Source organism: Rattus norvegicus, chromosome 11, assembly GCF_021556685.1.
Source record: "Rattus norvegicus strain SHRSP/BbbUtx chromosome 11, alternate assembly SHRSP_T2T, whole genome shotgun sequence".
Lineage (NCBI taxonomy): Eukaryota > Metazoa > Chordata > Mammalia > Rodentia > Muridae > Rattus > Rattus norvegicus.
Genome location: NC_141544.1, coordinates 50,534,414 through 50,672,396, shown reverse-complemented (window position 1 = coordinate 50,672,396; position 137,983 = coordinate 50,534,414). Strand labels below are relative to the sequence as shown.

At 45.9% G+C, this 137,983-nt stretch overlaps 2 protein-coding genes across 21 annotated transcripts; one reads left to right on the top strand and one right to left on the bottom strand.

The window, feature by feature from the left end:
* Positions 1–50,849: 50,849 nt before the first annotated feature.
* On the top strand, positions 50,850–95,419 carry Tmprss2 (transmembrane serine protease 2). 17 transcript variants are annotated; one of them, XR_015632568.1, is made up of 14 exons: positions 50,850–51,420; positions 63,581–63,648; positions 65,907–66,126; positions 71,277–71,363; positions 71,846–71,965; positions 77,225–77,351; positions 79,368–79,478; positions 83,490–83,533; positions 85,048–85,216; positions 85,933–86,108; positions 86,566–86,661; positions 87,237–87,479; positions 87,906–88,058; positions 89,200–90,718. XR_015632568.1 is itself a non-coding variant. In XM_087575288.1 (14 exons), exons 2-14 carry the CDS (start codon positions 63,634–63,636, stop codon positions 89,209–89,211), a joined length of 1,473 nt encoding a protein of 490 aa, XP_087431414.1. In that variant the 5' UTR covers positions 51,315–51,522; positions 63,581–63,633; the 3' UTR covers positions 89,212–90,718.
* Positions 95,061–120,676, bottom strand: Mx2 (MX dynamin like GTPase 2). 4 transcript variants are annotated; one of them, XM_087575628.1, is made up of 15 exons: positions 120,553–120,641; positions 120,363–120,445; positions 118,476–118,602; positions 111,049–111,241; positions 109,952–110,089; positions 109,237–109,391; positions 108,845–108,983; positions 108,169–108,367; positions 103,400–103,478; positions 102,846–102,968; positions 102,300–102,441; positions 99,304–99,462; positions 98,803–98,879; positions 96,721–96,966; positions 95,061–95,756 (listed from the first exon to the last, which is right to left on the bottom strand). In XM_087575628.1, the coding sequence occupies exons 3-15, from the start codon at positions 118,572–118,574 to the stop codon at positions 95,526–95,528; spliced, it is 1,980 nt and encodes a 659-aa protein (XP_087431754.1). In that variant the 5' UTR covers positions 118,575–118,602; positions 120,363–120,445; positions 120,553–120,641; the 3' UTR covers positions 95,061–95,525.
* Positions 120,677–137,983: the final 17,307 nt, after the last annotated feature.

Below are 137,983 nucleotides of genomic sequence, written 5' to 3'. Positions count from 1 at the left end.
GGCCTTGTTGGAGTAGGTGTGGCCTTTTTTGAAGTAGATATGTCACTGTGGGTGTGGGCTTTAAGACCCTCATCCTATCTGCCTGGAGACCAGTGTTCTGCTAGCAGCCTCCAGATGAAGCCTTAGAACTCTCAGCTCCTCCTGCACCAGGCCTGCCTACATTCTATCCTGTCTCCCACCTTGATGATACTGGACTGAACCTCTGAACCTATAAGCCAGACCCAATTAAATGTTGTCCTTATAAGCGTTGCCTTGGTCATGGTGTCTGTTCACAGCAGTAAAACCCTAACTAAGACATAAGCTGGTACTGGGAGTGGGGGAATTGCTGTGATAGGCCTGACTATGCTTTTGTTTGGAAGAAAGTGGATTTGGGGACTTTGGATTTGGAAAGCCATGGAATGTTTTAAGTGGGGCTTAACAAGCCATTCTATAGGACTATAGAAGACTTTGTTGCTGCGAGTGATTTGAACTGTGCAGACCTGGCCCAAGAGGTTTCAGAAGAGAAGAATTTCAGTATGTGGTGTAGAGATTGTTTTTGTTGTATTTTGGTGAAGAGTATGGCTGCTTTTGCCCTTGTCTGAAGGTCTACCCGAGGCTAGGGTAAAGAGATTTATACTAATTGGATTGACAAAGGAAGTCTCAAAAAAGCCCCGCAGAGACTTTGTTCTCTGGTTATGTCTCATGAAGAGCATTTTGATCGAGTGTAGCAAGCTTAGAAAGGAAAGATACAAAGGGGCACCAGGAAGTGAAATAGAGCTGAATCCTGTGTTCACGAATATTAAATTGAATTAACGGAATGGTGACCTTGGGGCAAGATCACACCTAGCTAAATTAGGTCCAGGCATAGTACAAGTCTTTAATCTCTGGAGGCAAAGGCAAACAAGCAGTTCTCTGAGTTCAAGGCCAGCCTCAGACAGAGCAGGTGAAGAAAAGCTTAAGTCCAGGCATGGTTGTACATACCTTTAGCCCCAGCATTCAAGAGACAGAGCCATGCAGAGTTCAAGGTCAATCTACAGAGCAAGATCCAGGACAGCCAAGCTTAGGCAGTGATGGGAGTTGGAAAACAGAAAGCTAGTTATAACGTAATAGAACAAGGGGGGGGGTATGTTTTACCTCCTGCAAACAGGAGAACTTGGCAACTTCAGCTTTGTGCCTCTAGCTTTAGAGTCAAAAGGAGAAGGGACGACTGGGACAATTGATGTTAGTTAGCTGGAGCTAAGAAATTAGCAGTGATTTAGAAGAGAGCAGTACCACTGAGGTGAAATCTCCTGGGAAGTGTTTTCTGAGAACACAGAGAAGCTGTATTCCGGAGATAGCCAAGGTTGGACCTCATGCTGCAGCTGAACTTGGTAATATGTAAGAGTCACCCAGGTGATACTGGTTTTGAAGCACGAAGAGGTCATGAAAAGCAGCTGAGACTGGACACTGTGGAAGTGCAAGCCTCAGTTGTAGCTGACAGCCCAGGACTGAAGGGGTCATCCAAAGGAGTTGAGGCTTGGCACCATGAAGAGAGCCTATGAGAGGCTATTGGTGAAGCCTACTTGCATCAGCAGACTCCAGTGTATTTTAGATGCCAATACCATAGGATGTTCACCAGAATAGCAGCAGCAGTGGAGTGGATCAACCTGAGCTTAGAGTGCTGCTACAGAGGGCAGAGCTGGAGAAGCAATGACAGTCCTTTGGAGAAGCCTAAAAGATCATGTGTGGACCCCAGGCATTGGAACAAGAAGATGTAACATTGAAGTTGCCTTGGGAAACCTCAAGATGTTTGAGATGCCAGAGCTGTGGACTATCTGCTGAGGAAAGCTGCTGACAGGAAGTGGAAGCAGTCCAGGAGAAAGAAGTTTGTTACAGTCAACAAAGATCGTAAAAGAGTTGGAGATCTGAAGTCTGCTTTGACATCAGACATGGAGATGCAGAGTTTGGAGTTTGTCCAGCTGGTTTTCTGCCTTGCTTTGGGGATTACAGTTAAGTGATTGGATGAATCTCAGAAGAGACTTTGAATTTTGGACTTTTAACATTGTTGAGACTGTTATAGATTATGGGGACTCTTGAAGTTGGACTAAATGTATCTTGCATTATGCTATGTTTAGGTATGGCCTCCATAGACACATATGTTTGAACAAGCCTATGGGGGGTGGGGGGGGAATGTGATGGTTTGGTATGCTCAGCCCAGAGAATGGCACTATTAGAAGGTGTGGCCCTGTTTGAGTAGGTATGGCTTTTTTGGAGTAGGTGTGTCACTGTGGGTGTGGACTTTAAGACCCTCATCCTATCTGCCTGGAGGCCAGTGTTCTGCTAGCAGCCTCCAGTTGAAGATGTAGAATTCTCAGCTCCTGCCTGGACACTGCCATGATCCCACCTTGATGATAAGGAACTGAACCTCTGAACCTGTAAGCCAGCTCCAATTAAATGTTGTCCTTATAAGAGTTGCCTTGGTCATGGGGTCTGTTCAAAGAAGACACTTGCATACTCCAACATCCTTTGAGTTCAAACATCTGTCATGGTCATCTACCTGAGACTTGGGCTATGCTGAGCCTCTCTCTGCGAATCTATGGTCCCTGGAACACAAGAATTCCCCAGGCCCCTGGTGTTCTTTTCTCTCTGATATGCTCTGAGGTTCTGCACAGGGCAGGCCAAGCCCTCCTGAGGATAGACACCCTAACGAATAATACGCTGTTTGCTCTCTCCCCAGGCTGACCCGGAAGAACCTCTAAGGGATTACTTTTCTACAGGACTCTGGGCCTAGTTGTTTGCAGAGTGCTGAGGAAGCTGTGTTCATTCCTCTCCCAGGACCCAGGTTACTGGATCACTAGCTCTTGTCAATCACTGTGACTCACTATGAAGTTCCTGGCATCTGCCTATCTTCCCTCACATTTCTAGCTTTTCCAGGGAACAGCAGAGTGTGGCATGGTTCCTCTGACCCTGGGCAGGTCATTTGGCAGAACTATCTAGACAGACTAAAGAACCAGGTCACTGTCAATGGTCACATGGGGTGAAGAGACCAGGAAGGTATGGAGGCTTTTGTGATATTGGAGTCCCTCTTCATGGATGGAGAAACAACCTACATAGCGGAGGCTAGTCTCAAACTCCTGATCTTCCTGCCCCTATCTCCCAGATGCTGGATTATGATTTGGGACACTATAGCCAGCTAAGGAGATCCATAGTTCTGGGCTTTGAACACCTTTAAAAAGGGTGCCCTGCACTCCCACACAGCCTGATTGGGAATTCAAGTACCCTAGCCCTGTTTCTGACTCCCTTCCTCACTTGCAGAGCCTACAACCTCCCTTAGGCACTGGGAAAGAAGCCAGCAGCCTCCCTCCATAGGAGGTTCTGGGTCCAAAACACCTCAGAAGGGTGTGTGTTTGACACCACGCTCCCTTTGTTCTGGTACAGAAGCTGCTGGGAGCACATTCAGACCTTGCTCCTCACGTGCCTCTTACCACAGGAGCCTACTGCACCCCTACTCTGTTCCTGGAGCAGCCAGGATGCACAAAGCCAGGGCATCCAGCCTCTGCCTCAGCAGTTTAAAAATTCTGTCTGAGACTACATGGCAGACCCATCAGAGGGGGTCAGAGGACCCGGTTATGCTCTGTGGGTCCTATTCTGCACATCCCAGTGCTATGTATTTATGTATACATGTATGTATATATTTAGAGTGGTGACTACAAAAGAATTGAGCTGACTCTGCAAGTTCTGAGCCTTCCAGAAAAGCATGAGCTGTTATGTTAGCACCTATGTGTGTGTCATAAACATTGTCCCCAGGGTAAGGCAATTGCCTGTAGCTCTCAGAACTGCATCACAAATAAATCTTGGGCATGGTGAGAAGCACTTAGTACAAGTGACCTGCCTGGCTCTGTGCTCTGGGAATGGGGGTGGCCTTTGCCTACTCTCTTGAGCCTGCTGGGTTCTCATTTCCTCTGTGTCTACAGGAAACATGGTTGTTCTGTGTATCTCACTGCCCGGAAGCTGGAACTCTGTACTAGTGGAGATGCCCAGCCTCACTTCTCACTCTCCTGGGCATTGCCACAGCAGACTCTGGGCTGCTCTGTGCATGCAGGAAGAAGTGCTGGGTATTCCCTTTCTCAAACAGAGAACCAGTGCTACTCTTCACTCCTTTCTGTCCCCAACTCCTGCTGACTCAGAAGCCCTACCTTTCCTCAAGCCTCTCCCCATACCCAGCTCAGACACCTTTTCCTGATAGTCACCAGGGCAGGATGTACCCACTGGGCAAGCATTCTGCACCCTGGGGGATATCCCCACATCCTAACCAGCCTTTCCTTCTTTCTTTTTCTATTTACTATCTGCCTGGTGATTTCTGAGTCAAGCCTGCTGTGAGACAAGGTTTATGTAAGGCTCCTGCAGGCCCCAGCTTGGAACTATGGTCTGGTCTAAGACCTGTCACCCAACAACTAGATCCAGTGGCTTTTGTGAGAGTCTCAGTGGGTGACTCCAGCAGAGAAGCTGGATGGGAAGGAACTGCAGGAGCAGAGGGAGTTGCAACAAGGCCATAAACTGCTCAGAACCGAACAGGTTCTACTTTGCCACAGCTTTTGAATCTAGTCCGTCAAAGTCCCAGGTTTCCCGTTCTTTTCCCTTTTGCTACCCTGGTTTATGGACCCAGTCTATCTACCTGTGGCTACATGGATAGCTGATGTCATTATTCCATATCACAAAACTGCCCTCCCACTAAAGCAGCAGTTCTCACCTATGGGTTGTGACCCCTTTGGGGTTAAATGACTCTTTCACAGGGATCACTTAAGACTACTGGAAAACACTGATATTTACATTATGATTCGTAACAGTAGCAAAATTACAGTTATGAAGTAGCAGTGAAAATAATATTATGTTTGGGGCCACCACAACATGAGGAAACTGCATTACGACACTTGAGAACCACTGTCCTAAGTGTCAGCGCCCTGCATGGATGAATGCACTCTGACAGCACAGTTGGAAGTGCTCGCTCAGATCTCAGGACTTTGCACATTGGGACTTTAACTGTGCCTGAGGACATAGAGGAGGCATGAATGGAGCCAGTGTACATCTTTTTTTGTGTGGGTGGAGAGAAAGGAGATGGAGGTAGAGATTTGACTGGAGAGGCTTGGTATGGGTCTGCCTCTGGATTGAAGTTCACAGGAAAAAAAGCTTCACTGTGTGGGTGATTCTATAAGCCAGATGGACTGGTATTGCTTGTGGTTGTGGAGAGTTGCAATGTTGCTGAGCCAGAGAAAATTACCTTGGGCTATTTTTTAACTCCTTTAGTAGCCATTCCTAGCCCACTTATGTGCCTTATCTAACAGCCCTTTGAATGTACTAGCTTAGCAGGCCACTGGTTTTCACCAAAGCTCAGCATGTCCTCAGAGAGCATCTGAGGCCTACAGTTAATGTTCCCCTGGTCTGATCTAATCTGCCTGCCTGTGGTTCCCACCAGTGTGTTTGTAAAGTCTCTTGATTATGACTGTTTGTTCTGTAAATATGAGAAAGGTATGAAACCAATTCTTCATTGGACCATGGAATTTGGGGTAACCTTGAATCCCTACTCCCAGGCCATGACTGCTTAGGCCTAGAATAAACTACTTCTTGTCCCCTTTGAGGCAGGAGCTGTGTTTTGGATAGACATGTCTCATTCTTCTTCTCACAAATCACTCCCAGCCCTCTCTTTCCCCTCCCCTCAGCACTGGCAAACATCATCCACTCCACACTGAACAGGAAAGCCCCACAGGGCCCATATCAAAGTGGCAGTTTGGGCATGTGTTTACCTTCTGAACCCTGGCTTAGGCTCTGAGCTGAGTACCACCTGAGCAGACTCAGATGCAGATCTGGGTCCAGTACACCTGTCTTACCTCTTTATTGTCGGGACTGAATGGCCCCACTTCCTCTTATTTGGATACAGACCTGATATGGGCCATTGTCTAGAATGGCAGGTAAGTTATGCAAACAGAGGGCATAATGATCACTTTGGTCCTTGAGTTTATTAAAGCCAATGGTGATGGGTTGTAAACCGAGATAGAGATGTTTGAAGGAGGATTACTCTTTGGCAGAGACTTGGGGGATCATATTAATGAGAAAAGAGCACCTGAGAGTACCTCTTTATTCATCGAAGCTCTAAAGATTCTCACTTCTGGCTGTTTGGATCAACAGTCCCAATGAGAACAAACGTAAACCCAGATAAGATGTCTCTTAAGCCTGTGGAATGGAATTGGAGCCCTGACTAGGCGGTGAAATCACGTAGATCAAGAAGAAATCCAGACAAGCATGCCAACTGGGTTCTGTCTTCATCCCTGTGGGTCTGCCGATTTGGGGTAAGAAGCTGGGAATTACTTTGACCACACTGAGAGGCAGGAGGCTAAGGCAGGTTTCAAGGCTGTCAGATCCGTACCCTCATAACTTCCCAAAGTAAGTGGGAAGTCTAGTGGATCACATCCTACCAATAAAGAGGACCTTGAAACAGAGCAAACACCAGTAGAGCATAGCTCCAGTGTCCCTAAAAGTATCTACCAATGGTGTGGCATCAAAGTGACCTCAGATTAACCACACCTCCAGGGACATAGCTGAAACAGAGGGATCATCTCTGGATAAAGTTATCCTACTGGGCCTCAAAGTATTCACAAGTCCACGTCTTCAATGCAAGTGGTTTGCCTTTCATCAAAGATCATCAGAAATACAGGCAGACATGAGAATACAACTCAGAGGAAACAGAAAGAACAGATGATAGAGGCATATATGGCTTTAGAAAAGAATTATCAGGGCTGACAAGACGGTTCAGTGAGTAAGAGCACATACCCACCATGTCTAACAACTGAGTTCAGTCCCTGGGACCCACATAGTAGGAGAGGACAAGTTGTCTTCTGACTTCCACATGTGTGCGCCCTTCCTAGTACCTTGCAAATAAATAAAATGTAAAAAAAAGAGAAAAGATAGTGTTTAAAAGAATCAAACATATCCTATTCAAGAATGTAAAAGAAAAATTAAATTTTAATCGAAAACTGGAAATTTACAGAAATTGTAGTAGCTCTGAAAAAAAAATAGACATTGTAGAACTGAAAAAAATCTAATAGCAAATTAGCAACACCTCGAGTATTTTATGAGACATTAGAAATAGCTGAAGAGAGAATTAGTAAACAGGAAGACAGGTCAGAGGAAAATACACATTCTGAAGGGAATAGAGATAAAATCTAAGGAAGATGAGAATGGGCACTAGGCACAAAGAATGCAGTAGATGGACCAGAGTTTCAGATGACAAAAGAGACAGGCTTCCTGTCCAACGGAGAGCAACAGAAAAGTAAAGTGGGACAGAGTAGCCCATGTATCTCAAATTGAGCCTCCTGCCTCCAAATCAAGAGAGATGGAATTCAGGTGGCCGCCATGTTCCTGGACAGACACAGGTGAGGTTTTGCTTGTTTGTTTGTTTTAAGTTACATTTATTCATGTGTGTGTGTTTATGCGTGGGGATATGGATGCAAAGCTCGTATGTGGAGGTCAGAGGAAAATTTGCGGAGTCAGTTCTCCTCTTCACTGTGTGAGTGTGGAGGTGCCTGACGTCTGTTTGAACTTAGGTCCTTAGGTTAATGGTGAGATACTTCAAAGGAATGAGCTCTCTCCTACCGCCATACCGGTTTGAGCTCAGGTTGTTGGGCTTTGCATCTTCAACCTTTGAGACACTCAGGAGCCCTAGACATGGGTGTTTTAATGTGCTTTGTGCCAATTAGAAATCCTGTATCACACATCTCTCCATTCCTTGGGGGACAGGGGGATGGCACTCCAGCAATTGCTGTACACGCAGTTGAAGATTCTGGAGAACCAGTTTGGGCCAGGCTCTTCCCTGAAGTTCTTTGGCCCTGGGCTCTCTGGTGCATCTGTAAACCAGGCATGGTGTTACACACCTTTAGTCCTAGCAGTCAGAAGGCAGGGGCAGTCAGATCACTGGGAGTTTGAGGCCAGCTTGAAATCGTTTCAGGGCATCCAGGACTACACAGCGAGACTCTGGACCAGAGGAATGACTCAGTAGTGTGCTGTCTAGGTTTATGTCAGCTTGAACCTCAGTTGAGAAAATACCTCTGTAAGATCAGGCTCTGAGCAAACCTGTAGAGAATTTCATTAATTAATGATTGATGAGGGAGGGCCCATCCCATCCCATCCCAGGATGTTGGTCCTGGGTTCTACAAGAAAGCAGGCTAACCAAGCAATAAGAAGCAGGCTAGTAAGCAGCAGTCCTCGGTGGGCTCTGCATCAACTCGTTATTTCACCTGTTTGAGTTGCTGTCCTGATTTCCTTCAATGATGGAGGACAATGTGGAAGTGTGAGCCCAATGAACCCTTTACTCTCCATCTTGCTTCTGGTCATGGTGCTTCGTCCTAGCAATGGTAACCCCAACTAGGACCTTACGTAAAGTGCCAAACAAGCACAAAGACGCGAGTACAGATCCCAAGCACCCATGTAGAAACTGGCGCCTCAATAATAAGATGAAATCTACTTCATTGGGCCATTCGTCATTTTAGACTTTACAATATTCCCTCTAACTGTTGAGTTGTACCAAGGCTTTTCGTCATTGCATTTCTCGTTTCATTTTATTTTTATTCAAAAGTGTATTACAATGTGCATCAGCTCCAGGATGGCACTGTATTCTAGCTCTTAGAGGCAAGAGTGTTATGGGGGAACCCAGAAGTTTAAACAGGCATGGAAGAGGGTCACCATCACCTCAGATGTGAGAACAGCTCACTTGTGGGCCTCCGTGTCAGAGGTTTTCCACAGAGAACTCTGGTCCAGCTAGGTTGGCAGGTCCAGGAGAAAGGAAGAGAACTTGGGCAGGTGTTGTTCTGCCTCTATTTCTGGCCGGGCTTAGCCAGCAGGAGATGAACTAGCTGGTGAGAGGTGCAGGAGGGCTTCTGGCAGTGATTTTGGGAGAGCAGATCTCTTCCCTACAGCTGTTCTGACGGAAGCTTTCAGAGGATGGAGTGATTCGTGCACACCTTTATTCTGAACATGACCCTTAAGTACAGTTTTTTGGATGGGTCAGACCTCATCTACATATTCGGGGGTGTGTCTCTACAACTCATCTGTCTTGAGCCTACATGACCTGTAGTCATGTCCTCACCTGTGGAGGAGGGGCTTGGTGCGCTGTTCTATGTGACTTGGTCTGTCTCAAACCTGTCTACAGGGGTTTGTGTGGGGGTGGGGGACTGTGGCTAGTGACACCCTGATCTGGGAGGCTGGGAATGCACCTGCCATCCCTTTTAGGGTCTCCAGGGATTCGACCTGTCTGGACCAGGAATCAGGGTACCTTTCGCAACTTGTCACCCCACACCTTTTTGCTAGATTTCTTCATTCTACTTGTGGTCAGGGGGCCCTTCCCTGTGGCCTTGGCTTTCAGTTCCTCCAGTTTCTTCTGTTTCTTCTTTTGTTTCTGCCTGAAAACCTTATCTTCCTCATCCATCTCCTCGACCTGCTTCTTGGGCTGTTTTGGGGCCTCTTTTTTTTTGCCACCTTTGCAGATCAACATGGCATCTTTAGCCCCTTTGCTAAACCAAACCCTTGGGTTGTAGCAGGTTTTAATGTTTCTGAGCTATGAGGCGGGAGAGATGGCTCCGTGTTTAAGAGCACTGGCTGCTTCTGCAGAGGGCCCCAGATTGATTCCCAGCACCTACATGGCAACTCACTACCATCTGTAACTCTACCCCCAGGAGTCCTGACACTCTCTTCTGCTCTCCTCGGCACTGCTCTCAAGTGGTGAGCAGACATGCATCCAGGCAAAAGACTCACACGCATAAAAAGAAAAAAGAATATATATATACATATACATATATATGATTGAAGTCCTTATATATGTGTGTGTTTACATATGATATAAGTATATATATATATATAATGTTATACACTTTAAATTATGTTATATATAATATAACCATTTTCTCCTGGTTTGTGTTATTTTCTTGGTAAGTTTTAACTTCAGTAAAGTCTAGTGTTCTTTTAAAAAATTTTTTGTTTCCCTAATCAGAGGACTTTTGAACTTTAATTATTGGTTTCAATGCAGTCATCCATGGTTGCACCTGGGATGGGCAGAAGACTCTTTGTTACTCTTGATGTTCAAAGCGCTTTTTCTTTCTCCATTAAAGAGCTTGGCATCAGAGCTGAGCAGGTGAGTGAGGGACGTTTGTGGGGTCCTCTGTTGGGTCCCTTGGTCTATGTCATTGTTTCCCAAAAGGACCTCCTACAGCATTCCTATTCAGATGTCTTTTGTTTTTCTAAGACAAGGTATTCCTAAGTAGCCCATTCTGTGGCTTACAGCCCCAGGCCGGACTTTTCTCTTTAGGTTTTTAAACACTTTCCTCAATGTTGATAGGTAATTTTCAGTGTGGTGATTTTAGACATATTTGAACAAGTCTGTAACAGTAACTTTTCCCTTGATACTGCTTAGACAACAATTTAAAAGTTCTTTGCTCACATAAATCAAAGCTGACTCTCTGTAGTCTGCCTGGCTTCCTGCGGCCTCATATACTCACTCACATCTGGTTATCTGCTTGTCTTTGCAGGATTTCCCTACATGTGTGCACACAGACTCACACTGCCCGGGAGAGACATGTGACCTCACATCTTCCTTTCCTTGCCCAGCTCCCAACTGGTCATCAGGTTGTCCTTCATTTTTCTTTCTCTTCTGATGTTCTGCTGCCTTTGGATGTGATGTTTTCTTTCATCTACACCATACCATCCTCAGCTCCTGATCCATTTCCTGAGTCCAGGATTTGAGGTTTCTCAACATTCTGGAAAGTTCCCACTCATCAAATTTCCCCACAGCCGCTGGGATTCTGCCCCTGTGGTGATTATCAGATGTCCTCTCTCCGTATCACTCACTCTGTTTTCTTCCTGCTGTCTCTCTCGACTGCATTCTAGACAAGACTTGTCCTTAATTCCAGATTTACTATTCACTGTTTTTATCTTTTAAAGAAAGATGTGTTTTTATTTTATGTGCATCTGTGTTTGGGTTCGCCATGTGTACACACTGCCGGTGAAGGCCAGAGAGGGTTCAGGATCCTCTGCAACTGTGAGTTGTCATGTGGGTGCTGAGAACTGAACCCAGGCCCTCTGCAAGAGCAGCACCAACACGTCCTCTTAAGTAATCTGAGTAATCTCTCTAGGCCCTTCCAAGGCTCCTCTTTTCACTTTTAAATGCATCCCCACTAAGGGTTGTGGTAGCATTCTTAGCTTTGATTTCCTCAAGGTAGCATTTCCATGGCTCCTGCACACCATCAAAATCTAAAAATGAGCATAGTGGGTGATACCCCGGCACCTGCAGACTGTGTCCAAGGTTCATCCCGTTCCTTAGCATTCTACATTTGGTCCAGCTTGTAAGCCATGCTTGGTTGCAATGCTGTTCCACCCCCTTGAACATGGAACAATATCTGATTGAGCCTTTTCTGAGGGAAAACTGGGTTGTGAATGGTAAGATGCCCTTGGATTTGAGTCACCTGCTGTTTCCAGGTGACATGTATTTTGCAGAAGAGCTGTGTAAGCGGTGATGTCACTATCTGGCTCTGGCTTTCCCTCATGCTGGGCTTTTTAGCTGTCATGGGCTTCTAGCTGGCTTACAATCCCAGACTGTTTGGAACCAAATGTTTATATTTCAAATATGCTGTAAGACAGTGGGACAAAGGTCAGGCCACTGGCCTGAAGGAGTATCTGCTCCTCTGTTCCAGCATGTTTCCAGAATCGAGGGGACTTGGGGTGGCAGTGGCCTGAAGAGACTGTTCCTATGAGGAAACCTAACTAGGGCCATCAAGCATCCAGGGAATATGACACTGGAGGATGTCATACCTCTTGCCAACTCAGTTACATCCTGGTTCCCAGACAGTACCCACATTGTGGCAGCTGTGTGAGTGACTTATGACACTATCTAATAGTCTCTTAGCCTCCGTAATGAGGAAAGGAGTCTCAGCTATGGGGACTTCTCCAGCTACAGGGGTACTTTGGACTATTGGCATTTATGAAGTGTTTCAGGCCCCATTGACTCCTGGCTTGGAACCTGCCCATGCTGGGAGTTCTTCTCTTTATAGCCCTTTTGTACCAGCTTGCTTCTCTGTACTTATAACTCAGGAAGGGTGGATCCAGGGAGACTATAAATTAGACAAAGATTCTATTCAGAGGCCCTTTCTACCCTTCTGATACTTTAAACCCTTTCAGTCTTAGAAAGCCAATGGCTCCTCCCCTCTTCTCCTTTCTATATAACCAGAATTCAGGAGAACAGGCTCTGAGTTATATTAATTCTCACTCATGTAAGAGCCTGGCCAGGATCCTAGTATTTCATTATCTTATGAGAAAATTTCACTGAGCAAAGACACTAGAACCTGTAAGTGGAGCCAAACCATACCGGGCTGGATGAAGCTCTATTCTTCTGCCTTGGAACTGCAGATAGGGGCTGGAGGAGGCTAGCTGAAGGGCCACAGTTTAAAGGAAAGCCAAAGCTGCTATGGTTTAAAAACTAGAAAGCTTCCAGTTTCATGGTTAAGGCTCAGCTTGTATGAGTATTGGCCTTGGGACAATATTCAATCTCCTCAAGCTGCCATTTTTGTTTATGAAACAGGATCCAGGTAGGGTCTCCCAGGTTACAGGTGTAGACTCTTGCAGTAAACCTGCAGGCATTTAGGGTGCTCAGTAGCTCCTTTTGCATGCCCCATGCCTGACTCATCTGGGCAGAGGCAGGATGGCAGAGCAGACTCCAGGTAGATATGGCCTTAGAACAAAATGGCAGCTGAAAAAGTATGTTGCTGTATGCCATGGCCTGGGGGATCTTTACCTTTAGGAGGCTGGGAAAACAGTGGGTCTCCCAGAAGAGAGGCAAAGAAATTCAGAGCAATAATCAGGTAGAGAGGAATCAAGAGGGTTCAACAACAAGAGTGGTAGGCCAGTCTAGTCATGGAACCCAGCCAGTGGGAGGCTATCAAAGGTCAGGGAGAGGCAGAGCTCCCTGTTAGCCCCGTGCTTCATCATACTAAACCTGGAGGCTCTAACCCAGGACAGGCTCAGGCACTTGGATTTTTCCTCTCACCATGTCTGCATTTGTTAGATCAAAACTCCATTTAAAATGGATATTTCCGGCCTGGAGAGATGGCTCGGCGATTAAGAGCACCCGACTACTTTTCCAGAGGTCCTGAGTTCAATTCCCAGCAACTACATGGTGGCTCACAACCACCCATAATGAGATCTGATGTCCTCTTCTGGTGTGTCAGAAGACAGCTACAGTGTACTTATATATAATAAATGAATAAATTTAAAAAAAAGAAGAAAATAAAATGGATATTCCCTCCTTAGTCCTTCAGGGGATGGGCCAGCTCATTGTGCTGTGATGCCAATGACGTCTCTAAGGTCCAGGTCCAGTAAATGGCTCCCTTCCAGAAGCAATACTGTTTTCCATACGGTTCAAGGAGACGTAGAGAGCAAGCAGGGACCTTGAGCTGATTCTAAACACAACCTCGGGTGGGAACAGCTAAGGTGACAAGCTGGAGGGTAACAGAGAAGCCATGAAAGGCCACCTGTCTTTTTAGTTTAAGGACAGGGAAAGTCTTGTCTTAATACTGACATTTGAAAAATATTGTCAGAGATCCAGAACGACACTCCGGGAGAAGAGGACAAGAGGGCTACTGTGCAGCCCAAATGGAGAGCACTTGCCCAGCATGATCTAGGCCCTGTCCCCAGCACTTTCTGACAAAAGTAGGGAAGAAGGGCTGGAGAGATGGCTCAGTGGTTAACAGTATTATTGGCTGCTCTTCCAGAGGTCAAGCGTTCAATTCCCAGCAACCACATGGTGGTTCATAACCATCTATAATAAGATCTGATGCCCTCTTCTGCCATGCAGGTACACATGCAGATAGAGCACTCATATGTAAAATAAATCATTAAAATATTTTTTAAAAAGTAGGGAAGAGAAGCAATGGGAAGGGGAGGCAGTAGAGAGAGGGAGAAGACAGAGGTCAAATAGTTAAGGGTAGGTAGGTTAAAGTCCCTCATATGGAAAAAATGAACACTAGAAGAGGGTTCTGTACTTACTGGGAAATTTGGGGATGCCAGGAAATCCAGGTGGCTTATTTTCCAACTGCTGGAGATGAAAGAAGGTGGGATAACAGTGGAGGGACAAGTCAGGAAGTATGCCCTGCACTAAATAGCTTCCAGTGATTTGAAAAGAAAGCTGTAAAAAAAAAAAAATCAACAAAGATTTAGGAACAAGGAAACAGCCAGGCCCTTGGGAGGGTCCCTTTGTTCTATCTTCCAGGAACAAGTGGCTCACTGTTTGCCAGACACATGAAAAGCAAGGAGTTTGGTTAAACATGGTGGAACCCAGAAGGTGGAACCCAGAAGGTGTCTTGGAGAGGGCAGGAGTAATTGAAGTCTTTCTGCCATCTGGAAAGAATGGTCCTGAGGGAAGTCTGTCACTGGGGAAGTCAAGTGACAGGGCCACACTTTGGTGAAGGGCCAGCCTCATAGTTTCTCCCCACCCGGTAGGCTTAAGACTGTCCTAGCCACTAAGATGCAAATGTTTCAGATTTTACTGAAGGATACAGTCCCTAAGCTCAAAGTGCACATAAGGTAGGAAGTGAAAAGTCGTTTTTCGTTACTGTTATTTTTCGTTTGTTTAGTTGGTTTTTATTTTTTTATTTTTATTTTTGCTTTTATTTTTCCTGTTCCTGGAAACATAAGGCCAGAAGGTCATTCAAAGTGGAGGGACGGGAGACTTGACACTATCCCCACCCTCCCACCATTTCCTGACCTCGTGTCTGTGAGTATGGAGTGCATGAGCCTTCAATCAGTCTGTGAGGAATCCCCTCCAGACTCCACCCAGAGCTTGGGCTGTCCGGGGCGTCCCTGGAGAATCTCAGGCCCATTTCTTTCATTTCCCCACCTCGATGGAAATTACCAGTTACCTATGAGACCTGCCTCCCCAGCCCTTCTCTGCTGTGGCTCCTCTGTTTCCCCTGACCCCTTCACAAGTGTGTTCCTATCTCTAATTCCCAAAGGCTTTCTTTCCTACATTTCCTTCCAGACATTTCTTTATAGCATCTGGTACCTGCAGCTCTTCCATAACCATTCTCCTCCTCCTCTTCTCCCCACCTCCCATCCTCTTCCCCCTTCCCCTCCCCCTTCCCTTCCTTTTTTCCTCACCCTTGGGTCTTATTCTCTAGGACCCACTTGGGACTATGGAGATTTCTAGACAGAAAAAAATCAGGAAGTTTACCTTCCTTTAGAACCCACACCCTCTTCCACCAACTGCTGTCCCTGCTACCCATCAGGAGACTTGAAGCCTTGGGACTGAGGATTTACCAACCTCCTGCTTTAGAAAATAAAGGGCCAATGATCACTTCCCAAGTTCACCTTCAGGGTCCTGACATGAGGTTTAGGTGTAAGTAGAGGGCAAGAGTTATAAAGAGCTAGGTGGGCCTGGTCAAGGGGTAGTCCTGCCCTTCCCTGACCCATCATGGTCTCAAGTCTAGTCTCCAATCTCTTCTCCCCTGTAGCCATTGTGTCCATGGTCAGTAGTGGAGAAGAATTCTTCCTGGTAGGCGAGTTCTTCTCTTTTCCTTCCCCTAGCATGACACTGGGGAGATCTCAGTTCTTTGGGGTCCCATCCCAATAGTCTTATAATAGAAAGGAGGGGCACTAGGGTCTTTGTGTGACATGTCTTTACTGCTGCCAGGACAGTTACAGGATCAGCCTGGGTGATGGCAATGCTAGAGTGCTCTGGGCCACATGTGCAAAGCAGGGTGGGCTCCATCGCAAGGGCTATTGCTGCCACTCACCTACCTGCTGCTGGCCCAGATGGGACACTTCTTTAATTCTTTTGAGCAGCTGTTTGCTTCGTTATAATTTGTATTTTTTCTAATGTATTTATTCTTTTATGTTAGGAGTACACTGCTGCTGTCTTCAGACACACCAGAAGAGGGCGTCAGATCCCATTACAGATGGTTGTGAGCCACCATGTGGTTGCTGGGAATTGAACTCAGGACCTTTGGAAGAGCGGTCAGTGCTCTTAACCGCTGAGCCATTTCTCCAGCCCCCATAATTTGTAATTTTTTAAAGGTCTGTGTGTGTGTGTGTGTGTGTGTGTGTGTGTGTGTGTGTGTGTGTGTTAAGCAAACCCTAATGCTCTGTCAGCATTACATGTCAGAGAAAATGTAATGTACTTTGTCTATTCTGTTCTTGATGGCTCCAGCTATAACCCACAATGACTGTGAGTCCTACTGAGGTGATTGGCCTAACATAGCTCCCGGGCTGTGTGTTCTAGAGGATAAAGAATCTGACCAGACAAGGATAAAATGGCTGATGCAGGATACAGCGGAGTCCTGAGCAGGGCAGTCCACCCTAGCTCTGTCACAGTGCTGAGACTAGAGGGCAGCAAAGGTGATTTCTAAAGATTGCCCATCTGCCAATAGCCCAGCAGTCCCTGCCTCAGGATTGTGTGGCCTCTGTGGTGACAGGTGGCACCTGTTGCCACTGAGTCTCCAGTAATGCACAGTCCTTGCTTATAGAATGCCCTGGAAAAGAAAATTTAGACCTCTCTATTCTCACAGTTTCTCAGGGGAAGGGTGTAAAATGTCCCTAAAACTTAGAAGGGACAGAGATAGAGTCAACTCAGAGAGTAGGAAACCTGCAGGCAGAGGTTCACACTCGAAGGAAAGGAGCTCACACCTGTAGGTTCCTTCACAAAGTGATCCAATCACCTGAGATGGGCTTCAGTGTGTGTGTGTGTGTGTGTGTGTGTGTGTGTGTGTGTGTGTGTGTGTATGTGTTTGTAGGTGTTTGTATGTGTGCAGATGCACATGTGTGCGAGCATGTGTCATTCTTCAGGAACCGCCCACCTTGTATTGTTGGGATGAGGTCTCTAAGTCGCTTGCAGCTCACTAATTTGTCAGGATAGGCTGGCCAGTGAGCCCTAGGGATCCTTCTGTCTTCATCTCCCCAAAGCAGGGATTATATACTTCAATCACAATGCCCAGTTATTTTGTTTTTAAAGATACATTTATTATATATGAGTACACTGTAGCTGTCTTCAGACACACCAGAAGAGGGCATCGGATCTCATTACAGATGGTTGTGAGCCACCATGTGGTTGCTGGGAATTGAACTCAGGACCTCTGGAAGAGCAGTCCGTGCTCTTAACCGCTGAGCTATCTCTCCAGCCCCAGTTATTTTTTTTTAATGGGTTCTGGGATTAAAGTCAGATCTTCCTGTTGTAAGGACAAGCATTTTACTGATCAAGCTATTTCTCAAGTCCCATTTGCATTGGTTTTTAGATGCAGGTTCCTGGGCTTTGTCTCATACCCACTAACTCTGAGTCTTGTAGGCCAGGCCCAGGGACCCAGCATTAGTAGTGTCAGGGAGCACATGATGTCTTTGCCTTCAGCAACCCTCATTCTAAGAATGACTACTGATGTTAACTTAGAGCAAGCCTTGACTAGCTCATCGTGGGTTTGTCTCTGTTAGAGCACAGGGCCCTACCATGATTGTGTTCCTTGTAAATGCGTATGAAATGGTCTAAGGTCACTGTGCTCTCAAGGAAGTGTGGAAAAATCACCTTATCTCCAATAACCACCCAGCACAGGGCCCAGTGCTGACTATCAAACCATTTTATTACTGGCTCATATATGGGATGGGTTGGGTTTTCCCACTCTCCCTTCAAGGAAGTGACACCACAGCATCTTGGACTGATTTGTTCAAAGTCCCCCAAGTAAACACACCATGATAAGATCACTTAGCTATTGCCGTCCTCTGGTGAATGGTCAGATCTGGCCATGAACATTAGAAATACACTAAGAAGTACAAATGAGCACATCTTTTTGGAACCATCTTCTCTAGATGCTCCAGTCTGTCCAGAGGGTTTTAATTTGGTGAGAACATGAATCCCCTGTCTAATGGTGAAAATGAGCCATAATCACAACTTCAAAAGGACCCAGCAGCCTATAATTTCTAGAACTTCCACCAGGTTCCATCTCCCCCCCCCCCCTCTGTTTCCTTGGTTCTCTCACTCAGAGAAATCCACATTCAGTGGTTCTCAGACTTAGCTGCTGCTGAGGGAGTTTAGAAACTCCTATAAATAAATGGGGGTGTCTGCCTCTGGCCTCAGTGAGGAGCTTGAGGCATGAATCCCTACACAGCAATTCCTCTTCAGGGATTGGGGAAATGGCTCGGTAGGTAAAGCACTTGATGCATAGTATGAGGACTTGAGTTTGATCCCCAGCATCCACATAAAAGCTAGGTAGGCATGGCAGCCACTCGTAATCCTATGATTGGAAAGTTGGAGAATGAAACGAAATCTGGAAAGCCAAACTTTCTGAAATGTCAGGCAAGCACACGAGCTCCAGGCTTAGCCAGGTGCTCTGCTCCAACATATAAGGTGGAGAGCAGTGGGAAGACACCCCCCAGTCTCAACCACATAGGTGCCTGCTGTGTGTGTGTGTCCCTATCCCTAAGTGCGTTTACTTGTCCTCTGTGACTCTGTGGTACTATTTGCTGCATTTGACGTTTTCCCAGCTGCTACTAGTCCTGTCCCAGAGTTTGCTCACCTCTTAATACTTTAACTGGTAGAGAAAATGATCTATATCTCGAGCCCTAGATGGTGACAATCTCACAAACAGTAGGAGATGATGAAGTTTATTATGTGGTTGCTCTTAGTAACCACTCCTGGATCCAACTCTCTGCTGGGGTAATTAAGATTTCAGCCCCAGCTGAACACTGGAATTCCTGAGATAAAAAAAGAACAGGTGCCTGGTCTAGGTGAGGCCTAGGCTTTGGGAAGTTTTTCATGTTTTGTGGTAGATTTACTGGGTTCCCATTTGAGAACCACTGCTTTTGTAATTCTTCTGTCAAAGTTTGTCTGAGCTGGATGATTCTGATACTCAGGAGGCTGAGGCAGGAGGATCACAAGTTCCAACCTTTACATCTTTACTGGGCTACGAAGTGAACCTCTGTCTCTGTCTCTCTCACTGTGTGTGTATCTGTCTCTGTCTCTCTGTCTCTCTGTCTCTCTGTCTCTCTGTCTCTCTGTCTCTCTGTCTCTCTGTCTCTCTGTCTCTCTGTCTCTCTGTCTCTCTCTCTCTCTCTCTCTCTCTCTTTCTTCTTGGAGACAGGTTCTCATCGTGTAGCTCTGGCTGGCCTGAAACTTTTATACCAGGCTGATCTCAAAACTCAGAGCTCTCCCTCTGCTTCCTGAGTGCTGGGATTACAGGTGGTGCCACCTAACCTGTTGAAGTCTTTTTTGTTGTTTTGTTTTTTTATTCAGTGCTCATTTCACTGTTGGAAGTGTCTATAGTCAAAGCCCATTTCCTCTGCCTTGGAGAGGCTTTCTCTTTCTACCCCACACTCTTCCTGTTGAGATATCAGCCTCCCATTCATCTCGGCTGTGTGTCAGTGTCTGACTTTTTCTTACTGGGATCTTTAGATTTTCTCCTGGTCCCTGCTGTAAAGGATCTGTGCATTTATTTCTATTTACTTTTCAGTAAATAGAAAATTACTTTAGTGTTAGCTTTACCCTTGCAAAAGCACGTCCTTCATTTCTGGGATGCTGACAGACCTGATTTGGCCACTTCTGTGTTATTCCTGAGCTTCTCCAGTTCTACAATTCCTGTTAAGACTTTGTTGAGTGTCTTTATTCTATTCTCCATATTATTTAACTTTCTTACATATTTTCTACTTCTCTTACTGTTCTATTAGCATTACGTCCTTTCTAGAATTTTCTGTATCACTTCTCTCTTTGACTGTGTCCACTTTAAAGTTTATGGGATATATGCGGTTATCTTCATTCTTAGAGTTTTCGGATTTTTGTTCCCAGAATCTCCATCAGTCGTTCTTATGGAAATATTTCTTCTTATCTACCCGCGTTACTTCTGAGTATCCCATTCTCTTTTTCTTCTTATCATGATCCCCCACTCTGTGTCTTTCAAGACTACAGACAAGTCCTTGGCCACTTGCCATATAGATTGCCTCAGGAAAATTCCTCTATTTTTGCGCCTGTTTTTGTTATTGCATCTGTTATCTCTTCAAGGCATCACTTTTTTCTCCCAGCCTCTTAATGCCATTTTCCACACATGCCAAGCTTTCTTCCTCCTTCTCTTAACCCCCACAGTGGTAGGCAGGCTTGTGGTTAACTCCATTCTGAAGGCTCTTCTTCCACGGTTAAGCAAACGGTCCTTATTCAGATCAGTGCAGTCTGGCACACATACCCAGTTCATAGGAAGAATAGTCTCTGGGCTTTGGCACACGTGGGTGCTATACACCTACAACACAACTGTATTTGGCTGCTAGCTTGAGGATGTGCCACCTGCTTCTCTCTGTCTGTCTACACTGCTCCTAACCCTCTGTTCCCCAGAATGTAACCTTGTCTCCCATGAAGACAATCCTCAACAACTGGAGAGGAAGCTGGTTAGGTGAGCATGGCCTTGTGATCATCACTTTCCCCCCTGCCAGCTCATGATCCAGATGATAAAACTCTAAAGGACTATGGTGGCTTAGGGATGGCTCTTGAGGGACTATGTAGACTGTCAAGTGTCAAGTAACCCCTTCTTCTCTTCATATGTACCTGGGGTCAGAGGAAGATCCTATTCATGACTCATCATTTCAGTGATTTTCTTCATGAGAAGAGAAGTTATGAGTCATTTTCCAGATCATTCCGTACCGTCATAAAAGGATTTTATGCAATGAAGTTTATAGAATGTTTATGTAATGATTCATCACCTCTCTTCCTCTTTGCTTTCAGCCCTTCTGTCATCAGCATACTCAAGCTGCGTGGTCTCCCTGGGAGAAGCCTGGCTTAAAAGAATAGAATTGTTGGAAGTAAAACGCAAGCTGGCAGGTGTGACTGAGGACTGTGTGTGTGTGTGTGTGTGTGTGTGTACACTTATCTGCATTCATATATTCCTGTTTGACACAAATACTTGCGAGTGGAGCATGTACATGTGAAATCATGAGACTCTATATACATGTGTGTGCATGCAGGTGCATACTTGCATGCGCTTTAGGGTGCATTTATCTCCAAAGCCCGCTGAGCTGAAGGTAGGATGGCATTTGGAGATCACCTCAGTCATAACTGTTCTGATCACAATGAACTAAGAGCAACGAGACCCAGTCAGTGGTGATCTGTTCCATTCCGCAGCATAGAACAGAGTGAGAACAGCAGAAGTGTGAGAAGAATGAGGGCCCGCCAACCTGGGAGACAAGGCCCAGTTATTACTGGAAACAATACGCACTATACACAGCACAACTCACTCAGTAGTTCTTACTCAGAAGCATCCTGATCTTGGCAGAGGCATGCGGTGCCCACCAAACTCTGTGGCATGATAATGATGTTCTCACTGCTATAACCATATGACTGATAAGAACAAACTTCAGGAAGGAAGGGTTACCTTTGGGTTTATAGTCTGACAGGATCCAATCCATCATGGCAGGGCAGGCACAGCAGCAGGCAGCTTCATGGTGACAGAAGCATGCATCTGCATCTTCAGGAAGCAGAGATGAGATGGGAAGTGGGACTGCTACAAACCCTCAAGATCTGCCCCCCAGTGACCTACTCCCCAGGTGAAGCCGTACTTCCTAAGGGTTCCACGGCTTTCCAAACAGCATCACCAGCCGGAGATCAAGCATTCAAACACCTGAGCCTGTGGGTGACACTTCATATTCAAACTACAGCAGTGGGTTAGGCCTCATCCACACACATTTATCTGGAAGGACTTGGGGACACAAACTCTAAAGTTACGGGCTTCAGTTATTAGAAAGTTCTAGAGCAATGACTGAAGAAATGGCTCAGTGGTTGGTTAAGTGTGCTTGCTATCATTACAGAAGACACACACTCAAGTACCAGCTCCCATATTGGGAGGCTCATAACTGCCTGTTAGCCCCAGCTCTAAGGGAGCCAATGTTCTCTTCTGGACTTCGTAGGTACTGCATTCACACATATACATACACACTCACCCTTGGGGGTTTGAATATGCTTGGCCCAGGAACTGGCTCTATTAGGAGCTGTGGCCTTGTTTGAATAGGTATGGCCCTGTTAGAAGAAGTGTGTCACTCTTAGAGTGTCCTTTGAGACCCTCCTCCTAGCTGCCTGGAAGGTAGTCTTCTTCCAGTAGCCTTCAGATGAAGATGTAGAAGAACTCTCAGCTCCTCCAGTGCCTTCCCTTCGTGGACACTGCTATGTTCCTGTCTTGATGATAATAACTGAACCTCTGAACTTGGAAGCAAGCTCCAATTAAATGTTGTCTTTATAAGAGTTGCATTGGGGGGCCGGAGAGATGGCTAAGTGGTTAAGAGCACTGACTGCTCTTCCAGAAGTCCTGAGTTCAAATCCCAGCAACCACATGGTGGCTCACAACCATGTGTAATGAGATACGATGCCCTCTTCTGGTGTGTCTGAAGGCAACTACAGTGTACTTATATATAATAAACAAAAAAATCTTTAAAAAATAAAAAAGAGTTGCATTGGTCATGGTCTCTCTTCACAGCAATGGAAACCATACCTAAGGTGCACACATATAGGTGCTGCTTTCTTCTTCTTCTTCTTCTTCTTCTTCTTCTTCTTCTTCTTCTTCTTCTTCTTCTTCTTCTTCTTCTTCTTCTTCTTCTTCTCCTCCTCCTCCTCCTCCTCCTCCTCCTCCTCCTCCTTCTTCTTCTCCCCCCCTCCTCCTCCTCCTCCTCTTCCTCCTCCTCCTCCTCCTCCTCCTCCTTCTTCTTCTTCTTCTTCTTCTTCTTCTTCTTCTTCTTTCTTCTTTCTTCTTTCTTCTTTCTTCTTTCTTCTTCTTCTTGTAAAAGAGCTTCAAAGCAAGCAAGACCTTACTGTCTCAGAACAAACAAGCAAGCCAGAGAACAAAATCCAAACAGTTCTTGTTCTTTTTCCCTCTTCCTCCACCCCAAGTCTCTCGGGCCCTGTTTTAAGAGGGAATAAAAGCTAGAGTTAGATGTTCCCATTTCTGCAGAGTAAGTTCTGGGAGTGGATTGGATCATGAGAAAAACAGAAACACTCTGGGCTTCCAACATGGGACCATTTAGCAATAACAATAATATTTTCTTCTCATTAAAGTACATGTTGACAGAACCCAAGCCAAACTTGGTTCTGTAGTGGCTGCCTTCTTTTCAGAGGGAAGGAGGATATCCACCCGGAATCCCTCAGAAGTTTAGCATCTTCTTGAGGCTGTAATCCTTCCCCTAGGATTCAGACCTAAGTAGCCCAGAACATGGCTGAGGCATCTCTTGGGATGCAGAGGCCTCCCTCCAGGTGAGTAAGTTGGGAGTCCTGCTAGGACTGCACATTACAGCCAAGGGAAGCACTTGGTTTAGAGAGCAGAGAGGAAGAGTGGTGCTGAGCAAGGCAGTCCACAAGTCTCTATCAGCTGTCACTTGTTGGATGACCAGGACTAAAGTTGCCCTCCAGTCCTGCTGTAGTAGTGTCCTCATGCTCCTGATTCGAATCTGTCCATAAGCCCAACAGTCCTGGAGACTCACATATTTCAGCTTGGTTCCTAGCTGGTAGCACTATTGTGAGTTGAGAGGATAGGAATTTCAGGAGGAGGAATTTCAGGATGGCTGTGATTGTCAACTTATTTAGTGTAAGCCTTAATTGCTGTGCTATCTCTGCCTGCCACCTTCCACCCACAACAGATGTCAGCTTCTCTGGCTGTCCAACAGGGACTCTCCAGGTATCTTCCAGGCTTTCAGAGCTGGCTGGTTTTGTGTGTCAACCTGACAGAAGCTGGAGTTATCACGGAGAAAGGAGTCTCCCTTGAGGAAATGCCTTCATGAGATCCATCTGTAAGGCATTTTCTCAATTAGTGATGAATGAGGGAGGGCTCATTGTGAGTAGTGCAATCCCTGGGCTGGTAGTCTTGGATTCTATAAGAAAGCAAACTGAGCAAGCCAGCCAGGGGAAGCCAGCCAGGGGAAGCAAGCCAGTAAGCAGCATTCCTCCATGGCTTCTGCATCAGCTCCAGCCTCAATATTCCTGCCTTGTGTAAGTTCTTGTCCTGACTTCCTTTGGTGATGAACAGTGATGTGGAAGTGTAAGCTAAATAAACCCTTTCCTCCCCAACTTGCTTCTTGGTCATGATGTTTTGTGCAGAAATACAAACCTTGACTAAGACATGAGCCATCCAGAATTATGGACATCCTATGTGGGTAATTCCTAGTATGTAAAGCCAATCTAGTGAACCCCTTTTTTATAATATGATAGAGAGATGGCTCAGTGGCTAAGAGCTTACTCAACAATCATGAATATGACAGTCCAGATCCTAGAACCCAGATCTGTGGTGTGTAAATAACTGCTATTCCAGCGCCCAGCAATTCAGCACCTTCTGGCTTCTGCAAGTGTATAAGCATGCATACTCATTTATATGTGCATGCACATAAATAACAAAAATAAAGTTATCCAAGAAGAGGAACTTTAATTAAGATTGGACTGTAGGCAAGCCTGAAGGGCATTTTCTTAATCAGTAGTTGGTAGAGGAGTACCCAACCCCTTATAGGTGGTATCATCCTTGGACTGGTGGTATTGGGTTCTATAAGCAAACAGGCTGACACAAATAAAATATCTTGGTGTAACTCCAACAAAGCAAGTGAAAGACCTGTGTGGCAAGGATGTCAAGTCTTTGAAGAAATTGAAGAAGATATCAAAAGTATCTTCCATGCTCATGGATTGGTAAGATTAATATAAAAATGACCATCTTACCAAAAGCAATACAGATGCAATACAATCTTCATCAAAATTCTAACACAATTATTTACAGACCTTGAAAGAATAATACTCAAGTCCATGTGGGGAAAAAAACCCCCAGGACATCTAAAACCAATCCTGTATAATAAAAGAACTTCTGGAGATATCACCATCCCTGATATCAAGCTGTATTACAGAGCAATGATAATAAAAACTGCACGGCATCAGCATAAAAATAGGCAGGTTGATAAATGGAATCAAACCAAAGACCCAGAAGTAAGTCCATACACCTATAAATACTTAATATTTGACAACGAAGCAAAATTATACAGAGAAAAATGAAGGCTTCTTCAACAAATGGATATTAGTCTAACTGGATATCTGCATGTAGAAGAATGTAACTGGATCCATATCCATCACCCTACTCAAAACTCAAGTCCAAGTGGATCAAATACCTCAACATTAAAGCAGATACAATAAATCTGATAGAAGAAAACTTGGGGAATAACCTTCAATGGGTTGGCACAGGAGACAACTTCCTGAACAGAGCACCAACAATTCAGTCACTAAGATCAACAATTAATAAATGGTACCTCATGAAACTAAAACACTTTTGTAGAGCAAAGAACACCATCAAAAGGACAAAACAGCAGCCTATAGAATGGGAAAAGCTCTTCACCAACCTCACATCTGATAGAGAGCTGGTATCCAAAATATATAAAGAACTCAAGAAATTAGACATCAACAAATCAAATGACCCAATTTAAAAAAATGAGGTTCAGTTCTAAACAGAGAATTCTCTACAAAGAACTCTCTATTGACTAAGAAGGACATAAAGAAACATTCAACATCCTTAGCCATCAGGGAAATGCAAATCAAATGACTCTGAGATGGCAGTCTACCTTACACTGGTCAGAATGGCTAAGATCAAAAACTCAAGTGACAGCTCAGCCTGGAAAGGTTGTGGAGCAAGCAAAACACTCCTTCATTGATGGTGGGAGTGCTAACTTGTACAGCTACTTTGGAAATCAACTTGGCAGTTCTCAGAGAATTGGGAATAGTTACACCTCAAGACCCAGCTATACAACTCCTGGGCATATAACCAAAGGGCACTCCACCATACTCAAAGGACTCTTGTTCAACTATGTTCATAGAAGCTTTATTCATAATAGGCAGATACTGGAAACAACCTAGATGTCCCTCAACTGAAGAATGGATAAAGAAAATCTGGTACGTTTACACAATGGAGTATTACTCAGTTATTAAAAACCAAGACATCGTGAAATTTGCAGGCAAATGGATGGGACTAGAAAAGATCATCCTGAGTGAGGTAACCCAGACCCAGAGAAACGAACATGAAATATAGTCACTTATAGGTGGATAGCTGTAAAGAATAACCCAGACCCAAAGAGGCTAATTAACAAGGAGGGCTCAAGAGGGACTTGTAAATCTCACTGAGAAGGAGAAACAGAATAGATATCATGAGTGGAAAGAGGTTGAGGGGGAGAGCTGGATGAGGGTGGGGCAGGAGGGATCATGTTGGGGAGAGGAGAGAAACAAATGGAATGAGGGTGCATCTCTGGGATGAGTTAGAAACCTAGGGCAATGGAAACTCCCAGGAATCTATGAGGATGACCCTAGCTAAGACTCCTATCAAAGGGGGATATGGAGCTTGAACTGGCCATCTCCTGTAACCAGGCAGGACTTTCAATGGTAGAGCTGGGACACCAAACCAGCCACAAAACCTTCATCCTACAATTTGCCCTTCCTACGAGATGTGTTGTGGTACAGATGGAGCAGAAATTAAGGGAGTGGCCAACTAATGAGTGATCGAGCCTGACATCTATGCCATGAGAGAGAGCCCACACTGAGACTGCAAATGATATTCTGCTCTACTTACAGACAGGAGCCTAGCACAACTGTCTTCAGAGAGACTTCACCCAGCAACCGGTGAAAACAGATGCAGAGACCTCCACAGCCAAACATTAAGTGGAGCTTGGGGAATCCTGTGCAAGATGAGAAGGAAGGATTGTAGGAATCAGAAGGGTCAAGGACACCACAAAAATCCCTGCAAAATCAATTAACTTGGGCTCATAGGGGCTCATGAACTGAACTGTCCACCAGGGAGCCTGCATGGCCCTCTGCACGGGTTAAGGTTGTGTAGCTTGGTCTTCATGTGGGACTCCTAACAGTGGGAGCAGGAGCTGTCTCTGGCTCTGTTGCCTACCCTTAGGACCCTTTCCTCCTACTGGACTGCTTTGTCCAGCCTCAATAGGAGAGGATGTGCCTAGTCTTACTGCAACTTGTCATGGCTGGCTGATATCCATGGGAGGCCTCCACTTCTCTGAAAAGGAGTGAAGAAGGCAGGTAGGAGGAAGGGTGGTAGGAGAAGTGGGAGGGTAAACTGTGGTCAGGATGTAAATTCATTAATTAATAAAATGCAAGCAAGCAAGCAAGCAAGCAAGCAAGCAAGCAAGCAAGCAGGCTAACAAGCCGTGGAAAGCAAGCTTCTACATCAACTCCTGATGACAGGAGTTCCCGTCCTGGCTTCTTTTTGATGATGAACTGTGATGTGGAAGGCAAGTCCAATAAATCTTTTTTCTCCCCATGGTGTTTCATTGAAACAGTAGACATCCTAAGACAGTATGCATACCGTCTTTCTTGTGGTATATGTGGGGTTGGGAATGAGACAGAGAGAGACACACAGAGACAGAGACAGAGGAGGTGAGGGAGGGAGGGAAAGAGAGACAGAGAAACTGAGAGAGACAGAGAAACAGACAGAAAAAGGGAGACAGAGGGAGGAAAAGAAATATATAGAGAGAAACACAGAGAGACAGAGACACAGAGACAGAGAGAGATGGAGAGACAGAGAGAGGGATGGAGGAAAAGTGTGTGTGTGTGTGTGTGTGTGTGTGTGTGTGTGTGTGAGAGAGAGAGAGAGAGAGAGAGAGAGTGCGCGATTGCACATTCTAGGTAAGTACTCATTCTTGGAGCGACACCTTCATTCCTGACAGTTAAATACTCCCCTCATTCACTTTATTACTCACAGGAAGAATGCAGTGTCTTTTGAATACTGACATTGTAAGTAAAGTTTTCAGTACCTGCTAGAGCTCACGCCTCAGCTGTTCAGCATTTGCAGAGCACAGAAGCCAGGCCTCTGTGTGGAGTCCACATGGCTTCCCCTCCCTCTCAGCTTGCATGTTTATTTCATGGTGTGCACTAATTTTATCTGAATAAGTCCTTCTACCTCCAAATAAACAAACGCATCTGGTGAAAAACAGAAGGTAGGAAACTCACTGAGCTCCCTTGGCCAGCCATACCTCCTAGCCCAGGCACCTGAACTTCTGTTTCCTGACACCATCAGAGGTCCCTGGGGGCTGCAGCATGTGAAGATGTTAGGCAGCTTTGAAGGAGGGTCCTACTGGGCAGGAAAAGCCCCGAATTGGAAACTCCAAGAATGCTTTCTGCTGGAGGTGTGTCACTTCTGCACCACCACTATATTAGAAAGATGGAGTTCCAGCCAGGGCAGTCTTTACTCACGCTGAAAATGATTAACTTTACTTGAAGCTTGAGAAATCCTCTCACCGTTCTATGTTCTGTGTTCTTCTCAGGAAACACCGGCATTGGTGATTTCAACAAGACTGAGCAATGCCCCGTGGTTTTAAACAAGATGAGGCCAGGCCCAGTGTCCTTGTTTCTCAAAAATGATCAGCCATGATCCATGCCCCACTGCTGCAGCTAAGCCACGGCCCCAGAGCTGAGCTAGGGTGAAGCTCCTCCCTCTAGGGTGGGCCTTCCTATCCCCCTTGTTTAGCATCCTGTTTGCACCTGCCATTCCAGAGCAGAAATGACCTAAAGCTGGGCACAAGGCAATCTAGTTTACTTTATCACTGCTCAGCCTGGCCTCTCAAAGCCAGGGCCTCCCTTCCCAGCCTGCCTGTACTCTTGCAGCACAAATTGGCTTGGTCCCCCTGGCTCCCTGTTCTGTGAAAACAGCTCGGCACTGATGTCATTCTACTTATTTGCAAAACTTTTGGTGTCTCAGAAGCCAGTTCTCTTCCTTTGCTCTCCCTCATGAATGGCTCTGAGCTTCAGTTCTTTGTGTGGATTTTGGAATTAGTTTAGTGCAACGCTTAGAAAGCCCTCAGTGACAGTAGATGTGTTTGGGGAGAAGGGAATTGTCGTTATGGTATTCTCACCAGTCTTCTGGTTTTGGCATAGTGCGACTTTATTTGGCCAGTGAGAGATCTACATTTGACAGGTTACTTGCAGCTTTTTGTGAGATCTGGGGATCAAACCATGTTGCCCTTGCACAGGCTCTTTTTGGGGGTTAAGATGACTGATGTGTAGTCTGCTACTGACATATCTACAACACTGAACTCTATTGGTACAACTGGCAATTTTCACCTTTAAATGTTTTTTTTTTCTCCAAAGATATCAATTGTATGTAGAGACAGTTTCTAGAATATTGTACATTTTTCTTCCTCTCTCTTCAATCTCCCTTCCTACTTTCCTCCCCCTTCTACCTTCTTCCTTTCTTCTGTCCCTCCTCTCTCCCTCTCTTTTTTCTTCCCCATTCCCCATCTCTCTTTTTTTATTTTTCTTTATCCCATTGGCTAGAGTCACAGCACAGTATTTACTAGAAGCATTGATAGATGACACCTCTAAAGGTTGTTTACATTTTGGGGTAATTATTAAACTATAAATTAGACCTTTGCATGTCTGTGATAAATGCAATTTAACAGTGTATGGTGGCACTGGCCTGGAATGACACCCAGCCCTTGAGAGGCTTGGCTGGGCAGGGAGAATTGAGAGTTCAAGGCAAAGACACCTGTTATGTCCCCCTTCACCCCGCAAAGCAAACTAATTAACAAGCTACCAATATCCTAAGCTGAGAAAAATAATTTCAGTTGTTTTTGTTAATTTTGCAATATTTTGTAATGCTAACTGCCTAGCCAGATAGGGTAGATGGTCAGAGTGGACCTGGTTTCTGGTGACATAAGGAAAGAGTTTAAAGGGAACAATGCCTAAGAATCCAGTATTGCCCACCCCCACCCCCTTCCTGTCCTGTTGACTGTGGCCTTGTGCTTTGTTCTGTAGTCACTTTGGGCTTTCTTTCTTCTGCAAAGCACTGGCCTCATCACCTCCACAGTTCCCTCTGCTTTTTGAAACAGAGCCCTGAGGAGTTCAGGGAGCCACCAACCCCCTGCTCTGCCTGGCTAGGGCCATGGCCAAGGCTCGCTTGTTGGCAACAGCCACTTTGTTGGAAAGGAATCCCAGTATCCTAGGGTTCACACACATGGCCACTGAGGAATGCAACTTGACAGCCCAGAGACAGCCAGGATGTGTCTGGGGAACATTCTCTCTCCCCAGGCACAGGGTTTATTGGCTCTGCAGGTGTTCCCTGTCCAACTGGAAAAACCAGAGACGCTGCCAGGATCTGGGTAACCACTGGGCAAAAAGTGCCTCCAGGTGCAGGTAGTGAGCAGAGAGGCTGGATGGCTCAAAACACAGAGTGGACCCACTGCATTCCTGAGTGGGTGGAAGGACCACAAGTTCCCTGGGAAGGGGAGGGAGCTCAGACCTCACAGCACCCCCCCTCCATACTCTCCCAGATGCCTCTGGGCATAGAAGAAGTCAAGAATCACTGTCTCGTTCTCCACTGCCAATCCCCACCCAGCCTACCACCTTCTATTCATGCCAGCTGCTCTTCCCAGGTTCCAAGTAGAACAATCAGGTCATCTTCTTCTTGTAAACTTATCCATGGCCAGCACTTTCTCTGGAGCCTAGAACTAGTGTCAAAAGTGTGGAGCCCTAACAGCTCCCAACAGAGTTATCTGGAGACCTGGGGTCACCTTGAAGATCCCTGTCAGGCATCAGCTTCCTGGTCTATCTCCATGTATGAAGGGGCCATCCTGGCCTCTACATTCACACCTGGACAGCATGGTCCACTGTTCACCTGGTGCATAGTTTAACTACACTGAAGGGGATACAGTGGGCATGGGCTGACCAAGACCCTGGGCTAGCTACTCTGACACTACACTCAGCTCAAGTCTCCTCTGGGCCACAGTGACGTCAATATCTCCATCCACTGCTGTTTCAAGAATCTAAACTGGGGTAAAGGGCATGTGGGTAGACTGTCACCTAGAGTGCCTGAAGCCTTAGGTTTCATCCCCAGTATGACATAAGTCAAGTGCAGTGACACAGAGCTATAATCCCAGCAGGAGGAGTTCAAGGTTATTCCTGGCTAGATAGCAGTTAAAGTCATCTTGGGGTACATGAGAGAGAAGGTGGAGAACCGGCTCTATAGACTTGTCCTCTGACCTCAACACATGTACACACACCTTAAACACACTGGGAATAATACATTAAATACACATGCCCTCAACTCCCCCTTCTAATGTGCTTTTTTCCTATTGCTTTTGTTATCCTTTGTGTATGAAGCTGAAAGAGAGCCAGCATGGCCTGGTGACATTCATTAATCCTCTGAACTCCACCTTGGTAAAAGGGAGCTTACTTAACATCCTTGGGGGAAATTGCATTGGCCTGGTGTCTTTGTTACTGTTGCGTTGCTGTGACAAAACACCATGACCAAGGAAACCTATAAATGAGAGCATTTGGGGCTCAGGGTTCCAGAGGGATAAACAGTTCTACCCAATGGAGACTAAGTGTTCAGATATATGAGCCTATGGAGGCCCTTCTCATTCACAACACTGCAAATGATTAGTCAAGAAAATGCCCCACATACTTTCCCAAAGGCCAGTGTGACAGAAGAAGCTCCCAACTGAGGTTCGCTCCTCCCAGGTGATTCTAACTTTCGTCAAGTTGACAAAAACAAAAAAACAAAACAAAACAAAAAAACAAAACCAAAACGGGTTGGGGATTTAGCTCAGTGGTAGAGCGCTTGCCTAGCAAGCACACGGCCCTGGGTTCGGTCCCCAGCTCCGAAAAAAAGAAAAGAAAAAAACAAAACAAAACAAACAAACAAACAAAACCCCACAGACCCTGACAAAAGCAGCATAACAGGAAATGCTTGTCTCAGGATTCCAGATTACAGCTCATCGTGGTAGGGAAGCCAAAACATCAGGAACTTGAAACAGCTGGTCACATCCATGGTGGAGAGCAGAAAGAATGAATGCATACCTTCGCATATTCGGCTCGCTTTCCTCTTTTAGATTAACTCGTTTTCTTGAGACAGGGTCTCTCTATGTAGTTTTGGCAGGCTTCAAACTCACAGAGATCTATCTGCCTCTGCCTCCCAAATGCTAGTATTAAAGGCATGCACCACCACCACCACCGCCACATCTAGTCCTTTTTTAAAAACATGTCAGAGCATTTTGCGTGTGCACCACATGTAACCCTAGTGCCCACCGAGGTAAGAAGAGGGCATTGACTCTCTAGGAATTGGAGTTATGGCTGTTTGTAAACTACCATGTAGGTGCTGGGAATTGAACCCAAATCCTCTTCAAGAGCAACAACTTCTCTTAACTGCTGAGACAAGCCTCCATCCCAAATTTTCCCACTTGTGCACAGTTCTGGATTCCTTCCCTACAGAACGTTGCTACCCATAATGGGTTGGTCTTCCAACCTCAATTAACATTAATAAGATTATCCCCAAAGACAGGCCTACAGGTCAACCTGATCTAAGCAATCCCTCACTGAGACTCTCTTCTAGTGACTCCAGATTGTGACAAGTTAACAAACTAATCGTCACCCTCTCTGTGTGTGAGGTGGGTGCAAGTGTGTGCATGCCGTGTTTTAAAGTCGGCCAGACGATGGTCTACATGCTGGTCTTGCTTTCCACCTTATCTGAGACTGAGTCTCTTGTTACACTTTGAATACCATGCTGGTTGTCAGGGAGTTTACAGCGATTCCCTTGTCTTTACCTCCCGTCTCAGAACAGGAATGCTAGGACTAAAGATATGCGCTACCATGTTTGACTTTATATGGAGCTTGTGGGTCTAAACTTAGGTCGTCAATGCTTTAGTGAGTCACTTGCACAGCCCAGAGGTGACTTTTATGGTGGTTGAACTCAGGTGGCTCAAGAAGAAAAAATGGCATCACATGATCTCTTCTTCAGTCTCAGGCTTGTACCAGGCGCCCTGGCGTTCCCATGGAGGACAGGGGCTATCCTGAGGAAGTCACAAGGCTGAGTTGGCCCTTACTTTCCAAGCTGAGACCTGGCTTCTCATTCTGTATGGGGCCAGATGTGCCTTGGAAACTCCTCACACTCTCCAAGCCTGAACACTACTGAGAGGGTATGCAGGTAAACTCAGGGCACTAGCCTTAGTTCCTCCCAGGCCCAGAGCACCAGGGTATGCAGGTAAACTCAGGGCCACTAGCCTTAGTTCCGCCCAGGCCCAGAGCACCACAGACTCTGGAGGCAAAACCTAGAGACTTTCAAATTTCTAGTCTGGACTTCTAGGTGACCCCCAATATAGAGTGAAATGTGAGAATTACTGAACATATTACACATACCTCTTATGTGCATACTTACATACACAAATGCACAAACATAGTATACTTCCTACATACATGTACATACATACACAAATACGTATACACATATCCTCCCACATGCTTCTACATATATCCTTGCTTCTCCTACATACATATATGCATACACATACCTTTTCTATATGCATATATACACACATGTATATATATATTCATGCTCTCAACATTTCGACAAGCATGTATACAAATACATACATACACTTCTTTCACAAACATATATACATACATGCCCCTGCAAGACTGTCTCATTCAGCACTCCCAAGAGTCTTTACCGTTCTCTGTACAAAGGGCTACACAGAGAGGTTTCTCTCGGTATACTCTGAAGATGGCTTCGCATTCTTTTGAGAAGTATATGGGAGAAAATATGTCCCTGACTGCAGGCATTCTGGATCTAAAGCGAGGTTGGGAGGCCTGGATCTCCTGCATTGTACCTGAGCTCTAGTTCCTCTTTGTTTACATTGAAGTGATTGAGACTGACTGGAGGCATTTCACATACAAACCCATGAATATGCATGTGTACCTGTATATAGCACACCAACTACATACTACATACTTTCATACACATCTGAACCTGTATGCAACTTTGAGTAGAATAGTTTTGGGATGATGAGATAGATACCTCCCTCGGTTTCTTAGCCAGAGAGCTGGTCAGGATGGGCTTCAGTTTTTCTCCGCAAGCTAGTGTTTTTTTCATGTGTTAAGCCTGAGTTTCTGTCTTCATGCCCCCACTTGCAGCCACCTTAGCAAAGGCCCAAGTAGGCTAGTCCTCCTTTCATAGTTGAAACAGAAAACCCTCCGCCCTTAAGACAGCCTGAAGCCTGTTATCTCCAGAGGGGAGTCAAGCGTCACCTGTTTTTCCTCTTTGGACTCCCCAGCAGTCAAGCTTCTGTGCTCAGAATCATGAAGATGGCTGTCAGTGCTAGAATCATCATCTCTCCTTCATCCAAGGGATTCCAGGTCCTTATTGTTCCTTCTGGGTTCGTTGAGTGCCTTTAAATCTTCTCTTTTCTTTCCTCACCCACCTTTTCCAGAGTGCTGCTGTCCAGGGCCTCTCCTGCATCAATGAGACCTTTTTGTTAATCTCCTGTCCTGGAAATTCCTGCTAATCTCCACTCACAGGCATCCCTGAGCTCTGTCCATGGCTGCAGCCCTCCCTAGTGGCTCATTCACAGCCTGGCTTTTTTGTAACATGATTTGTATGACTTTTAGTCCCTTTCTCCATTCTTTAACTCCACACAAGCCTAGAAATCCCTATGGCGTGGTAAATTTAACATATCCAAGAAAAAGGCCTGATCTATTTCTTCATCTGTGTTCCCATTTGTCTCGTCAAAGTCAAACAAAGATGCAGAGACAAGATGGGTCTCTGTCTCAGTTAAATGTTTTTATTGCTGTAATGAAACATCATGACCAACAAGCAAGTTGGGGAGGAAAGGGTCTATTTGACTTTCACTTCTATATTATTGTTCATCATTGAAGGAAGTCAGGACAAACACTCAAACAGGTCAGGAACCTAGAGCCAGGAGCTGATGCTGAGACTATGAAAGAGTGTGACTTACTGGCTTACTCATCATGGTTTGTTCAGCCTGCTTTCTTATAGAACGCAAGACCACCTGCCCGGGGCGGGTCACACCCACAATGGGCTGGACCTTCCCCTGTCAATCACTAATTAAGAAAATGCCAACAGGTTTGCTTATAGTCTGATCTTATGAGGTATTATCATTTGAGGGTCCCTCCTCTCCAAAGCCTCTAGCTTGTGTCAAGTTGACATAAAACTAGCCAGCACAACGTCCAATAGAAAGGGCATTCATAGGAAATGAAGGACAGCATTGCAGGCCTCAACACTTATTTGCAGGTGGGCAGCTGTTCAAGTGTCCCCAAAACAAAGGGAAGATTGGGAGCTTTATTGGCATGTGTTTGAGGAGTTTGGGGGTTCTGATTGGTTAGCATAGATATATGTGCAGAGTGTACAGGGCACCCACAACTCTATGGAGTCAGACACGAGTGTAGTCCACAGGCCAGCTAACAGCTCCATGGACAAATGAGGGTAATACGTAAATGTTGATTCTTTTTATTCTTAATGGATTATTCATATTTTTATTTCACCTTTTGTTTTTCGTGGTTCTAGGGCTTAAACCTAGGGACTCATGCATTATGTGAAAGCATGGTGCCACTGAGTTATATCCCAGCCCTTGGTTCATTGGAGCAAGATCTTTGTATGTATCCCAGGCTGGCCTCTAACTCTCTAGTCTCCTACCTCAGCTTCCTGAGGGCTAGGATTATAGGCATGCACCACCATACCAAGCAACTACGGTGTGGTTTGCTTGCATTTTTGTTTGTTTGTGTTTGTTTGTTTGTTTCGAAAGCTGACCCTTTTATTTCTGCCCTTCAGTTATTTAATTAACCCAAAGAAAAATAAGGTAAATAAAAAATATCTTTAATTCTAGCAATCAGGATGTTGAGGCAGAAAGACTGTGTGTTCACAGACAGTCTGAGCTATACAGTGAGACTAGCAAACAAAAAAGCCGATCAACTATTACAACCCAGATTGAAAAGAGCACAGCCTTAAGGTTCAAGTTCTCCTGATTAGAGAGACCTACATGGACACAGAACCTCACCTATGTTTTTCTGAGACTTTTTGTGATCTAGAACAAATCACTAATTGCACAAGGCATCTTATGGCATCTACTGGGAACTGTCACATTGAATGCATACACCTCTCTTGACTACTAATTTGAGTGATGCTTCTTCTGGTTGTATAATACACAACCTATCCCACCCTGTTGTGTTTTATAAAAAAGAAAAAGAAGCTAGGGATAGGTGGAGGTACAGTATGGTGTGGGGGAAAGGGGTGGTGCCTCTGCATGCCCATGCTGAGGTATCCCTTCCCCCTGAGGTACCAGCTCCACATAGTATAGAATAGCGTTTATTACCCACATGGGGAGGGGAGTTGAGGGGGTAGTAGAAACAGAGAAAGGCAGAGAGAGAGAGAGAAAGAGAGAGAGAGAGAGAGAGAGAGAGAGAGAGAGAGAGAGAGAGAGAGGAAGAAGAAGGAGGAGGAGGAGGAGGAGGAGGAGGAGATGAGAGGAGAGGAGAGGAGATGAGTAGGGGGATAGAAGCTGGCCATGAACACATGGAGAGAGAGGGAGGAAAATGAGGAGAGAAGAGACAGAGAGGGAAGAGGATAAGAGAGGAAGAGAGTGAGAAGAGGGTAAGCAGCCCCTTTTTATAGTGAGTCATGCATACCTGGCTGTTGCCAGGTAACTGTGGGGCAGAGCCTAGGAGAAATGCTAACACACACCTACCTGTCAACCCCAGCCCTACGGCACTTAGCTGCTTGAATTCTCTGTTCTTTAGGAAATATGCTTTGAATGTGCTTAGCCCTGTGGTGTTTGCAAGTCTTTTCCTTATCGCAGGATCACTCCTTCCTTTGTCCAGACACACATTTTATTGTGCCTGTTTGGTGACTAGAGAAAGTCACCAACTTCCCTATACAGCAAGCACAAGGAGTAAATCTCAGTGGCCTGGAGCTCAGAGATGCACTGGTGATATGTCCCCAGCGCTCAGAGGCCCCAGGTCTTAGCTCTATTCCTTTCAAGACATTGTATCACTGGGATGCCCTGGAGGGAGTGCTCTTTCTTCAAGGTGCCCCCACCTCTACCCCAAGCTGCACACAGATAACTTCTGACATGTCCTCAGTGTGCTCAAGCCTTCATAGTGGCACCAGGGCTGCTCATTAGGTGCACTTGCTTTAGTGTAACACACTACTGTTGTGCATTAGAGTAATGCACACCGTGAAGCTGACTGGCTGTATTTTCTCAAGGATCCCAGATGTTCTAGCCCTGATTTCCACACAGCTGTTTTCCCCCAGGAGTCACAAGTGACCTCTGAAGGACATTTGGGCAAAGGAAGGGAGCAGCTTTTACTCCACCTCCCCCACAACCCTCTCCTTTAAAGCAGAACCACATTTTGTGTTTTAGAAGACAGTTTGCACCCAGGACCAAAGGTCTTCATGACTGAGAAGGAAAGCACTATTTTATTAGCTTTATTGAGCAATATATAACAGTGTGTAAATGCCATTGTCTATGTACAGTTATTCTGGTTCCAGCAGGATGTAACCTTACCACCATCTTTTCAATGCTATCCCAAGGAACATCCAGGTTTACTGGTTAAGAGGACTTGAGCGTAATGGAGAGTGGAAGGATGGGAGACTACTGAGCCTCAGGACACATATGGTAGAAAGAACCAGCTCTCATATGCTGACTTCTGACCGCCCGTGTCATGCTCACATCATGCATGAAAAACACACACACACACACACACACACACACACACACACACACACACACATTGACACAGGACTGTCAGGGCTATGACTGTGTGTTTTGAGCTATTCCAGTCCAGCTGGGGGACAGCAGGGTGAAGGGATCAAGAGTCTCAGGGAAGGACTGTTGTGTGGCCTTCCAACCACAAAGGGTGTGTTTCATATACTTTCTGATTCTGAAACACATTTCACTGTACTAACATATGGTGTTATACACATAGTAGATGTTGATGCCACCCCAGGTTGGGAAATGAGAAACATGGCACTTAGGGGCACCCCAAATTACATCAGAATATGGTAGAAAGGATGATGAGACAGAGCCCATTAGCCTGGGCCTCTCTGGTTCTTATTACCTGGGGTCCTACCTCATGACTGCATGAATTCTTAAGAGCCCCCAAAGACTCCTTCTCGAAGATCATTAACAAATGAATTGGAGGACTATGTTTTTCAATCCGTGAATTTGGAGAGATGCAGCCAAACCACAGCAGAGGATTGTTCTAGAGGTTTGTGTGAGAAATGTTCAAGTCAGTTGACTGGACTGAGATCTCCAACACAATCTTGCTAGGGGCTATAAAGTAGACAGCATTCCTAAGGTAGACAAGAAGCCTTTCAAGGTGTCAGACATAGCTGCTTTCTAGTCTCACTTAAAGTTATATTTTACATTTATTTATCTGTTATTTATTTATTTATTTATTTGTGTGTGTGTGTGTGTGTGTGTGTGTGTGTGTGTGTTTCATGCATAGTGTGGACATAGTATAGGTGGTCAGAAAACAGCATATGGGAGCTGGTTCTCTCTACCAAATGTGTTCCAAGGATTACACTCAGAACATCAGGCTTGGCAGCAAGCATCTTTCCCTGCTACTCACAAATCAGATTTGATGAGGAAGCTATGATTTCTAAAATCCAATGTGGAAAATAAGTGAGTTTGAATTCAGGTCTCTCCCCAATTCTGTGTGTGTGTTTATATGTGTGCGCGTTTGTGTATATGTGTGTGTGTATGTGTGTGTGCATGTGTGTGTGTATGTTTGTGTGTGTGTATGTGTGTGTATGTGTGTGTGTGCATGTGTATGTTTGTGTGTGTATGTGTGTGTGTACATGTGTGTGTGTGCATGTGTGTGTGTCTGTGTATTAGTGTTTATGTGTGTATATTCTGCTTAACAGTGATTTTTTTTCTGGTTAAAATACATATAATTTGTTTTGAATGAAAGCTCATATCCACATGTGCACATACATACATTTAAATTGTGCTCAACAGGATGCATGTCTAAAAATAAAACAAACCAGAGACATTCAGGTCTGTGAACTGTGTGGCTTATTGACTAATACATTCAGTGTCAGCCCAGAGATTAGCTCTAACAGTTTAATGCAGTGGAAGCACAAGGGCGGAATGCTCAAAGAAGTGGAGAACTTCTTGCCATAGCCAAGTATAGCCACTCCAGAGTCAGCTTGGCCTGAAGTAGAGCTTGCCATGCTCTTCCCTGTAATCCTGTCTGCAAAGGTTCACTCCGTAGCTCATGTGGGCAGGATTTATGGGAGAAATGAATTGGAAGGTTTACTAGGCCAGCCATAACCAGGAATAAGCCAGAAAACAGATACAGGCTCCACACTGGTTTCCTGACCAGGGCAGTGAGGTTTTAGGGAATAGGGGTGATGAAGTCACTTCAACCCTAGTGTCTAAAGTTGAGGGTTTGGAGACTAGAATGTCACTAAAAGTCTAAGTGGGTATGGGGCAGGTGCTACGCAGGATACCCTTAGCCTGGTTGGGCTTCTTAAATGCTCCCTCAAAGCAAGGTATTGTGTATATGTTCTAGTCAATTTGGAGTACATACAGAAAGTATGCTTTATTTTGAAAAATGCCTATGGAAAAAAAAACTTCAGACTTCAGATCTAAAATTTACCGTGAATGGACAAGTAGGACATAACTAAGAACTCTGGGGGTCCAACTTCTCAGAGAGAACTTTCTGGAATTAAGATCATACCTGGAAACAAATGAGTTTTGTTTTTTTTTAATACACTGAAGATATCAGCATCCGACAACAATCAAAACTATAGCACTTACCAAGGAACAAACCTTAATGAAATACAAAAAAACCTTAGAGAGTAGAAAATTATCTGCCGTGCAAGTGAGCATCTAAAGAAGTGACTACTCTGAATTCTGATCCACGAGGAATTCTCCATTTCCAAAGCACAGGTTCTTCCTGCCACCTGCTATGTGCTTGGCTCGGGCAGGGAAGCCACTTCACATACATGACAAAGGAAGACAGACCTTTCCAAGTCCTTCAAGGATGCCCTGAGAGGCTAAAGCAAGCTCCCAGGATGGGTTCACCATGCCTCCAAAGGACTGTCAAACGTGTGAGAATACCAGCAGGTATTCCCCTGGTGACATCCTCACCTTCTGCAGCATAGACGTTGGAGAAAGAGGACCTTGTGTGGATCTGCTAGAGCTTGCCCACTGAGATCCCAAGCCAAGTACCTCTTGTCTGCTGTCCTGTGGGGCCTCCTCTGCCCAGATGCTGCCTGTCCTAGGGAAGAAGCTTCACAGGCTCTCTTCTCCTCTATCTAGCACTGGGAACTCCTAGCCTATGGCAAGTCCTCAAGTAAAACTATGGTGAACACTTGGTATGTGACCAAACTTTACCATTCCCTGACTCTTCCTGACCACTATGTGCTGCTGTGAAACATTCAATTTCAGTAAGAATATCAGGAATTCCACTTTTGGTTCCAGGATTGTCTGGTCATCCTGCCCTGGGAGATGTCCCCAGTTGGAGGCTTGCCTCTGATAAACCAAACATTGGATATAATCCTCAGAAAGGGGTGGAGATCATGGGAGGGGTGCTGTTGGGTGGGTGGGCTTTTTCTGGGGCAATTGTGGTTTTGTAGGGAAGATGTAAAAGAAAGGAGAAAGGAGGGGTGTTGAGAACCTTTACGGTTACAGACAGAGAGGAGTATCTCTGTGCTGAGGGACTGGGGTGATTCATCACAGGATCCATTGCCCTGGATCTGGATTGTGACTAGAAACTGACCAGCACACAGAGAGACCGTGGGAACTAGAAGAAATGGGTTATTTCACTTCCCACTTCATGCCTGACACAGGGGACAGAAGGCCACACAGAGAGAAGCCTGCCAACTCAGGAACTCAACTGGACAGAAATAAAAACATCAAAAGAACCCATTAAAGTCAGGTGAAAATCTAAGGGTGGCCCATAGGTCTACCTTAACCTGGCTAGGTGGGAAGGTCTTAGAGGGAGGTCCTGCTCCTCTAAGAAGGTCTACAGTAGGTTCTTTTTTTTTTTTTAATTTATTTATTATATATGAGTACACTTTAGCTGTCTTCAGACACACCAGAAGAGGGCATCGAATCTCATTACAGATGGTTGTGAGCCACCATGTGGTTGCTGGGATTTGAACTCAGGACCTCCGGAAGGGCAGTCAGTGCTCTTAACCACTGAGCCATCTCTCCAGCCCTACAATAGGTTCTTATAGTCCTTGCCAGACAGCTGGAAGAAGACATCATGAAGGGAAGGAAGTATTGAAAGACAAAGGACATGGCTTGAGGGCAGAGTTGGGGGCAAGTGTTCAGTAGGACTACTCAGGACAGCATGATAGGGATAATGGCAAATGTTATATATTGTTTCCCCTTGCCCAGTGGATCTCCACTGCAGTGAATTCATCTCCCCTCCAACCTTGAATCTGTGTTGAGAAAACTTGTTCTAAGTCAAACCGACAGCCAGCCAGGAAAACCCTTCTCCCACAGTGAGAAGACTGCATCATGAGCAGCCAGGGACATGAGTGTGGCTTTCTCTTTCATTATCACTTTCTGTGCCCTCACAAGCGCCCTTTCCCCACACTTGTTTCCTGTTTGATTCTGGAGTAGAAGGGATCTGGATGACTTAGGGTCCCTGGGAACAGAGCAAACACATCACCAGGGGTCCCTTCTCAAGTCCTGGAGGCAGTCATCTCAGCCCCTGGCTCCTAGCTGGTAGCCTCAGCTGTGGTCTTGGCTACATCTAGTGCCTGCTGAGTGACACAACCAAGTTCTGTGCCTTCTTTGAAACCCAACTTTATTAACGGTCAACAGAGAAGTCAATACACCTATCTCACCCTGAAGTAATGTAAGCCTCAGTGTGCTAACTGGCACAGTGGATGTTCACTGAAAGGTGATTACTTTTACAGTGAACACGCTGAGCCTTGACAATTGACTTGTGTCTGGCTTTAATTGCAGAACAACAAATACTAATAGTAAAACTTCATTTCTCTTTTTGGAACTTCTGTATGAGTCTTCAATTTTTCTAAGCAATACTGTATATATTTAGGACCTCACCCATTTTGGGGGGGATGAAGGCCTCCAAACAGCAGAAGTTACCTCCATATTTCTTAGGACATGCAAATTGCTCTACTGGAACTATTATGTCTAGGAGTGACTTCAGTTATTTCCTGGACCTCAGTTCTCTCGCATGTTCCTAGACACCATGAGTACCTACCTGTGGGAACTCAGGAGCCCCTTAACATCAAATCCAAAGTGCAAGACTTTCCATCTTGGCAATGTTAGGCCAGATATACTTTTTTTGATTTGTATTTTTAATTATGCATGTCCATGTGTGCTGTGCATATGAGTGGAGTGTCTATTGTTAGGGTTTAAATCTCGGCCCGTGCCTGGACAGAACACACCAAGCCAACATGGTTCAACTTGGAGAGGTTTAATGAGAGAAGAGGAGAGGAGAGGAAAGGAGGTTGGCCATGGGCACGTGGAGGGAAGGGGGGAGAAGGGGAGAGAAAGGACAGGGAAGGAGGCAAGAGAAGCAAAGAGAGCAAGAGGGGGTAAGAGAGGAGGGGGGTTGGGGATTTAGCTCAGTGGTAGAGCGCTTGCCTAGCAAACACAAGGCCCTGGGTTTGGTCCCCAGCTCCGAAAAAAAGGAGAGAGAGAGAGAGAGAGAGAGAGAGAGAGAGAGAGAGAGAGAGAGAGAGAGAGAGAGGAGGGAGCCAAGCAACTTTGGGGCGGAGTATACCTGGCTGCTGTTCCCAGGTAGCTGTGGGGCTGGAGCTTAGACAGAATACCAACAACACCCACTGTATCAGAGTTCCTGGAACTGGAGTTACAGATGGTTGTGAGCCACCTGACATGGATGGATCCTCTGTAAGAGGAATACTCAGTGTTTTTGTCAACTGGACAGAAACAAGAGTTATCTGTGATGAGGGAATACAATTGAAAGACCGCCATAAGATTGGCCTGTAGGCAAGCCTGTGGGACATTTTCTTAACTAGTGATTGAGGTTGGAAGGCCCAGCCCATTGTGGGTATTTCCATCCCTGTGTGGGTGATACTGGGCGTAGACTGAGTTCCACGGACCAAGCCAATAGTATTCCTCCACAGCATTAGCTCCTGGCCCCAAGTTCATGCTTTGAGTTCCTGTCCTGATTCCTTGGATGATGGACTACAAACTGTTAACTGAAATAAACCCTTTCCTCCTTACTGTTGGTTATGGTGATTTATCTGAGCAACAGAGAACCTAACTGAGACACACTCTTAATCACTGAGCCATTCCTCCCAGCCCACTATTGACATACCATGAGGAGTGACATTATCCAGACCAAGAAACTTCTTTTGGGGTACACACGTTTTAAAGTAAGTTAACTAGCTAGAGATGATGGCATGCACCTTAATCCCAACACTTGGGAGGCAGAGGCCAGTGAATCTCTGAGTTTGAGGCCGCCCTGGACTACAAAGACTACAAAGCAAGTTCCAGGACAGCCAGGGCTACACAGAAAAAAACCCTGTCTTGATAAGACGAACAAAACAAACAAGTTATCTTCGATCAGGTATCCATCTAGCCTAAGAAACAGACTATCCCAACATCATCTTACCCCGTGCCCCCAACCTGTGGCTCCCACTCCTGTTGCTCCCCAACCAGCTTCCTCCAGGGAAAACCCTCTCTTTGCATGTGAAACCTTTTTATCAGAGAGTTTTATTTTAGGGATTTAGAATCTTTATTTTAGGGATCCTGGAATTTCCTCTAATCTCTGGTTCCTTCTTTTTTTCCCATTGGATTCTCCATGTTTCAATCATTGTAGCATTTGTAACTTTGATAGATTTTGGAAAAATCTCAACTCACTCTCTCTCTCTCTCTCTCTCTCTCTCTCTCTCTCTCTCTCTCTCTCTCTCTCTCTTTCTGGCAGGGTTTTACTAGGCAGCCCTGGCTGACCTGGAACTTCCTGTGCAGACTATCCTGGCCTAGAACTGATAGGCATCTACCTGCCTCTGTCTGCTCAGCCCTGGGCAAAATGATATTGGGAATTGTCTGTTTCTTAGCCTCTGTGGATACTTGATTTTTTTTCTCTATATCTCGTTCTGTGTTACATGCATTCTCTTGTACATATGGAATATTCTATAATCTGAGAAGTCACACATATAAAATCATCAAGCTTATACAAGGGTGTGTTTGCCATCTTAAATTCTCAGGGGAGGTTTCTGGCACCCCACTGAGAGCTGACTGAGGCAGGCAAGTGCAGATAATCACTCCTCCTAGGGCGCGATTGTTCATGCCCTGCCTTGGCACGTTAGGGTCTCAGCCAACTTCCTACTTTGCTGACTCTTGGACCCTGTCCGGCACCTCCTGAGGACAAACTCCACCCTACAGAGATGCTCTGTGACTTCCAGATGCCATCTCCATTCTTCCTTCCCCTCTCGGCTACGCTCACAAGTCACTTTCACAGGTGCAGTCTTCTTGCAAAGTCAGTTGTAATTTTAACCCCCAACCCTAGGGAAACCCATAATGCTCCTTGAGGTAACATCCTGTTTAGGAACTTCTGGGGACCTCTTTTTAGGGGGCACTGCAGTTTCAGATGTCCATGGTTTCTTCCTTTTGAGCCTGCTTGAGATTCCTTGTGGATCTGTAAATTCAGGACACCACCTTATGTACCTATTCATCCTGTCAGGCTAATTTTGTACTGTGATTATTACTTTGGGATGGTTAGTCTACCATATATTTAGGATCATGACTGTGACTTATTTTTTCTTATGCTGGAGATCAAACCCAAGGCTTTATGCATGCTCTACTGTGGCCAAACTACGTATGGTTTGCTTTCATTGCATCACAACTACTGACCTGGTACATACTTCTGACTTTCCACTTCTAACCGTGGAAATAAGCAGGAAGCCTGTTTAACACCAGGACTGATTTGACTTAGTGGCTCTGTGATTTCCTTAACAAATAAGGCCTGCCTAACTCTTGGTTCACTGTGGCAGTCCCATTTTGTGAAAAAGAAGTAACAACTATATTTGTTGATGTGTCAGAGCCTGGGAAACAACAACAAACACCCTTCAACACCCTAAAACCTCAGTGAAATGTTTAGAGGTTCAGTGGTATGGAGCATGTTGAGATACTCCTTAGAAGGAGAAGGACAGGTTTCAATGGCAGGTCCTCTCTGAAAGCAAAACAGAGGTTCAGTGCCTTAGTAGATGTATCTGGATTCTGGAGGTAATAAATTACTCATTTAGGTGTGTTACTCTGGCTGTCTTATTGAGTCTCCCACAAAGCTTTCAATTTTGAGTCAGGTTAAGCCAGGAGGGTCTGCAACAGGTCCAGGCTATTCTGTAGATAGCTCTCTCATCACATCCTTGGACTAGAGACAGCAGCAGGCAAAGTGCTGTCCCATAGACATATCCTTAGACTCTGAGGCAGATCCCAGGATAACTTGTCCTTTTGGAGCATAGCTCTTGACCTGCTGCTAGGCCTCAGTGGAACCTGAAAGGCCACCAGGTTTCCATCCTGTGACCGGCCCTGCCCTCCATGAACTGGGTCTTATCTGAGCTGTGAATCAAGAAAACATGACGCTCAGGAGTAATTCATCATTACATGAAGTAGGATAAGTACAGTCAAGGGAGAACAGGTCCTGTGGCACAAGTTACATAGGCTTGACCCTAATGCCCAGGCCTTTGGCCCTGCTATGCTGCCTGTTCTATCCCAGCATGCACCGTGATGCCATAAAAGATTTCTTACTAGTCACTGACAGAGAAAGACAGGATGAAGAGAAAGCTTCCACAGGGAACTCTGAGCTAAGTATCCTCCCTCTTCTTTTAGAAATGTCCAGATGGGGCAGGCCTTCAATGCCTAAGGGGTTAAACTGCTTGCATGCAAGCAAGAAGGCTGGAGTTTTATTCCTCACAATTCATGTAGATAACAGACAGGCATGGCAGCTCTACCTGTATTCCAGCCTTGGAAGGCAGAGACAGTGAATCTCCTATGCGAGCTTGTCACGTGAACGAGCTCTAAGTTTAACTGAGAGACCCTGGCTGGATGAATAAGGCGGAAGAGTATACACAAAGCGTGCTACCACACACGAGGAAGAGGAGGAGGATGAAGAAATGGCCAGATCTGATTGTAAACTAATTCATGGTCTGCAGCCAGCGATTTGGTCAATGGTAAGGCGCCTAGCTAAAAGATGATTGACATGAGAATTTGGGGAAGAGGTTTCTATCTAGAACTCTGTAAAGTGGCAAAAAAAAAAAAAAAAAAACACCAATCAACCAACCAAACCACCCCAAAACAACAATGCATTGTATGTTCACCAAAGGTGACTTCATCAGAGGAAGATTTTCATAACCAAAATTAGGAAAGTCTATTCTGTGGACACCAGCCTTCTCCTTCTCCCAATCGTTTGCTGGGTTTATGGACAACTGGGTCATGGTGGCAGGAACTAAGTTTATACCAGAGCTCAGTGACATAGGCTATCCTGGCTATAACTACCTCTGGATACCCAATTTGCCAGCAGTAGATTCACTGGTGTGACAATATTCCCCAGAGAGGCCAGCCTGCTGGCAATTTAATTATGTTGGACCAACATTTCTGCTAGAATCGATGACATCTTGGGAGTGTCTTGCCCACCATCACAGCATTCTACATATTCTATGTATAGTTCTGCTTCTGTAAGGAACGTACTAAGGAGCCAAAGGAATGAAGCACTGGGCCCAGGTTCATGAAATTCACTGGTTGTACCACATTCCTGCCATCCTCAGGCAGTTGGCAGGGCAGAGCAGTAGACTGACCTTTTGAAGATGCGGTTACAGGTCTAGCCAGGGGACAGTAATTTGTAAGGCTGGGGCAGGGCTCTCGAAGAGGTGATCTGGAGACCAGGGTGCAGTACACAGTGCTATTTCTCTCACAGTTAGGACTCACTGATTCAGGAATCAGGGGGTTGGAAACAGGTAACACCAGCCACTATTATATCCAACGATCCACTCAAAAAAATCTTTGCTTCCTGATTCTTCCGCTTTATGCTGTGCCAGACCGGAGAACTTCATTCTGAGGGCAGATGCTCCTGCTGGGAGACACAAAATTTCCATTCAGCAGTAAGTGAAAAGGATCACCTGACCACATTGGGTAGACAGGCTAAGAAGAGAGTTGCAGTCCTATTGGGGATGGGTGACCTGGGCCACTAAGAGCAAAGAATACTGCTACTTTACCATGCAGTATGCAGTGTGGCCCAGATCAGTTACACAGCTCCACTCCAGACTCTTGCCTGGAGTGCAGGCCAATCCTTAGGGCATCACTTCAATTTATCATGCATGTAATTAACTTTAACAACCCGATTCTGGAACACTGCTATCAGGCCAGACTCTTCTGGAATGAAGGCATGTGTCACACCACCAGCCAGCTCAGGTGCTTGGAGAAGGCATAGTGAGCACAGTGGGTAATGACAAAAGGTAGTTGTTAATGCCAGTTAGGTCCATTTAGCCTGTATAGAAAGTGACACTGTAGTTGTCATGAATATGCATTCCTTATTTTGTTTTGAATATTTCTTTTTGTGTAATGTGTGTTCCTTCCTTCCTTTCTTCCTTCCTTCCTTCCTTCCTTCCTTCCTTCCTTCCTTCCTTCCTTCTGCCTGCCTGCCTGCCTGCCTGCCTGCCTTCCTTCCTTCTCTTATCACATACGATGTAATGGCTTTAGGATTGGGGAGATGGCTCTTGTGGTTGAGAGCTTGCTTTAAGCATGAGGAACTAAGTTTAGTTCCCAGACTATATAGTAAAAGCCAGGCATGGTGGTGCATACTTGTAATCCCAGTCCTGGGGGAGAGACATGAATCTTTAGGGGTTGCTGGCCAGGCCCCCCTAAGACTACTTGATGAGTTTTAAGCCAGCAAGAGACCCTGTGTCAAAATAAAAAAATTAAGAAGGTGGATAGTACTTGAGAAAGAATACTTAAGGTTTTCCTCTGGCCTCTAAATGCATATACATCCATGTGGCATATACACAAAGATGAACTGACTTCCTATCATTGCATTCATAGGCACTGTCGTTTGACATCATGGTATGTAAGCTATAGGGAGAACCAGGGAGGAGCTGACACACCATGCAGGACTCTATGCTCTCTGGAAAGGGAATCAGCATCTTTCCAGTTGTGAGCAGGTTATTTTTGTTTATTTGTTTGCTCTGGAGAATTAGAAACTCACGTGGTCTTTATTCAGGGATTTGGTTTGGCTGAGAGAGACCAACTTGGGTGTGTTGTGGGTGTGTTGTTGGTGTGGGCAGACTTACGATGGCTAACTTCACACTATAAGTTGTCAGGGCTACAAGATGCCCAGGTCGGTGACTAGCACTCACTTCTGGACGAGGTTAGCACTGAGTGGAGGAGATCAGATTTGTCCTCATGGTTGTCTAGTTTGTCCACACTCTGGGTAGAAAAAACAAAGGTAGAGGAGGCGTGAGTTGGACATCATTATTCTCCATTCCTGAGTGTTCCTGGTTCTTTCTCCATCAGACGTGGACTGGTCTTTGGTCCCAGGTCTCTGAGCTATGATTCAAGTTTCTCCGAAGTCATGAGCCAATTCTTGATAATAAGCCTCTTAAATACTTCCTCCTAGTTCTGTTTCCCTGAAGAAGTGATATCCAAGGGGAAATGGATGTTGAATGAATGCCTTCCACAAGACAACTGAGTGCACATGCTAGCTGTGTGCAGGTGGGCATCAACACAGTATCAAAACACAAGTGAGTTGTCACCAAAGACCTGAGCTATGTGGGGTAGAATTGACCCACCGGAGCCCACTTAGACAACAGTGACACACCTGGGAAAGTCCCCTCTATACTTGATGGCACCGATGAGGGCCATCTGATTTACTCAGTCTGTCAGTGGCAGTGTGGCCTGGACCGGGTTACACATTTACACAGCCCCACGGTGTAGCCTACAGCAGCCTGATGTTGTTATCATTATTATTTGTTGTTGTTGTTGTTTGTGATTGTGTGTTGTAGTGTGCATGTGAAATTCAGAGGGCAACTTTCCGGAGTCAGGTCTCTCCTTCCACAATGTGGCTTCCAGGAATCAAGCCCCAGGGTCTCAGCCTTGGCAGCAAGTGCTTTCTCTGTCCCTGGGTTCTTTTCAGAGACTTCCACTCAGCTGAAACCAGGAGTCTTGACTCTGCCATTGGAAAGACTCCCAGGATGAGCCAATATGAGGTAAAGTTGGGAGATTTTATGAAGAGACGTTTTTAGGGCTGGGGAATGTAGAGCGGTGGTTAGGAAGGCTGCTTGCTTAGCGCGGATGAAAATGAAGCTCTGGAAGCCCCAGGAACAGATTTTGAAAAAGAGTAAGATGGGGGACCATGCCTAGAATGTCTGTACAGGTGGGAAGGGAAGAAGTTCAAGGTTACACCCAGGCACGGTAGTCTGTGCCTTTAATCCTAGCACTAGAGAGACAGAAATAGGTGGATCTCTGAGTTCAGGGCCAGCCTGGTCTACAGAGTAAGTTCCTCAGCTTTGTTTAGGTGAGACCCTGACTGTGTTACAGGGGCTAGGGGTGTAGTAAGAGAGCTCACTTAGAGGAAAGGACAATAAAGCACTCAAGAGTAGGCTTGGCTTCTCGGAGAGAGTCAAGCTTAAGAATTTTTACAACAGCCATAATAGACAATATTAGTAACTTCTGAGTTACACCTCAGGGTTGCCAAGGAAGTTAGGCGAGATATGTCAGCCTCTGCGGTGCCTATGGACCGCAACCCATATCGTAAAACTCTTGGTCACGAGGTTGAACAGAAGTCAAGATGTTTTAACAAGAAAACGAAAGTTAATAGCTTTGTTTGTGAGGCTTACATCTGGGAAAGAAGTAAGGCAGCCCCACACGTTCAGACCGTAAGCGTGGTCTGTTGCTTTTTTCACATTCTTATTTGAAACGCCTTCCTATAAAAGGACTGTCAACCTCACTGTTACATCTGCAGCTCTGTCAAGTGTGCCGAAGCTCTTGACTGGCTGGAGAGAGGTTTCAACCCACTGTACCCTGAAAGAAGGGGCTGCTTTACCTTTTATTTTCTCTTTATCCTGCTTCAAGTTCACCAAGTCTAGGGCTGATCTCTTCCATATGTAACCTTACAAATATGTGTGCTGAGCACCTTTCCAGAAAGGACCACGGAAGAGTGGGAGGGGGAAAGAATCTCAGGGAAGCCAGGAAAGGCTCCCAGGGCTGGCAGCCACAGTGCACTAGCATGTTCCTAATGTTCTTCTGCCATTATTTTCAGTTAAAACAACTTGTGTCGACTTTTGTGTAATGCAGATGGAACAAGGGTTTTAGGGTAATAATACTTCACGAGTGCCTGTTATTAAAGTGGGAAAACGCTCTTGAATCATTTTGGGTAATCTATTCTTTAAAATGACACAACAGATCACCGGAAGAAAAATCATTTTTGATTCATGTGGGCATGGAGGGAGCTCCTGCAAAACTCCATAAAATTCTCAGCCTCTGATGCCCTTCTTGCTCTGAACACTTTGATCTCAGTTCGTGAGATAGAGCACCAGGTCTATATGCAAGCTCCAGGGTGGCCGGGACTACACAGTAAGACCTTGTCTCAAAATATAAAAATCGATCTGAGACTGTGAGATTGTCTGAGGACCTAGGCTTATCCCTCTACCAGGTAATACAGAGAACAAGAGATTTGCTCCTGTGGTGGTTGTGAAGGCAAGCTACGGGGGGTCCATGGAAGCAAACTGGGAGGGCTAGAGGGAAAACCCTGGGGAGATAAAAGTTCCCATCAAGCAGCTCTCTCCCTGGTGCAGACACCTTTACAAAGAGGACGTTTTTCTTTTTCTTTTTTCCTTGTCATTTTGTTGTTTTATTTTTGTAGTTGCAGCTGCCCCATGCAAAAGGGGGCAGCTTTAGTCGAAAATCACCAGCTCGGTGCTCGCTAGAGCGAGCGCTGCTTCTGGTCTCTTAGAGCCTTATTTTGGCCGAGTGTCTCGGAGTCTGTCAAGTAGTAGAAGACCAGGTTGTAAAGACTGCAGAGAACTTCTCTGCCACCTCACCTCTGCCCCACCTTCGGTACAAGTAACAGTTTCTGGGAGCTGGGGGCTGAGGACTTCGGACCCAAGAGATTTTCCTCAGTAGGAAAGCCTGGCTTCACCGGAGAGTGTCCTTAAACCCGGAGCTGAAACACCTATGCTTAAGGGATGCACCCAACTGGGACCTTTTGGCGTCCCCAACCCAGAGCCTGTCGGGGCTGGGAATATAGCAGCTCCCAGACTTCCAAGGGACCGGATTAGAGTTCCCTTGGGGCTTCCGCGTGCAGTCCAGAGATCCGTCGCACCGGGACCCTGGCGTTCCCTTGGGTCTGAGCCTCAAGGGTCGGCTGCTCCAGAGGCGGGTCGCTGCCAGGGAAATGCCTCGAGTCCGGTCTGGTCTCTCCCTGCTAGGGGAGGAGCGCTCCCTGGGCTTCCCTCGGGGAAACTCCTCCTCTTTCCCCCGGACAGCCTTTCCTGGCTGTTCCCTCCTCTTGGCCGAGGTGACCGGGCACCTGCGTTTAGGGGTGTCACCCTGGCTCCTGGGACGCCGCCTCCGGAGATTTAAGCGAGAGCTGGAGTAGGTCGTGTACTTGGAGTGGACAAGGAAACCGAGAGCCCCGGCGGAGGCGGAGAGGGGCGGGGAGCACAGCAGGTGAGCAGCGCGCCGGACAAGGTCGGGGTCCCGGCACAGAAAAGGAAATGGGGTTGACCCGGGTCCGCCCCGCGGTGCCGGGGCTGGGAGTCTAAGGTACAGGTGAGTTAGGTGAGGCCAAGGTGCTACATGTGTGCGACCGTCTTGAGACTGAGCGGCCCGGGTGTACGTCCTGGGGACTGGGACCGGGCCCGGATAACCCCGATCCCTTGTCGCGCGGCAGAGATCCCAAGTCGACTCCGTAGATTCGCGGCTTGGCTTGTGGTCCTGCGGGTCCCTGACTAATGGCTTGGAGAAGAGAGTCCCTAGGAGCGGGGGTCCTTCGATGGAGCAAGCCCTTAGCTCGCGTCGCGTGCTGATATCCTTTCCTAGAGCGCAGAGGCACAGGTTCGTCTTCAATTCTCTTTGTTTCGGAAAAATCTCGGCAGTCAGGCTGGTTACCTGAACTCCTTCCGCTCCTTGGTCCCTACCGAGGTGGAGAGAAACTGGAAACTGGTTGAGATGCCAAGAACCGATACAGGCGGCGCTGCTGGGCCCTGGGGACCTTGGCAAGACGAGAATTGTCCGCCACCTGTGGGGAGGGAGTGCTCCAGCGGTCCCGTGCGGTGACCCGGGGCGACGATGCGGATCGACTGCCTTGGCTTTAGGCATTCACTGGAACCGACTTTGGAGGAGCTGGCCCTGGGACAGCAAGTCTGGCTGACAAGGGCGAGCTGTCTACTGGGGAAAAGGCTGACCACCTTTCCCCCAATATCTCACTGGGTGAGACTTGGGATGTGGCAGGGTACCCAAAGGTACAGTGGGCGCGGTGTGTGAGGACCTGCAAGCCCAGTTGAAGAAATTAACTGTCCCATGGCCTGCAAGTTTTGTGTGTCCAAGCCCTAGAGGGTGTTGGTGGCTTGTGGCTGGGCTTTTGCTCACTGGGAGCCCAGGCCCTTCACAATGGCCCCTAACTCAGTCCAGAGCGCGCAAAGGCCTCTGGTAGCTTGCTTAAGGGAGGGAAAAGCCCTGGATGTACCTAAAAAGCAGGAGTCCCCACAAGGGTCGGGTTTGGAGACCTTTCATGCAAATGCTTACCTTAGACCTGGGGCTAAGACAAGCCATCTAGTGCTGGCTCCTTCTAACTTCCAGCCAGCAAGAGCCAGACCTTATGGAAAGTTCCAAAGGGCAGGCCATTTACAAGGTGTAAAAATCCAAAGCAAGGTGGGGGTTGTTTACTTGGTTTGGGAGAAGGGGAGAGGTTCTTTTCCTGGTAGGAAGGCTGGGGGCTGGGCAGTTTCACCAGGAGACACAGGGACTGAAAGATCCCAGGCAACTGCTCTACTGCAGTGGTCTGTGGTGAAGGACCTCCAGGTAGGCAAGGTGGACCACTCCCCACCCTTAGCTGTCTCTACTGAAGAGGTACTTGGGGTCCCTCTCGCAGTGACCTGACTGGTCCTGTCATAAGATGTTTTAGAATGAAAACTCAAAAGCCAGGTGTGGCGAGATTTATTTTTAATTCCAGAACTTAGGAGGCAGAGGCAGACACATTTGGCACTCTGTGAGTTCAAGGTCATCAAGGCTCTCTAGTAAGACCCCGTATAAAGAGAGAAAGAAGAAAAAGGAAAGAATCTGAAGAATGTCACCAAAGCATGAGGCTAAGTGAAAGAATTGAGAGGCGCTCCTGTGGCTTGGACTCATATCTCAGTCTTTGGTCTTTTTAGGCATCTCTGGTCGATGTACTCAGCTCATTCCCAGGCTTGGTCTCTCTCTCTCTCTCTCTCTCTCTCTCTCTCTCTCTCTCTCTCTCTCTCTCATCACACCTTTAAGGCCAGCTTTTTAGCAACAAGATCTTGGAGTAAAGTGCAGAGAACCTTGCCTGTGGCACTGTAGTCATTGGAGGAGGAAGTCTGACCACACTGCAGAATAGCTACACACAATGATGTGACTCTTCGCTTCTTCTGGCTGGACAACATAGTGAGTTCTTTAAAACCTGTTTACCTCAGCTATAGGGAGGCTGATGCAAAGGTTAGATAGTGTTAGGGTCCAAGAATTGCTGAAGGAAGACCCCAGACTCAAATAGTAGGCAAAGGCACAGAATGTTTATTCTGCAGAAATTACCAGCATGCGTGTGTGTGTGTGTGTGTGTGTGTGTGTGTGTGTGTGTGTGTATACCATTCCCTTTTTGTGCAGGGCTAGGGGACTTTTCCAGAAGGGTTAGGTCACCTCTGATGATTGGTAGAGGCAGAGCAGTGGCGTTAGTAGAATTTCGAGTGATTGCTAAGTTTCTCTATATATGGTGAGTGCTTGATGAATTTTGGAAGCCAGCTCAGTTCTGGCCTTGTTATCTCCTCCAGTCAGGTGTCCCAGGGGCTGACTCAGCTCCAGACTTATTCTCCCTAAGTCAGAACTGCCGTTAACTAAAGGCCCTGTCAGTGACTCCTTCTGAGGAACCCAGTATGCTTCCCAGGGAATTAAAATTTTTATTTCCAAAGTTTTTGGACCTCTCAGTAGCTTGTCTGGTGCCTCTATGGGATGAAAAGGACAGAATCAGGACAGAATACAGGGCAGCTGCCTTAGTAGGTCAGTACTATAAGCACTGGGTTTTCAGGCAGAAATGTGCACAAGAGACCTTGTTGACCAGAACTGGACCTACGCCTGCACAGTCTCAATTCTTTTTCCTCCCCTTAGTCCCAAGGTCACAGTGTGGCAGCAAGTGGAAAAAAAAAAGAGGAGATAAAAACTGAGAGTGAAGTCTAGGGAATCTAGATACCTCAGGTGCTCTAGGGCCAGGCTGCCATGCTACCTAATCTCATAGACCTACCTCTGTCTGCAGCCCCACAGTGGCCAGGACCTGGGATTACTTAATGAGGCAGAAGGCTGCCTCTCTGGGTTACGGGGTCACTGAGTGAGAGACACTTGTGCAACTAACTATCTTGCCAGTGATGAAACATGAATATGTGAAGTATGGTGTTCCGGTATCATCTTCTTTATTGTCTAAGCAGCCTGCTCCCCGAGATGAGCGCAGCCTGGAACCAGGAGTTACCAAGAAATGGAAACCGAGAATCTAGTTGACTATATTACTCTTTGCATTTAAGTATTAAGGGAGCCTAGAAAGTCTTGGGAAAGGGGACCTTCCTTAATGTGAGGTCATTGTGCTGGTCCCGAGTATTCTTCAAACCCTGAAAGTGGGGACCAGGAGTTCTCGGAAGCTCTACAGTAAGTTTTGTGTCTGGGAACTCCTGGTCACCCCAAGCACGGGGCATAAAGGAAGAAAGGAAAGATGGCTGGTGAGTCTAGTGGCTGATCAGTTTCGGTTCCTGAAAGACAGGAGATTGGCCCTGTTGGTGGGAGCAGAGGCTTTTCCATCCACTATCCTCTCTGAATTGTTCCCCCAGCTGTCCTTAAAGTTGAAATTGCAGGAATTCAGGAGTATCATGATCCCAAGAGCTGAGACCTGCAAAGTTTGACTTGGGAAGCCTTTATGCGCAGTCTCCAGGTATAGTGGACCTGATAATGAAGGGGAGTGGTTCAACTGTATCTCATTCCAGGGGCTGCTGTGGTCTAAACCTGTTTGTGGGTTCTTGGGGAGGAACATGGTCATGTGTGGCTCATCTGATCACAGTGGGCATTCTAAAGGATGCTCCCTGGAGGAGACCTGGGATTCTGGAAGGGAGTAGATCTGGACCTAGGGCTGCTTCTCTCAGCAGGTGGTTGGAGAAAGAAAAGGAATGCATAGTGGCATCTTAGGCAATGGCTCTTGGAAGGAGAATCCATGCGGGATACTGGAGGGTATCAGTGACCTACACTAGGCACGGGGTGGACTTTGAAGAGGTCAGGTGGCCCAGAGAGTCTCTCTCTGTTCTCAGTGGAGGCAGTGGGGGAAGGGAGGAGATCTGCATGCCTTGCTTGTGTACACAGGTGAGCCATCAGGCATGGGGGCCTAGAGTCTGGGAGTGATAACAAAGCTCCTAGTGTGTGAAGCCACCAATAGCTTGTGGCTGTGGAAATTCACACAAGGACAATGGATAGGTAGAAGGCTTAACCTTAGCGCTGACTGAAGAGTGAGGCTGGCACCCTAGTATTCTCAAGTCGGTTGCAAAGGAAACAAGTCTGGCTTTGTTACTGTGTGTTTGACTAAGGAACAATACAAAGAGTCGATTTCCCTTTAGTTTATGGTCCTTGCTTTCCTCCAGGCATCCAGGCAGGTGGCTCTGAGCCCTTATCAGAGCATATACCGGATCAGAATGAGGATTTCTATAGACCACAAATTTATAGGCCATTCTACACAGAACTCTGAGAGTTGTTCAAGTTCACCACATCATAATGGGTGGCAGTGGCTTTTCACCACAACAGACCTTGTAACAACTGCTTAATCATTTATGCTCTAGAATGTGCTGGATCTTGTACTTCGAGGACTTTGCACTTTCCTAGTAGCTCACACACTCAGCTGAACTTTTGAATTGTGGGGAACTTGGTTTTCCTGTGCTCAGTCAAAGCCTGCCTTCTGACTGACTCTGATCTTAATCCTGAGGCTAGCCTCTGGGTTTATGTGGCCCGAATCAGGTCCCTTCTCCATATAGCAGTAGCACAAACACTGGGAGGCAAAGCCTGTTTTCTGTCACACTGAGGTCAGACCTAGAGAACATTCTTCTACTCTATCTTTATAACACCTCATTTATTACTCACTATCCTCATTAAACAGATTGGCTTGGGTAAGGGCTTTAACCAAGAACCAGGAGCATCATCATGTGCTGGAGTTTGCCCGCCATGACCCAGGGCCTTTCTGCCTGTATCAGTGTTAGCTCTAGGTACCTGAACTCTGTGATGACACCCGCTGTGCCTGCTGTGCCCGACCTGTGCCTGACCCGCTGTCCTGGTGTGGGCTTCCCATTCCTGGTTGTTCAATTTTATCTCATTCATGTAGCCTCTGGAACTAAAACCAAAGAAATGTATGTGCATGTATATGCACAGCTGTGTGTCTGTATGCATGTGTGTTTCTATGTGTCTATGTGCATGTGTGTGCGTGATTGTATGCAAGTCTCTGTGTGTATGTGTATATGTTTGTATATGTTTCTGTGATCTGTCTGTGTGAGTGTGTGTGTGTGTATACATGTCTCTGTGTGCAGGTGTATGTGTCTCTATATGCATGTTTCTGCACACATTTGTGTGTCTTAGTATTTGTCTCTGCATATGTGCATGAATGTCTGTGAGCATGTCTCCGTGTCTATATGTGCATTTGTGTATCTCTCTGTGTATATGTGCCTGTGTTTATGTGTGCATATGTATCCAGGTTTGTATATGTGTGTGTGCACACACACATGCGTGCACACATGTGCATCTCTATGTACATGTTTCTTCTTAGTTTGCTTCTCTATTGCTGTGATTAAACAAAAAATACCAGGACCAAAATGACTCCAAGATAAAAGTTTTTTTTTTTTTTAGCTTAGAGTTTACAGTCCCTGATCTGGGGAATTTAGGGCAGGAACACGGAGGCAGGAACTGAAGCAGAAACCATCAAGGAACTTTGTTTTGTGCCTTGTTCTACATGTCCTGCTCAACCTATTTTGACCAAGTTTCCAGGGTGACATTGCCCATGGTAGGCTGGGTCCTTCAATGGTCAGTCAGGAAAAGTGCCCCCATGGACTTGCCTACAGGACAGTCTGATGGAGGCATTTTCCCACCTGAGGTTCCCTCTTTCCAGATGCCCCTAGCTTGTATCAAGTACACACACACACACACACACACACACACACACACACACACACACACACACACAGAGAGAGAGAGAGAGAGAGAGAGAGAGAGAGAGAGAGAGAGATTTTGTTTTTGTTTTTGTTTTTGTTTTTGCTTTTTGCTACGGTACAAAGCTAGATTCAAACCAAAACAGACTTAATTTCCACCCTAAAAAAGCTTGTAATCTATTTGGGACAACAAGGCATTCACAGAAAAAGAAAAACAGATAATGTGGGCCTGCCTTTTCTGAGGTGTTTTGTTCCACTTTCTTTCTCTCCCCCTAGTTTTTGGGAGCTGGCACTACCAACAAGCCAGGCCCAGCCATCCATCCAAAAAGAACCCCAAGTCCTTTTGAGGGACCTCACATGAGATCCATGTTTAAATAGAGGGCAAGTAGTGTGTATATCTAAGCAGTCCTGTTCAAGGGCACATACTGGCCTATCATGGTCTCAGCTACAGTCTCTCCTACAATGACTGTATAAGCTGTCAGAACTGTGTGAAATCTTTTCCTGGGAAGCAAGTTCTTCTGGCTGGCACCAGCCTTCAACATGTTTCTACTCTACACTGGGATTTATGAGGCACTCTTTTTTATTTTATTGTTTTTGTTGTTTTGTTTTTTCCTTGCTGTTTGTTTTTGGGTTTTGGAGACAGGTTTTCTCCATGTAGCCCTGGCTGTCCTGGAACTCATTTTATAGACCAGGCTTGTCTTGAATTCTGCCTGCCTCTGCCTCCTGAGTACTGGGACTAAAGTCATTGGGATGGCTGTTCCTGGTTGTTAACTTGACTACATCTGGAATGAGCTATAATCCAGAAATGGAGGACACACCTGTGATCCTGATCCCGAACCTGGAAGACACAGGCTTCTGACCCGGATCTTGACATAGGATGACATATGCTTTTGATCCAGATCTTGAAGCATAGTGGCCATGAAAATCTTAGGCCTAGGCAAGGTAGCACATGCATTTAATCCCAGGAGACAGAAACAAGCAGATCTCTGACTTTGAGGCCAGCCTGGGACAGAGCAAGTTCCAAATCCAGGCATGGTGATACATGCCTTTAATCTGGGCCATACCTTCTGCTGGAGGCCAACATAAGGACAATGGCAAATGGAAGGGCTCATTATTCTTTTGCCTGCTTGCATTAACCTCGGGATTCCAGCTTATACAGAAGGCCAGCTGAAACACCCAGCCTTGTGAGACTGAGCAACGGCTAGACTCTTAGACTCCCCTTTCACAGCTCCCCACTGTTGGGTTAGTTGGACTGCAGACTGTAAGTCATTCCAATAATTTCCCTTAATATCTAGAGATATTCCATACATTCCGCGACTCTAGGGAGCCCTGACTAACACAGTCATGCACCACTATGCCTGCCCCCGAGGTACTCTTAATTCTTCCAGGTTCACTGTTTCGATAGTCTGATAGTACTGTTAATATCTTCTTGCTTGCCAGAGCAGTATCCCCATGTCCAGTACTTGGCTCTGCTGCATGTCTTGCGCCTCTATCCTATACTACTATTGGCCAGCGTTCTCCTAACAGTGCACTAAGAAGAGAGGGTATCTTGTAATGTGACTTGAGCCATGGTTCTGTGTGTTGATTGGCTGCACAGTGTCTGGCGGTGGCCGTGTGATGACAGAGGTGGGAAAGTGATTCTGGGGTCCCCTCCCACTTCTAGCATCTTGAACAGTACCTGGCACTCTAGGGGCCCTCATGAGGGAGGCAGCACCTGTGAGCTGGTGTGCTATGGCATCCGTGGACTTCAGTTATTTGGGCTATCCCACACTCTCCCATGAAGGCATCAATGAGCTTGTCATCATTTTCAGAGGAAAGGACCACAAGGCAGTTTTTGTTTGGGAAAGAGGTGGTTTTTGTTTTGTTTTGTTTTTGTTTTTTGTTTTTTGTTTTTGGTCATGGGATGGACGCCACAGTGTTGTCCATTGCGTGACAGCTGGACAGGTGATAGGTGAGCTCATAGTGGGCAGCACCAGGGTGCTGTGTTCTGTTGAGATGGAGTGGATGAGGTTGCCATGCCCTCAGGAAGTTTGTCCTCATTTGCTTTCTTGACCCTTAAAGGACAGTTATCCGAAGTCCCAAGAGCATTCTTATGTATGGCTTTCCAGGGTCAAAGGCAAGCATCAGGTTTCTTTATAAATGACAGGGTAGCTCTCTTGTCTGGTTATGTCTTGCTCCTTTCAGAAGTCAGCACATAGGAGTCAGAACCACCTGTGGCCATGGGGATTCCTGTTTAGAAGATGACCAGGATTGAATGTGACTCCTTGGCTCTTTTTGACCCTTTTCAGATCCTACCTAGCATGGGCATCTATCCTTTCATTCCGCCCCCCCCCACGTCCCCGCCTTCCCTCTCTTTCTCTTCCCAAGTTCATGTAGCTGAAGTGGGCTCTCCTTTTATTTCCATGTTTTGTGGGTCATGGGATCCCTGGATAAGATTAGGAGTCTCTGCTGCCTTCTGCTTCTGATGGCTTTCCCTTGACAATTCACAGCTAAGCTCTTGGCTTCCTCCTTGCATGAATTTCAAGTACCCAGTCATTGCTCTTTTTAGAGGGCTCCCAAACTGGGAAGGCTGCCAGTGGATCAGATTTTTATTTCCTGAAACGTCAACCAAGCCTGTTGAAACAAGCTAGAAAGAACTCAGAGGAGTAAAAGCCAGTGCAGCTGGGCTCTTCTGGAGGACACTGGACGGGGCCTGTCTGACCCTGCTTATGGGAGGAGGTCAGGATGCATGAGGTAGATGTCCAGGCTTAGCCTATTATTTGCAAGGTGGTCATAGTCATAGAGAAGACACACCAGTGGATGGCAATTGCATCCTTTTAACAGGTTTAGGTGTTTCTTATACATTTCAAATGGCCATTCCTCTCACTGTATGGTATTCAGTTTCATTCTCACACCCAGAAAGCAGTTGACTTTAATATTAGAAAAACCTAGAATCTCTCAGCATGATTTGGTTCTTCTGTTTGATCTGCAGCAGAAGAAACGAAAGACTTGGTGCATTTTTACTGTGACCTGTTCAACGTTCAAAGCTGTAATCATCTTTCTTCATTGAAGGTTGTTTTGGGGGGCTTCCTGTGTTTAGTGATCCAAGTACTAGCTTTGCTTAGGAGATGAGCAGGTGGCCTCTGCTGTTCCCTTCAGAGACATTGAGCTTTGAGAGCAGGTGAACTTCTCATTAGCTTGGAAGGATTTACCAGTACCAATCTGCAAGTGTTGAAGGAGACATCAGAAGCTTTTAGAATTGCTTCTTTGGTGGTGTTGGGGATCATACCCATAGTCCCCTGTGTGAATGGCAAGTACTCTGTCACCGAGATACGTCCCCAGGTAAAATTAGTTGTATCTAACTCTGACTAAGATAACACTATGCACCAACATCAATCATGTTATAGCTAACGTTACTCAGTGCTCCTGAAAGTAGTCTCTTTTCTGTCTTGGCAGAGAACGGAGGCATAGGACCTTTCCAGGTCACAGCTAGTTTGGGATGCAAGTCCCACCTAAAGCCGTGTCATAGCTTCTAGCTATGTAGTGCTGCCTGCCTACAGCTTTCTGTGTACCCAAGTGTCAGACTTGGGTGTGTGCGCGTGTGCGCGTGTGCGCGTGCTCACACGTGTGTATGGTGTAGTGTGTGCATTCATGTGTGTGTAGATGTTCATTCACATGTGTGTATGTATGGAGACCCAGAAGGGGATGCTAGGTGTCTTCCTTAGTCTCTTTCCACCCTAATTTTGAGATAGGGTATTTTACTGAGCCAGGAGTTTACTGAATGGGGAAGAGTATCCATTTGTGTGTTAGGGATTCTCCTGACTCTACCTCCCTAGCACCAGGATTTCAGGTGGACACTTCTGTTTCCAGACTTTTATGAGGATCTGGGATTCAAACTCAAGTCACCATGCTTGCTTAGCAAGCACTTTGCCCACTGATCATCTCTCCAGCGGTCGAGTATCTGGTTCTTACAGATGAAGGGCACTTATCATGGCTTCTGAACTCCTTCAAGCCCTCCTGGGCACCTCACCTGGTGAATGTGATGGTTTCTTAGAATAAGCTTGGATTGTGTCAAATCCATCATGGAGGCATGAAGCAAAGCTCTTATAGAGAGGATATTAATGAAAAAATAATGCAACACTCCCATTAAAGCAAGGTGAGGACTAATGGATTCAGGAGCATCTCAGCAGATGGATGGACCAGGAAAGGAGTCAATGGTGAAGAGACCGCTTTGATTCTCAATGCAGCAAGAATGGGAATCTACAGCCATGGAGCAAAATGTCTGTGAATAGAAAATCAGAAGGGCTCCTGTCTAAAGGAAATATGGGGACAATGTGTGGAGCAGAGACTGATGGAAAGGCCATCCAGAGACTGCCCCACCTGGGGATCCATATCATATAGAAACACCAAACCCAGTCACTATTGCGGATACCAAGAAGTGCTTGCTGACAGGAACCTGATATAGCTGTCTCCTGAGAGGCTCCACCAGAACCTGACAAATACAGATGTGGTTGCTCACAGCCAACCTTTGGACTGAACACTGGGACCCCAATGGAGGAGTTAGAGAAAGGACTGAAGGAACTGAAGGGGTTTGTAACCCCATAGGAAGAACAACAATATCAACCAACCAGACCCCTGCCCCAGAGCTCCTGGGGACTGAACCACCAACCAAATAATACACATGGAGGAACACTTGGCTTCAGCCACATATGTAGCAGAGGATGGCCTTGTCGGCATCAATAAGAGGAGAAGCCCTTGGTCCTGTGAAGGCTCAATTTCCCCAGTGTAGGAGAATGCCAGAGTGGTGAGGTGGGAGGGGGAGCACTCTCAAAGAAGCAGGGGAAGGGGGGATGGGAAAGAGAGATTCCGGAGGGGAAACTGGGAAAGGGGGTAACATTTGAAATGTAAATACACAAAATATCCAATAAAAAACCCAAACAAACAAACAAAAACAAACAACAAAACAAAACAAAAAAAACAAAATCAGTATGAGATACGGTGGGTGGGAAGGATCTGGCTAGCCTGACTTGACAGGGTTCCTCCTGAAGGCAGGCCAGGCTCACCAGGTATCCTTTGAGGATGGTAGAGGACTGAGAATCTGCTCAGGTATTGAAAGTCTTAGCAAGCTGATTTATCAAGGTTTCACGCGGCAGTGCACAGAGGTTCAGAAGCTTGATGAGGCTGTCGGTAGAGGACAATGCCGGGGAAGATGGCTCATGTAAGTAAGGGACTTTATACTGACAGCATCTCAAGTGGTTGCTGACATTTCACACATATGTAATGACCAGGGACTTCTCTTCATAACTACAAATCGTTGAGTTCACCTAAGTAGTTAGTTTGGCATCACTTTTGGTTAGGGTTTGGGATAGTGAACAGATTGTGGGTGGATGTGTATATCATGGACCCTTTTCTTCCTTGTGATGAAAAACTGACAGAACAGCCTGAGGGAGGATTACTATGGGTCATAGTTCATGGCCCAGAAGATGTGGCCCAGGACCAGCTCTTGTCTGCAGCGGTGGGAGCATGCAGTGGCTTGCTGACATCCTACTACATCAGAGAGTTATACCTCTATCCAGAAGCAGAGCCAGGGAATAAAGCTGGCCTGTAGATCTATGTCCAAAAGGCTCAATGCCCTTTCCGAGCACCCCAAACTAGCTGGGGTGTCCTTTCACATTCGAACCATAACTGTGTCGTAAGGACACATTATTTATTAAAGCTTGGGCAATCCTGTGAGGCTTAATGCAGCCTGTCTCTGGTGTTCAAATGTAGGCCAATAGTTCCATGCAGCTGTCTGCGTGGACACACCTGTAAGGAGGCGGGGCCTGACCCTATCAGCTGCTCCTCTGCTGTTCACTGTCACCCCCTCAGTGGACATTTGCAATGAACCTCATCTTCAATGTGCCAACCGTGGTATCTGCTTTGCAGAGACGGACGCTGAGATGTCAAGCTGGTTCAGTTGTTTGCCTAAGGATGCTTGGGAAATACCACAGGCAGAAGGTAGCCTGGTGTTTGCCTTCCAGGCTTGCTTCTGCCCTCTATGGAGGGAGATGGTGGGTCTTGTGTGGTTTTCTCCCATGAATCTTCCTTCTGGTGAATATACTGGGAGGAACATATAAGTGTGGAAGGGCTTGGAGTCCCAGGCTCAGCCCTGGGTGCTCCCCTGTAGGTGGGGTTCTCTGACTGTCCCCATTTCTTCAAGGTTAGGCAGGCTCTGGCCACAGTAGTTCAACTTACACCCTGGGCCCACTCATGGGTTTCTCTGTACCCTAGAGGAGGACATTGGGTTTCATGGCATAAAAAACACCAGGAACGAAGAGACCTGGGAAGATGTAGGTAAAGTGTAGACTGAAGGCCAGGGGTGGAGCTGCAGTTTGCTGTGGTATATAATGTGACTCTCACCCAGAGTCTTCTAAAGCTAAGCTGCACTAAATATTACTGTGTGTGCTTCTTTCCCTCAGGTCACCTGGAGGAAGCCACATACTGACCTCCTCATGCTGCTGACACAGGCAGGATGGCATTGAACTCAGTAAGTGGTTCATCTTACGTCTCTGGCCCTTTCCTTGTTCCTTCGCCCCTCTGGTATCTTCCACAGGTGTCCATCAGTAATTTTAGGAGCTGTGTGTAGGAGCAGGTGGCCCTTTGGGCATTGTTCAAGGTGTTTGTATTAGTCACTGTTCCATTGCTGTGAACAGGCACCGTGACTTATAAGTAAATGCATTTAATTGGGGGGTTGCTTCAGTTTCAGAGGTTTGGCCTACCATCTTGGCAGGGACTGTGGTAGCACATAGGCAGTTTCTGGAGCAGTAGCTGAAAGTCTTCTATCCTGACCTATAGGAAACACGGGATTTTTAAAGAGTTCCACTCACTAGTGACTAGGCATTTAAATATATGCGCCTATGGAGACATCTTTACTCAAACCGCCAGTTATGTTGGAAAGGGTGAGACAGGGAGGGAAGCTACCACTGCTGGGCAGAGGCTGGGATTGGTTGGTTTACTGTATGCACTTCCTTCCTCCTTTAAGGGCAGCAGATGTATATACAGGAGAAGCAGGATGGGGCAGAGTTTAGGAAAGAGAGTCTGTGGCAAAGCTGTCAGTGTCTGTCTATCAATAACTGGGGATCAGCCATATCTGGATGAGGCACTGGGTGGTCTATTCCTGCTGGGGTCCCACTTCCTAGGGCAATAGAAGCAGTTGTCTCTGTCATCTTCAAGCCTAGCCAGTTCACTGTACACCTTCCACATTGATAAATACTTATTGGCTAATAACAATATTTCTCTAGGTTCTTTAAAAAATGTGCTAGTGTCCCATTTTATGAGTCTCTGCATTTATTTTTTATTGGATCCCTTTATAATTTTAAGAGCTTCGTCCAGGACAAAGTGCTAGGTGTTCTTGGTCTTTCCTGCTAGAGAGAGGAACATGTTCTTCGATGGTGTGGTTCTGGGCCATACAGTCACCTGATTTCTGAATCTAGAGTGCTCTGATATGATGGGGATGGCTTTCACTGTCCCACCCCTCTGGTTTCAAGTCATAATCTTTGGACCTTTGAAGGAGAGTGCTAGTGAGTTATTAAACACGGATTATTAACCTTGGAGTGTTTCTATTGCCTTAAAATGCTTAAAATGGCTCTTTAGGCCAGCAAGATAGTTCTATGAGCTAAGAGATGACCTGCATTCAGTCTTTGTGGCCCACAGGGTGGAAAGAGACAACCGATTCTCACAGGTCGTCTCCTGATCCCTGTTTACACACCTGTGCAACATACACAATAAATAAATTCGTTTTGAAAATCTGAACATTTAGCGACCCCTATTGAGGATACCTGCTTCCAGAGGATTTCTCTGTCATCCCTGAGGCCCGGGAGGAGCCTGAGCATAAAGGGAGCTGGAGAGGTTTGGGGTTAAAAACCATTAGACATGGATGAGGGTAACTAGGGCCTTCGAGAAAGGTTCAGCCACTGAGAGAGTGGGGAGAGTGGAAATAAGAATGCCAAGCTGTGAAGTCCTGACGACTCCTAGGCTGTACTAGGAGTGCAGCCTGGGGAAGGTTGTATGATTGAACTGAGAGAACGATTGATGCTCTAGCAGAGGGTCCTGCCCTTTTCCATTTATACAGCACATTCCCCCAAATTCCCCTAAAAAAGCACCCATGCCCACACGGTGAAGGGACACTTACACTGAGCTCACACCACCCTCGGGGGAGCAGATGTGTAAATCACTGCCAACTGCAGCTGCATGAGAGAGAGTACCCTGGAGGAGAATGGCCACAGGAGCCTGCACCATGGGTGCCTTCTAGCAGCTTCTCAGATCAGTTGAAAAGTGTGTTTACTGCACCCAAGGTTGCACACAGGATCTGAACATGAGACCTCTTCAGCAGGTGAGTTCTCTCGGACGTGAGCCGTTCTGAACCTTGACATCAGCCTGGCTCATAATTTCTAGGCTCAGAGGGTGACCTAGAGGGGGAACCATAGAGCAGGACTCTAGCTGTGTGACTTTTGACTCCAAACTTGTATGTATTTTTCTTCTACGGAGTCTTAGTTATCAGTCACCTTTTCTTTATTTCAAAGAACAAATAATGGAAACAAATGGACCAGAAAACCAAACACAGATGGTTGAGCATTCTAGTTAATCCAGAAACAGAATCTAGTCATTCTAAGCAGGTTGCTGTGATGCCAGAGTGCTTGACGAGCCTGCTGCCTCTCTCCCTGTCTTCTGAGTATGACGATAACTTTCCAAACCTCTAGGGTGAGTGAGAGCTATGATTGATTTATCTCCTTTCCCATCATTTAGGGGTCACCTCCAGGAATTGGACCTTACTATGAGAACCACGGGTATCAGTCTGAGCACGTCTATTCCCCGAGGCCACCTGTGTCTCCCAGTGGCTACAACTTGTATCCAGCCCAGAGCTGCCCATCTCCAGTGCCCCAGTATGCTCCGAGAGTCACAACTCAAGCCTCAACACCTGCCATCCACATACAGCCCCGATCCTCAGGAACACTGTGCACCTCAAGTAAGGCTCTTTAGCATTGTACCACAAGGGGCCACAGTTTCTGGATCTGCCTTCTCTTGTGGTTTCTTAGTTCTACCTTGTCAGTAACACTGCACTGCCAACAGGGCCAATCTTTTTGGTTAGAGCCAGGGGCCCTGCCTCGTCTCTTTGGCAGGGAGAGATCTTCCTTTCCCCTTGGCCTTTGGTGTAGCACCACTGTGTGTTTGCCCAGCTCAGCTGGACTGTGAGGGCATGGCTTCTCAGTCCCTTCTCTTTTTTAGACATATTTATTATATATAAGTACGCTGTAGCTGTCTTCAGACACCAGAAGAGGGCATCAGATCTCATTACAGATGGTTGTGAGCCACCATGTGGTTGCTGGGATTTGAACTCAGGACCTCTGGAAGAGTTCTCTTAACCACTGAGCCATCTCTCCAGCCCCTCTCAGTCGCTTCTTGCCTCTGTACTTATGGATGTGTTGTCTTGAATCAACAGTAAGCACTCAAGGTTGGGAATGAACTGTCTTACATGTTATTGATGTGCTCAGAATACAGAGAGCTGAGGGTTAAGGTACCTCCTGTGATTAGCCAGAGACCTGTTGCCTCTCTCACCTCTGCCAGTACTTGCCCAGGCAGAAGGGTCTTCCCCACAAGGGGGGTTTCTCTCCTTCCAGGGCCTGCCCATATACTTTCTAGGGGAGCTGGATGCCCCTACCCTGACACAAATACTCTCCCACCCCTGGATATATCATGTCTTCCCCATAGTCCCTTAACCCCCCTGTAACTCCAGCGCAGTGCTGGAGGTTGAATATGAAAGTTGAATCTCTTTACCCTCTCCTTTGGCCCTTTTGCTCAATGGTCACTCTCACTATCCAAATTCCTTACCTCTGTGTCCCTCCACCATTTACCCAGTGTTTCCAGTGTTGTCTCTCTGGTGTAAAGGACACCAGTGAGTCTGTTGATAAGCTATTTTTTATATATTTAGTTCTTAAAATGTGCGTGAGAGCATGTGTGTGTTACATGTGTGCCTGAGTCTACGGAGGCCAGAAGAAAGTGTTGGATCCCCTGGAGCTGAAGTCCCAGGTACTGTCGGTGTTTGTAAATGCTCAACATGAATGCTGGGAACTGAATTCGGATCCTCTGGAAGAGCAGTAGATGTCCTTAACTGATGGATAGCTCCAGTTCCACACCAGCTTTTTACCGATGGTTTTTGCTTTATGAACTGAGCGCCTGTCTGTGTGTTTCGTGTATGGTTCAAGGTTGATTCTGTGGGCCACCCGTCACTTCATCAGCAACCGAGTAATAGGCCTTAGGCGTCAGGAGTCTGTCTGTCCTGCTTGGGCATTCCTGACTTTCCTGCTGTCCCTCTCTACTTCTGTCCCACCATTTGAGCCTCCGAGTGGCTCTTCTGTCCTTTGCTCTGCTCCATTCTCTCACTCTCTTCCTTGTCTGTATGAACCCCTTTCACCTTAGCCCAGCTGAGTTGCAGAAGACCTGGCCTTTACTCATTACGCTGGCTGGAAGAAAGCCAGGGCAAGGAACTGTTAGTTGTCAGAAGCCAAAGAACCCCATGTAAGTTTGCACCTCCAAAAAGACTGTCCTGCCATCAGTGCTCAGCATAGAATGTCCCAGTGTACCTTACAAAATACTTACATTCCCAGGGAGTAATCAGGACGTGACAGATAGGGGGCGGGACATGTTAGTTTTCTGCCAATTGCCTGTCAATAGGAAGGACACACACGGAGGTGTAATTTTATAAACCTGCATTGTGAAACGTCTGGCTGTGCTTTGATAAAATCACCATCTGGTGGTCGGCCTTTTAGACTAGAGTCTTGGGCTTCCTACCATTAGCCTGCCAGAAGTCCAAACTGATGCCCGTGTCCCATGAACCGGAACGTAATTTAGTCATTTCATTTTACTAATTTTTTTGCACTCACCTTGACAATGTTTTTAGAATCACGTTAGAGCAGTGAAGAACACTAACTGTTCTCACAGAGCACCAGAGTTCCTCTACAGCTCCAGCTGGAGGGAATCCAACCACACACACACTCCCAAAAGAAAACTGAAAAAGAAAGGACATGTTGTTGCTATTAAGACGTCAAAAAGTGTACATTTTTGCCAGAACGATATTAAGCTCTGAACCTGTGTCCTCTATTATGTTGGTAGGGCATTTTGCTTTGGGTTTATCTGTTTGCTTTAGCAACTGTCATGGAACTTACCCATTTGAGTGGCACCTACAAGAGCCTATGAAGATCAAAGTCAACAGCTCGGTGAGGTAGAGACGCCATTGGGCTGAGCCAACAGGCTGCTGGGAAGGATGGATATAAATGAGCAATGGCCCAAGGCTGAACCTTGCAAGTCTATGTTGTGCAGACCGTAGCTAGTGACAAACGCCTGTTCAGAGGTGAAATGGGGGTTTCTTGCTGCACGCATGGTCCTAAGCAAACCAGCCAGCTTGCGACTCTGCACACGCCCCAACCAGAGGTGAAGGACACCGGATTTAATCTCCCTGACTCACCAGCCAAGTTACTGAATTAGTGTTTGTTTTTTTTTTCCCTGCTGATCGAGGTTCCTGAACATGCTAGGCAAATGTTTACCCCTGAACCACAAGGGCAGCTTTAAGCAAGTTATTTTATCTCAGATATGATGGCATGCAGATAGGTAGCCCAAAGAGGAAAGTGTGCTTAGTTCATCAGGTGAGCCATAAGGAATTTCTCTTGTGGGTTTCTTGGTGGCTCCGCCCTGGTGCCTGAAGGCACGGTCACCCCTCACTGCCTTTTGATAAAATCACTGCCTTGTGAGGTTTTCAGACCCAGGCCTCCCCTGTGAGGCTGCCGAGAGTACAGGCTGCCCACATTACTATAGGGGCACAATCCTTGTTGATGGGCATGAGGACCAATTGCCAGGAATTCTCTGGAAACTTTTTATATCACTAACAGGATGTAGTAGCCAGGTGAAAGCAGTCCTAAGCAGGTCAGCTTGGGTCTTTTGGCTCCAGAGCCCAACCCAAGCCTGCCCTGCTGACTTCTGGAAGCTCAGTGGCATTGCAACTGGGGTCCCCAGGCCTGAAGGCACTTTCTAGTCTGGGAGTGTTGGTTTCAATGACATTTCCCCTGCCCTGTACTCTATCTCTTAGCCTTTCTTTCAAGGAAAGCTCCAAGGACCTTACCCCGTACCCCCTGCGAGGCTGGGACTTCACCTGGAGAGGGAGTTGCTGGAAGTGACCAGCCCCTCACTGTTAGAAGCCAAATTTCAGACTCCCCAGGGTCCCTTCTCTGACATCTGGCTCTTTCTTTAAACCTTGATGCTACTTTTGGTTTAAACCTCCGTTCAGCAGCGAAACCCCTGTTTGCTATGGCTGGAAGAAATCAGTGAGCAATTGAAAATAATTCTCTAAATTATTTTATTCTTAGATGAATTTTTATTCTTATTTTATGAGTGCCTGCGCATACGTATGTGCACCAAGTGCATGTAGTTCCCACAGAGGCCAGCAGAGGGCACTGGATCCCTTGAAACTGAAGCCAAGGTCAATCGTGAGTCACCAAGTATGTGACTTCTGGAAGAGCAACAAGTGCTCTTAACTACGGAGCCACATCTCCAAACAAAGAGTTTCTTCTTTGTTTTTTTGTTGTTTGCTCACTTTAAACATCTATTTATTTATTTGTGTACCACAGAGTGTTGCAGAGGTCAGAATAGCCTGTTGGATTTAGCCCTGTCCTATCATTCATGTAGGTTCTGGGGACCAAACTTAGGTCATCAGGATTGGCAGTAAGTGACTTTATAAAACCCCCCGTGGCAGCTGAGTGACTCAGTTTATACACTGTAGTTTAATTCCATTTAACTCTTAATTACTGAAAGTATCAATAGCAGTTTAGTGGCTAGTGGCTGTCAAATACCACAGGGTTCTTTCAGCAGCCATGGGATGCTGAGGTGACTCTCTCAAGCGTCACCTGTCAATTAAAAAAAAAAACAAAAAAACCCCCAAAACGATGGCCAATGAACTGCAGCAGGAATTAGAAGGTGGGACATCTGGCAGGGAGAGAGAGGAATTCTGGAAAGTAGTCAGATTCGCCTCTAACTGTGGAGAAGACAGTTGTATAAACCCGAGGAGAGGTAACTTACCATGTGGAAGACATAGAGTAGAATCATTAGGGTAATTGAGTTACAAACTAGTTGGGGAACAAGAAGAAGCTTATGGCCTATGCATTTATTCATAAATAATTTGTCTCAGAGTTGTTATTTCTGGAAACAAAGTGGCCAGGAGGAAAAGCCCAAAGTTACCATGGGAAGGATAAGTGCTCTACCTGGACCCCCCACTCTCCGGCAGCCCCATGATGTTTTGGGGGGACAGTATTATATGACTCATACTCGCAGTTGCTGTAATCCGGCAGCTCTCTCTTTAAGCTGTTTTTCATGTGGACATTGGCCCATTTTCAAGCCCTTCCTGAGGCGTCCTGATGTTTTAAGAGCTTAAGTTTTGCTGTATTTCATTTCAGATCCGGTTTCTATTTCCCCAAGCAGATGTTTTCATGCCACATTTCACCCCACGAAATGGTGCCCCTAACTAACATTTGTATGTGTGTGGCAACGCCGTTTCTTAGGGTGGCTGTGTAGCTCGGCAGTAGAACACTTGCCAAGCATGAGTGAGACATTGGGTTTAATCCTTGGCAACACAAAACCCAAATGAATGAATCGTTGCTTTTTCTCCCCTAATGTGGTATAAACGGACCCACGTACGGAAGCTGAACTAGGACTCTTGGCTGCATGGCAATGTGAAAGTGTGCCGTAAAATCATTGTGCTTCTCAGGCTCAGGGTGGTTTCAACGAGAAGCATGCAGAATTCACTACCTTATTACAAACAGGCTTAGAACCGGGCAGTTTCCCCAGCTTTAGGTAATGCAAGAGTTTTAAGCAAGTTTAAAGGTGCTCAGGTTAAGCTGGCCTGGTTGCTATGTGTAGCCAGTGTCCTTTGGGCTTGGACTCCTGAGATACTCCCCTTCCTGCTTCTCCTCCTCCTCTTTGTTGTTTCGAGGATGGCCTTAAACTCCTGCCCTGTCCTCACCTCCCGAGTACTAGGGTTATAGACAGGCATGTGCAAACGTGATATTTTCAAGTTGAATGACTCTAAGCGTCTCCTGACAGCACTGACCTGAGCATCCCTCTATTCCGCAGAATCTAAGAAATCCATGCTTGTCGCCCTGGCCCTGGGCACTGTCCTCGCCGGTGCTGCTGTGGCTGCTGGCTTGCTTTGGAAGTTCTGTAAGTTTTGGGCTGGATGCTGCCACTGTGTGCATGGCTGTGACTGTGACCCTTCTCGCAGGCTGGAGGAGCCACGTGATGCCTCCCAACATGGTTTCCCTTGAGGGCAAGACTGCCCTATCCTCCCTTTTCTCCATGTACCGTTTTGACAGTGAACTCTTGTTTTCCCTAATCTGTGGCTTGTGGGAAAACATTCTCTCATCCAAGTAGCAATCATTCTGTTCCCTGCTGAGTTTCTGTGTACTTCCTCCAACATGGCCACGCCTATCCCAACGAGGCCACACCTCCTAAAAGTGCCATTTCCCAAGAGCCAAGCTTATTCAAACCACTACAGGTGGCCATGGCATGTCCCTTTCTTAGGAGGAGGTGGTTTCTCCTGTTCACTGGACTGGAGGGTGAATGACAAGACTCCTAAGGGCTCTGCAGTGCCTTGGATGCTCAGCCTGATGGGTTTTCTTCCCTTTCTCCCGATCCAATGCCAGGGGACAGCAAGTGCTCTTCATCAGAGATGGAGTGTGGGTCTTCAGGGACATGTATCAGCTCCTCCCTCTGGTGTGACGGAGTGTCACAGTGTCCCAACGGGGAAGACGAGAACCGGTGTGGTGAGTTGGCTCTGGATCAGGAAGTGCTGGGCTCTGTATATCTGCTACAAAGTGGCAGCTGGGGACAGCCAGGCAGGGTGCTGAGCCCAGGCTGGGGATTGTGGTTTTGACCCTGCACCACACAGTGATGGAGAGGGAACAAAACCAGCAAGGACTCGGTAACTCAAAGCCACGTTTCCAACTGCTATTGGATGACAGTTAAAACAAGCAGGCTGTCGAAAATAAGTCAGGGTGCACTGTGCTGGTTTTAAAAATGAGTGCCCTCGTTTAAGGTGGTGTCCACGGTGACAGCAGTGAACAAGTCTATTCGCTTTTCCCTTTAAATTATTTACTTAATAGCTAACAAGCTAAGCTCATGTTATGTTTGTCCAGTATAGTGTGATGTCTCTATACATGTACTCCCATGGATGAGGCAGCCACACTGCTTAACATATATGCCCTGTGCTCTTATGTTTATAGTGGACTAATGTGGTCTGTCTTTGAATGGACAGTGTGCTGTTAACACCGTAGTGGACTATAGACCTCTTGAATTCATTCTTCCTGTGTAATTAATATTTTGTGTATTTTGACAAGCTAGCCCCAACCACTCCCTTACAGCTCCTAGTGAGCACTACCTCTGATCTCAGCTACAGTGAGTATGACTTCTGGATCCCATGTCTCCATGGTGCTTGCCTCTCTGAACTGACTTCCTTCCTTAGTGCAGAGTCCTGCAAGTTCATCTGTATTGTTACAAGTGGCAGGGCGCCATCCTTTTCTATAGCTGAATCCTGGTTCGTTGTGCACATGTACCACATTTCTTCACCCATGCACCAGCTGATGGATTCTTAGAAGTTGTATCATAATTCTGTTTTAGTGTTTTCTTTTTTTTATTGGATTTTTTAAAATTTACATTTCAAATATTATTCCCTTTCCTGGTTTCCCGGACATAAGTCCCCTATCCCATCCTCCTCCCCTTCTTCTATAAGGGTGTTCCCCTCCCTATTCACCCCCCTTCCCGTCCCCTCGACATTCCCCTATACTGGGTGTCGAGCCTTGGCAGGACCAAGGGCGGCTTCTTCCATGGGTGCTCAATAAGGCCATCCTCTGCTACATATGCAACTGGACCCATGGGTCTATCCATGTATAGTCTTTGGGTAGTGGTTTAGTCCCTGGGAGCTCTGGTTGGGTGGCATCATTGGTCTTATGGGGTTGCAAGCCCCTTTAGCTCTTTCAGTCCTTTCTCTAATTCCTCCAACGGGGATCCCATTCTCAGTTCAGTGGTTTGCTTCTAGCATTCGCCTCTGTATTTGACATGCTCTGGCTGTGTCTCTCAGGAAACATCTATATCTGGTTTCTGTCCGGATGTTTTAGTGTTTTCAAGGAACCTCCGTTATTATTTTTCACTAATGGCTCGATATATTACAATCCCATTGCCAATTTCAGAGGCTCCCTTCTCTCTTCACCCTCACCAGCACAAGTTATGTTCAAAATTTTACTGACAGTTGTTCCGTTAATAACAAGCACAGGGCAATATCCCCTTGAAGAAGTTTTAATTTTGCATTTTTAAAATTAAAAAATGTATATTTACTTACTATGTGTACGGCAGGGACGGTGATGGAGGACAGCTTGCAGGAACTGGGTCTCTCCTTTTACCATGAGGATTCTGGGAGATCAAATTCAACCTGATGACAAGCTTCTTAACCCACTGAGTAATCTTGGATGCATTTGTCTTTCTTGTGCTGTTAATTTTTGAAGCTGACTTCAAGGACAGTCAGGAGGCTGGGCAATAATGACACCTAGGGAGCAGAGTTGATTAGTTCCAGAGTCGAAGCTAGACCGTTTGACATCCTGGCACTGTGGGTCATGCCTGCTGTCTGCTTGCTCCATGTTGGAGGGGTGATGGGGTGACCTAGACCCTATGTTTTCCTGGCTCTGCAGTTGACAGTGAGCCACTGTCTTGCTGCCTGCAACAGCTGCCTTCTGCTTTTCTGCTTTTCTTGGACCTCATTTCCCAAGCATTGTCCGTGCCCAGGGGCTGAGGCCATGGCTCCTCTCTGACTTCCTGCTTAGTTCAGATGTGTCCCCACCGAGGATCCATTCTCCTAAATGGGACGTTCACATCGCTGTCCCGCTCTCTCCAGGAATCTCTCAAGCTTTGCTGTCTCCACCCAAGTAGTCTCCAGTCTTCTTGGAATTTGGGGTAAAAAGCTCACAGACCTAGTTGTCCAAGGTTGGTTTTGTTTAATCAGGGCTCCCTTTGGGTAGGGCAGCTTTCTGCTGCATCCTCACCTCTACGCCCTATGTGAATTAGATTCTATGGCATTGGTCTTGGCTCAAAGAAATTCCCAAGGAGGAGCATGGGGCCCGGCTGTTAGTTCACTTGAGTCGACTGATACCTGTTCTGTGCCCCACCCCCACCCCCGTTCCTCAGCAGATGGGTGCTTGGGAGGTACAGTGCTCACAGCCTACGATGGCTCTGGTGTCTGTGCTGAGAATGGCTAAGGTGTCATGTGGAGTAGATATCACTGCGTTTCTGCTCCTGTCTGTATATGAGCGATAAACTTTTATTTCATTTTATTTCAACACTAGGTGGCAGCCAGGACCACACACATGGAAGGCAGCCGTTCCACCACTACTCTGCATTCCTGTGCATATCCTACTTTTTTTGAGGCAGGGTCTCATTAAGTTACTCAGGCTGGCCTCAACTCATGTTTATCACAAAGGCTGGATTTCAGTGCCCAGGATGCAAAGCTTAGGTTGTGAGTGGACAGTAGGATGCCTTCTTAGGAGCTAAGCTGCTAGGAAGGCATTTCCATCCGAGGTTTGGGTTTATGTAGTTTTCATATAAAAGGGGCAGATGACCTGGCATGGCGTGTGTCCCCTATAGATGGGAACAGCATACTTTCACCCTCTCCTTCATGTCTGCTTTTAAATGTGAAATGTTTAAGAATGTGCATGGAAACTGGCATGGTTGTACATGCCTTTAGTCTCAGCATTCAGTAGGCAGAGGCGAGCAGATCTCTGTGAGTTCAAGGCTAGCCTGGTCTACAAAGCAAGTTCCAGCACAGCCGAGGCTGTTATACAGAGAAACCCAGTCTCAGAAAACCAAAGTGGGGGTGGGGTGGGGTGGGGGCTGGAGGGGAGGGAGTGCTGATGTGTATGGCACTTTCTTCCCAAGTGTGTGAACACCAGGACCCACCAGCTCCTTATTTGTTTTATCGAGCCAATCCTCAGTGTCCTCACTGTAGACAGGAGAAGGAACCCAGTGGGAGGGAGGGAGGCAAGCATGATCCGTTGGTAGAGGAGATGCGTCGTGATGGACACTCACCAAATCATTATCTTGGACCCCCAAACATGTACTTTGAGTTATCACTTATAGCTCTGTAAGATTTAGGGGAAAAAATCCTAACTCTTAAAAATATCTCCTTGGGAGCCTGTTGTCATCATGTTGCCTCATCAGTGTGGGAAGGCAGACAGGAGGGACAACAGCCACTCCTCATGCCACTGTCCCTACCCTACCATGCAGGAATCCCATCGCTGACTGTGGAAGCATACAGTCCCAGCCGCATTTAAGCACTTTAATTTTGAAAGCACTGTTAGGCCTGCAGAGAGAGGCCACCCTGCCTCCAGCAGTCACCCAGGCATTAACACACTGGTCCCTGAACCTTGTCCCCGGGAACCAGAGCCATGTCCCTGGTGTGACCATATGGGTTTTGACAAAGCACAGCACTGGTCGTATACCTACACCCTGATTGCCCTACCCTAAGCCTCCTGTTCCCAGTACATTCTTCTCCCTCAGTGTCCCCTAGCAGCCTCAGGTCTTTGACTGTCTCCATAGATTAGCTTTTCTAGAATGTTCTGTGCTGGGTGTTCTGTGAGGTGCAAACCTTCTGGATTGAGTTGGTTCTTTTTGCAGTATGGGGTTGGGACTTTTGTATGGCTTTTCATGGCTTCGTGGTTTCTCTTGGGCACCGACTGACATCCTATTGCCTAGCTTGTCACAGAGTTTTATCTATACACCAAACACGCATGCTCTGTGGCTTCCTTCATCCCTGAAGCCGTTGAAGACAGTCAGGTCCCAGGGTGGCCTCCCTCTGGGAGCAGTCTCTAAGGTGTCAGGCTATTTGTCCACTGAGTCAGGGTCAGGATAGAAGTGAGAAGTGAGCCAAGGCTTGACCAGATCCTATCGTTTCCCCTGGTTACATGGCCCTGTCTTTTGGCAGCCGTTTAGAAGATTCTTCTTGTAAATTCCTTACCTTCTGGGTGACCCACCAGTTACCTAAGAGTTTGCTCTGAGTTTGTGCTCTTGTAACTCTATCAGATGACAAGTCTTTTGAATGCTGGGATAAGCAGATCTCTCTGGAGACCAGAGTTGAGTAAGGAAGAGCCTAGCTGCATCTAACTATGTTAGTCTTTAAATGAAAGAGCTGGTGCCCTTCGAGGCAAAATGCAAATGAACAATTCAGCATTCGTGTACTATAATATTGGGGCACTTGTCAGGGACCTGGGTGTTCCGCCAGGGCATGGGATTTGGATGTGAAATCAACTTATTCAAAACGAGAGCTTGGTAGGGACTTCGTGTTTCTCTATATTTTATTCATTTTTTTTAAACCAGCCTTGTTCAGGTCCTAAGAAATTACTAATCTCCCCCTTTTAATATTTTCTTTTAAAATACATTTAGAAAAGTATGTGTATGTATGTTTGTTTCTCAGTCTGTATGCCACATGAGTGCAGTCCCAGAAGGCCAGAACAAGAAGGCGTTGCATTCCCTGGAGCTGCAGTAACATGCTGTTTTTGAGCTACCCAACATAGGTGCTGGGAACTGAACTTGGGTCCTCTACAAGGGCACTATGTGCTCTTAATGACCAAATTCATCTCTTCAACCCTTTCTTAGATTTTCTAGCCTAGACATTCATATGTTTGAGGTTGCCTAAGCTGGGATTTTCGTTCACTTTGTGTCATGGGTTAAAGGCCCATTCATATAGTGGCGCCTATCAGAGCATGGCTCCCATTGACAGCTGAATGACTTTCTACTGTGTTGCTTGACTGTGCATATTTTCATTCCTGTGGTCATTGGCAGGCGATGGGCCATGGTGAAGAACTTATGTCTGGAATTCTTTCAGAATGCTTTCAATTGGGGGAACAGAGATTCATGGTCCCTCTTTGTGGGCAACCATAGCCTTAGGAAGAAGCTGTAGTGGGCAGTGTTGGGGTAGGACAGCAACTAGAAGATATGAGGTTAGAGTTAAGGACTCATGGAGCATCTTTCTCCTTGAACAGTTCGCCTCTATGGAACAAGCTTCACCCTCCAGGTTTACTCATCTCAGAGGAAAGCCTGGTATCCCGTCTGCCAGGATGATTGGAATGAGAGCTACGGGAGAGCAGCATGTAAAGACATGGGATACAAGTAAGTATGGCAGCCTAGGAGGGACACAATGCCATCATAATGACACTTAAAGACTGTCTCTCCAGCTCTCTATATGTGCCAGGGACTGGATGCTGCAGACACTTGTCACCTTAAAAAAGATGGTTCTACAAAGCAGAGGGCAACTCATCCATTGTCACTGTCAACCTAGCTTCATGCGCCTGCCCTCCATCTTTCCTGGTTACTTGGGAATGCCCATACTTTATGAGTGCTTGGATGCCAGGGGGAAGAGTGCAAAATAAGAAAAATAGGTCACATTTCGTCCTTGGAGTTAGTCAGATGAGCTGAACCTTTGTTCTGTTCACTGAAGGCTTTGGGCATGGAAGAGACCTGAGCGGAGTCACGCTTAAGAATTCCTTTCTGCTGGGTGATGGTGGTATACATCATTCATCCCAGCACCTAGGAGGCAGAGGAAGGTGGCTCTTTGATTTTGAGGCCAGCCTAGTCTACAGAATGAATTCCAAGGAAGCCTGGATTACACAGAGAATTTCAGCAACCAGAGACATTGGACACCGTTGAGATGGAATAATGTAATATTTCCCACCATCACACCCTGGCCTGGGGCATTGCCCAGTGTCTTCTACTATAACAAAACATTTGAGGCTGGGTACTTTATAGGGAATTTGGGGTTCATTTTAGCCCACCATTCTGGGGGAAATCGTGTGTTGGCTTCTGGTGAAGGTCTTGTACTGTTTCACCTCATGGTAGAAAAGTGGGAGAGCTGCTAAGCACATGTGGTGGGGAGGATGGAGGCTGGATCTGCTGCGGAACGATCTCTTCTCCAGAGGCTTAACGTCAACACCTTAGAACAGAATTGATCCCTTGTGGGAGTGGAATTGCTCCTCAAATGTTACTTAAAGTTCCTATACATCTCTTCAGAGTCCTCCTGCATCAGAGTCCTCTCAGCAGACAAACCACGCCCAGACTATGGCTCTCATAAAATATGACAGGCCTTAAGCCCGGGACAAGAGCTGTGGTTTTAATGAGGATTTTTCCTCCATGGGGTCACCGTGAGTTCCTATGCACAGTAGGGCATTCTATTCTCCAGTTCTCAAAGGTGAATTGGTCTATGGTGTGAAAGTTGGCATCTTAACTAAAGAGATGCTTCAGAATTCACCCGATGGGGTTGGGGAGATGGCTTAGTGGGTAAAGTGCTTGCCACAAAAACATGTGAGCCTCAGACTGATTCCCAGCACCCATGTAAAAGCTAGCAGTGGAGGCAAGCTGAAATCTGTAATGGGGAGGCAGACACCAGAAGATCTTTTGGGTTTGCTGGACAGCCATCCTAGCTGGATTGATGATATCTGGGTTCAGTAAGAGACCCAGACTCAGAATATAAGGTGGAGGGGACTAGAAAGATTGTTCAGCAGTTAAGAGCACTGGCTCCTCTTCCAGAGAAACTGAAGCTCGTCCTCAGCACCCACACAGTGTCTCACAACCATCTGTAACTCCAGTTCTAGGGGTTCCAGTGCCCTCGTCTGTCCTCTAAGAGCACTAGGCATATGTAGGGTGCATAGACATATATGCATAAAATAGCAAAATACTTTTTAAAATATAAATATAAGGTGGAGAACAACTGAGGCGGATGCTCAGTGTTGACCTCTGGTCTCCACACACACAAATATCATCTGTGACTCAGAGTTTTTAGGTACACAGTGAACCAGAACCAGTGGAAACTTTGTAACAAGGCAGACTAACATCTGTACATTTTATTAGACGGTGTGTAATCAGGCATCCTTAGCATCCTGTTTTCCTAGCTCACCCTGGGTCTGAAACACGACTTATGGGAGACTCTAAACTTATAAGGTTTCTGGATTAGACAATGGTTTTCACACAGCATGGCTGAATTTGAACTTGGGTTTTGTTTCCTAGAGTGTTCAGGTGTCCCTTCTATTGCAACCGTCATCAAAGGGTGGCTTTGTGATTCAGAGTGTGCTCTGTGAATTGATATGCCTGACACATTATTTTCAGTAAGATTGTCCTGTTTTTTTTTTCCAGGAACAGCTTTTATTCTAGCCAAGGGATACCAGACCAGAGCGGGGCAACGAGCTTTATGAAGCTGAATGTGAGCGCAGGCAACGTCGACCTCTATAAAAAACTCTACCACAGGTATGGAGGGCTCCTCTGATTTGCAGAATTTGAGAATGATGAGGAGATCCCATAGACAATGCCTTCCTGAGCTGATTTTCCTAGACTATGCTCTAGGTGGAGTTAGGAGGTCAGCTTCATACTGCTGGAGGTTAGAAACAGGACTTGCAGTGATCTTGACTTCATTCTTACCAACTTCTGGGACTTACAAGATACTTTGCCTTTTTGGTTTCAATCTCTACTGTCTGGCCCGCTGTTAGCAATGGCTTTCGCTATTGTTTGGTTGGCTGGTTTTTATTCTCCAGACACTGGAAGGTATGGTTACTGTGCTAGGGTATATGCTGTTTGGCTGTTAGCTACTGTAACAAAATACCTGAAGCAGACCGCTTTATAAAGAAAAGGATTTTGTTTTTGTTTTTATTGTATTGTCTTACGCTTTTAGAAAGAAGATCCATTTGACATGGCATGACTCTAGCAGGGTCCCAGGGCCACATCTCAGCATGCCAGGAATGTTAAGCCCCGAGTGGCCTCTCTCCTTGTCCTTATGCCACCAGGACTCTGTCACAGAGATTCTTCCATTCAATGACTTAATTTCACAAAGCCCCACCTTTGAGCATCACCATGTTTCTGCTCTTAGTACCATGACCCTGGGGCTTATTTTCCACCCTAACCTCAGAGGGACAAAGTGTATGACACTGTAGCATTGGGCACCAGGAATTCAAGAGACTTTCTGGCCCTTGGTTCCAACCCATGACTGTCAGTGAGAGGATGCCATGGGGTAACACTTGGGGCTCTGGTGCGATATGGCTAGTTCAATAAAAACTTGCTGTACCCAGGCCACAGGTAATAGGTGTAATGCCTGAGCCATTGCGAGCTTGGAGGGGGTCATGGGCAACCATCCTTTGTGCGTGAGTAGACATGACTTTAGGCTCTTTTCCAATGGTTTTGATACTGGGGACCCATGATGTCTTCTTTGCATAGAGATTTCTTCCTCCAGGGCCACACGCTCTTCTCCAGGTGGCTCAGCTGCCTCTAGGGCCAGCTGTCAGGTACTACATATCAGGGCTGGAGAACTAATCATTCACTCCACATCTCTACTGAGCGGCTTGCCTTCCTGGTGGCCACCAACCAGGATGTCCCGCTGTAGCCTGGCTGTCCCCCTGAGAATGTGGCAGGGCTGGCCTTGCTGGAGAGCAGTGCCCTGCCAGATGTTCACCCAGACAGCAGGGCTTAGCACAGGAGGCAGGGTGCTTTTTGTGAGTCAAGTAGTTCTTTGTCTTCCACAAGGACTCAGGCCTAGAAGAGTCAGCAGGTATAGAAGGGAGGAAAGGGGAGGTGCAGGCTTCTGGTGCAGAAGAGAGCACAGCAGAAAGAGGTAGGCTTAGGCCAGTGTAGGTGAGGGCCTTCACAACTCCAAGGTGCTGACAGGAAAGTTATTGTCTAGCATTGGGCTTCTTAAAGTTGTGACCCTTTTCCACCCAAGAAAATTTTATGTGACCCCAGGTATATGGGATCATAAGATAGGTATACAAATGTAATGTTTACTGGTAATAAGTCATCGAGAAATTTATCTCCATACAATTCCTGTTGCATGTATGTATGTATGTATGTATGTATGTATGTACATGTGTGTATGTGTGCCTGTATGATTTAAAGATGGAAGCAAATTTGCATACTAAAATACATGAGATAAATGCGTGTGTGTAGCACAATCTACTTACATACACAGGAGTCCCTGCATCCTGCCATTGAATCTGAATACTTTGTACACAGAAATGAGGCATTACAGTAACATCCTGCAGCTTGTTACACACACAACTCTAGAACGGCCAGTGAGGCATTCGCAGAGGGATTCATTGGTGAACATGGCCTGACCGTGTACTCAGTACGAAGTGCCCATGGTGTGTGTTCAGAGCCAAGGCTTTCATGGAGTCGTATGGTGCAGAAGTACCCTCTTTCCAGTGCTCCCTTCTTGAGGCTTCCTACCTGGTACCTGGGTGGAAGTTCCTTATTTGGGGGTCTGGAAAGGGCCCCATTTGATGTGTGCTTGGGTGACAGGCTGGTGCGTGTGAAGCTCTATCTGTCCAAGTGACCTGATGGGACTGATGTTTGGGAAATCAATTGCTCCCCACAGAACCACAGCTGGTAGCTGATGCCGTCAGGACATGCTGTGGCCTCTTCAGCACACCAGGGACAGTGTCTATAGGACAGAATGCACTGATTTTTTTTCTCCTGCACAATGTGAGAAATTGACTCCCAACTTGAGTGACTTTTTTTTTTTCTGTCCCTAGCAAAGTGCTGGTTATATTGTGATCTGTGGCTTACATGTAAACCATCTGGGGAAATTAGAAGTTTCTAGACAACTTCCTGATGACACTACTGGATAGCTGCTCATTTGTTTGTAACAGGGTCTTGCTGTGTAGCCCAGGCGGGCTCTGAACTGGTGATCCTCCTGCCTCAAACTCTCTAGCACTGAAATTTCCAGTGTTTGCCATGACACCTAAACTAGGGAATAATTTTAAATTATACAAGGACAGAAGTAAAAACTGACTTGTCCTCTCCCTCAAGCCACGATCCTAGTGGGTGCCAAAAGTTGGACATTTCTTGTCTGAAATGTTGGAGGTAGAAAGAATTTCAGAGTTCAGATTTTTCGATTTAACTTTTTATTGATTCTTTGTGAATTTCACATCATGCACCCTAATTCCACTCATCTCTCCATTCCTTTATACCCACCCTTGAAACTTCCCCCTACCAAAAGAAAAAAAGATCTCATTGTGGAAGCTGTAGTGTGTCACCATGTGTCCCACAGTATACCCTTTTGTCCACACTTCTTTACTTGCAAATATTCATTTTCAAGTCATCTGGCTTCTGCTACACTATGAATACTAGATCCTTACCAGGACTCTTCTCAGATATACTGTTGTTGTCAAGGAGATCCCACAGTTTTGGTTCTATAGGACTGGTTCCTTCATGGACTCCAGCAGCTCATTGATAGGGGTAGATGTTGGAGTGGGCCAACTTAAAGCCCTAGATCTGGATTTGTATAGTAGCTGAGTTGGTCAGCCAACCAGCTCTCCTGCACTCACACCACCAGGATGGGTTCTCCAGCACTGTCCCAGCCAGCTCACCCAGTTCCACAGCTGGCAAGGGGCAGAGCCAGCTCTCCTACTCTCATGCCCTTGGGACCAGCTCACCCATGCCCACACCAGCAGGGCCAGTTCTATTTTTTTGATGCAGGCAGGATGCAGGGTTCTTTCTCCAGAATGCTATGGCCAATGAGGGGCAGGACCAGCTCTCCTGCCTGCAGATGGCAAGGGACAAGGAGTTGGGAAATGGCATCTCTCCCTCACCCACCCACAGCACAGCTGACAAGTTGTGAGTCAGCTTTCTTACACTTGCATCCTTGGGGCCAGCTCACCTGTGCCCCTGCAGAGTTTAGATTTTTAAAATATTCATGTCTGAGATATCTTGGGGTTAGGAATCAAATCTAAGGACAGAATTCATTTATTTCATGTATTCCCCTACTTATTAAAATTTATTTAGTCTGAGTATGTGGTACACATGCAGAGGTCAGAGGAATCAGTCCTTTCTATGTGGGTCTCAGGGATTAAACTCAGACTTTCCGACTTGGAAGCAAGTACCCACTGAGCCATCTCTCTGGCTCTTGTGTGCACCTTATGTGCATAAACTAAGGTCATTGCATTCTATCGTGAGTATGGTTGGACTGTGACACTTCACATGTGCTTAGGTGTGAAATTTCCCTTTTGTGGTATTGAATAGGGGGCCTCCAAAAGTTTTAAGATTTTGACGCATTGCAGATCGGGGATCAACTTGGGTTGCCATCTCGTTCTACCTGTTGAGAAGAGGCAGAGAGTTGGACTCGTCTGAGTCTGGTGGCGGAATCCATTCCTTGCCACTGAGGTCTAGTCCTATCAGTAGGGTCACTAGTAGTGGACAGGAGGCAACACCAGGAGAAGACACCAGCGCCCTCCCTCCCTGCCTATGGTAACCAGAGTCCCATCTTCTTTCTAGTGACTCGTGCTCATCCCGCATGGTGGTTTCTTTGCGCTGTATAGGTGAGTGAGTACTTCCCAATGGTGCTTTCGTATGCTTCCGAGTAGGATCCCCTCTGTGGTTTTGGAAAGATGTCCCTGGGTCTTGGGATATGTGAGGGGAGGCCTCCAGGAACGAGCGAGGATGTGCCTGGAGGCCTCTTGCTTACACTAGGATCTCTATGTAATCCTGCTGTGTTGGAATGTTGCTGGGCTGTAGTGTCTACTGAGGGTAGGTGATGGTTGGACACTGACAGGCCTTGTTTTTAGGTGCCATCATAAGTACGGGGGCCTTAGTGGATCCTTCTCCGTAAAGCAGAAGGATAGTTAGCCAGTTGTGTGTGAACCTGAAGCCTCACATCAGTGACCTGACCTAGGCCAAAGCCAGGGCATTGTCATCCAGCCTTCCACTGGACACAGTTTCCCAAGGAAAGTGTGACATCTAGCACGCCTGCATGCTTTCTACCTTCTCTCAGGAGCTTGCATGGTGGCTAACTGGGGTCTCTCTGTGTCTGTCTGTCTGTCTGTCTGTCTGTCTGTCTCTCTCTCTCTCTCTCTGTGTGTGTGTGTGTGTGTGTGTGTGTGTGTGTGTGTGTGTGTGAATGTGCATGTGCACGAATTACTCATCGACCCCCACACTTGGTAGATATAGATGTCCAACCTTGGCCTGGGACTTGAGGCCTACTTGAGGCAAAGGAGCTCTGAATCTCCTTAAGGTCATCTTGTTGCCCAGCCAGGAGAGCACTGCTGTTAGCCCTCTGTCCACATGTGCTTCACAGGTACTCAGTCACTGACAGAGGTGCAGGTAGTGCTTAGAGGATGCTTCTACAAGTCTTGCCCCATACTGTGCTGAGATGTACCAGGCCTGCTCAGCTAGTACCCTGACACCAGCCTGGGAACCTTTCAGCACATCAGGAAGTTCCTAACCTCTACCTACTTCTAGTATTATCTTGGCTTCTTTCAACAGAGAGCTCGACCCACAGTTTCGAAGTTTCTAGAGCTCCCTCTTCAGACCAGCAGGGACTTTTCACCCTGAAGTAGATCTCATCCCTGCTCAGCAAAGAACCTCTGTGTCATTTCCTGGGGGACTTGGCCTTCATCTACCCTGATTGCCCCTCATTTACCAAACCCTCCCTTGCCTCCTCACTCACTCTCAGCCTTATCTACTTCCCTCCTGTTTGCTCAGAACTCCGGGTGTTGGGGTGCTGTGTGTTAGTCTCCCTGAGGAGACTGTTACCCAGGGCTTTCCTAACCCTGCCAGAAACCTGATGGAACCAGGTAGCAATAAGAATTAGCCTGTGCCCCAACCAGGGAAGGAGTGGCCCCTTGAGGACCTGGGAGAGCATCTCCTTGTCACTTGCTTATTCAGACTCCTAATAATAGGGAAACAGAGACAGCAGTAATCTCCTTCCAATGACCCCACTGCCTGGTGAGGCCAGGGAAAGGCAGCTGGGTGGAATCCATATGATTGGCTTTGTGCTGGCCCTGGTGTCTTCTGCTCTGTTGACTGACATCTGACATGTGTTTGTCACCCTCAGAATGCGGGGTTCGCTCAGTAAGACGTCAGAGCAGGATTGTGGGTGGGTCGACCGCCTCACCAGGAGACTGGCCCTGGCAGGTCAGCCTGCACGTCCAAGGTATCCATGTCTGCGGAGGCTCCATCATCACCCCCGAGTGGATTGTGACAGCCGCCCACTGTGTGGAAGAGTATGCCTTCATTCCGTGAAGTCTGGGGTAGTAGAGTGGGGTCACATGGCCCAGACATTTGGGGTTGGAATATGGCTCTTCTACCATGTGACCCACACCAAGCAGTGTGGAAGCTCCGATGCCTGTTGGGGTGACAGTGCTGTTTTAGATGTCTCAATGTCTCTTTGCCTGTTGCTACCACACAGGAATACCCTCCTTTTCTTCCTCCCAGGCACTGCTGGGAAGTTAGGGAAGCTATCTCTCCTGGGAGTCTACCTTCCTCCCTCATACATCCCAGATTCTGAGGTTCCTCTGGTAGTTGAAGCTAAAAGTTAAAAACAAAAACAAAAACAAAACAACAACAACAAAACAGATGAAAGAAAAGCATGGCCACTCCAAGTATGTCCGTATTTATTAAGCACCTCCTGTGTCAGTAAATGCTCTGGCATATAAAGATTAGTGAGACCCAGTCCTGTCAGAATGTGATTTCAAGTACTACAGAAAGGTGCGGCTCTATCGTGATCTGGTGCAGAAGATGGGAGAAGGAACAGAATCCTTGGGGAGCCATTCAGCTGTGGGGTGCTGAGAGGGAAGTGAGAAGCTCCCTGCCCCAGCCTCACTCTGTGGCTTAGGTTGTCATCTTACCCCAGGACTCAGCATGTGTGTTTAAAAGACTGTGAAGGGAACACCTCATATCTGTGGTCCTGAGTTTCCGTGTCTGTCCTTCTGTCTCTCAGACCCCTCAGCAGCCCTAGGTACTGGACGGCATTTGCGGGAATTTTGAAACAGTCTCTCATGTTCTATGGAAGTAGACACCAGGTAGAAAAAGTGATTTCCCATCCAAATTACGACTCTAAGACCAAGAATAATGACATTGCTCTCATGAAGCTGCAGACACCCTTGGCTTTTAATGGTATGTGAGATTCAGCCCACTAGAGGGCAGTAGCATCCCCGGGTTGTGTGGGTCAGAGCTGGCTTCAAACAACACTTAGTGTCCCTGTGGATTCTCTTCAGCTGAGGTCATCTGGTTGATAATTTGTAAAGATTACTGGTTTTAAAAATGTTTAATTTTTAACTTAACTTTTAAATTTATTTTTATTTTATTATATTTATATTATTTTATTATTTTAATTAATTTTTAAAATTTAGTTTATGTGTACGGGTGTTTTGCCTACAAGTATGTCTGTGTACCACTTCTGTGCCTGGTGCCCATAGAGGCCAGAAGAGGGTGTCAAATTCCCTGGGACAGTTGTGAGCCAGCATGTGAGTGTTGGGAATCAAACATAGGTCCTCTGGAAGAGCAGCCAGTGCTACTGAGCTCTCTCTCTCAGGACAACTGATAAACTCACGTTTTGCTCCTCTTTACACAGATGTAGTGAAGCCAGTGTGTCTGCCGAACCCAGGCATGATGCTGGACCTAGCCCAGGAGTGCTGGATTTCAGGGTGGGGGGCCACCTATGAGAAAGGTAAGACTTTGGGTCGCCCAGGATGGGACATTGATTTCCACAGTGGGACCTCTTCATTTGAATCCCAGCTCGGTTATTCGGTGGCTTTTGGCTTTGGACAGTTTACATGTGCTATGTACCTTGCTTTTCCCATTCGATTAAACAAAAACCATCAAATTAGCCCTACCTAGCAACATAGGAAGAGGGCTTGGTATTTGGATGGACTGAGGGAGTATACTAGTTACTTTCTCATTCCTGTGACAAAATTCTTGACAAAAGTAACTCAAGGGAGTTACTTAACTGAAGGGAAGAAGGACTTATTGTCCACAGTTTGAAGGTGCCGTCCATCATTGTGGGGAAGGCATGGTATCAAGAGCACAAGATGGCGGGTCACATCAATATATTCAGGATTCAGAAAGAAAGATGGATGCTAATAGTCAGACCACTTTCTCCTGCTTCTTCAGTCTAGGACCCAGCTATATTGAGAGCCTTTTCCCTCCTTGATGTACCCACTCTAGAAATTCCCTCATAGACATGCTCAGAGGTTTGTCTCCTAGGTGATTCTAGATGCCATCCATCAATGTTAACCATTACAGGGAGGGAGGAGGGGAGAGAGGTATGCGGTCATCTGCATGGAGTATGGGCCTCTTGAGGAAGATGTCCACAAGAGCTGCTGGCTGATGCCTCTGTTGTTAGGGAAGACCTCGGATGTGCTGAATGCTGCCATGGTACCCTTGATCGAGCCCTCCAAATGTAATAGCAAATACATATACAACAACTTAATCACACCAGCCATGATCTGCGCCGGGTTCCTCCAGGGCTCTGTCGACTCTTGTCAGGTAATTGTGAGTTTTTATTGAACCTTTGAATGTGCAGTTCCCACTGAGCCCCTGTGAGAGAGACATGAGCCTGGGATCAGAGATACCTCCTAGGGACCCAGAACCAGCTGGGAGCAGCTGTGGGGAGGGACGTGGCCAGTAGCAGCATTTATACCTCTGGCAGAAACTAGTGCTGTGCACACTCTGGTCTCCAGAGAAGTTTTAGCTTGGCACAAGTGTTGGTGTGGTTGAACTGTGTTCTGCCATGCATTTGCTAACTGCAGTTGGCACAGACCAATGGCATCTTTTGGATTATGTCACTGTGACCACTGCTTCCTGCAGGGGAGACAGATCCACACCCTCTCTCATACCTGGAGACTCTGTGTCCTCTCTGCATGTGTGTTTTGGTGTGCCCTTTTCTTCTCAGTAACTTGCTGTGTTCCCCAGGGAGACAGTGGAGGGCCCCTGGTTACTTTGAAGAATGAAATCTGGTGGCTGATTGGGGACACGAGCTGGGGCTCGGGCTGTGCCAAGGCATACAGACCTGGAGTATACGGGAATGTGACAGTATTTACAGATTGGATCTACCAGCAAATGAGGGTAATTTCCTTGATTCCTGGACTGTCCATGGACTGTCCATGGACTTGTGAGCTCAAGTCACAGGTCCGGGAGGAGTGCACATTGTCAGAAAGTGGACACTTTCATGGTCTAGACTTCTCCTGGGTCACCTTTCACTCCCCTGTTCCAGGTCTCCCCATCCCTATGATTTCCCAATTCCTCTCTACACCCACTCCAGGCCTATGGTGCCTGTATACTTGGCGGGAGGCACTGTCAACCTCACTGGCCTTCCTGCTAGCGTTGATGGCAGAGCCAGACTCATAGAACCCCCTTGGCTCCCCATTTTAGTGCAGGATCAGCAGAGCCAGGCGCCTACCCAGCCTTCACCCATTCACACACTTGGGTGATAGAATAGTCAGAACGGTACTCTTCCTCAGAGTGGTCTCATGAGGGGCATTATGTTCATGTTCAGAGGGAGAGGAGTGGCTAGAGATCTCAAGTCCCCAACGTGGCTCCAGGGGAGGTTGCACAGCCAGGAAGAAGTTCAAGAGTTCCTGTAGCCTACCCTCCTGGCTCATCAATACAATCTGTTGGGTCTCCAGCTCCTTCCATTCCAGGGATCAAAATGATGGTCTGCTTAGGCATGGACTCATAGGAGGGTTCCTAGAGAAAGAGCATATCTCCTAGTATCTGCCTGATAAAGAAGAAATGGGACCAAGGCATTTTCGTGAAGCCTGATCATGTCAATCCAAGTGCTCCTGAGTTCACAGTGTCACATCTCTTGAGGGGAAGTCCTCCTGGCAAAAGAAGATGTGGGAACAGACAAACCAGACTATGCTGGGGGGCACAAAGAGGAGACTAGAGGGAGGGGCAGTATGGAGGGCACTGACCAGCAGATATATTTAAGCCTGAAGGCCACTCAGCATGGCCTTGAGGAAAGAGAGTGCTGAGTGAGAGGGGTACCACAGGTAAGAATGGAGGACCTCTCCAGGTAGAGAGTAGCTGGAACCAAGTGAGGCTTCTGGGCAGAGGCACATGTGCTTCCTGCACCTGTAGCCTGAGCTTGACCTGCAGAAGTCTCTGAGGCCTGAGTCAGACTCTGGGACTCTCAGATCATCAGGGGAAAAAGACAGCTTTGTCTGTCTTAGGAGAGTAACCTCGTCTCTTCTTCCTGTTGGCACAGGCGAACAGCTAATCCACGTGGCTTTGTCCCCGACTTCCTTTGTCTTCAACAACCTTCTGCAAGAAAACCAAGGGGCGGATTTTCAACTTCCTGTGCACAATGTACCTTTTGAGATGATTCAAAGGGCCTTTCACTTTTATTAAACAGTGACTTATCTGACTGTGCTCCCTGGTCCTGTGAGGGCTTCAGTGCCCCACCCTCCAGGCTACTTCAGCAGCTCCTACCAGAAAGGATGACCAGATCCTGTTGGGTTTGGGCACATAGGGCCAAATACAGAAGAAGGTGGCACTCTCATGTTGAGACTTCTTTTTGGCTTATGCTCAGGCCTCTTTTGGATGAGTAAGGACTATGACCTCTGAGTAGTCTGATGACCTGAGAAGAGTAGGGAAGCCAGGCAGGGCCTTGGGCCAAGGTACAGGTACAGAGAGAGAAAGAGAGAGAGAGAGAGAGAGAGAGAGAGAGAGAGAGAGAGAGAGAGAGAACACTACCCATTGCCTGTGGCCTAGCTCTGCTGTGTAGTTTTGGGCTGGTCATACTATAATGACTTCATGAACAACAGCCCAGGAGTAAAGGACTTATTCTCCTGCATGTTGACATGACAGTCATTTCCAAGGTTGATGGAACCTTTGCCAGGCTGAGGGCCTAGGCAGGGCCTTCAGAGCAAGAAACTAATGTCTGCATGTCCCTTGGGCGAGCTCTATATGGTATCATTCAGTCTGGTTCTTGGCTCCCCACCGCTATTTCTGTCAGCCTTTCACAGCCTGAAACTTACCTCTTTGGTTTGGCTCCAGGTAAGGCCTGGTACTTGATGGAGCCTGTATAGCTCAGCTAGTCATCTGGAGGCTGAGGTCCATTAGAATCAGGGACTTGTGATTCCAGTCACCTTGCTTCTGGGTTGTGTTTATTCCCTTACTACCTCACTGCACCTGCACACTAGTCTGGATGAATGTCTGTAGTTCACCTGCATTTGGACTGTGTGCTTGTGCCTCAGATATTAGACCTCTTCCAGATGGTTAGGTTGTTCTGTAGACTGACGATGGGATTAGTAGTCCCAAGCTTTGGACAAAGATGAAAAAGAGGAGCTCGTTGTCTTCTATCCTTTTCTGGCCCTGGGTTTATACCAGGAAAGCCATGCCACAATCACCAAATATGAAGTATGAATGTCTTACCTATGGTGAGGCTCTGCCTCCTCCTCTGGCCTGGCTCTTCAGAAGGCAGTGAACGGGTCACAGCTGGGACTCCGTCTTTGCTGGGGAGGGTCTCCCACCCAGGAAATAGTTGCCACTCCATGTAAAGAGTTCCCTCATGCTTCCTCTGGGAACAACACTCTAGGGACCTTCTTAGATGCCATAAGGTACCTACTTACAAGACTAAATGTACAAGCACCTTGAAGTGTGAGAACATGTCCCCTCCTTAGCTCTCCCTGTCTTTGCTGTTGGTTGGTTATTTCCTGTTTTGTGTCTGTTCTGAGCTGTGAGATTCCACTGTGAAATGTATGAATAAAGTATGTAATTCTGTCCATTGTTCATTGGCTGTGTAGTTGTGCCCCAGGCACAGGACCAAACTCCAGTTCCTAGTTCGGGAAGGATGTCAGTGCGGCTGCTAGGTTGGAGTGAGATACTGTTAGAGCACTACCCCAGCACTGGCAGGCCCTGTTTGACCTCTGTGCTTGGACATAGTCTTCCAGCGATTCCTGCAAGAGCCTCATCAGCTCCCCAGCATAGCCTCCCTAAGTCAGACTCCAAGAACCACAATTATCACCACTCCATCCCAGCTCCTCCTATGTCTGCCTCACAGCCCCTTGACCCTGAAAAAGAGCAGAGCAGACACTTGGTAAAGCCTATTTATGTCAGCTGACATGTGGAGTCCCTTAGCTCTGGAGACACAGCTCCAGGCTCCCACCTCATCAGGCAACCTGACCTAGACTAAGTCCAGAATTTGTATCCTGTGGTTTCTTCCCAAAGTCCCAGATGATTCATGGTGACAGAGATACAGTGTACACCTCTCTTCCCTGGAGTTAGGACTATGGGCAAAAGGATGGATGCGATCGTCTACATTAGAGCTAAAAGTCACTCTGCTTGGACTTGTTAGCACACATGTGCTTCTGCTGTAACACCACTCTTCCTTCTTATCCTACCTTCCAGCAGGACCTTATATATAAGACCACCAGGATAGCCTCAGACTCTACATAGATAGAAAAGAAAGGAAAGGAAAGAAAGGACAACAAAGGAGATATATACATACATACACAGAGGACTTTGACCTTATCCTTCTACCTCCAGAGTGCTAGAATCAAAGTCATGTATTACCACGCCTGATTTTAAGTGTACTGGGGATTGAAGCCAGAACTTCCTGGGTATTAGGTAAACACTGTACCAACTGGGCTACCTCTCTGTCCCTAAACAGCATATCTAACATACCCTGTAGATTCTTCACCATTGACCCACATCTGTCAGCTTCATGCCTCAGGCTGAACAAACCTTCCCTAACATGTTCCCATTAGCCACTACTGCCTTATGGGGCCGAGGACACATTACAGCTATGCAACACTGTGTTTGGGGCTGTGCAGCAGCAAAATTATGATGAAAATGCAAACATGCAAAAAAGCCAATTTACGGCAGTGAATTGCTGGGAGAAGGACTTACTCAGCGTGTGCTGGAACAGCAAGCAAAATGCTAGCTGCTGGCTGCCGCTCGGGCACGCCCATTCACAGCTACAGGTTCCTGCCTTGGGGTTACTACAATCAAGACATTGGGGACAGTGAAGACTGATGCTGGTTTAATGTGCTTCCATGGGCAAACAAGCTGGGATGCTTCCTCCTTCCATGTTGGAAAATTTCATCTTAGGTGGGTTCATAGGTACACAGTGCTGATTTCACTTGAAAGAGTAAGCCAACTGCAACAAGATAAGGAGAACACTGATGTTGTACACAAACATCACTATTAAACAACACTATTCATTTTCTGAGTGTAAATTAACCCAGCCTCTCACTAGAATAAACATCAGCATTGGCAGCTGGGCAAGGAACTGAACCCAGCCTTGAAATGTTCACTGGTTAGCTGAATGTGGGGATGACAGTTTTGCCTGAACTCATGTCTCTGAGGTTCTCCTATGATCCAGATACCTGATTTCAGAACCTTTTTCCATTCTGGCCAAGGTTGTGGTTCCAGAGGCACGCCTGCTGTGCAATTCTGTCCTGTCACCGTGTAAAGACATGACTGTGTAGCGTGACATAACCCAGGCTCACTTGGGTGGGTGCAGTGTTTGACAAGGGCTTTAAAACATCTGTACTTGGAAAGGAGCCTTGAGAACTTCCCTCAGGGGGGCTGCTCGCTCATCCTAAATACATCAGCCTGTGGCGGTGGCACTTGAGACCCAACAAGCTGGAACGCTGAAGCATCCTTTATGGGAACAAGGGACACATCAGTGACAGTTTCCTGGATATGATGAGTATGAGATGAACAAAGCTGGGGTGCTGGCTCATCAGATCGTTTGTCACCTGGTATTGGGTTACACTCATAATGACTTCCCTCCTTGATACCAGGCTTCCTGTGTGGGGCTGCTGGCATGCTGGTGGCAAGAATACGCTCCACTTGAAGAGGATTTATAGAAAGGCTCTCCTCATTGAAAACATCATGTTCACAACACCTCTGAAACAAAGCTTACAGGAATCACCATCTCACATGGGTTGAGCCTCTGAAGCATGACACCCCAGTGTTCAGTCTACTGCAGTCTGTTAATATCTGTCTAGGTCTCCTTTTACTCCTCGTATTACATCAAATGTCCCCACTTCAAAATTCACCAAGGCCCATTCTATAATACTCACCTTCCTAGGTTGAGGGTCCAGGAGAAGAGAAACTACAAATTCTAACATCATGTCAGGCATGTGGTACCTAATGGGTGACAATAGCTTGGCCATGATTGTCATCCTGGAGGCACTGATGAGCTTTGGCCTGAACCTAACCTCTCCTCATGCGCTAATCTCATAGAAGGGGTCCTAGAGCTCCCACTCTGGGTTCTGATCACCACAGGGATAGAGTCTGGACACTTATTCTTTATATCCCAAAAGGACCATCCTCCTGCTCTTTGGGAGAACCATACTCAGCAGGCTACAAAAACTTGTTCCTTTATAGCATAGACTCTCAACTGCCTCTCTCACTCTCTACATATTCAGGGAACCAATGCATCCAGGCAAGGTCCATCTGATGCTTGGGTACCTCTGACTGTTTCTGACCCATCAGAATCTAATGTCCCTATGAGATGGAGCTAAGCTTGGGCATGGAAAACTCCTGAGGCACCAGGCTGGAGGGACACACACTTGAGTCAGAGATGTTTAAACTCCCTGCCCACCATATTCTCCCAGAATCTTCTGTGATAAGAGGCTCTGACACTTCACGCTCCAGCTTATAGTCAGCCTCTTGGAGCTCCAATGACATGGGAATGACAAGTAGTCAGTCAGTCCTGGGGAAGCCTATTGGTGTCATCCAGTTCGGCTTTGGAATTGCACATGGACAGTGGCCATTGTCTTCCTAGCATCCTTGTAAGCATATTATAAAACCTCCCAAAGTCAGTAATGGTAGAGTTTCAAAAGTAAGAAGAAATGTAGCATAGGATCTGTTAGGAGGGCACAGGGTGGCTACTCAACTGCCCAGCTGCCATCTAAGAATGAACTACGCAGCTGGTCTCCTCAAGGAGCAAGGAGCTCTTGAGTAAGGCAGTCCATTTTTCTGGAAGTCTCACTGTGCCCCCATGTCCATTGTGTGTCTTGGAGAATGTCCCTCAGCTCTTTGTTCCTCTCCCTCCCTACTGGAGGCATCTTCTTCTTCCCGATCCTGGCATTTCAGTGCTCCAAAGAACCTCGTGTCAAGGCCTCTATTGGACATGTCCTCAGCTAGTGTTGTGACCTGCACCCAAGGCTTCTTAAACTTGAAGTCAGGAAGTGCTATGTAGATTTGGAGCTGGGTTCTGGGAGAGACAGTCTGAGGGTTAGGCTTATCTATCATCTCCCAGTCATGGAGGGACTCTGCAGCTCTCCTGGAAGGAGGGCATGGTTGCTTAGATGACCTGGTCCTACCCTGGATGTTTCTTCTATTGGTATTCAGCTGGGCATGCAGAACCTCCCACAGTTCTGCTCACACTGAGACGGCTTTGTATTCCTGCAGGCCAGTGCCTATGTACACAAAGCATGTATGTGTTTGATAAGATTGTCTTTCCAAGCTTCTCTTTACTTGATATGGTCCCTAGGAAGTAAACCCTTCTTGGTTCCCAATTGCAAGGGGGTTGGCTTTAGTGACCCATCTTTTTTCCCATTTGCCCTCCACCCTCTGTAGTCCTGTGCAACCCCCTTCCGCCAATTCGAAGTGAGTCAAAGAAAAGTGGTTTATTAAGAAATGCAATAGGCAGCTCCCAACATCATGGCCCATTTGTTCATCAAATACTTGTTCCTGGCAGGGTGCTAAAATGTAGAGGACATGGTGGGTAGGAAGGGTACTCAGCAAAGTGGCTTCTTCTACCCATCTACTTGCTGAATTTTTGGAGCCTCTTTCTCTTTATCATCTCAGAGTGAATAGAAAGCTCCTTAAAATATTAGTACTAATACTTATTATAGATAAAGGGTGGTGGTTAGCTACAGGAAAGGTAGCCCCACGTTAGGCGCCATCTATTGTTGTAAAAATATTAAAAAAATAAGAAAAGTATTGTTGTCTTTTACCTCTCTAGGTCCAGCACCACGGTGCCCCAGGATATCTCCTAGACATCTTGGCGGAAACACATCCCAACTCCTCGGTGGCCTAGTGTCTCCTGCTGCCGCATACTTTGCTACACTCAAATCGTCACATAAAAGAACACACAACACAATAATCTTTGACCCAATTGGTAAGATATAATTGCCCACCTAAACATACAAAGCCCAGTACCATCCATCCCTTAAGAACATTTGTAACAACCTGTAAAGGTACAGCATGGAATCTTAATGTCACCTGCCATATTGTCCTGCCATGGCTTCTCTCTATCTCTCTCCTCTCCTTCTTTCCCTTCCAGTATCCTCCCCTTCCTTTAAACTTCTCTCCCACCAATCCTTACTTCTGGTCCAATTACAGGCCTCTTTCTATCCTCTATGTGCCCCTCACCTGTATTTTACAAATTCAATGGGGAGAAGTTTCTGGTGAAGTCACCTGATTCCTGAGTACAGGACTAGGCAGCTGTCCCTGGGGCAGTGGAATTAGCATCAAAATACAGATATCTTAGGGCAAACCACAACAAGGCTGGAACCCTTCTGTCCCTGAATATTTAATTATCCAGGAGACACAGGAAAGGACAGGGCCAGCTTAACCAGGGAATTTGGCTAGCCTGCGCTGAGCTTGGGCCAGCCTTGCCAACCGCTCCTTCAGGAATCTCCTCTTCTCACTGGTGTCACTCTTTTCCTTCAGGAGCCAGCTGCAGGAATCCTTGTCCTGCAGGAGCTGGAGCATGCCCTTCTGCAGCTTCTCAGCAAACATCTTCAAGATGAAATACTGGATGATCAATGGAATGTGGCTGGAGATGCAGTTGTGAGCCTCCTAGTAGAGGGAGACACAAAAGGCTTGAGGGGGAGGTACAGGGAGCCTGAGCATACCATGTCATCTCTGAGTAGTGAGATGCTGGTAGGGACAGCCCTCCCTCAGGCCCCTCAGTATCCTGGCAGAGGACTGAGGGAATAGGAAAAGGTAAGGTGAGGAGGTAAGGGGCAGAGACCGAAGAAAACCAGTCATGGGTGCCTTGAGTGGGAAGAAGGCCTTGGCCAAAAGAAAGAGATGATGTCTGCAGACGAGCCCTGATTCACACAGTATGACATGTAGAGACATTGAGGACATTATGCTCTGAGAAATAAAGCCAGGCAGGAAGGATAAAACCTGTGCTCCCCCAATTGTTGAGGTCCCTGGAGTTGTCAGAGTCCCGGAGTCAGATAGCAAACCTGACTGTCTATAGGTGCATGGCCATAGAATGCAGGCACCTTGGGCTTGGTCACATGACAAGGCTGGACTCCTAGTAGGCAGTGAGCAGGTCAAAGGTCTGATGAGAAGGTCACCATGACTTTCCCTGTGTGGTGCTTCAATTTCCTGTGGCTCTGACTGAGTAGGACCTGCTCTTACTTGGGGTTCATGATGTGTGCCCCACCAAACAGGTGTCAGGACCTAACTTCTCCTTGATGAGCTCATGGATTCCCAATACCGTGCTAAGGGCCCTACACTGCATCACTGGTACTCAGGATGGGGAAAACACATCTTACAGAGAAGAAAGCTGATGATCTGAGAGTCTAAGCCACACAGCCAGGGTCGCATGGACCATAAAAGGCAGATATCAATTTCTCTAAGCTACCTGTTCATTTGAATGAATTAGAATCACTTCCCAGAGGCTCACCTAGAGCTGTAGGACATACTTGTCCTGAAACCCCTTGCAGACTTCCACCCTAAACAAAGAGAGACACCGAAACAGAGAGACCACATGGGCTAAACCCCAGTCCCCATGTGTTCACACACTTACCTGGCGGTAGGCATTCAGATGCTGGAAGATTTCATCCATGGATGAGGTCTGTAAATTTGGGGACTGAGCGGACCTGCTTTTGCCATGCTTCCTCTCCTCCTCCTCAGCTTCCTCCTCTCTCACCTTCTGCAAGGCTTTCCTATAAATTTGGTCCTGGCAGTAGATGATTTGTTCCATCTGGAAGTGAAGCCGGATCGCCTTCTCTGCTTCCGTTTCCTGTTCTAATCTGATGTCTTCAAGTTTGGACTGCAAAGAAAGAGAAGAGCAAGCCAACAGTCATCACGATTTGCTTACCATGGGGTAAGAACACAGGGCATTCCACAGGTCCACAAGCATCTAGTCGCTTGGCAGCAATACAAGCAGTCAGTACTGGGAAGTAGCCCCTGTTCCCCAATCCCCGCCCCCTGCTCAACTCATCTGTGCAGACGCACCCTGAGCTGAAGGTGGAAACCAGGGGAGGGCTGAGCTAGGTATGAATAGCCCCCTGCTACAAGGGTCAACCTCCAGTGTCAACTTGAATGGATTTAAAGATTAGTTTGTTTATCGTGTGTGTGTGTGTGTGTGTGTGTGTGTATGTGTTGTATGTGTTTGTGCACTGTATTCATGCAAGTGTGTACAAAGGCCAGACAATGGGACTGGATCCCATGGATCTGGAGCCACTGCATGTGGCAACTGGAAACTGAACCCAAGTCTTCTCCAAGAGCAGTAAGCATTCTTAACTACTGAATCTCCTCTTCAGTTCCTTGACTAGATTATAATCACACAGGATTCTACATTAGATCAGGTCTGAGAAGGTATTTCCAGAGATGTTTAATTGAGATAGAAAACCCAGCCTAATGTGGGTAGTGCTATCCTATAGTTTGGGCTTCTGAATATCAGCATTCATCAGTTTTCAAACAGAGAGGTGTCACCATGTGCCTCCCATTCCTACTGCTGTCTTTCTGGCCACAGCAGACCATATCCCCTCAAACAGTGAGCCCAAATGGACCCTTACTAAGTTGTTCTTATCAGGTATTTGGTCACAAGAAGGAGAGAAGTAAGGGATACAGGTAGGCAAGGGCTGGGACCTCTGTGGACTCTCAGCTCTGACCCTTGCTACTCTCTTCAGCTACTGTCCTTGCTATTTCAGCAGCTTTGACATCTACAGGAAGGAAGGATGTAGTCTCTACCAGAGAATATGCAGATATAAGAAGGGTCACTTTAGGATAGTCATCTATGGGCATCCTGTCATGGGACTTACGGACAGCCATGGAGGAAACCTTTCATTCAGCATTCTCACTGATGGAGTCTAGGCCAGACTGCTACTCTGGCCCCAAGAATCCAGCAGCCTTTCCCTTCCCTCTGCTTCACAGAATATCAGCTATCCTACTAATTCAATAGGCTTTGAGATACCTTGATTTCTCATTTTGGGAAATACATTTTCTAAGACACCCTGCACACATCAAAGGACACTGAAAGGCTACTGATGGTTATCTGATGCTTACCAGTGGCCACATTTCCCCCACCTCGTCTCCTTCTGCCTGCTGGGGTATCAGAGAGCATGGCTAGAGGGTTATGAAATATTGCTCCTCCCTCAGAGACTTATCAGGGACCCTGAGTCACTCCTGTGAGTTTCATTCCTCTTCAGATCCCTGGAAGGGTTTCTGGAGCCCTGGGGACTAACTTTCCTCAGAGCAGCTGATATACTGTTTTTCTATAACACTATCAACTCTTCTAATAAATGTTTTACTTCCCAAAACCCATCTTAATGTCCCCCTTGAGTTCCATATCTGTCACCTTTCCCTCAATGTCAGGAGTGTCTTCCTAAACGTGGGCCTGTGAGCCTCCCTGACAGGGTACTCATTAGTGTACTTCAGCATTAATCTCTGAATTCTCTCTAGCTCTGTTCCTTCATCCCTTCCCCCTCCTCTCCACATCCCTACTTTAGTCAGACAGCACCAGTAGCCTCATCATTAAAATTTAAGCAGGAACCTAATTAAGCCTTGTCCAAGCAAGCACAGAAAAGCAGAAATAATCTCAATCCAAAACACTGACTCTCTACTGTTACTCATTGTGCTTTAAAAATAATACATTTGGTTTTACCTTGGTAGTTCTGTGGAGATTAAAAAACTCAGAGAAATTTTTCTCAGAAACCGTTGTAAAGGCAGCCCGTACAATTTCTGATTAAAGAGAGAAAGAAGCAGTTCAATGTGGTGAGGGGTAACATGAGTTCATGCTATTCAGATGCAAAACCAGGGCAGAGATTAGGGATGTGGGTGCTTTCCTTCTCTTTCCCTCCATTCTCCTTTCTTTGCCCAGTGAAGAGAGAAGCACACTCAGGCTTCAACCTCGTGGATGAAGGACTCTGACTGTGGTCTCTACCGGATTGAGTTAAGGGGCTAGGAGGTGACATGACTCTGTTGCAGGGTTAGAATAGGTTGGATTCCTGAACACTACAGTAGTATCTGGGGTCACAGAAAACCTGTGCCCCAGCCCCTGCCTAGAACTCATACTGAGAGACAGTTCTGAGGTGTCCCCATCCCAGAAATAAAATGGCTAAGAGCAACAAAAGCATTCTTCAGTGAGACCCCGTGCAACACTCACCAGTGACCTTGTGAAGCATTTCCATAGCTGGTTCTTCCAGGGTTTTGATTTGTCTTCTTATGATGTTCTCAAATGTTTTGTAATTCACAAACCCTGGTAGTTCTCGGCCACGATACTGCATTTCGAATGTGTAGACTTCTTTATATAAAGCATCAGAACCTACAATAGGAGGAATATTACTTGTTTATAAAACCATCTTACAGACTTTGTTAAACAAACCCATTCTGAGTTTACCAAGATAAAGTGCATCGAATAAATGTCTGCATATTGAAAGCTACTGGGGCAGGAGGGCTGGAGAGATGGCTTAGCAGTAAAGAACACTGATTGTTCTTCCCGAGTTCCTGAGTTCAAGTCCCAGCAACAGCATGGTGGCTCACGACTATCTGTAGTAGAATTTGATGCTTTCTCTTGGTGTGTCTGAAGAAAGTCACAGTGTACTCATATATATAAACGAAATAAATAAATCTTTAAAAGGAAAAGGAAAGAAATAAAAATATTCAGGTTCATAGAGAAGAATGCCATCTCAATGGTACTTCTCAGTTAAGGCAAAAGGCAAGATCAGAGTCTGAGACCATGATAGAATCCAAGAGGTGGAAACCAAAGGAAAATATAGTCTCTACAAGACCTGAGCATGTGGATTTATGAATTTTGACCAAAGAAGGGTCAGTGAACATGGCTCAGTAGGTCCCATGAACCCTAGACAGCATCACAAACTGGATGGGAGGAGAGGCACCCTTCAGCCAAAGATGACAGGAGAAATAAGCATCTGATGTCTGCAGTGTGACTTGATCCCTTGTTCACGACACAAAATACTAGTGCCTCTCCCCTCTAATGGAATTAGGCAGCAGACTCAGATGGTCGCAGCTTTCTCTACCATGAACTGACCATTTTTTTTTTGTTTGGTTGTGTTTGTTATTGTTCTGTTTTTATCATTTTATGTGTATGGGTGTTTTTCCTGCATGTATGTCTGTGTACAGTGTGCATATGGTGCCACAACAGGCTAGAATAGAGTGTCAGATCTCCTGGGATTGGAGGTACAGTTGGATGTGTGAGTCACCATGTAGGTGTTGAAGAAGATCAAACCTAAAGAATATTTTTTAATGAAAAGGAAGCTTACCTCATTAAACAAGACATTAAATACATCCGGAGAGTTGTAAGTTGAGCTCTAAAGTTTTATCCTTGGTTCTGGGAAGTTTCTGTCACCCCCGGAACCACTCTTCTTCCCAACAGTTGGTCCCTCACCTTATTCTGTCTCCACCTCTGCACCCTATGCTCTGCCTCTGGCTACTCCATGTGTAGATTCTGAGTGTCTTTGACATGGAATTGCAGGACACAGGCCCCTGTGACAGAAGGGGCTCAGTATGTTGCCTGCAAGGCTCATCAGCCAAGTAGTTTGTGGTTCTTGCTCCTTCCACACCTTTTTGTGGGTTCAAATACTCCACTGAGTGATGGTAAGAGCTGAATTGCCTTCCTCAAAATTCTTGTGCTGTCGTCCTAACCATCCAGGAGCTTAGGGTGGGACTATTTTCAGATGAGGTTTTTAAAGATACTAAATATAAAAGAGTCTGTTAGGGTGGTATTTAATCCACGGTGACTCACGGCCTTACAAGGATTGACAAGTATGCATAAATTCCTAGAGTAGAATACGTGTAGAAATCTGGGTAGAAATGTCAGGTCAAGGCCAAAAGAATTAAATGTTGTCTATTTCCTGTAGACTTCCTTCCAAATCTCCCTGGGGAGTGGAAGGGGCAGCATGTGTTCCCTTCTCTAGGGGTCACTGCTGTCATCCATAGCAACTGTACCATTTCACATTCTCCATCTGTAAAAACCAATTCTCTGTTTTCATCAAGCAACTTCAAGGAAGGCAAAGTCCCTTGGATTTCCTGTCAGCCATGACAGCACTGATATATGATCAAAGAATAAATGTCTAACACTTTCCCCCTGCTTCAGATTCTGAAGATCTGAAGAGGGAGAAGTGGGCTACTGCAGAGGTAGAGGGCTGCATGTACTTGTATCATCTTCACATTGTCATAATGAAACACATTAAGATACCCCAGACTGAAGGTCCTGCACATGCATCAGTGTCCTCCAAGATTAAAACTGTCTATTTTGAAGGGTGCTCCTAAGACATAAGATGTTAAGAGGGAGGTGGGAAAAAATAGGATGTTTCTAAGGGAAATTAAACATTACCACCTCCTGGAAAGCTCTTAAAATTCAGAAAGTAAACAAATGAGTGGTTTCAGGAAGTCTCTGAAACTGATAAGATTCACTAGGCCCCCTCCTCAAGTATATACACACACACACACACACACACACACACACACACACACACACACACAAAAGGGACTGTTGAAAGTCACTCTTGGATGAGCTAGACTGCCTGGCAGAGGCATAGACAAGTCAAGCTGCCTGGCAGAGGCTCAGACCAATTGAACTACCCAGAAAGATCACTATCTTGCAGGATGTGCAGTATGTACTAGATTTCATATGCAATCACTCATGCTGGGGTGGGCTTTGAGGATATAGATGTCTCTGAGTCATTTCTGTGTCTGTAATCACCCATATTCCTTTATTTACCCCACACCCAGAAAACCTCTATGTTTCACAAATTAGCTTTGGTAGTAACTGTACTTTGGTCTCTTGTCAGATCTTTATCTGATACATTACCCAGATCATAAAAAGAACTTCATTTCTAGTGTACTAGCATTGAAAAGCAAGCCTTTAAGTGACCAGGACATGGTTGCCCCATCCTCCCAGAGGAGATGAGTGTTCTCAGAACAGAGGACAAGAGAAGCTGATTCTCAACTTCCTCACACAAGGACCAGGCTGGGTCATCGTGTAAGTAGAGATGAAGACCGCCCTAGACACCACACCTTCTGGTGTCCCGACCTGGGATTTCTTAGCACCCAGAACTGAGAATGATGAACTTCTAGTGTCTATAACAATGGTGTGTAAGATTGTTAAGGACAGCAACACAGATTGAACAAGATACCCACCTTTTTGGAAATTCCTTTCGATCTCCTCACTCCACAAGAAGAACTCTTTACGGAGCTTGGTGAATAGGCGACATTCTTTCTCCCTCACAATCTCTTCCCCTTCTACTATGGCAGTGATGTCCTGGTTAAAAGCATTGATTTTCTGTCAAGAAGAAAAACATCAATATAAGGAAAGATCTTTCAAGCAAGGGATAAGATAGTGAAAGAACATGTGTACCCTGCAGGCAGGAGCATCATTTGATATTTGGGGGTGGGCCCAGCAGAAGAGTATGGAGAAGGGACTTTTGCAGAAGGAAATACCTCCCTTACCCCTCTCTCTTTGAGATCCTCAGGGAGATCTCTTCTCTCAGTGTGGACAAAAGAAAAATGCCACCCAGCTCCACCCATGAACTCAACCACAGTCTCTATCTTGTCTCCCCTTTTAACACTAAATGGGCAGAATGCATCTCCATCAGCTGTGGAGATATGGGATCTGAAGAGCGCCAGAGAGATTCCTGGGTAGAGAGTGATGTAGTCGCCATGTCTGAACACACAGACAATACTCACTTCAATCAGGAAGAGAGTTTTTTCATTCTCATCTTCTGGTATGTCTGCACCATACTTCTGCAGCTCCTCACTTGTACTCTGGTGACTTTCCTTTATTTGATTTTCTAACAAAGGAAGAGATTTCTGAAATGGAAAGAGGTGAGTGGAACATGGAAATTTAGACTGGAATGCAAACAAGGCCCCAAGTCTATGCTACACAGTCGTCATGACACATGGACAACATTCTAAAGTCCTGAGACCATTTTCCTGGTATAGAGAAGCACTTGAGAAGCATCTTTCCCCCCTCCCAGGTTTGCCCACACCTCCATACGGTACATAATCCTGTCCACTGTACATGGCTGGTTCCTAAAATATGAGCCACCCAGGGACACCTCCTTCTGTATCAGAGACATGTATACATGAATTCTCTGCAGGAAAATGCCACAGAGCACCTTCTAGCAGCTTCTAAAACAGGGGAAGTTGGAACAACCCAACACCCCTAAGCTCTTTCTTGTTTTCAATAGGTCCAACGGGTTCCACAAACACTTGTTTCTAGCAGGATCTCTAAAACTTACACAGATGTGTGAGATGAGCTCCATGGTCAGCCTCTCTGCCAGGCAGGGCACTGTGGCCTTCCCATCCTCCAGAAGAGCTCTGAGGGAACAGGATAGAGGGTCCCATCAGACCTGGCCAGAAAATAAGTCTGCAGCCTGCTGTGGGTAGTTCAGGGCAGTTTTGGTTCTCTCAGTGAATGGGATACCTACTCAGGGGTGGGTATGCAGAATGGTGTAGGGAAATCAGCTTGGATAGTTCTGCAATGATCCCCCACGGCTCAGGTAATAATCACAGTAAACTCTGCTTTCCACAAAACAACCTACACAATTACACATATGTTATCATAGCACACATATCCCTGTCCATGTGTGATAGATTCACACACAAGTACACAACAAATCCTTCCTTCCATATGTGGTAAGTGAGTACACACACAGTACATGTGTCAGAGTTATCTATCTACACAGATACTTTAACAACTGGCTATGACGGTGTGTTCCTCTATTCTCAATTGTTAATTGCTGTGCTGGCAGTGCCAGGTGCTGGCAAGATATATGGTATAGTCATTTCTATAGCCACAACACCTACTTTCTAAATGGAAATGTTTGTCACTTTCTTATCTGCCCAAAGAGATGATTCTCTGACATTATCATGTTAATAAAGCAAGCTACCATGGGGGAGGTCACATAGCTGTCAACCTGGTCAGCTGCAGGCATAGAGCACAATCCTGTCTGCTGCTGATTGTTCTAGAGTGAGTAAGCTGTGAGTAAGCTCTCCCAGTATGCTATTAACGTTTTTTTTTGTAGGAGGAGGGAGTGAGGCTCTTAGTTAATAAAGGCATGAAGGCTAGAGCTGAAGCGGAGGAAGAACAGGAGCAGTACTGGGAGGTAGAGCAGAGAGAGCCATGTGCTAGAGACACAGTGGCAGGGAAGACAGGTGGAGTCTGGATGGCTAGCTGAGGGACTGCCTGCCGAAATAGGCTAGCAGTTTTGTACTGTACAGTGTTTTGTAGTACACTGTGTCTTTATTACTAAACCTCAAGCAGGACCCCCCCAAACTCCTGCAATATATGTACATAATTCATATTAATATACACAACCTTCCAGATAGGCTACACATATGAGTAAATGCATGTACACTCACATGCATAATATACAAAAATATACATAATACATACATATCCAGGTCTTTATACAAATTCACTGACATGCGTTTGCATTTGTGTGATGAACAAGTAAAGTGGGGAGACTCACTCTGACCCAAGACAGGATTTACGCCATGAGCTTTTCAAGGCATAAAGCTATACTAGTCTCATGCTACCAAAATCTGTGTTCACACAGTACACTGTTATGGGTAGGATACAAGGCATAAGAAAGTTAGAACTCTTCCTGCCTGTGACAGCTTATTCTTATTAGGGATCAAATTTCTAACACTGATCAATTTATTTAATCAAACAAACAACAATAACAAACATACTATGGTAGGATAGAAATGGAATTCAATGAAAACTTTAGTTTTGATTTTTTTTTTTTACAACCCAGGTCTCTCTATGTAGCCCTGGCTCTCCTAGAACTCACTATGTAGACTAGGCTGGCCTCCAGCTCCTACACATCCACCCGTCTTTGACTCCAGGGTGCTGGGATTAAAGGCAGGCACACATTAGAAACTTTTAAAGCCAGGAAAACCTGGAAAGATGTATTCCAAGTTCTAAAGAGCACAAACATGAACCCAGGCAATTATACCCAGCAAAGCTATCTATTAAAATTGATGGAGAAATAAAATTTCCCATGATATAACAGATTTAGGGAATTTATGAGTGCTAAAACAGCTTTACAAAGGATTCTTAAAAAAATACCTGGATCTGAAGAGAAGGATAAACATAACCAAGAATTTATGGGGAATACATAGGCAATACCACAATAGTCTATCAAAAGATGTCAAGGAACACCACAGAAGCAACAAGAAAGCCAGGCATGGTAGTGCAGTCTGTGAGCCTGGTCTACATAGTGAATTCCAGGATAGACAGAACTGTACAGTGAGACACTGTCTCAAAATGCATACTCAAAAACAAACAAAGCAACAACAATGACAGGAATTAGCACATATCCAGGAATAATAACTCTGAATATTACAGAATCCATCTATTTTTTTTGCTGCCTCCAGAAAACACAGCTTACCATCAATGATAGACAACCTCAGGTAAGGATAGAAAAGCACATGGATCTAGGATACTAACAGGGTAGATGTTCCAATACCTAATAAACCTAAAACTAATCAAAAGAGATAAGAGTGGACCAGGCATAGTGGTGCATACTTTTAATTTCACCATTAGGGATATAGAGGCATGAGGATCTCTGTGAATTTGAGGCCAGCCTGGCTAGCCTGGTCTATAGAATGAGTTCCAGGATACCTAGGGCTACACAAAGAAACCCTGTCTCAACAAATAAAGACTAAATCTAAGAGTGGGGAGGGACAGAAGGAGGGACACTTTATACCGAAAGGAAGGAACAAAATACGAAAAGGACAATACAATCTTACAGACATTAAACACAGGGTGTCTTATCTCAAAAGGAAAAAAAATAGAAAGAAAAAAGACAGACAGACACAGAAAAATCAAATGGACCTAACACACACACACACACACACACACACACACACACACACACACACACACACATCTACTCAAACACTAAGACTACATTCTTCTCTGTAGTCCATGGACCTTTCTTTAAAATGTATCACCCATTAGAACACAAATCAAATCTCAACAAACACAAGATGTTAAATAACATCCTTTATTCTATCTGACCACAAGAGAATTAAGCTATGTATTAACAGCAACAAAAACTACAAACAATACACAAAGTCGAGGACTCTAAACAACCCACTACTGAATAATAATTTTTATTAGGAAGAAGTATGGATATTTAAAGATTTCAATAATTTGCTGGATAGATAGAGACATAGATGATAGATCATAGATAGGTGCATAGATGAATAGATAGATGATAGACAATAGATGATAGATGGAAGAAATAAAATGAAAAATCTAAGAATTGAGTGGATATAGAAACAACATATAAAATTCTATGACAGTGAAAGCAGTCTTAAGAGAATTGTTTACAGCATAAGTATATAAAAATGTTGAGATATGACAAATTAATAACTTAACGATCACTTGAAAGCCTTAGAAAATCAAGGGCAAACAACACCTCCATACATTGAATTGGAATGTAAATCTATAATCGGGGCTGACATAGGTGAAATAAAATAGAAAATATCATAAAGTTGCTTCTTTGGAAAGATAAACAAGATTGACAAACGTTTGGCTAAATTAACCAAATTGGAGGGAGGGAGGGAGGGAGGGAGGGAGGGAGGGAGAGAGGGAGAGAGAGAGAGAGAGAGATCCCAGATTAATAAAATCAGAAATGAAAAGAGAGGCATTGCAATAGTTTCAGGTGGAATGCAGGAACTCATAAGGACATTCTTGGAAAAAACAATATGTAAATTCATTCCATGAAACTGAAAAGCCTAAAAGACATGGGTCAAATCTTAGATGTATACAACAGACTGACATTAAGCCAAATTGAAATAAATAGTTTAGACAGATTCATAGCCAGGAAAGAGATTGAAGCAGAAATAAAAACTCAACTAAAAAAGGCTCAGGATCAGATGCATTCCCTGAGAATTCTACCTTCAAGGAATTCACACCACTTCTGTTCAAATTTCCCACGAGAAAGAAAATGAAGGCTAGCTTCCAAACTCTTCTCTCTGAAGCCAGTATGACCTCGATACCGAAACCAGGTAACACAAAACAAACAAACAAACAAACAAACAAACAATCAAAAAAGACAATTACAGTCTGCTCTCCTGGATGAGGAAATATGCAAAGATTTCAATAAATTATTGGCAACCAAATTGAAACTCATACAAAAATATCATTCATCACGACCAAGTTGGTTTCATTCCAGATACAGAAGGATGGTTCAACATATGTAAATCAGTTATTATTATCCATCACACAATGAACTCAAAGACAAATCACAGGATCATCTCATTAGACACAGAAGAAGGCTTTGACAAAAACTAACAAACAAACAAAAAAAGCTAATATCCTTTTCATGACAAAAGTCATGGAGAAGCTTGGGATGGAGAGGGCTTGATTCAACTTAATAAAGGATATATGTGAAAAATCTATAGCCAACATCACACCCAATGGAAAAAAAATCAAAGAGTTCTCATTAAGATTAAAACAGCCTTTTCAAAGAGAATGCTCCTGCAGTAGGAAATTACAGAGGTCTTGTGGGATTTGAAGCCATCAGCAGCCAGTGTGTTTGGAATCTCAGTCCTTATCATCTGTGTCTATTGCAGCCCGGCCTTTGTTATGCTGTAACTTACCGAGCTATAACCTGGCATCATTTTTCTGGAACTAGTGAACAGTCGTCCCTGCCATGGATGTCTGAACTGATATCTCACGTAGCTGAGTCTACCTTTATGACATATCAAAGGTACTGCCAGGATCTGCGTCTCCTTCCTTTCCTCTGCTCTTCTCTTGTGACTCTGGTTCGTGTACCATTTGACTGTAGCACTTTGGCAAGTTCCCTTCCCCTTTTCACAACTTACCACTCTTTAAGTAGTACTTTCTGCATTTTTCTTGCCTAAAGGAAGATTCTACAGTGGTTCCCAAGGTGCATTGCATCCTCAGGTTGTTGTACACACACACACCCCTCATGTCAGGTCTGCTCTTGACCAGCAATTTTCACTACATGGGACGGTATGGCAGAGGCACCTGAATTGAGGGTGTTCCTTGAAGAAGACTTGCTCCTTCTGAAGAGCCTCAGCCAGGCTCAGCTGCTCCTGGATGTCCTGCTGACCCCTGCACTTGACTATCATGTAGCCCTTCTTCAGGTGGCACACGAGGTTCCTCACCACATCCACGACCTTGTCTTCAGTCCCTCTGTCCACCAGATCAGGCTTGGTCAAGATCCCTGAAACACAGGCATTGAGACCAGAGGATGCACACTGCTCCAAGATAGCAGGAAGCTCAGCTCTCACTGGCCACCAGGATCCCATCCTTGGCTGAGGCAGACATGATCTACACAAAACCCATGCTAGGTGCAAACCCACACACAGAGACTTGGGTATGTGGCCCTGTGAATACAGTGGAGCCCCTCTGTCATCTACAGACTCCTCAGCACCTCTCCATGGCCACCTCCAAACTACAGGTACTCATTCTTCACTCTGCCATGGACTTTACCATGGCCCCTGGCCCAACGAGTCTTTGCAGATATGATTTCCTCCCTGTGCTCGTCCAACTCTGGCTCCTTGGACCTTTTTCACCAGGGAGATGAGATGAGGGGGTCCCTTTCTTTGTCCTCAGTGGGATCCTAAGCTTAGTTAACCTGGAACCAGGAGATGTATCTCATTTGCACTCACACACCATTGTTATCTCCCACTCTCCTTACCGATGGTCCTATCCCCATCAGGGTCCACCTCCTGAGCCATGCTCAGGGCCTCTGTGGTGGCAATGTCCACATTGCTGGGGACCACCACCAGGTTGATGGTCTCTTGTTTTTGGATGTAGTTAGTGATAAGTCTCTTGATCTGTAAGAATGAGATAGTGACTCTTAATTATGGAGACAGGATCAAGAATGAGATGGTCCTGACCATCCACTTGCTTCAGGGTTCAGGCCCTGGCCTCCAGGGACTGCACCCATTTGCCTCCCTGTTTCTATCAAACATGGAGTTCGTGCTCAGGCCTGGCTATGCAGTCTTACTCCAGTTCCACAACATTTCTCTTACACATACTCCAGCACCCCTGTAGCCCAATGTGTCAGAGTAGGACCTAGAGTCTCACCTGCCGTCCTATGTCTGAAGGCTGGTTGCCTACAGCCACCCTGGTGATTCCAGGAAGGTCAATCAGAGTCAGGTCTGGGACGTGTGGGGAGCTGACATCCAGGCTAATGAGTTTATCACTGATCCCCAGCCCTACCCCAGCAATATGGTTCTGACCTGGAAAGGAGGAAAAAGATAGCCTGGTCAAGCTTAGTGCGGTAGAACAAGGAGATAAAAGGGCAGATGGAGGGGATCTTATTCCAGAGAATTCTGGGAAAGCATGTCTTGGCTAGGCAGTGACGCCGCAGGATCCTGCACTGAAAAGTTGCGTTGGTCCTCAACTGGTCTTATTTTGACACTTTGGAATGTGGAACTATGCTATAGGAAGTAGGTGATTGGGGGCAGGTCCATAGGTTTTATTTCCGTGACATTCTGTTTCCTGTCTGCTACCACTTGTCTTTGTCACAATAATGTTGCTCCCAGGATCATAGGAAAAGGTGACCATGGACAAAACCCTTTGAATCCACAATACGATGTAAATCCTCCTAGAAGGCATTCTGTGAGGAACTGTGCCACAGTCACAGAAAATGAATTCAAAGCCTCTTCTGTGCAGGCCTCCTGTGTGACAGTAGCTTAGAAGGGAGAAAGTCCTGACAGATAGACTCATCATTTCTCCTCTGTCTCAAGATACAGTGTTAGCAGACAGTCTGAGGGTAAGAGAGAAACAGGGTACTGACCTGTGTTGATGGCCTCTTCCACCTCTGAAGGATCAGAGAGCTCCACTTCGATGTCATCATAGGTGACTTTGCCTTTCCACTCCTCTCCCTGATTCAGCTTCTTCAATTTCAGCACCAGGGGACATCTGGTGACAATACCTATAAAATGAGGTTCATGTTAATCTAGTATTCTGTCGCACACACCAGTATGGGGCCTTAGACTAGAGGTGCCCACACCTTCCCACTCTCATCTGCAGACCTGCTGGGAATAGAAACATCTGGCCTCACTCTGATGCTGTCTGTCCAGAGTGACCTCAGGCCTATATTTTCGGAAGAAGAACCCAGGTCATGGTTATACATTTGGGGCAAAAGCTACCAACCACTTCTGGCTGACAGCTAAGGAACGCTTAGGGCAGTTCCTCCTAGTGTGGCACTCTCAGTTCCATAGTGTCTTTGGGAGAACCTTTAAAATACTTGACATATCCTACTAGCTTAAACATCCTCTTCAATCTGTCCTCCAGGCTACTTCATCATTCTTCATGTTATGATCTCCTTCCTACTCTTGTCGTGTCTATGTCTTTTCACTTTGTGTCCTTGAACACTTTGTGTTCGCTCCCTAAGTGTCCAGTGACTGCCTCAGCCATAGAATTTAAACAGCAACACTAACCTGGACACCAGCCTCTTCTCTGAAAGGAGCAGTCACCTCAGAGGAAGGGATTTGGGACCTGACCCACTCAATCAGAGCTCCTGCAAGCTGCAGAGTTCAAGTGACTCTCAAAATGTACAATGGGAGAGTGTGATGGACTAAAGCTGCCCCCATCCTCAACACATGTGTTCAGCCTCAACACCTGGAGCGACTCTGTGGATACAGAGCCTGGAAAGAGGTAATGTAGGCTGATGGAGAGCTTGACAAGCTGCATGGGTGGAACCCTAGTGACTGACCCTGAGCCTGGTGCCTTTGTGCGAGTAGAAAGTCAATCTAAGATTGCACCACAAGCTAAATGGTAAGCTCACCTTGACCTTTACTCTGCTATGCCCCAAACTGGAAGGGGACCTGTTTCTACCTTTGAAGTCCCAGGGCCCACAGCCTAGCAGAGCAATAGTCACTGAGCTCTCACCACTGCCTCTGGGGAGGGCCACTCCAGACAGTGCTTCCAGCACAGAGCTCTTCCCTGAACTCTGGTCCCCGATGACAGCGATGGCAGGCAGGGCCAGGTCTTGCTCCACACCCAGAGCTCGCAGGGAGTCGATGAGGTCAATGCAGGGCCGCACCTTCTCCTCATACTGACTGCAGAGGTTGTTCACGGAATCCTAAATGAGGGAAAAGAAGAGTGAGGTCATTGCTCCACAAGAGATGTTCCAGCAAAGCCAACAGACTTCAAGAGCAATGCGTGTGTTCTTAGAATTCCCCAGACAATGAGAAATAGGTAAATATATTTGGGGGACTACAAAAATGCTGATTCTGCTGTCTTGATGATGGAAGAGACAGGATCCATGTTGTGTGTGTTCTAAGCACCTAAAGTACAGCATGCTCCTGATCACCAGTAATGGACGTGCAAGGGTGACCCCAGATTCACCATCTCCAGAGAAAAGAGAGGGAGACGGAGAGAGACAGACAGACAGACATGGGTTCGAAGGCAGAGGTAAAGCCATTCAGTTTTTATAGGGTCATGGCAATAACTGGAAAAGGCTGAAGTAATCTTTGTGCTAATTGGTTAATTCTCCAGACTGTTGTAGGCAGAGCCAATGGCAGAGCACACACATACTCTATGCCCATCTCCTGGCCCAACCAGGGAGATGCTCATATACTGCCTATGTCATGCCTGCTCAGTTAACAGTAATTGAAGCCCCATTCTATCCACCTCTGAATCCGTGTTTGAACGTGACAATTCTCCAGCTATCGGTTGCCCTGAAGTGTTATTACCCAGCTTTGAGATACGCACACATCACAGATCTCCAGTGGGGTTTATTATACTAAACTCTGTATTCTCATGTTGATCAGTTTGTAGCTCCACTGCAGTAAAGAACTCTATCACAGTCATCGAGTGGTTGCTACAGTCTGTCTTGGTTACCTCGTATTTGGTTTCTCCTCTGTGGGGTGGTCTGAGATGGCCTCCCAAATGCAGACTTATTAGAAGCCATCCTTATACACAAATTTCCGTGTTACAGTTAGCCTCATTAAAAGCCACTATGTAAGGAGGTCAGTCATACTCTACAAGCATCCTCAAGTACTTCCTGTGTGCCTGCTGCCCTGTGTCACTGGATCAGAGCCCTGCCTCTTCTCCTACCTGTTTGGCATGTTTCTCATAGCTTTTACACTCATCTTCTCCACTGTCTCAGAGTCCACACGTTTAACCCTTAATTCCCCTTTTAACCTCTTTTACATCAGCTTACAGTTCAGTCAGCCACTTTCCCTTACTACCTAGGGAGAGACAGGGCCTGCTTTTTTAAGGACAACTTTAACAAAAAGGATGAAGAAAGTCAACAAACTTCAGGTGCTCACTAGTTATACACAGGAGATATTAAAAGTAGTCAGAAAATGACCCCATACCTATAGAGGAACAAAGAGAAGTTTGATAACCAAAATTCTTATCAGAAATAATGGAAGTGTGAAAACAGTGGGGTAGCATATGCCAGTCCATCTTAACAACGAGGTTACACCTCCATTTTCAAAAAATATTTATGGGAACCTATGCTGCTATCACCAGCAAAAATATCACTTTTAGGGCAAGAGTGAAGCTACTCAGAGGACTGGAAATAAACACTTTATGGTTTGGAATTAGGATGTGTTTGGCCATTAATGTGGCCTTTACCTTATAATCTGCAAGAAGACAGGAGGGTTTTAAAAATTTATTTATTTAATTATGTATCATTTTAAAAACTGTTAATTAAATTGCAACTATATTAGAAAGGAAAATGGAGGTTTTAGTTTAGTGGTAAGTGTTGGATAGGTCACAGCACTTTGCACATATCTCTCCCATCTCTGTGGTAAAGGAATTAAACTAAACAATATTAAATTAAATTAAAGTTCCTTTTATCAATAGATACCATAATTTATCTCTCTGAAACTTGGAGAAAGCACCTTGACTGAAATGTGACCATTTAGGAGTCAGATAGCCCATGTCCTATTCTGAAGCTTCCCTTTGCTTTTCTCGTGAAAATCAGGAGATCCTTATTTTAGCTTGTATATGCTTGGCCCAGGGAGTGGTACTGTTAGAAGATGTGGCCCTGTTGGCCTGGGTATGGTCTTGTTGACGTGGGTGTTGCCTTGTTGTAATAGGTGTGTCACCATGGGTATAGGCTTCTTAAGACCCTTATCCTAGCTGCCTAAAAGCCAGTCTTTAACCAGCAGCCTGCAGATGAAGACGTAGAACTCTCAGCTCCTCCTGTACCATGCCTACCTGAATGATGACATGCTCCTGCCTTGAAGATAATGGACTGAACCTCTGAACCTGTAACCAGCCCCAATTAAATGTTGTCCTTTATAAGACTTGCCTTGGTCATGGTGTTTGTTCACAGCAGTAAATCCCTAAGACACATGTCAACCCAGAAAACAATGGCAAAAGACAGACTTTCTCTTTATGAAACTGAGGAAACTCATCCCCAGCAAGGCAGGAATTGAAAAAGTCATCCTGTGTACCAGAGAGTAAGTGACAGGAGAGACATCCAAAATCCATATAATGGACTGGATACCACAAGTGGTGGGTGATTGGTATGGGTTTTTCATGAGTTCACCATCCTTTGATGATAGTTGAACATTAACAGCAGTAATGCATTGTGGGGTTTCTGATGAAAGGAAAAGGAAGACCATGACAGATAGGAGGATGGAGGCATTGCAGAAAAAGTGTTCTTACACCATACAGGAAGTTGTCATTATTTCCTTGATAGGTAGACTTATTTTATTTATTGAGATCAACACTACATAGTTTCATACTAACATAGTGAACAGGCCAGCAGAGGACATGGTATGCACTCCTAAAATATAGATGTTTAATCCAAAAGGTAGAAGAATATAAGGAAAAGTAAGAGGAAGAACAAATGTTTCATATAAAAAATAAATGGAAATGACTGTTCTCATCTGACAGCAGCACGTTACATATAAATTGCATAAAATAGGCAAACAGGCAAAATAACTCTAAAACAGAGCAATGAAATGGAACGATGGAAGCCTCTGGTCTCAAGATGATGATGAAGTCGTAGCTGAGGTGCTGTGGCATTTCACAGAATGGAACGTGTTAGTGGAGCACAACATACAGCCCTGGAACTGACATTGATAAGATACAAAGGTAATATCTGGGAAAGGGCCAGCTTTTCACTAAGCTGTATTAGAACATTTAACTGTTTACACTTAGCAGACCTGCATTGCTATGTTACACCATAAAGCACCAACAACTAGGGCATCTGCATGGGCCTGACCCAGGCTCTCTGCACATAAGTTACAGTTGAGTAGTTTGGTCCTCTTATGCAACTCTTAACAATGGGAACAGGGGCTATCTCTGACTCTCATGCCTGCTTCTGGGACTCTTTTCACCTACTGCATTGCTTCTTACAGCCTTAATGGGAGAGGAGGTGCCTAGTCTTACTGTAACCTGATAGGCCATGGCTGGTTGATATCCATGGGAGGCCTGCCCTTCTCTGAAGAGAAATGGAGGAGGAGTGGATGGGAGAGGGGGAAGAATTGAAAGGGAAAACTGCCGCTGGGCTGTAAATAAATTAATTAATTTAAAAATTGATTCATGATCCATCATAGACATAGGTGGACGAGACAAAAATACAGATATTCTTGAAAACAACGACAACAGCAAAACCTACAAATGTGGGTTAGGTCCTTGTTTCTTAGAAATGGTCCAAAAGCAACCAACAGATTGGGAAAAGATCTTTACCAATCCTATAACAGATAGAGGCCTTATATCCAAAATATACAAAGAACTCAAGAAGTTAGACCGCAGGGAAACAAATAACCCTATTAAAAAATGGGGTTCAGAGCTAAACAAAGAATTCACAGCTGAGGAATGCCGAATGGCTGAGAAACACCTAAAGAAATGTTCAACATCTTTAGTCATAAGGGAAATGCAAATCAAAACAACCCTGAGATTTCACCTCACACCAGTGAGAATGGCTAAGATCAAAAACTCAGGTGACAGCAGATGCTGGCGAGGATGTGGAGAAAGAGGAACACTCCTCCATTGTTGGTGGGATTGCAGACTGGTAAAACCATTCTGGAAATCAGTCTGGAGGTTCCTCAGAAAATTGGACATTGAACTGCCTGAGGATCCAGCCATACCTCTCTTGGGCATATACCCAAAAGATGCCTCAACATATAAAAGAGACACGTGCTCCACTATGTTCATCGCAGCCTTATTTATAATAGCCAGAAACTGGAAAGAACCCAGATGCCCTTCAACAGAGGAATGGATACAGAAAATGTGGTACATCTACACAATGGAATATTACTCAGCTATCAAAAACAACGAGTTTATGAAATTCGTAGGCAAATGGTTGGAACTGGAAAATATCATCCTGAGTGAGCTAACCCACTCACAGAAAGACATACATGGTATGCACTCATTGATAAGTGGCTATTAGCCCAAATGCTTGAATTACCCTAGATCCCTAGAACAAAGGAAACTCAAGACGGATGATCAAAATGTGAATGCTTCACTCCTTCTTTAAATGAGGAAAAAGAATACCCTTGGCAGGGAAGGGAGAGGCAAAGATTAAAACAGAGACTGAAGGAACACCCATTCAGAGCCTGCCCCACAGGTGGCCCATACATATACAGCCACCCAATTAGACAAGATGGATGAAGCAAAGAAGTGCAGACCGACAGGAGCCGGATGTAGATCGCTCCTGAGAGACACAGCCAGAATACAGCAAATACAGAGGCGAATGCCAGCAGCAAACCACTGAACTGAGAATAGGTCCCCCGTTGAAGGAATCAGAGAAAGAACTGGAAGAGCTTGAAGGTGCTCGAGACCCCAAAAGTACAACAATGTCAAGCAACCAGAGCTTCCAGGGACTAAGCCACTACCTAAAGACTATACATGGACTGACCCTGGACTCTGTCCCCATAGGTAGCAATGAATATCCTAGTAAGAGCACCAGTGGAAGGGGAAGCCCTGGGTCCTGCTAAGACTGAACCCCCAGTGAACTAGACTATGCGGGGAGGGTGGCAATGGGGGGAGGTTTGGGAGGGGAACACCCATAAGGAAGGGGAGGGGGGAGGGTGATGTTTGTCCGGAAACCGGGAAAGGGAATAACACTTGAAATGTATATAAGAAATACTCAAGTTAATAAAAAAAAAAAAGAAAGAAAAATTAAAAAAAAAAAAGAAAAATTTAAAAAAAAAAAAAAAAGAAATGGTCCAAAAGGCATAAGGCAGACAAGAATTCATAAAGTTATCAGAGCTATCTGGTCTCCAAAAAAAGGAAAAAAAGAAGTATCAGCTAGGGAGCAAATGTTTGCAAAGTATATCTTCGACAGAGGATTAATCCTGGGTTTCAAACTAACACAAACAACACTGACATGAACTCCCTAGCCAGCTCTCGTCTGACCCCACTGAACATACTCAGGATAGCTGCTGGGTGGCTCGGTCTGAGACCTCACTATGCATGGTGCCCAGCAGTAAGTCTGATTCCTAGCAATATTTTTTTCACGCCCTTGTATCATCCCTTCACAACAGTTGATAAAATAGAGCAGTAAGCTAAGGCACAGGTAGCCCATCCCCAGGTGAGGGAAACCACCATTGTCAGGGCTGGGACACTCCATCCACACCTCCCCTTACCCGACACTTTCCCCTCTAGCAGGCCCTTCTGCCTCCTGCTCTTGGCAACCACAGACTTTCCCTTCAGTATCTTTTGCCTGCTTCTTCCTAAGTTGCTCCCCATGCTATAGCCTGTGCTGAAGCTTTCTGCAGTCACATAGCCATTACCTTTCCAACTTTGTAGACTGTTGGAGCTTCCCTCACATGAGAAAGGAGAGGATCATGGAATGGAGATAGACTGGAGGATATATGTGAGGAGTAGTGATGGGAGGAGACTTCCTCTACACAGCTTTGGGAGAGCCATCATCCCTGCTGGGTGCAGACCTTCCAGTGTGGTTGCTTTAAGGCCACTCACATTCCTGTTGTAAACCCTTGCCCCTTGATCTGCAAAGGAAGCCTGACAAATGCATTGGTTCCCTGGTGAATGCTGGTCTAACTGCACCTTCCTTTGTCCTTGGGACCTTAGGAGGAGGGGCATATATTGTTGTCTCCCCTAGGGAAAGAAACTTAGCAACAGTAACCTACATCCATTGCCTTGCTCCCAGTTCTGCAGTGGAGGTCTTCTAGGGCTTGTTTTGTTGCTGACAACAGCTGTGCTTCCAAGAGGTGTTAAGAGTCTCACTTGTGCCTCCAAGAGTATACCTGTGCCTGTTAAAGCAAATGGCTCCAGCCTTAGGCTTCTTCCTCCTGCAGAGGAGGCTGTGCTGCTACTGTGAGTCTGAAAACTCCCAAATCAGACACTCAGTACCTATCTGCCTGAGTGTGTGAGTGTGAGTGGATGAGGTTAGATATTAAACATCCCCCTCGAAGACCTCCTGGAGAAGTTTGGTTCCCAGCTGCTTGTTCTTGGGAGGTGGTGGGATTGGAATAATTGGGACCAAGGTACTAACCATAGGCAGAATGAAATGAACCCCGCCCCCACCCTTGATCTACCTCTCCTTTCTTCCTTAGCCACTAAACACCAGCTTTATAGAACAATGGCACCTAATGGTCATGGAATCTAATCTCTGAAACTGGAAGCCAAATAACCTTTCCTGTTTATAAGTCGATTTATCAGGAACTTGGTCATTGACTGTGAGATTCTCATGACCCTCACTCTGAGGGTTATAGCCTAGCAAGAAGGAAATTCAAAGAAATTTAGGGAGAGACAGTGATCCTTGTCATTGCCTATGATGTTTGACACTGTTGTTAACACTGATTTAAATGTTGGGTTTAACTTAGACAGGCAGCCAGGTGACCCAATGTCTCAAACAGGGAATGACAACAAAGTTCTGAGTAGCAACATCAGCTGCACTTTCTCCTCTCCACAGTCAGGTTCCTGATCCCACTGTGGAAACAGAAAACCCACTGCTAAAGGGTGGTAGACAGTCCCAAGATAAGATAGCTGACTGGGTCAGACTGGGAACATGCTGATGGGTCTCCTTCCACAGACCAGGTTTACTTCTAAGGAAAACTGGATCCCAGTTCTATGAAAAAATGGCAAGTGGCTTCTCCTAGGAGGTAGTGCCTCAATGAGTCCTTAAATGGGTTGTAGCTGGAGACACAGTCATGGTATGGGCAGAGAGGACAACATAGCACTAGACAGGGCCTTGGCAATGCCTACTAATACCACCTTTCCCAAGATGGAATCCTGGACACCTTCAGTGGAAGCCACCACAAGAGGGCCACTGGTCTCTTCTTGGCCCAAGCAAAGATAAGACTAGACACACCTGCATCCTGCAGAGACCCATCTCCAGGGGGTATGATATAAAGGAGCAGCCCTCAGATGGACATGGGTCATACCTTGTTGTTCTCCCCTACGCCAGCCTCTCCATCGGGCAGTGGGACACTGGGTAAGTTGACTAAATCAACACTCCTGTTTTCCTCTGTGCTAAGAACCATCTTTTATTTCTTCTTCCAAGTGGGCACTCTGTTGGAAATGAGTATTATAAATTAGAAAGGTCTGGAAAACAACCTTTGACATCTTGGCTAAAATTTACACCAAATATACCACCATTACTGCCTAAATTCTTTCTTGCCCATCCCATCCCAGGGGTCCTTCTGGAAAGGCAGGTGTTTGTTTCCTCTATGGGAGGGGGTCATAAAAGTGGAGTAATTCTAAAGGCACTCATGGATTCTATTGGTCTAAAAACTACTTCAAACCCGGACCTCCTTCCTCTGCTTTGGAAAGACTACATATTAAAGGGGGCCCAGGCTCCAGAACACCCCCTTTAATTCAGTTGAGCCTCATCTATTCAGTCCATGGCTGTCCTAATTAGTCTCACTGCACAATCAAGGGATATCACTGACTCCAGTGTTGTGACCCACGACCAATGATTCCTTGTGACCAGTCAAAACAGGACTTAAGAGTCTCTTCCATTTCTGTTTCCTTTTCTGGGATCTAGACCCTGTGTTCTGTCTGCACATCACAAGCATGTACAATGCTCCTGAGTCACCTTTGACACTTGGTGGATCTTTGGAGCAGAGAAACCTGAAAGGTCACACACTCGTCTGTACATTCAGCGCCCTGCATAGCTAGCTGTACTCTAAACCTGAGGTGACTGCATCTGCACATCCAGATCTTGATCCAGTCAAGCAGAAGCTGCTCCCAGAACCAGATCAACCCAGATTTTCAGGGGACCTACAGGGCACCCTTGCTTCCTCTCTTCCCACTCCTAACTCTTTCCCAGTGCAGATGGCATTGCACAGAGAACACCACATTTCATGCATGCTCATGCTTTACCTGAAGGTCAGGGTCAGGCCAGACATGTAAACATGTGTGCAGGGTCTAAACCTTCCTACAAAGTCAGGCCTGGGGTGGGTGCTTCTACTGTACAGTACATAGTGGATATTTGTGTGGATGCTATATGTCATCTATCAGATATTCTAAATAACGATCCCTGTGGCAGGATTTTCTGTTGGGGTTATATCCTCAGGCCAGTGGGAAACGGGAACAGCAGGGGGGTAGAATCCAGCTCCTTTCTCTGTCAGAACCCCTAGCCACCCCTAGACAGTACTACCATACCTGTCTAGAACAATTCTAAGATATTAAGAGTGGGAGTCTTCCTGGGTCCATCAAGGTGTTATAGTGGACACAGAGAGGTTCAAGAACCCTTTTCTCTCCAGGATTTCTGCCCTCCATGTTCCCTGCAGTTGAGCCTTTGAGAATCAGAGATCTGAGGGACACCTGCACTCAGCAGGGTTGTGTAGGGCTTCCGCTCACACAGAGCAGGTCCTTCCTGTCTAGGCACTGAGAAGACCTGGACAGATGCATTTCTCTATGAAGATCCTCTGTCAGCCTTTCCAGCAGCCTGCCCCTGGGTCACCTGCCTTCCTCCCACCCTTAACAAGAGTCCTCCACCTGATTTCTCACAGACTCCTAGCCCACGTAGCATGGGATCTGGAACTTCTCATTTAGGTCTTAGCCCCAGACCCTTGGAGAACCTGGGACCCCGCCCTCTCCTGCTGCCTCCTGGCATTGATGATTGTAGTTTGGGGAGCTATTTCAAACTGCCCCCAGAATCAGCAGCTGGGTGGGGCTCTGTGTCTAGCCAAGAAGCTCCACCTGTGCTGTCACTGACCCCCTTACCTTAACAGCACCAAGAAATGTCCCACTGTTCCCCCCAGGATCCACAAGGAACCCAGAAGCATCCTTGCCCTGAGCTAAAGGGTGTCCCCCTAGATACTCACCAGTCTCCTGCTTAGTGACAGAATGCTTGGCTTTCTGGTTGCAGTGTCTTTAAACAGCTGTCTCCACCCCTTCCCAGAGAGAACTGAAACAGAGAGATTGCCTGAGCTCACTGCCTTCCCATCACCACATCACACACAGTCACTGACCTCATTATTGTAACAGCACCAACAAATGCCCTGCAGAGCTCACCAATGTCTGCAAAGGAGCCTTACAAGGTATCCTCTATCCTCCCACAGAATCCAGTGCAATACTCACAGCTCCTGGGTTGGTGACTGAGTGTGCAGCTGCCAGAGCTCAGAGCTCTTCAAACAGTGCTGGCTCCGCCCCTTCCAGAGGAGAATAGAAACTTAGTGAAAAGGCCTGGGCTTGCTGCCCACCAGCAACCCCACCCCCACCACACTCCCTAAGGAGTTCAGAAACGAAACAGAAATGCAGCTCAGAAATGAAACTCACCCTCAGGGGACCATGGCTTGGTCCTGAGCACTGGAAATTGATACTATAGTCTCAACCCACTAACACAGTCTATATGGACACCAGCTCAGATGGCTGCCTCTTTTCCCTCAGGATCCTCCCAGCTCTGAGCTGCACCTTCAGCCAGACCTCCTCTCAGTTTTAACACAACCTACACTAACTTTCTCTTTTCACGGATTATTCCAGCTGCACTAGGAAGGGTCAGAGACAAATCATACCAGGAATCTTTGAGGAACCCTGCCAGCCCTTCTGGATCCCTTGTGACTACTGGTTTAGAGGGCTGAGCACACTGCTGCTGCAGGGCTGGTGAGGGTAACAGGTGCTGGCCTCCAGGGGCCTGCTGCACCTTGCCCTACTCTCCAGAGAAGAGCCCTGCTGTGTGGAGAACATCCTCCCAGCTCAGGGAAGTAAGTGTCTCTCCTTTTCAGAGCCATGCTGGTAGCTCTCAGAAGTCCAACCAATCATAGTTCCTGGCATACAAAGTTTTTTGGCCCTAGAAAACATAGTGATGGGGAAGGCAGGGTCAGTGACCTTACACATATGATGTCATGCTGTGCTTTGATTTGTTTAGCTCCCTTCTGTTCTTCTCCTCCCTCTCCCTTCCTCCCTCCCTCCTTTCCCCCCTCACTCCCTCCCTTTTGCATTTCTCATGCCAAACTTAGTTTCACTTTCATTTCTCTGGTTCTTGGGAAAGTAGTTCAGTGTGCACCTGCCAATTTCAGGGCTGAAGCCCCTGGGAAGCTGGAGGGAAACTGCAATCAGTGTGTTGTACCTCAGGGGGGGGTCACAGTGCCTGGAGAAGGGGCAGAGGTGTTATCACTTGGCAGTGCTGAGAGGAAAAGACCTAGGAGAGGATGTGAGACAGGGGAAAGGACTGGGCTGACCTGGCATCAGTGGCCTTGGAGATGGGAGGACAACCACCAGTCCTACACTGCTGGTCACCCTGTATTCTGGCTGCCATGCTGCAGCAGGTAGCACACTGTTTGCTGGTGTCCAGGACTGAAAGAATTGCAGAGCAAATCCCAACCTCCACTGCTTAGGTTCTATCCTTGCCTCAGGAGAGGTCTCTAAACCTTGTGTTTCATGCAGTGTTTGGGCTGAAAACGAGCTTGAGGACAGAGCAGACAGGCACAGATGCATGCAGAGTGGGCTCTGCATTTGTGTTAGAGGATGGGAGGAAAGGTAGTGGAGCAAGAGAACTCAGGGGCCAGAAGCCAGTATCTACATGGCCAGAGCTCGCTTCCATTTTCCTAACAGAAAGGGAAGGTATGGTAACCACCAGGTCCTACTTCTCCTCTCATCTTTTCTCTGTACCAAGTACACTGCTGGAGATACTTACCAAATACACAGCAGGTAGGCAGATTATCACTGGTGAGATGTCCCCCATAGTCTTGGACATTTGAACACTTGTCCCCTGTTTGATGGCACTAATAGGTTTCCTGCAACGATGAAATAATCCAATTCAAGCCAAAGTAAAAATTTAAAAGCGCAGGTTCACTTGGGAATGGCTCTGAACAAGAGGAAAACGATGGTCTGCTACACACTGGGCTTGTGCCCAGGCATGGTCCCATAAGGTGGGATATGGATGGCTAGCAACTTCAGGGGACAGGGTTACAATAGCTACCAGGAATGTCAGGAATGCAGAACTGGGTTTTTGGTGACAGTTTGGAGGCTTTCTGAGTGAACAGGTAGGATTGGAGAGAGAGGGAGGAATGGAGTTTACTGGACCATGGGGGGTTGGGAGGGAGTAAACTGGAGGCTCCAATCAAACACACACTGCTTGGATAATTTAGGAGGTGTGATCTTGCTGAAGGAAATGTGTCACTGGGGCTGGCTTTGGGAGTTTAATGACTGATGATATTTCTTGTTCACATTGCTTTGTGCTTGTAGTTCATGATGTGAGCTTTCAATCTGCTTTCTGGTCCAGCTTTTGGCCTCTACCTTCCTAGGCTGAATACTTATCCTTCTAGAACCCTAAGCCCAAATAAACCCTTCCTTCTATAAGTTGCCTTGATCATGGTGTTTTATTACAATGATAGAAAAGTAACTAAGCAAAAGGGTGAGTGTAGTTTTCATAAACTTTGACCAGGTGTCCACAGAAGCGGAAACTTAAGGGTTCTTTGGAAAGTCAGATGTAATGGGTTGTTTTTTCTGGGGCAACCATGAGAAGGAATGTTTCACTGAAGCAGACACAGGTGAAAGGATGTTTTGCTGAAGCAGGCATGTGAAGGAACATGTGATGAAGGGCTCTGTACTAACAACATTGGTTCCCCTCACATTGAGTAGTTCAGCTCCATTTGTTAGAACTCCACAGGGAGAAATGCGCCAAAAATTCTGGTGGTTTGGGACGGTTTCTTGCTGCCTCTGCAGACTCAAGCTGATAAGCAGATTGATGTCAGCTAAGGCAGATTCACATGAACTTTTGCTAAGTCAGACACATGTACTGAGGCATGACTTCATACTGAGGCAAGACCTGTGAAGGACATGTGAATTTGGAGGGAGTATAAATATGACCCAATGGATTGTGGTGGAGGCCGGGCTTGGCTTGCTGGTAGAACTAGCTGTGCAAAGCTTGTTGGTCTCGAGTCTTTGCTGATCTTTCCTTCATTAAGAGAGGTGCAGTCAAGAACTTCTCCTAGAATCCCTCCTGGTCCCTCCTTGCTTGCTTATTCTGGTTTAACTGAAGCCTGGCTGTCCTTGCTAGGTTGTGCCACCACTGCTGCTATCCCAACACTACTGAACTGGACTGCTGACATATTTGTGAATTGTTTGTGATTTGATTGAGCTGCTGCCTGGAAGAGGTCCACCAGCCCACCTTGCTCCAGCTTTCCCTCAGAAAGCTGTTAACTCTTTGGCTGCTCCAGCTGGGCCAGAGATCCACTGATCTCCATGGATCCCCAGAGGACAGAGCCTGGTAGCCAGACCAACAGGAACACCTAGGGCGGGTGAGTTGCTGGAGCAGTCTGTATTTGATTTGAAGTCTGCTGGGACAAGCAGACTTTGTCGAGAACATGAAGTTAAGGAGCTTAGAGGAAATTTTGTATCCAGTGTGTGTGAAACTTTCAGACTCATGGTTCTGGTAGTTAGGAGAAGGGATTTCCAAGGCCAGGGAGAGGAGGATAGATCTCAGAAAGGGGAAGGTGGGGAAACTTGTTGGATTTCAGACCTGGGACAATGGTCCCAGGTGCATATTTCACCCAGCAAAGCAAACCTGCCTACCAGATTGATGGTATCAGGAACTGCTTTGGCCTCCAGCAGTGACATCATCTGGTCATCATTTGTTGCCATGGCAAGAGCCATACATTCCTAGCATACTTTTGGTTCAGTTCTCACCTTCACCTGGGAGCAGTTACATCACATTTAAAATAAAAGGCAGAGTTTTCCTGCTCCTCTCTCTCCTCTTTCTCCTCTCTCTCTCTCTCTCTCTCTCTCTCTCTCTCTCTCTCTCCTTCTCTCTCTTTTTCCTCTCTTCTTTCTCCTGCCCCTCTTGTCTCCACATCCTAATAAACTTCCCCCACATGAGACCATGTTTGCCTGGTGTGGTTTGTCAGGACTCAAGTCACAATTGCCATCCCAACAACCTGGGTTTCGTCACCAGTTTTGTATTTATAAAAAGATAAAGAGAAGGGGGGTTATGTTTTATGGAGGTGTGGTGAACTATGGGGAAGGGGAGTGCCTCAAGTGGAGAAATCCCTTCCCCCTGAGGAAACTGTCAATGTAGTATAGAATAAAGTTCATTCAGAAAATGGGGAGGGCAGACAGAGATAGAGAGAGAAAGAGAAAGAGAGAGAGAGAGAGAGAGAGAGAGAGAGAGAGAGGGAGGGAGAAGGGAAGAGAAGAGAAGAGAAGAGAAGAGAAGCAGAGAGGAGAGGAGAAGAGAGGAGAGAAGAAGAGAGGAGAGGAGAGGAGGAGAGGAGGAGAGGCCTGGCATGAGCATGTGGAGAGAAGAGGGTGGGGGATGGGGGGAGAAGGGACAAAGGAGAAGAGGGGAAGAGTGGGAGAATAAAAGGGAGCAAGGGCAAGAGATTGAGGAGTGAGTAAGCGTCCCCTTTTATGGTGTCAGGCAGACTTGGCTGTTGCCAGGTAACTGTCAGGGTGGAGCTTAAAATGCTAACACAGGTTCTCCCAGCATCCTTCATCCCCTACTTGACATACCCTGCCACAAACCCTGAACTTTCCAGCTCAGAATCTGGGCTTCCCTCCCTCCCAGAGGCTCTTTGCTATATAATCCAGCCTTTTGGGTTCTTTTTAACTCTCTTCTTCCCCTTTCCTTCTCTCTGTAGCCCTGCTTTCTCTCTCTTCCTCATCCCCTCTGTATCTTTCTCTCTGGCCCAAGAGCAGTATCCTAATAAACCTGCTTTTATATCTAATCTAGTTTGAATTGACTCATTTTGTTAGACCTCCAAGGTCTTAGCCTAGGTGCATGACCCACAGAGCACAAAGTGACGATTGGACCAATGCAATGGCAAGAGTTTTATTGATCCGACATGCGTGGGGTTGCTCAGCCTCATAGGGAGAGTCAACCCTGAACTCAAAAAGCACACATCTTTTATTCTTTACAGAGGGCCGACTTCAGCAGCAGGGGTAGCTAGCTCATTCTCATTGGTGGTACATAGGGCAAAGGATGTTTTCTGGTATTGGCTGTCCTGCTCAAGGGGCTGTTCTTGGCTTAGTCAGTCACTTTTCCTCATCTAGCCCTGCACCTGACCTTGGAAAAATCTCTGGAAAAGGGCTAAGTTGGAAATTTCCCTACAGTGTTTGGGGAGGAACTGTTGATCGGGCAGGATTGTGGTGCCATCTTGTGGTCGTTTTCAGATTTTACCAGAGGGAAGGGTAGGAAGAGCAGTTTTTTTTTTTTGTTTTTTTTTTTTTTTTTGTTTTTGTTTTTGTTTTTTTTTGTTTTTGTTTTTTTTTTTTTTGTCTTAATTAGCTTGGCCTGGGTCAGTGAGTCCTTGTCATTCTCGTCTACTAAAACTTTGTTTTTACATTTTCAGAACCTTGTTTCTACATTCTTAAAAACTTTGTTTCCACGATTTCACTGGCAGAGGAATAACTTAGTACTTGTCTACAGTTCCTTTGACCTACAAAAGATGGGTTCAAGTCGATTCCCTTGAAAGACTGACATAAACCCTATTTGTCTCCATTTAAGGACCAGGCCTGATTTCAAAAAGAAGGACATAAGGCACCAGCTCCAGGAACAGACCGTAAAACCCCCTCCCAAAGAACAGGCTGGGGATAATCACCGAAACGAGAAAATATCGTACCTCAGAATGGGCCATCTGTGCTGGGAAGCTCTATTTCAACCTGTGGTAAACATCCATGACATAGGAACACAGACCACTGAGCACTGTGACCTACAGCACCCACCAATGACATTTTAGATTCCCTAATTCTTCTAGACAGTTCCCCTGGTTCCCTGTAAGAAGGCTTCCATGCCATTGTCTGGGTCACCATTTCAAAGAATGGCTGAACCTCACCGGTACCTCCACTCCCACATGCTGGCTGTTTCTGCAGAATGAGCTCTCTTTGTCTTTGCATTTGCTCCGAGTTTGGGGTCTATATCGACTTTTGAACCCTTACAGCCTGAAGCTTACAAGAATGTTTTTTAAGTTTACAAAAAGAGATAAAAGTTTTAGATGTATTGACATTATGACATGTTGTAATCTATACTGAATCCCACATTGTAGGAAAGGCAGTAGCCTCGCATCTTTGACTCATAGTAAAAGCTCGGGAGCCCAAAAATATTTTGGGTTTTAAAACATCTGTGAGTTTATCTCCTTTCAGAATCTGGGCTTTCTCAGCTGAAGATGTCATAGTCCCAGGAAAGTGAGGCCTGAGGTTTGATTTTTACATGTGAAAAAAGAAGGCAGTTGTAGCCTTGGGTGGGAGGCAGTTAAAGCTATAGTCAATATCAGAGATCTGAGAAGGATAAATTATACCAAGAGGTATAATACCAATGGCCAATGTATCAATAAAAAGGACCTAGACTTAACCACTATCTACAATGGCAGTCCTAGGAGGTCCCCATGGTCTTGATGGCTTTGTTGGCGGAAGTGGTCATAGTGTATTGCCCAAGTTGCAGGTCCCCAAAGACGACCAAGTACCCAATTCCAATGTAAATTCATAAGGGCTTATTACTGAAAGGAAAATTATACGAATTTAAGGTTTAAAAATATAAAACTAAAAGAGTAAGCCCCAAAAGCCACAGACTCAGGGCTAAGCCCTGCCACCAGGAATAGCAGGCCATAAAGATAAAGAAAAGGAATGAGGATCCAGCCCAGGCTATCGGAACTGATTCATGGGCCATCCGGCAAGAAGACATCCCCCCAGTTTACTCAGGGCCATACTTTAACCAGATGTCCTCCAGACCCTGATAAGCCCCTGACTTCTAGCACGTACTCTTCTGCTTTGTTCTCACTGCTATGTTTGAATGAGCCAATTGTGTGTAACTGCGCCAAAACCCCCTAGCTTTCCCTATATAAACCCCTGACTTTTGAGTTTCAGGGTCGACACCTCTGTCTCCTGAGTGGGATACATGTCGGCCCGGAGATCTCTGTAATAGGTCTCCGTAATAAACCTCGCCTTTGCTTATTACATCCAAAATGGTCTCTCTGTGTCTGGGGTCCGCGATTTCCCAAGACTTGAGTAAGGGTCTCTCTGCGTGGTATCTTTCAAATGGGGGCTCATCCAGGATCTGCGCGACCACCCCAGACTCCGAAGACCCCTTAGAGGTGAGTTGGATGTTTGTCTGAGTGTTTCAGTGTGAGCGGCGCCGCAATTGTCAGTCTGTGTCTGTCTCTGTTTTGGTTCCGCTGTGTGTGTACATATGTGTGTCTTAGTACTGGTCAGTGTTAAGAGGGTAGATGTGTATTCCTGCCCTGTGCTAAGAGGGTAGATGTGTATTCCTGTCCTGTGCTAAGAGGGTGGATGTGTATTCCTGCCCTGTGCTAGGAGGGTGGATGTGTATTCCTGCCCTGTGCTAGGAGAGTGGATGTGTATCCCCACTCGGTGAAGCTGCCTTCGTGGTCCGTGAGGACCCCCTGGCTGCGGAAGGGGGGACACCCCGGGCCCGCAAGCTGCAGCCCCTGGAAGACGTTCCATGGGTGGAGAACAGTCAGGAGAGCCCGGCTGTGGCCAGTCAGGAGGAAGAGAGTGGATGTGGAATCCCACTCTGTGTACCTGACTGTGGTTTTCTGGATAGGATGCTTTGTCTTGGTCTTGTTTGTCTGGTTTGTTTTCTGTGGTATTGTCGAGTGTTTTTTTTTTTTTTTTTTTTTTTGGCTTAGACTGATGACTGTGTTTGAAATCTTGGACTGACGACTGTGTTTGAAATCATAAAATTGTTTGCTTTGTTCATCAAAGAGTTTTACTTGGTCCTCTTGGTGCTTAAGTTAAAAGTTAAAAATAATTTGCTTGAAAAAAATTGTTTTCTGCCAGGGAGTTTTGTCTTTCTCTCTTGAGCCTCCTCCCCAAGGAGAGAGGCCCCTCCCTTTGCTCCCTTTGACCAACCTAGCTGCTGTTAACAGTTGTGTAAACAGACATTAACAAAAACCTTGAGGAAGGTAAGGCCAGATAAGGCCTCCGGTATGAAACAAGTATAGTGAGTAAGAAACTTAATTTTATGGACCCTGCTCTAGTGGCGGTGTGTTGGTTGATAGCCAACGTTAATTTTTAAAATAGTGTTTTATCTGTGCTTGTGCTCGCAGCACACAGTAGTGGGGAGCGAAACTAGCTGCGGAGCTGCTACAGTGAGCATGGGGATTTCTCAAGTCTCACCCAATTTTTCTGGCTCTTCAGGAGCTGTTTAAAAGAAAAAGGCTTAGGATAAAAAAAAAAACACTACAGAGAGATTTCTTAGTGAATTGCTACACCTTGGTTTTCGATCTCTGGGAATCTCATGGTGGACAGCTGAGATAAGCTAGAAAAGGATTTAAATTTTGCTTGGGAGCAAGGAATCTTAAAGGCGGAGTTTCAGCCGGTATGGCACTTAGTGCGTAGCTGCCTAAAAGATCAGAAATGCTGTCAACAGGCTATAAAAAAGGGACAGGCTGTGTTAGAAATGCTACAGGAAGAATGATCTAAAAAGGCTGAGAGTGAGGTGGGGGAGGACTCTAAGGAAAACAAGAACAAGAAAGGAATCTCTGCTTTTATTGGCCAGACCTTCAACTCCTGCTCACAGAAAGAGAGTGCTCATTAGTAGAAGTTCTTTAAGGAGCCTGCCTTATCTGCTGGCCCTATTCGAAGAGAGGAGTCAGTCTCCAGCATTAAATTACTTTTCTCACTGGTCATCATTAACATAGAGAATGCCTTTGATCCTATCCCCACAGCAGCCAGTTCCTGCCCCTGAAATGTCCCAGGTTGGGGGGCAGAGAAGCCCCTAAAATAGTTTCAAAGAATCTACAACAAACTGTGAAGAACTTTGTTTTGCCAGTCAAAATTTAAAATTCAGGCTTTGGCTGTGGCCAAGGTCAGGATTAATGTTTTCTTTTCCATGGGCCCTTAGCCCATTGAGACAGTTTGGTGAAGGACTACTACTGCAGTCCTGATATTCAGAGACATGGAGAGAGCTATAGTTTTTTTTTTTTTATTAAAGGTTGATACTATAGTATTAACAATCTCTTTATTAGATGTAAGAGACAAGAAGCCCCAGGTGAACTGGTTACAATTCTTTTGTCAGCTGCTTAGTATCTAACACCCAGGTTCTAACCGTCTCTCCATCCTTTTGTTATTAGTTCTTACTAGAAGCCTAGTGTCCTTCAGAGGCTGGGTTTATTGAGAGACAGAGCCACTGAGCTGGCACTAAAGGGAGGTACTCCTTAAGGGAAAATCTAAGTCCAGAGAGACAGCCGGTAACAGATAGGCTGCCCCTTTGCTCACTTTTCTGTTTCACAGACACAAGGTTTTTTTGTCCCAAGAAAGCCTCCTGGCTTAGCTGTGTGACTAAACGCTATTTACCCTCTTCAGTGGACCTCTATTCTCAAGATTCTCTTGTTTTCTCACCATCCCATTTGAGATGCTTGTTAGTAACTGTTACAGGTCTTCTTTACCACCGAGGAAAGACGGATTCCTACTAGAGGCCAGAAAAAATGTTCCAGACACGGATGGAAGGCCCTCACTTCTGCCTGCTCTCTTCAGACGCCTGAAGGTAGGGAGTGCTCCAGGTCTGCCGCCAGACTCCAAGGGTGGGTCTCTGAGGGGCTGGAAAATGCCCCACCAATCTGGCTAAGATAAAGAAAGGATATAAAAAAAAGTTACAAAAACTTAAAGGGTTAAGCTAAATCACTGAGAGAGTTATTATATGTTGCTGAGAGTTAATATAAGTTACAGAAAAAGTAAGGTTAAACAGAGAGACTAAAAAAAAAAAAAAGAAGAAGAAGAAGCTAGAGAGCTAAAGAGAGATAAAAGACAAGAGAGGAACATATACTGGCCACAGTAGTTAGAAAACCTAGGAAGACAGTACCTGGCAACAAAAGAAAATTCCTGGCTAAAGATCAGTGTGCCTAATACAAAGAAAAAGGACATTGGGTCAGGGACTGTCCCAAGAAGAACAAGAGGGGCCTCTCCAGTGGCCCCAAAGACAACCCTCTCGGTCCTAGAGTACTGGCTATGCACAAAGATAAAAGGAAAGCCCGCCCAGTTGTTTTGTGGATACAGGTACCCAATGCTCTGTGCTCCTATGCCCCCCAGTGGGCCAATATCCAAAGACCTTAAGTACAAGGGGCTACTGACAACAAATAATACTTATGGACTGCCCGAAGAACAGTGGACCTTGGCGTGGGCCGGGTAACCCACCCACTAGTTCATGGTCATCCCTGACTGCCCCTATCCCTTGCTCATGAGAAAATTGCTCTCCAAAATGGCTTGCGTGGGCTAAGACGGCTGGATAAGGCCATGTGTATGCATATCTGCAGACTGTATATGTAGAGCTTAAAACCTGTCTCAGTGCACCAATACCTGATGCTAAAAGATGTGTGGCTTAGTGCCATTCTGCCTGGAACGCACCGCTCCTGCCAGCCGGGCACTAACAATTATCACCCAATCCAGGACTTAAACTGTGATAGAATGGCTGATGTTTTGCCTTTAAATAAAATGTCCCAGAGGATGGGACCACTGATCAGCTGACATAGACTAGATTCTCCACTGGTTGGGGACAATCTGGTCACTTTGCTGCCCAATCCTGACCTGGAGCCACCACAACACGAGTGTCAAGCACTGACAGAAGCCCATGGCTGGAGAAAAGACCTCTGCGACTGACTGATTGACCCCTGCTGAAAGCCGAGGATCTTGTCCACAGACGGGAACAGTTCTCTTCATGAAGGTCAGAGATAAGTGGGTGCTGCCGTGGTGGACAATACAATGTCATCTGGGATGGCTAAACCCCAACCCCCCAGCACATCAGCGCCACAGATGTCTTTGCCATCTCTTAGATGCCCTGATGAAGCCAACAACTGTGAGTACTATTCATTGCCCAGGACATCAGGAAGGAAGAGATTCAGTGACATGGGACAGTAACAAAACAGATAAAGTGGCTCGGGAAATGGCTATACAGGAGCCTATCCTGGTTACAGGCTTACAAGAAACAGCCACTGGGAACTGGGATTGGACTAAGGGATGGCCTCACTTAGAATGTACAACAGAAGAAAAGGCCCAAGTTGTTTAAAAGATAAAAGGACAATGACACACTTGGGGAGAAAGCTATACCCCCCCAGAGAACAAACGAAAGACTCACTTTGCCAAATAAAAAAATGGACTCATTTAAGAGATAAAAAGTTTGTCCAAATAGTTAAAATATATATAATAGACTTTAAGATTTTAGCCAAGAGAGACAGTAAAAAAAAAATAAAGTATGTCAATAAGTGAATGCTTAACAAACAAACAAGACAAAGAGACCTAGAGAGTTTAACAAAAAGTCAAAGTAAACTTCACTGAGATAAAACCAAAAAAATATGATCACAATTATCTCCTAGTGCTTGTAGATACCTTTCCAGGAATAGATAGAAGCTTTCCTCACCAAGCAAGAGATGGCCTCCGTAGTCATCAAGAAGATACTGGAAGAAATCTTCCCCCGGTCTGGAGTGCCCAAGGTAATCTGGTCGGACAACGGCCCTACTTTCGTTGCCAAGGTAAGCCAGGGTGTGGCCAAGTATTTAGAGGTCGATTAGAAATTACATTATATTTACAGACCTCAAAGTTCAGGACAGATAAAGTAAATAAATAAAACTCTAAAAGAGACCCTAAACAAATTGACCATGGAGACTGGCGCAGACTGGGTGACACTCCTTCCCTCTTGCTCTCTTCAGAGCAACAAATATCCCTTCCAGATTCAGCCTTATCCCCTTTGAGATCTTATATGGGGCCTCAGCTCCCCTGACTATATTAGATGATGTTACTAAATCAACATATCATAGTAATAATGATTTATATACCAGGCTAAAAGACCTACAGGTGATACGAAAAGAAGTCTGGTCACAGCTGACAACAGCCTATACCCCAGAGACCCCTGAGACATCTGATCAGTTCCAGGTCGGAGACTACAGCTACATACAACGACACGGAGCCCAGACACTCAAGCCTCGCTGGAAAGGACTGTACCTGGTGCTGCTGACCACCCTGACAGCCGTCAATTCTCAGCCCTCACCAGCCACATACTAGCTGTTGGGGCTGAGAGCTGGGACCCAGAGGGACACTCGGCATGTTTGCCCTGGGTTCCATTGGGATAGGTGTGGGAATAGGCTTGATTTCTATTACAAATGATTATTACATATGTTAGTACTCCTAACACTTCTTGGGACTGTGCCTCAAGGATCACAGTCTATATAAGTTTAAAAGTTCTAAAAGTTAGTCATGACCTTGATATATAGGTTTAGATAGTGCCCAGATTAGAATCCTGATGCTAAAGACTTAATAAAAAAAAAGAGTTGAGAATTACTTAAGACTATCTAGGTGCTACAAGGGCAGCACAAAGACATCTGCTGTTGCCCTACAATACAAGGCTTATAGAGAATTCAGAACTGTCATTGACTCAGATATAAAAAGAGGGAAGGACTTTTTAGCTGACCTCCAAGAATACCTAACCTCCCTCTCAGAGGTAGTCCTTCAAAATAAAAAAAGATTAGACCTGATATTCCTTAAAGAAGGAGTCTGTGTGCTATACTAAAAGAAAAATGTTGCTTCTATACAGACCATTCAGGAGTAATTAAAGACTCCATAAATAGCTTCCTGGTTGCTGCCGCCACTGAGAGCTCGTGGGCAGCACCCCACGAGCAAGCTTGAGCCTCGGGACCACAGGTAAGACAACTTTTCTGCTGCAAGAGACCTGCCTGGTGAACTCGGGACACACAGAGGCAGAATTCCTCTAGGACTGGGCACTTCCTGTGTTTACCGGGAGTCCCAAACCCGCGGATCCCGGCCCGCAGCAGCTCTCTGCTCCTAGACCCCGTGGGAGAGACACCTCATCGCCTGGTCAGGTGGGCACTCCTGAGGCTACAGAGCAGAAGAGACCACCAACACTGCCGACCCCTGCCCACATCCCTGGCCCAAGAGGAAACTGTATACAGCCTCTGGGTTCCCGTGGAGGAGGGCCCAGGAGTGGCAGGACCCCTGTGCCTGAGAGAACGCCGGAACCTGAAGGGACAGACCGGATAAACAGTTCTCTGCATCCAAATCCCGTGGGAGGGAGAGCTAAACCTACAGAGAGGCAGACACGCCTGAGAAACCAGAAGAGACTGCACTCTGCACACATCTCTGACGCCAGAGGAAAACACCAAACGCCATCTGGAACCCTGGTGCGCAGAGGCTCCCGGAAATGGCGGTGCAGATCTTCCTGGTTGCTGCCACCGCTGAGAGCTCGTAGGCAGCACCCCACGAGCAAGCTTGAGCCTCGGGACCACAGGTAAGACCAACTTTTCTGCTACAAGTGACCTGCCTGGTGAACACCAGACACAGGCCCACAGGAACAGCTGAAGGCCTGTAGATACGAAAAACTACACGCCCGAAAGCAGAACACTCTGTCCCCATAACTAGCTGAAAGAAAACAGGAAAACAGGTCTACAGCACTCCTGACACACAGGCTTATAGGACAGTCTAGCCACTGTCAGAAATAGCAGAACAAAGTAACACTAGAGATAATCTGATGGCGAAAGGCAAGCGCAGGAACCCAAGCAACAGAAACCAAGACTACATGGCATCATCGGAGCCCAATTCTCCCACCAAAGCAAGCACTGAATATCCAAACACACCAGAAAAGCAAGATCTAGTTTCAAAATCATATTTGATCATGATGCTGGAGGACTTCAAGAAAGACGTGAAGAACTCCCTTAGAGAAATGCAGAAAAACATAAATAAACAAGTAGAAGCCCATAGAGAGGAGTCACAAAAATCCCTGAAAGAATTCCAGGAAAACACAATCAAACAGTTGAAGGAATTAAAAATGGAAATAGAAGCAATCAAGAAAGAACACATGGAAACAACCCTGGATATAGAAAACCAAAAGAAGAGACAAGGAGCTGTAGATACAAGCTTCACCAACAGAATACAAGACATGGAAGAGAGAATCTCAGGAGCAGAAGATTCCATAGAAATCATTGACACAACTGTCAAAGATAATGTAAAGTGGAAAAAGCTACTGGTCCAAAACATACAGGAAATCCAGGACTCAATGAGAAGATCAAACCTAAGGATAATAGGTATAGAAGAGAGTGAAGACTCCCAGCTCAAAGGACCAGTAAATATCTCCAACAAAATCATAGAAGAAAACTTCCCTAACCTAAAAAAAGAGATACCCATAGGCATACAAGAAGCCTACAGAACTCCAAATAGATTGGACCAGAAAAGAAACACCTCCCATCACATAATAGTCAAAACACCAAACGCACAAAATAAAGAAAGAATATTAAAAGCAGTAAGGGAAAAAGGTCAAGTAACATATAAAGGCAGACCTATCAGAATTACACCAGACTTTTTGCCAGAAACTATGAAGGCCAGAAGATCCTGGACAGATGTCATACAGACCCTAAGAGAACACAAATGCCAGCCCAGGTTACTGTATCCTGCAAAACTCTCAATTAACATAGATGGAGAAACCAAGATATTCCATAACAAAACCAAATTTACACAATATCTTTCTACAAATCCAGCACTACAAAGGATAATAAATGGTAAAGCCCAACATAAGGAGGCAAGCTATACCCTAGAAGAAACAAGAAACTAATCATCTTGGCAACAAAACAAAGAGAGTGAAAGCACACAAACATAACCTCACATCCAAATATGAATATAACAGGAAGCAATAATCACCATTCCTTAATATCTCTCAACATCAATGGCCTCAACTCCCCAATAAAAAGACATAGATTAACAAACTGGATATGCAACGAGGACCCTGCATTCTGCTGCCTACAGGAAACACACCTCAGAGACAAAGACAGACACTACCTCAGAGTGAAAAACTGGAAAACAACTTTCCAAGCAAATGGCCAGAAGAAGCAAGCTGGAGTAGCCATTCTAATATCAAATAAAATCAATTTTCAACTAAAATTCATCAAAAAAGATAAGGAAGGACACTTCATATTCATCAAAGGAAAAATCCACCAAGATGAACTCTCAATCCTAAATATCTATGCCCCAAATACAAGGGCACCTACATACGTAAAAGAAACCTTACTAAAGCTCAAAACACACATTGCACCTCACACAATAATAGTGGGAGATTTCAACACCCCACTCTCATCAATGGACAGATCATGGAAACAGAAATTAAACAAAGACATAGACAGACTAACAGAAGTTATGAAACAAATGGCCTTAACAGATATTTATGGAACATTCTACCCTAAAGCAAAAGGATATACCTTCTTCTCAGCTCCTCATGGTACTTTCTCCAAAATTGACCATATAATTGGTCAAAAAACGGGCCTCAACAGGTACAGAAAGATAGAAATAATCCCATGCGTGCTATCAGACCACCACGGCTTAAAACTGGTCTTCAATAACAATAAGGGAAGAATGCCCACATATACATGGAAATTGAACAATGCTCTACTCAATGATAACCTGGTCAAGGAAGAAATAAAGAAAGAAATTAAAGACTTTTTAGAATTTAATGAAAATGAAGGTACAACATACCCAAACTTATGGGACACAATGAAAGCTGTGCTAAGAGGAAAACTCACAGCTCTGAGTGCCTGCAGAAAGAAACAGGAAAGAGCATATGTCAGCAGCTTGACAGCACACCTAAAAGCTCTAGAACAAAAAGAAGCAAATACACCCAGGAGGAGTAGAAGGCAGGAAATAATCAAACTCAGAGCTGAAATCAACCAAGTAGAAACAAAAAGGACCATAGAAAGAATCAACAGAACCAAAAGTTGGTTCTTTGAGAAAATCAACAAGATAGATAAACCCTTAGCCAGACTAACGAGAGGACACAGAGAGTGCGTCCAAATTAACAAAATCAGAAATGAAAAGGGAGACATAACTACAGATTCAGAGGAAATTCAAAAAATCATCAGATCTTACTATAAAAGCCTATATTCAACAAAACTTGAAAATCTGCAGGAAATGGACAATTTCCTAGACAGATACCAGGTACCGAAGTTAAATCAGGAACAGATAAACCAGTTAAACAACCCCATAACTCCTAAGGAAATAGAAGCAGTCATTAAAGGTCTCCCAACCAAAAAGAGCCCAGGTCCAGACGGGTTTAGTGCAGAATTCTATCAGACCTTCATAGAAGACTTCGTACCAATATTATCCAAACTATTCCACAAAATTGAAACAGATGGGGGCTGGGGATTTAGCTCAGTGGTAGAGCGCTTACCTAGGAAGCGCAAGGCCCTGGGTTCGGTCCCCAGCTCCGAAAAAAAGAACCAAAAAAAAAAAAAAAAAATTGAAACAGATGGAGCACTACCGAATTCCTTCTATGAAGCCACAATTACTCTTATACCTAAACCACACAAAGACACAACAAAGAAAGAGAACTTCAGACCAATTTCCCTTATGAATATCGACGCAAAAATACTCAATAAAATTCTGGCAAACCGAATCCAAGAGCACATCAAAACAATCATCCTCCATGATCAAGTAGGCTTCATCCCAGGCATGCAGGAATGGTTTAATATACGGAAAACCATCAACGTGATCCATTATATAAACAAACTGAAAGAACAAAACCACATGGTCATTTCATTAGATGCTGAGAAAGCATTTGACAAAATTCAACACCCCTTCATGATAAAAGTCCTGGAAAGAACAGGAATTCAAGGCCCATACCTAAACATAGTAAAAGCCATATACAGCAAACCAGTTGCTAACATTAAACTAAATGGAGAGAAACTTGAAGCAATCCCACTAAAATCAGGGACTAGACAAGGCTGCCCACTCTCTCCCTACTTATTCAATATAGTTCTTGAAGTTCTAGCCAGAGCAATCAGACAACAAAAGTAGGTCAAGGGGATACAGATCAGAAAAGAAGAAGTCAAAATATCACTATTTGCAGATGATATGATAGTATATTTAAGTGATCCCAAAAGTTCCACCAGAGAACTACTAAAGCTGATAGACAATTTCAGCAAAGTGGCTGGGTATAAAATTAACTCAAATAAATCAGTAGCCTTCCTCTACACAAAAGACAAACAAGCCGAGAAAGAAATTAGGGAAACGACACCCTTCATAATAGACCCAAATAATATAAAGTACCTCGGTGTGACTTTAACCAAGCAAGTAAAAGATTTGTACAATAAGAACTTCAAGACTCTGAAGAAAGAAATTGAAGAAGTCCTCAGAAGATGGAAAAATCTCCCATGCTCATGGATTGGCAGGATTAATATAGTAAAAATGGCCATTTTACCAAAAGGGATCTACAGATTCAATGCAATCCCCATCAAAATACCAATCCAATTCTTCAAAGAGTTAGACAGAACAATTTGCAAATTCATCTGGAATAACAAAAAACCCAGGATAGCTAAAACTATCCTCAACAATAAAAGGACTTCAGGGGGAATCACTATCCCTGAACTCAAGCAGTATTACAGAGCAATAGTGATAAAAACTGCATGGTATTGGTACAGAGACAGACAGATAGACCAATGGAACAGAATTGAAGACCCAGAAATGAACCCACACACCTATGGGCACTTGATTTTTGACAAAGGAG

Bases quoted from the DNA above. Each gene is read 5' to 3' on its own strand.
- Tmprss2 (XM_087575288.1), top strand. The intron at 83,534-85,047 runs GTGAGTGAGTAC...TGTCACCCTCAG, and splicing joins GGTTTCTTTGCGCTGTATAG to AATGCGGGGTTCGCTCAGTA. The intron at 85,217-85,932 runs GTATGCCTTCAT...TCTGTCTCTCAG, and splicing joins GCCGCCCACTGTGTGGAAGA to ACCCCTCAGCAGCCCTAGGT.
- Mx2 (XM_087575630.1), bottom strand. From the start codon at position 118,574: ATGGTTCTTAGCACAGAGGAAAACAGGAGTGTTGATTTAGTCAACTTA. The intron at 102,442-102,845 runs GTGAGTATTGTC...TCTTCTTGACAG, and splicing joins AAACTCTCTTCCTGATTGAA to AAAATCAATGCTTTTAACCA. The intron at 96,967-98,802 runs GTAAAACCAAAT...CTTTCTTTGCAG, and splicing joins ATCTCCACAGAACTACCAAG to TCCAAACTTGAAGACATCAG.